Consider the following 144,179-nt stretch of genomic DNA (forward strand, 5'->3'; position numbering starts at 1 on the left):
CCACCGCAATGAGAAGCCCGTGCACCACAACAAAGAGTAGCCCCTGCTCACTGGAACTAGAAAAAGCCTGCGCACAGCAACAAAGACCCAATGCAGCCACACAAAAAAAAAAAAAGAAAAGAAAAAGAGGGAGCAGACCCAAATCAATAAAATTAGAAATGAAAAAGGAGAAGTTACAACGGACACTGCAGAAATACAAAGCATCCTAAGAGACTACTGCAAGCAACTCTATGACAATAAAATGGACAACCTGGAAGAAGTAGACCAATTGTTAGAAAGGTATAACCTTCCAAGACTGAACCAGGAAGAAATAGAAAATATGAACAGACCAATCACAAGTAATGAAATTGAAACTGTGATTAAAAATCTTCCAACAAACAAAAGTCCAGGAACAGTTGGCTTCACAGGTGAATTCTATCAAACATTTAGAGAAGAGATAACACCTATCCTTCACAAACTCTTCAGAAATTTGCAGAGTAAGGAACACTCACAAACTCATTCTACAAGGTCACCATCACCCTGATACCAAAACCAGACAAAGATACTACAAAAAAGAGAAAATTACAGATCAATATTACTGATGATTATAAATGCAAACATCCTCAACCAAATACTAGCAAACAGAATCCAACAACAGATTAAAAAGATCATACACCATAATCAAGTGGGATTTATCCCAGGGATGCAAGGACTCTTCAATATAAGCAAACCAATCAATGTGATACACCATATTAACAAATTGAAGAATAAAAACCATATGATCATCTCAATACAAGCAGAAAATGCTTTTGACAAAATTCAACACCAATTTATGATGAAAACTCTCCAGAAAGTGGGCATAGAGGGAACCTACCTCAACATCATAAAGGCTATAGATGACAAACCCACAGCAAACATCATTAGCAATGGTGAAAAACTGAAAGCATTTCCTCTAAAATCAGGAACAAGACAAGGATGTCCACTCTCACCACTATTATTCCACGTAGTTTTGGAAGTCCTAGCCACAGCAGTCAGAGAAGAAAAAGAAATAAAAGGAATACAAATTGGAAAAGAGGAAGTAAGTCTGTCACTGTTTGCAGATGACATGATACTATACATAGAGAATCCAAAAGATGTCACCAGAAAACTACTAGAGCTAATCAATGAATTTGGTAAAGTTGCAGGATACAAATCAATGCACAGAAAACTTTTGCATTCCTATACACTAACAACAAAAGATCAGAAAGGGAAATTAAGGGAAAAATCTCATTCACCATTGCAACAAAAATAATAAAATACTGAGGAATGAACCTACCTATGGAGGTAAAAGACTGTACTCAGAAAACTATAAGAACCTGATGAAAGAAATCAAAGAAGACACAAACAGTTGGAGAGATATAACATGTCCTTGGATTGGAAGAATAAATATTGTGAAAGTGACTATACTATCCAAAGCAATCTACAGATTCAATGCAAACCCTATCAAATTACCAATGACATTTTTTACAGAGCTAGAACAAAAACTCTTAAAATTTGTATGGAGACACAAAAGACCCCGAATAGCCAAAGTAGTCTTGAGGGAAAAAAACAGAGCTGGAGGAATCAGACTCGCTGACTTCACACTATACTACAAAGCTACAGTCATCAAGACAATATGGTAATGGCACAAAAACAGAAATACAGATCAATGCAACAGGATAGAAAGCCCAGAGATAAACCCACGCACCTGTGGTCAACTAATCTATGACAAAGGAGACAAGGATATACAATGGAGAAAAGACAATCCCTTCAATAAGTGGTGCTGGGAAAACTGGACAGCTACATGTAAAAGAGTGAAATTAGAGCACTCCCTAACACCATACAAATAATAAACTCAAAATGGATTAGAGACCTAAATGTAAGACTGAACACTATAAAACTCAGAGGAAAACATAGGAAGAATACTCTTTGACATGTCACAGAAAGATCTTTTTTGACCCACCTCCTAGAATAATGGAAATAAAAACAAAAATAAACAAATGGGACCTAATGAAACTTAAAAGCTTTTGCACAGCAAAGGAAACTACAAACAAGACAAAAAGACAACCTTCAGAGTGGGAGAAAATATTTGCAAATGAATCAACGGGCAAAGGATTTATCTCCAAAATATATAAACAGCCCATTCCTCTCAATATTAAAAAAAAAAAACAATCAAAAAATGGGCAGAAGACCTAAATAGACATTTCTCCAAAGAAGACATACAGATGGCCAAGAAGCACATGAAAAGCTGCTCAACATCAATAATTATTAGAGAAATACAAATCAAAACTACAATGAGGTATCACCTCATACCAATTAGAATGGGCATCATCAGAAAATCTATAAACAACAAATGCTGGAGAGGGTGTGGAGAAAAGGGAACCCTCTTGCACTGTTGGTGGGAATGTAAATTGATACAGCCACTATGGAGAACAGTATGGAGGTTCCTTAAAAAACTAAAAATAGAATGACCATATGACCCAGCAATCCCACTACTGGGCATATACCCAGAGAAAACCATAATTCAAAAAGACACATGCACCCCAATGTTCATTGCAGTACTATTTACAATAGCCAAGTCATGGAAGCAACCTAAATGCCCATTGACAGATGAATGGATAAAGAAGATGTGGTACATAAATGCAATGGAATATTACTCAGCCATAAAAAGGAACGAAACTGGGTCATTTGTAGAGATGTGGATGGATCTAGAGACTGTCATACAGAGTGAAGTAAGTCAGAAAGAGAAAAACAAATATCGTGTATTAACGCATAATGTGGGACCTAGAAAAATGGTACAGATGAACCAGTTTGCAGGGCAGATGTAGAGAACAAATGTATGGACATCAAGGGGGGAAAGTGGCGGGGGGGGCAGGTAGGGGGGTGGGAAGAATTGGAAGATTGTGGTTGACATATATACACTAATATGTTTAAAATAGATAATAAGAACCTGCTTTATAAAAAATAAAATAAAATTCAAAAAAAAATTTAGTTCTTGATGATAGGAATATAGGTATTTATTGTTTTATCCTTTGTGTTTTTCTGTATTTTAAACAGTTCTAGAAATGTAAATAAAAGTAAAATGCAAACATCCAAAAAATATTCATTTGTAGCACTCTTTTATTGTTTAAAAGCATGGTGTTCACGTATTTTATGTAGTTAGTCAAATTTATGGTTTAAATGACAACTGGATGAAAATTATTTCTCTCCCTTTCTCCAGTCTAGGCCTTTAAATATAGCAAGTGAGCCTAGGTTGCTCTCAGGATGAACTGGAACTGAGGAAATTGAACTTACCCATCAAATGTCCATATTTTAGAGAAAAGAACTATAGCATTAATCAGGTTGCCTTGGGCAGCAAGCAACAAATCATGCACAAACTGGCTTAAGCTGGAAACCAATGAATTAATTCACATGGCAGATGTCCAACAGTAGGGTGGGCTTCAGGATTGGATTATCAGAGATCTGATGATGCCGTTTTGGTCCTAGGTTCTTTCCATCTCTCCCCTCTGTCCTCCATAGCATTGGCCTCATCTTAAGTCTGGTATCCCTTGTGTTCATATGGTGGCTGCCAATGGCAAGCAGGACACATGTCTTTTTTCCCATCCAGTAAGGGAGAAAAAGAGGCTAAATACCCATGAAAGATTGTCTACTGGCATCTCCAAGAGCCTCTCCTCATGACTCAGGGGACTCCCCATATCTACCTAGGAAGGAAGATGGTGCTACCATGGTTTTCTTAGACCCATCAGCTGGGGTGGAATAGATATTGGAGACTCAGTCTGTGGCTTTTGTAGGTGTCATGTGAAGAGGCTTTCAGATGGTGCTGGGGCTTACCTACTTTTAGGGTCCTTGAGTGTCAACAAGTAGGGCTGTTCTGTTTATCTATTGCTACACAAAAAATGACCTCAAACTTAGTGCCTGAAGGTATAATCATTTTATTATGTCTCACAATTTACAGGTCATGAATTCAGGTAGGGCTCAGCTGGGAGACACTTCAGCTTCACATGGCTTCAGCTAGGGCCACTCAGTGGTATTTGGCTGGAAGCTAGGCTGGTCTGAGGGTCCTAGGATGTCATCACTTACATGACTGGCACCCTGGGGACAGCTAGTGGTTGGGTTCAGCTGGTACCTCTCCCTCTCTGTGTAGTCTTAGGGCCTTTGCCTGTGATCTCAGCAGAGTAGCTGGATCTCTCACATGGTGACTCACTTTGTTACCCAGCCGTAAGTGATGGAGAAATCGTGAAATAAAAAACGGTTCCAGAGGATCTGAAATGTTATCTTTGATACGCATAATAAAGGTAAAGAAATAGACATACGATTTTTAATAATGGATACTTTGTTTCTTTCCATGCCTACGAAATAGATGTGTCCATTTAAAAATTATTAGTTCGAAAAAGTGCTGCTTTGTCATACTGCCCCAGGCACCAGTGTCACTGGCTAGATCTGTGCTGTGTGAGCTGTGGAGCTCTCTTTACTTCTCATCAGCCCTGCTTGGTCTAGGGCACCAGCACATCTCCCCTGTGGTATCCCAGTAGCCTCCAGCCTGACCATCCTGCCTCCAGACTCATCCTTTCCATTCATTTCCCCCTATTGTTTTCCAGTGTGATTTTTCTGAAAATTAAATCTGCTAGCAGCACAACTCTTGTGTTTTGGGGGGCCATTATTAAGTAAAATAAGGGTCACTTGAACACAAGCACTGAGATACTGTGACAGTCAATCTGATAACAGAGATGAGTACTAAGTCTGATGGGTGGCATACACTGGACAAAGAAATCATTCACATCCCAGGAGGAACAGAACAGGAGAGCACAAGATTTCATCGTGTTATTCAGAACAGTGAGCAATTCAAAACTTATGAATTGTGTATTTCTGAAAGTTTTCATTTAATATTTTCAGACCACAGTTGACCATAGGTAACTGAAACCACAGAAAGTGAAACCACGGATAAGGGGGGACTAGTGTATTCAGTTCTTTTTTACCAACCAAATAAATTCCATTCTTCAGTATGGCTTAAATATTCTTTCACAGGTAGCTCCTGTCCTGGGTCAGATCCCCCAATTATCACTGGAATGTAAGTCTCAGGAGGGCAGGGATCTTTTCTCTCTTGCCCACTGCTTTACCCTCAGCACCAAGACCAGACCTGGCACATAGGTGCTTAATAAGCATTTGTGGAAGGAAGGGAAGAGAGGGACTGAGGGAAGGAAAAGAGGAAGTTAGTTCCGACAGCTTCCTGTACTCCACTGTCATAATGTTCATTTCCAGTTTAATGTCTGGTTTCCTCACCAGATTGTAAGGTCTCAGGAGGAAACGAACATACCATATTCAACACTCTTAGTACAGTGCCTAGAACAAAGTCAATGCTCAAAAAAATTTCTAAAATAGATGAATTAATAATGTGATAAATGCTTAAGGCACATACACAGAGGGGTGATAGCCTGAAGGAAAGGCCAGTTGATCTTCTCTCTGGAGTTTAGGGGTGGAAATGGGAAGGGGTAGATTGTGAATGAGCCCTTGGAGGACGATGACCTTGGCTTCTGCCTGGGGGCCCCAACTTATGGGATTCCAGCTGATTGGTTTTCTTTAGACCTCTGGCCCTGAATTGTTGGGTTCCTTTGCTCAGTCCTCATAGCCCTTTTGTGTATTCAGTTTTTTTATTTGGCAAATATATCCAACCCTGCTAGTTTTTTTCCAAGAGAGTGGGGCCTTTGAAGTGATGCATGTACTGCCTTGCCTCAGCCTCCTGGAATGTAACCTCATTCCTTCCTCAGGTCAGTACCCTCATTAAGCAGCCTGCTCAGTCCTGCTCCAGCAGGCAGCCTGCCAGGCATGCACTTGGCATTAGGAGTCCCAGTTCAGGGGCTGAGGCAGCCATTACTATTCAAAAGCATGTACTTCAAAGTCAAATGGACCCCAGAGGCAGACAGCAGAAGTAAGAAAAACTACAATCCTGCAGCCTGTGGAACAAAATCCATATTCACAGAAAGATAGATAAGATGAAAAGGCAGAGGGCTATGTATCAGATGAAGGAACAAGATAAAACCCCAGAAAACAACTAAATGAAGTGGAGATAGGCAACTTTCCAGAAAAAGAATTCAGAATAATGATAGTGAAGATGATCCAGGACCTTGGAAAAAGAATGGAGGCAAAGATTGAGAAGATGCAAGAAATGTTTAACAAAGACCTAGTAGAAAAAAAGAACAAACAAACAGAGATGAACAATACAATAACTGAAATGAAAACTACACTAGAAGAAATCAACAGCAGAATAACTGAGGCAGAAGAATGGATAAGTGACCTGGAAGATAGAATGGTGGAATTCACTGCTGAGGAATAGAATAAAGAAAAAAGAATGAAAAGAAATGAAGATAGCCTAAGAGACCTCTGGGACAATATTAAACACAATAACATTTGCATTATAGGGGTCCCAGAAAGAGAAGAGAGAGAGAAAGGACCCGAGAAAATATTTGAAGAGATTATAGTTGAAAAGTTCCCTAACATGGGAAAGGACATAGCCACCCAAGTCCAGGAAGTGCAGTGAGTCGCATACAGGAGAAACCCAAGGAGAAACATGCCGAGACACATAGTAATCAAACTGGCAAAAATTAAAGACAAAGAAAAAGTATTGAAAGCAGCAAGGGAAAAATGACAAATAACATAGAAGGGAACTCCCATAAGGTTAACAGCTGATTTCTCAGCAGAAACTCTACAAGTCAGAAGGGAGTGGCATGATATACTTAGAGTGATGAAAGGGAAGAACCTACAACCAAGATTACTCTACCCAGCAAGGATCTCATTCAGATTCGATGGAGAAATCAAAAGGTTTACAGACAAGGAAAAGCTAAGAGAATTCAGCACCACCAAACCAGCTCTACAACAAATGCTAAAGGAACTTCTCTAAGTAGGAAACTCAAGAGAAGAAAACGACCTACAAAAACAAACCCAAAACAATTAAGAAAATGGTCATAGGAACATACATATCGATAATTACCTTAAATGTGAATGGATTAAATGCTCCAACCAAAAGACACAGGCTCACTGAATGGATACAAAAACAAGACCCATATATATGCTGTCTACGGGAGACCCACTTCAGATCTAGGGACACATACAGACTGAAACTGAGGGGAGGGAAAAAGATATTCCATGCAAATGGAAATCAAAAGAAAGCTGGAGTAGCAATACTCATATAAGATAAAATAGACTCTAAAATAAAGAATGTTACAAGAGACAAGGAAGGACACTACATAATGACCAAGGGATCAATCCAAGAAGAAGATATAACAATTATAAATATATATGCACCCTACACAGGAGCACCTCAATACATAAGGCAACTGCTAACAGCTGTAAAAGAGGAAATCGAGAGTAACACAATAATAGTGGGGGACTTTAACACCTCACACCAATGGACAAATCATCCAAAATGAAAATAAATAAGGAAACACAAGCTTTAAATGACACAATAGACCAGATAGATTTAATTAATATTTATAGGACATTCCATCCAAAAACAATAGATTACACTTTCTTCTCACGTGCACATGGAACATTCTCCAGGATAGATCAGGTCTTGGGTCACAAGTCAAGCCTCAGTAAATTTAAGAAAATTGAAATCATATCAAGCAACTATTCTGACCACAACGCTATGAGATTAGGAATGAATTACAGGAAAAAAAGTAAAAAACACAAACACATGGAGGCTAAACAATACGTTACTAAATAACCAAGACATCATTGAAGAAATCAAAGAGGAAATGAAAAAATACCTAGACAAATGACAATGAAAACATGACGATCCAAAACCTAGGGGATGCAGCAAAAGCAGTTCTGAGAAGGAAGTTTAGAGCTATACAAGCCTACCTCAAGAAACAAGAAAAATCTCAAATAAACAATCTAACCTTACACCTAAAGGAACTAGAGAAAGAAGAACAAACAAAACCCAAAGTTAGCAGAAGGAAAGAAATCATAAAGATCAGAGCAGAAATAAATGAAATAGAAACAAGGAAAACAATAGCAAAGATAAAAAAAACTAAAAGCTGGTTCTTTGAGAAGATAAATAAAGTTGATAAACCATTAGTCAGACTCATCAAGAAAAAGAGGGAGAGGACTCAAATCAATAAAATTAGAAATGAAAAAGGAGAAGTTACAACAGACACCGCAGAAATACAAAGCATACTACTACTACAAGCAACTCTATGCCAATAAAATGGACAACCTGGAGGAAATCAACAAATTCTTAGAAAAGTATAACCTTCCAAGACTGCACCAGGAAGAAATAGAAAATACGAACAGACCAATCACAAGTAATGAAATTGAAACTGTGATTGAAAATCTTCCAACAAACAAAAGTGCAGGACCAGATGGCTTCACAGGTGTATTCTATCAAACATTTAGAGAAGAGCTAACACCAATCCTTCTCAAACTTTTCTAAAAAATTGCAGAGTAAGGAACACTCCCAAACACATTCTATGAGACCACCATCACCCTGATACCAAAACAATACAAAGGTACTACAAAAAAAGAAAATTACAGACCAATATCACTGATGAATATAAATGCAAAAATCCTCAACAAAATACTAGCAGGCAGAATCCAACAACACGTTAAAAGGATCATACACCATAATCAAGTGAGATTTATCCCAGGGATGCAAGGATTCTTCAATACACGTAAATCAATCAATGTGATACACCATATTAACAAATTGAAGAATAAAAAGAATATGATCATCTCAATAGATGCAGAAAAAGCTTTTGACAAAATTCAACACCCATTTATGATAAAAACTCTCCAGAAAGTGAGCATAGAGGGAACCTACCTCAACATAATAAAGGCCATATATGAAAAACCCACTGCAAACATCATTCTCAATGGTGAAAAACTGAAAGCATTTTCTCTGAGATCAGGAACACAACAAGGATGTCCACTCTCACCACTATTATTTAACATAGTTTTGGAAGTCCTAACCATGGCAATCAGAGAAGAAAAAGAAATAACAGTAATACAAATTGGAAAAGAAGAAGTAAAACTGTCATGTTTTCAGATGACATGATACTATACATAGAGAATCCAAAAGATGCCACCAGAAAACTACTAGAGCTAATCAATGAACCTGGTAAAGTTGCAGGATACAAAATTAATGAACAGGGCTTCCCTGGTGGCGCAGTTGTTGAGGGTCTGCCTGCCGATGCAGGGGACATGGGTTCGTGCCCCGGTCTGGGAGGATCCCACATGCCGCGGAGCTGCTGGGCCCCTCCTGAGCCTGCACATCTGGAGCCTGTGTTCCTCAATGGGAGAGGCCACAACAGTGAGAGGCCCGCATACCGCAAAATAAATAAATAAATAAAATAATAATAATGCACAGAAATCTCTTGCATTCCTATACACTAATGATGAAAAATCTGAAAGAGAAATTAAGGAAACACTCACATGTACCATTGCAACAAAAAAAATAAAATGCCTAGGAATAAACCTACCTAGGGAGACAAAAGATCTTTATGCAGAAAACTATAAGACACTGATGAAAGAAATTAAAGACGATACCAACAGATGGAGAGATATACCATGTTCTTGGATTGGAAGAATCAATATTGTGAAAATGACTATACTATCCAAAGCATTCTACAGATTCAATGCAATCCCTATCAAATTATCAAAGACATTTTTTACAGAACTAGAACAAAAAATCTTAAAATTTGTATGGAGACACAAAAGACCCAGAATAGCCAAATCAGTCTTGAGGGGAAAGAAAAGGAGCTGTAGAATCAGACTCCCTGACTTCAGATTATACTACAAAGCTACAGGAATCAAGACAATATGGTACTGGCACAAAAACAGAAACATAGATCAATGGAAAAAGATAGAAAGCCTAGAGATAATCCCACACACCTATGGTCAACTAATCTATGACAAAGGAGGCAAGGATACACAATGGAGAAAAGACAGTCTCTTCAATAAGTGGTGCTTGGAAAACTAGACAGCTACATGTAAAAGAATGAAATTAGAACACTCCCTAACACCATACACAAAAATAAACTCAAAATGGATTAGAGACCTAAATGTAAGACTGGACACTGTAAAAGTCTTACAGGAAAAACACAGGAAGAACACTAGTTTACATAAATCACAGCAATATCTTTTTTGATCCATCTCCTGGAGTAATGGAAATAAAAACAAAAATAAACAAATGGGACCTAATGAAACTTCAAATCTTTTGCATAGCAAAAGCAACCATAAACAAGATGAAAAGACAACCCTCAGAATGGGAGAAAATATTTGCAAATGAATCAATGGACAAAGGATTAATCTCCAAAATATATAAACAGCTCATGCAGCTCAATATTAAAAAAACAAACAACCCAATCCAAAAATGGGCAGAAGACCTAAATAGACATTTCTCCAAAGAAGACATACAGATGGCCAAGAAGCACATGAAAAGCTGCTCAGCATCACTAATTATTAGAGAAATGCAAATCAAAACTACAATGAGGTATCACCTCACACCAGTTAGAATGGGCATCATCAGAAAATGTACAAACAACAAATGCTGGAGAGGGTGTGGAGAAAAGGGAACCCTCTTGCACTGTTGGTGGGAATGTAAATTGATACAGCCACTATGGAGAACAGTATAGACGTTCCTTAAAAAACTAAAACTAGAATTACCATATGATCCAGCTTTCCCACTACTGACCATATACCCAGAGAAAACCATAATTCAAAAAGACACATGCACCCCAATGTTCATTGCAGCACTATTTACAATAGCCAGGTCATGGAAGCAATCTAAATGCCCATTGACAGACGAAAGGATAAAGAAGATGTGGTACATATATACAATGGAATATTACTCAGCCATAAAAAGGAACGAAACTGGGTCTTTGTTGAGACGTGGATGGATCTAGAGACTGTCATACAGAGTGAAGCAAGTCAGAAAGAGAAAAACAAATATCATATATTAACGCATGTATGTGGAACCTAGAAAAGTGGCACAGATGAACTGGTTTGCAGGGCAGAAGTTGAGACACAGATGTAGAGAACAAACGCATGGACACCAAGGGAGGAAAGCGGTAGGAGGTGGGGATGGTGGTGTGATCAATTGGGCGATTGGGTTTGTCATGTATACAAAAAAAGAAAAAAGTCAAATAGACCAGGATTTGGATCCTGAATCATCACTTACTATCTGCATGGTCGTGAGCAATTTATTTATCTATCTGAGCCTTGACCTTATCATCTATAAACTGGTACTAAAAATAAAGCCTAATTCATAGCATATTGGGGAGGATTAAATTAGATAATCCATGAGCGTATACCACAGAGCCTCAATAAATACTATTTTCCTATTCAAGGACTACTCTTGCCCTTTGGTAGGTCATACGTTTCTCTGGGATGGAGCAGGGGTGGAGGGGGAGAGAGGGAAGGGGAATTAGTATGTATCAAGCACCTATAATGTACCAGGCCCTGTGCTGGCATGCCCACCAAACTACATGACAACCCATGTCATTGTGTGTAATATTAGCCCCATTTTCCTGTGAAAGGAATGTAGATTGTAGAGTAGACAAAGCTGGGTTGGAATCCAGGCTCTGAAACTCACTTGTGATATGAGTCTGGGCAAGGCCCTTCCCCTCTGTAAGCCGTGGGTCCCCACCAGTACTGGCTGTTACTATATGACAGGCTTGCTGTGCAGACTGTATGAGCTAACACTGTGTAAAAGATGCTGATGGTACTCAGTAAATGTGCATTCTTTCATTCCCACGGGGTCCCTGGTTGAAAGCAGAGCTTGAATGGAGAGAGGAGAACATGGGGCATGCTAGGAAAAGACACTCCAAGGCATCAGGATTCTGGGGGGACACACTTCTCTTACTCCCCAGAGAACAAGCCTGCTATAAACACCATGAGTGGACCTCCCTGCTGGACTAGCAAAAAGACTCAGGTGGCTGGCCATCTCTTTCCCTGACCTTTCTGGCCCCAGGGCTTGGTAGGAGTGGTAATGATACAGCAGGAAAGAGTTCAAACAGCAGTTCTAAAAGTCAACACACCTGGGTTTAGCTCTGGCTCTGCCACTTATCAGCCATGTGACTTTGGTTAAGTCGCCCTAATCTCTCTGAGCCTCAATTCCCCATACAAATAGGGATAATATCACATGTTCTGGCTATCTATTGTTGCGTGACAAACCATCCCAAGACACAATGGCTTACAATGGCAATTATTATGTCTCAGGGTTTGGGGCTGACTTGGTCCAGCTAGGTGGCTCCTGCTGGGGGTCTCATGCAGTTGTAGTCAGATGGCAGCTAGGGTTGGAGTCATGTGAAGACTGGACAGGGCTGGATGTCCAAGGTGGCTTTTTCATTCACATGTCTGGCACCTGGGCTGGGAGGGCTGGAACAGCTGGGGGCTGGGTGGGCACCTCTCTTGCCATTTGGCGTCTCCACATGGCTAGCTGGGACTTTTTCACAGCATGCTGGTCTTAGGGTAGTCAGACTTCTCTCATGGCAGCTGGCTTCCCCCAGAGCAAGCATGCCAAGAGATCAAGGCAGAAAGGGAAACGTTGCATCTCACCTAGCCTTGAAAGTCCCTCTGTGTCCCTTCTGCTGCATTCCATTGGTTATTAGTGGGACACGTGGCCAGCCCAGATACAAAGGGAGGAGATGGGAGGGGTGTCAAAGATGGGCTGCCATCTTTAACTCATCACCCCACATATCCCATCCTCACAGGACTGTTGTGAAGATGTGGAAAGAAGGCATGCATGAAAGCCTTTAGTGTAAGTGATTAAAGAGACATGAGGTTACTGTTTCAAATCCATCCCTTCCTCTCTGCCCTAAATCAGGCCCTCATCCTTTCTATTCTGCACTACGAGCTTTCAGAGCCATTTCTCTGACTCCTGTGTCTCCCCATCAAATGTATCCTTCATAAATGCCAGCCTCAGTGATCTTTCCAAATCAAAAATACATCTATGTCTGTCCCCAGGGGAAAACTGTCATTACACCCAAGGCCCTCTGTGATGTGGCTCTCACTCCCCTGTGCAGCCTTGGCTATAATCTGGACACCACAGCCATACTATTCTGTTCCCCTCTGCAGAATCTCAGTGCCTTGGCCTACACCATTCTTTCTCCCCACGACTCCCTTCTCTTTGCACCTCCGTCCAAAACTCCCACCTTTCTGGTAAAAATTACTCCTATTTTTAGGATTCCCTGCAAAGTCGTCTCCTCCAAAAAGACCGCCCCAACTCTTTCCTTCTACTACTGTCCCATGTACCTGTTGGATTTAAGCATCCCTTCTGTGAGCTCCCATAAAACCAGCGCTCACTGCAAACTGGCCTTCTTGCCATTGCCCAAGCAGGCCAAGCATGTTCCTGACTCAGGGCCTTTGCACATGCTGTTCCCTCTGCCTGGGATTCTCATTTCCTAAAAATTCACTAGATAACTGGCTTCCTCATTTCAATCTGGTCTCCACTCAAATCTCACCTCCTCAGAAAAGCCTGCCCCTAACAGCCTGTCTAAAAGAGCAGGCCCTCCATCCCTCTCCATCTCCTCAATCTGCTTCTTTCCTTTCAAGGTACTTATCATCTGTTGCAGTGTCTATGCAGTGCTGTGCTGCAGCTGGCTCGCACCAGTTTGCAGGAGGCAACTGTGTGCATCACTCCCAAATTGGCATTCAGTGATGCCGAATTGGTAGCTTGAAATTAGCCACAGGGAGAGTATTTTCACCAAGAATATCACCAAATACTGCAAATGATGGTACTCTCTCTTTTTCTTCTTTTTCTGGAGAACTTGTTGTTAAACATCTACCAGCACACTACTGTGTATATATTTTTGTTTATTGTTTATCTCCTCCACTAGATTAGAATTTCTGTAAAGGTAGAGCCTTTATTAATTCCGTATGCCCAGCATCTACTGCAGTGCCTGATACAACATGCATATTCAGTAATGTTTGTTGGATGAATGAACAAATGCACAAACCAACAAATGAGTAACAATAATCACAATGAATTGTGAGCTGAGGTCCTTGAAAGCAGAAATTGGCTTTTTTTTTCATCTTTTGCACCCAGCACAGAGCCTCCCATAGAAGGAGATCAGGAAATGTCGACAAACAAGTGAATGCACTCTGCAAAGGGCTAGATCCAGGTTGAACCCAGCTGCATCCTGAGGAGCACCAAAAAAACCGGACTCGACAACTGCTCTGGTAGTTTCCATTATGTGCCAAAGACAGAAATCTGCACTAATGCAGGCAGGGAAAAACCACTGACCTGGAAAGCAGGGGCCAAGGTTTCTAATCCCAGTCCAGCTATCTGATCTCGGGCAAGTCAATTCCCCAATCTGGGCCATAGTTTTCCTAACGGTAAAATGAAGCATCTGGGAATAGCTGACGGGGTCCCTTCTAACTCACAAATTATGATTGAGTCTGTGTCTGGAGCTACCCCAGGAAAGGTTGCACTAAAGTAGGGTAGGTGTGGGAAGAAGGTGGCTGACCTGGCAGAGTTGCTTAGAAACAAAGGTCTGTGGTCCCCATTCCAGATCCTCCCACCTGTCTCTGCCTCAGGATGGTGGCACCTGACTTGAGGCTTCCCTGAGAATAATTATAGAGCTTTGATCACTTTGCCTACTTAAGTTGGACATGGATGGGAAGGCTCCTGCCCCAGGGAGGAGCAGGGAGCCTCTCCACACCCTGGTAACTTGGGTTTATTTGTGACAAACAGCTTGGCTGAGTTGGTCAGCCAGCACCTTGTTTCCTGTTGTTAGTTATGCTATATGGAGGTGACCCTGGCAGCTGAAAGAGCCCTGGGAGAGCAAAAGCTAGCACTTATTGAGCACTTATTGTGTACTAGGTGCTGCTCTAAGCTAAGGGCTGGGCCGAACTGCAACTGCTTGTTCTTGTATGGTCCATGAGCTAAGAACTTTTTATTTTACATTTTTAAATAATTCTATAAATATCTCCAAAATAGCCTTGAACTTTGCTCCTTAGCCCACAAAGCCTGAAATATATACCATCTAACCTTTTACAAAGACAGTTTGCTAACCCCCGCTCAAAGTTTTAACCTGGATGAGCTTTCAATCCTCACAATAACCTTGTGAAGTAGGTTACAGTAAGTCCCCTGCATACAAACCTTCAAGTTGCAAACTTTCAAAGGTGCGAACATGAGTTCCATCAGCGTCAGGTGTGAATAAAGTTGCAGCTTGCCCTCTGTCTCCTACTGCTGATGATCCTTCAGCTCTACCATCTCCCACCTCTTCTCCCTCCTCCAGTCAGTGACTCTTCTTGCCTGTTCACTCAGTGCCAGCCCCTGTATGCCGGCTGTTGTACTGTACTACTGTACTTTTCAAGGTACTGTACCGTAAGATTAAAACTGTTTGTTCTTTGTGGGGTTTTTTGTTGTTTTTTATGTATTATTTGTGTGAAAAGTATTATAAACCTATTACAGTACAGTACTATGTAGCCAATTGTGTTAGTTGGGTACCTAGGCTAACTTTGTTGGACTTACGAATAAATTGGACTTACGAATATGCTCTTGGAACAGAATTCGTTTGTATGTATGGGACTTACTGTACTATTATCCCCATTTTACAGATGAGAAAACAGAGGCATAGAGAAGTTAAGTGGTTTATTGAAAGTCAAATAGCTGATAAATGCTCAACCTAAAAGTTGAGAGTTATGTTTTATTTAGGAACCTTACTGAGGACTATAGCCTGGGAGACAGCCTCTCAGATAGCTCTGAGGAACTGCTTCAAAGAGGAAAGGGAGGAGCCAGGATATATAGCAGTTTTTGCTGAAAACAAAACAAAACAAAACACAGAACCATGTAGCTGAACATCAAAAGATTACTCTAATCACAAAAAGCAGGCACCTGGGAATTCCCTGGCGGTCCAGTGGTTAGGACTCTGAGCTTCCACTGCAGGAGGCACGGGTTTGATCCCCGGTCGGGGAACTAAGATCCTGCATACCGCGCAGTGACCAAAATAATAATAATAATAATAATTTTAAAAAGCAGACACCTCGAGTTAATGATTTTAGTGCTTTTCTGTGTATGGGAAGATATAAGAGTCTGGGCTCATTGAAAGTATTCCTTAGATATGCATCTTAACTATCTAGGGCCAGTATTCAGGGCACAGAATGCTTCCTATTTTTTTCCTTCCTGAATTCCCCTCAGGGTGCACTGTGGGTGTGTGGGGGATGGCCATAGTAGCTGGTGGCTTGATGCGAGAGAGGGGCCTGCAGGGGCAAACATTCATTGTTTCGTGGAATGGCAGGCAACATTCCCTTTCCAAGTGGTGAAATCAGGATTTGAACTCAGACAGCTGGTTTTTAAGTTCCTTCTTCAAACCAAACTGCCTCATGTTTTCACTAACTGGCTGTGTGACCTTGAAAAAAATCATTCCACTGTGTCTGTTAAATGAGGTGAAAGCAATGAACTCTATCAGAGATTCTAAATTGGGAGTGGGAGGATCCTTGAGATGGATAAACTTCAGGGACTCCACGACCTCCACTGGAAGCTACAAAGTTTAGTGTTTGTGCACAGTTGCATTTATTTGAGGAGAGAATCCATCACTTTCCTCAGAAATGGATGCCATAACTCAAAATAGATTGGAACTACTGGACTAGTTTTCTTGGAAAGTCATCTCTAACTTTAACATTCTTTGATGTTACTAGGTTGGGTTGTCATCTTTGTGCCTCACATGTTATCTCTTCAGTTGTCTTTTCTGCCCAAATATTTCAGTTGCCTTTTTAATGCAAATGTTATCTATTGGGTTATATTTTCCTCTGCATCCCTAAAGCATTACATACTCATCATCGACAAAAATGAGAAAAACATACACACTTAAGAGCAAGTTAGGTTTTTCTACTGCTGTATTCTGCAACTCTAGGTACATAATCCGTATTAGTAGGGGAGGACAGGAACAGCACTTTATAACCCTTTTTTGTAATTATTCATATGTTTCTATGGTATTTATCCAAAATATTTGTATTGAGACCCCACTAGGCAGCCACTGCTGTGTGGACTGTGCGCCCCTGAGAGACAGGGCTTAGGTGTTATTTGTCTTTCATCCTCTCAGCCTGGTACAGAGATGGTACATGGTGGGCACTCAGAAAGGGTTTGGAGTGACTTAATGATGTCTGGCTGACTGGCTGAACGGATGTACGGGAGACTAGTCACGTGGGTAGGGAAAGGAGGTGCCGGGTGCTGAGCAGGTTGGTTCTGTTGGCTCCTGGTTGCCTTCTAATCAGCAGACTCCGTGTTCTTGGAGAAGCCGCTGAAGGCAGCTAATGGGAGAATGGGAGGGCAGTCCTCATTTTCCCATCAGTCCAGTCCTGGTTTGAAAGGTTATGGCTGAAGGTTAGCTGATGGAGTCAGGACTTCCCACATGAATCCAAAGAAATGAGTCCAATTTCTTGCATCCTATTCAGGCCATAGGAACAATGAAGGCTTTCTGGCCCTTTGTTCCCACATTAGAGAACAACGAGTTCTCCTCTCTCCCGCCTGGCCTGCACATTCTCCCTAGACTTCTGAACTTTTCCTCTGTCCCACTCCTCCTCGCCACGACATCTGTCCCCAGTGTGAGTCTAATGACTCAAAACTGCTGAGACGGGCTTCCCTGGTGGCACAGTGGTTGAGAGTCCGCCTGCCGATGCAGGGGACACGGGTTCTTGCCCCGGTCCGAGAGGATCCCACATGCCGTGGAGCAGCTGGGCCCGTGAGCCATGGCTGCTCGGCCTGCACGTCCGGAGCCTGTGCTCCGTGACGGGAGAGGCCACAACAGTGAGAGGCCTGCGTACCACAAAAAATTAAAAAAATAAATAATAAAAAGAAACAAACAAAAAAAAAACTGCTGAGAGCAGTAGTGGAGCACAAACCCCTCAGCACACCTGGCACTTGGGAGAAGATATTTGCAAATGATGTAACCCCTGATAAGAGGTTAATACCCAAAATATACAAAGCAACTCAACATCAAAAAGACAAAAAAACAAAAGAAAAAGCAATTAAAAACTGGGTAGAGAACCCGAATAGACATTTTTCTAAAGAAGACGTACAGATGGCAAACAGACACATGAAAAGATATTCCACATCAGGGAAATTCAAATCAAAACCACTATGAGATATCACTTCACACCTGTCAGAATGGACGTCATCAAAAAGATGACAAGTGTTGGTAAGGATATGAAGGAAAGAGAACCCTTGTGCACTGTTGGTAGGATTATAAATTGGTATAGCCACTATGGAAAGCCGTATGGAGTTACCTCAAAAAATTAAAAATAGAACTGCCAGATAATCCAGCAGTTTCACTTCTGGGCATTTACCCATAAAAACAAAAACACTAATTTAAAAAGACATATGTATTCCAATGTTCATCGCATTATTTACAATAGCCGATGAAACAGTGCCCTTCAGATCAGGACTTGAACCCACGGTCTTTTTTTTTTTTTTTTTTTTTTTTTTTGCGGTACGTGGGCTTCTCACCGTTGTGGCCTCTCCCGTTGTGGAGCACAGGCTCCGGACGCGCAGGCTCAGCGGCCATGGCTCACGGGCCCAGCCCCTCCGCGGCACGTGGGATCTTCCAGGACCGGGGCACGAACCCGTGTCCCCTGCATCGGCAGGCGGACTCTCAACCACTGCGCCACCAGGGAAGCCCTCCATGGTCTTTTAATTAGAATCACTCACTTGGTGTCTGGACTTACTGAAGCTCAGGTTCTTTGTGTCTCAGCACAGAAGGAATTCAGTGAGAGGCAAAGTGATAGGCAAGAAGTAGATTTATCAATGTAGGGCGCTTGTAAGAGATGTAAGCGGGCAGGCGGGGGAGCTCTGCCCTGAAGATTAAGTGGGCTACAATTTTATAGTCAAAGGAGAGGGGGAGGGGGAAAAAAGTCTTCTTCAAATAGACATGAGGTTTACATCACTAGTTCCTCCTTCTTATCAGGCAGGAGAGTGTCTGACCCTATGAGGTCAAACTAGGATTATCATAGCTCTTATTCAAATCAGTAGAAGGGTGGTGACATTTTTCTTCCACCTAATGGCCTGGGACATATCTCGTGCTTTTATTTATGGCTTTATAGTTAAGCAAGCCTGCTTCATTCCACGACGTTCCGATAGCTTTCTTGAGTGATCATTTACTTACAGTGGTCTCCTAAAGTTTCCTAGGATTCCCTCTCCATCTATAGTCCCCTACTGGGACTTCCACAACTACCTATATAACTAGCCTATTCTATCCCTATCACCAAGATATAGAAGCAACCTAAGTGTCCATCAATAGACAAATGGATAAAAAAGATAGGTTTTACATATATATATATATGGGTATATATATAATAGAATATTACTCAGCCATAAAAAAGAATGAAATCTTGCCACGTGCAACAACATAGATGGACCTGAAGAGTATTATACTAAGTGAAATAAGTCACACAAAGACAAATACTGCATAATCTCACATATATTTGGAATCTAAAAAAAATAGAACAAAGCACAAAACAAAATGAAAACAGACTCATAGAATCAGAGAATAAACAAATGGTTGCCAGAAAGGGGGTGGGGGGCAGGTGGATGAAATAGGTAAATGGGATTAAGAGGTACAAACCACTAGTTATGTAATAAGTTATGGGGATGTATAAGAAATAATACTGTAATAACTTTGTGTGGGGGCAGATGATTACTAGACTTATCATGGTGATCATTTCACAATGTATGCAAATGTAAAATCATTACGTAATATAGGTGAAACTAACATAATATTGTATGTCAACTATATGTCAATTAAAAAAATTTAAAAAGACACACAGTCACAGAGGCAGGGAAGAGCAGAAGTGCAAACAACAGAGGAGAGATGACTTTGATGCCCCAATTTGGCAACTATAGAAGAACAAGAGGTTGGATGTAGTCTGAACTTGTACACTAAGTGTGGTGGAGTTGAAAACCTGTGGGTTTGGGAAATTCACATGGTCTGTAACAGCGTGGTGTAACAGAAAGAGCAGAATCTCAGAACCAGACAAGATGAATGTGAATTCCAGCTCTGCCGTTTACTGTCTATGTGTTCTTGGGCAAGTGCCCTTTTTCCTGAGTTTTCGTAAGTGAGAATAACAGAACCTAGATGGTGCAAGGATAAAGATAACACATGTTCAGAAGCTGACCCATAATAGGCTCTCAATAAATTGCAGATATTATAAGCGTTGCCCAGAAACCATGTGTTTCTAGAAAAGAGGAAATTGGTAGCTGGGTAAGGGATACTTTGGATTACACCTACCGTCCTGGGCAAAGGAGTAGAGAGGTGAGACAACAGGAACAAGCCCTCCTCCACAGATTCCTGGGGATCCTCTGCTGGCAGCCTCCCGGTTACACACATCATTTGCTGAACAGGGGCACTGGTGGAAACGCCGCAACCCAGGGTGTGAGGTCGGCACAGGAGGAAGGATGAGGGAATAGTGATGTCTCACCGAGACAAAGGCAAGGGAAGAGGCAGAAGGAAACAGGAAGAGAACTGTGGGACAGGAGAGCTGGCTTCAAATATATACCTGAGGAACCATTGAGTGGAGGGTGAAAATCTTACTATTTAGTGCTCTAAGAATGGAAATTCGGATCAGTTTGTAAAAATTACAGAGGCACAGAATTTTCCTAAATATTATGATGAACTTTCTCATAAAGCTGTTCAGGTCTGGAGTGAGTTGTCTTGTGGTGAAGAATGGATGATTCATCAGTCCAAGTAATGCTCAAGCACCTGTTTAGGATTTGGAGAAAAGATTCCTCTCTTTGGGTGGGAGACTGGGATAAATGACCTCCGAGATCCTTTTCAATAATTCTAAGGAGCATCACTTGGACCAGGACTGCCCAGAGGAGCAGGTTAGTGTGGGGTGCTCTCATCACCTGCCCTCACCTTTGAAACAGCGAGAAGTGCTAAGAAACAGCACACACCTTCACTCCCCTCTATGGGGTATCACACATCACCTGGCCGGCTCAGGGAAAGGGAAGACCATGACTCATAAACATGGGGTTCAAGAAACGTGGCTGCCTGGGGAACGTTGTGTTAAGATTTCCCAATCTCTCCTCATTTGTTGCCAAATCTCTCTGGAAACTGATGGGCCCAAGAGCCAGTGAGATGATGATGATGATGATGATTTTAACCTTTTTTTTTTTTTTTTTGGCTGCATTGGGTCTTCGTTGCTGCGCGCAGGCTTTCTCTAGTCGCCACGAGCGGGGGCTACTCTTCATTGGGGTGCGTGGGCTTCTCATTGCGGTGGCTTCTCTTGTTGCAGAGCACGGGCTCTAGGTGCGCGGACTTTAGTAGTTGCAGCACGCGGGCCCTAGAGCATGTGGGCTTCAGTACTTGTGGTGCACAGGCTCAGTAGCTGTGGCTCATGTTCTTAGTTGCTCTGCGGCATGTGGGGTCTTCCTGGACCAGGATAGAACCCGTGTCCCCTGCATTGGCAGGCGGATTCTTAACCACTGCGCCACCAGGGAAGTCTGAGCCAGTGAGATTAATTACAAAGTTACTGGGTATTTTATTAGCTTTTCCCCAGTCATAAAGCCCTGGGGAAAGAAGCAAATTACCCCGACAGGAAGAGACCAGAATGAGAGGGGAGCCACTTATGGTTTGCAATTCATGGCAAGGAGATCATGACAAGATCATGACGAGAAGATCATGGGCAGAAGATACTGAAACGACCATGACACAGACTTTCAGGTAGTCTGATGAACTACAAAAACCAAGCACAACCATAGACGTCACAGCCAACCTCCCCTAAAAACAGAAGTCCCACCAAAATGAGCAGGTGCAAAGAGACACATGCTGTCTTGCCAGAAAAGTGAAAAGATCAGACTTTCCATTCCCTAGGCAGCCAGGTCCCAAAACACACCCAGTCTGCCATCCCGGCGTCTTTAATCTATTCTCACTCATTCAACACTTTTCAGCAAGAGACCAAACTGTGCCATGGAAAAGTGCAGATGATTGTGTCACCAGACCTGGGTTCAAATCCCTCTTCTACTGATTCCTCGCTGAGTGATCTTAAACCTCAGCTTCCTGATCAGATGAATGGGGACAAGAATATTTATTTTGTAGAATTGTTGGGGGGATTATATGGAATGTATTTATAAATGTTGGTGATCAATAAATGCTAGTTCGTATTAAGAGAAACTATGGTCATGGGAAAAAAAAAAAAGTAGAAGCAAAACCAGAAACTTCACCCCACATATTTCCTCTAAAACTTAATTTGAGGGATTAACTTGATTTAAAATTTTTTATTATAAACATTTTCGTAATAGCAAACAAGGAAATACAGAGAGTGTTCCCGTCGCCTGGCTCTTCTGAATTCTAATAGTTTGTAATACTTGAGTCACATTTTTAAAGAAACGAAACATTGAAGACAGAGTCCTGTACCTCTTGTCTATTTGATTCTCTGCACCCTTGTCTCCAGCCCCTGGGCTGACTTCCCATTCTTTCTGTGGTTTGTTTCTTGGGGCCTCTGTCCTCTATCCCGAGCCAAGGCTCACCACAGCCACCTTCTCTCTCTGCATTTTCTACATTCTGGCTGAAGGATCACCTGATTCCTCCAGGGCTCCAAACTCCCTCTGAGGAAGAAGGGAAACCCTCACCAGCCTTCAAGCACTGTCCACTGTCTCAATGGCTGCTCCTTACAGAGCCTGAAGCTGGCCCTGGACAGGCCAGAAAGAAGAGTGAGTGCTCTTCCCAACATGGCCCAAGGCAGCTTCACAGACATTACACGGCTGAATCCCCCACAACATCCCTAAGAGGTAACCATTACCCCTCTTCTACAGAAAAGGAAACCAAGGTGAAGAACCTGCCCATAGCCAGGCAGAATTCTAATGTAGGCTGTTTTTTCAGCAAAGCAGAGACATCAGGGACTACTTCCACTCCAATGTGAGAGGACCTAGCGGTTAGTGGCGTTAAGTCCCAGCGTTTTCAGATGTGAGCTCACTGGTGCACCTTACACAATTAGTTATTTTGTGTTCTTCACAGAACCAGAACTTTCTAAAAAGCATTTGTACAATTAAGGGAAAGAAAATTAGTAAAAGACAGCCCAAGGAACATGAGATGAGAGTCTCACCTCTCCATTCCTTCAATCCTCTTCCATCTTAATTAATTTATATGTATATCTTCAGTCAGGAGACCTGGATTCTAGCCCTGGCCTCTCCACTTATAAACCTGTGACCATGAACGAGTCCTTCTCTTCCCCTCCACAGGTCTCTGTTTCCACATCAGTAAAATAGTGATAATAATATCTCCTCTGCCTACACCCAAGGGTGTTGTAGGTATTCCAACAGAAAATGGGAGTAGAAATGCTAAACCACTATCTGCCTCTAGATATTCTCCATATTCCTGTATCCAGTGGGGGCGGGGGAATGATAAGTGTTCTTGGGCAGCGACCTTCCCTAACACCCAGCCCCTTGGACCATATGGTCAGCAATCCGCACAATAACCGGCTTTGTGCTTTTATGATCTCAAAACAACCTCACATTCCTGAGACGGCTGATGATGACAGCTAAGATTAATTCCATTTAGTATATGCTAAACACTCTGTTGGGTATTTTATATTCTTTATCTTGAATCATTCAAATAATTATGGATGGTAAGTATTTTATTTTTATTAATCAAATGCACTTTTATTTTTGCATTTTGTTTCTGTGAATCACCTCCTTAAATATAAAACTGATGTGATGGTATTGGTCTGATACCAAGGAAAATCAGATAATCAACACCAGTTTAGAAAACAGAGCACAAGAATAGATGAAGTCCAATGGGAGAAAAGCATGTTCTTAAGAACAAGGTGAGAAATCATCCTTTTCACAGATGTTGGGGAAATGTAGGCCTTATTATCCCCATTTTATAACTAAGGAAATTGAGACTCAGAACGATGAAGTAACACACAGGCAGTGAGGTGATATAAAACCAGAAATTGAGGCAAAGTATTACTAGACCCAAAGCTCATTTTCTTTCAGCCACACTACACTGCTTGCCTCCAGAATCCCTGTCTGCTCTAACCTTCATCAGACTACATCCTTCCTCCCTACAGCTAATAAAATCTAGGAACATGCATAAGAGCAAAAATAACACTCATGTATCATTACCCAGTCTTCCTTGAAACTGGGTGTTTGAAAGGTGGGTTATGGTGGGGATAGAGGTTCGTGGCTGGGGTAGGTGATGAGAATTGCACTAGAAGGGAACTATTGAAAGGGTCAACTTGAACATTCCTAGGAGCGTATATTGATACTACAACACTCTGGGCACAACTCAATGTTAAACCAACAAATATTACTGAATGCATAATATATGCTGGTGCTGGGGCTACAGTACTCAGATGTGGTTCCTGCCCTTGATATACAGTTGAGAAGCCTGAGTTCATGGCATGCTTTTGTTAAATATTTAAAAATTAAAAAAAAAAAAAAACACCACAAAAACACGTGATATTTTGCAGACCTAGGCAGGAAACTGACAAAGGGAGAAGGGAGAATCAGAGCTGGGGCTGCTCTTAATAAACTCATCTTGGTATTTGTGTACCTGTTGGAGAAAGTCTGCCAGAACCACAAAATTTAAGCAAGTGTGTGTGTGGGGGAGGGGAGGTCATCTTTGCTTCTCTCCATCTTCCACATAAGATAGTGAGGACGAGTTCCTTTTATCCCCTTCTTCCCAACGCATAACGTGGCTAGAAAATCCAGAGGTTTGGAGACCGCGGAGCACAAGCCCAAGTAAGGCCCAGGCACTGGGGCTGTCCTAGCTAAGTAGACACCACTGTATACGTTCCTCATCCCTGAGACCCCTTCCCCATCAGCTTTCCTTTTGCCAGCCTAGGACCCATTGGAATATCAATCAGGTGGCTCTCAGTTATAGAGGATTGTGGCTACCTAGTCAGTAGCTGGAAGAGTGAGAAGATAGGATAGATATTTAAAAAGTAAAAAGGCAACGTATTATTTTTACAGTGTCTTACAGTTTACAAAGATTTGCCATCTACCATCTCATCTATTTACATTTGATTCTCAGAATGACTTATGAAATAGAGGATTACTATTATCTCCATGTTAGAGGGGAGGCCAGAAGCCCAGAAATGTTGGTGTTGTCATTCTGGTGTTATAGGAATTAGGAAAGCACAGAGAAGGGGCATTGCCCTGAGTGCAATAGGAGGACCAATCAGGGAAGGCTTCCTGGAGGTGACCCAAGAGCTGAGTGAAAAGCACAAAATTATGCACTATATAGGTGAAGAAGGGGAGAGTCCAGGTAGACGACTTTACAAAGGTTTGAAAACATGACGAAGACTGGAGAGGCAAGATGAAGCCAGATAAAGATGGTGACGATGGTGGTGACCAAAACAGTTAACACCTATCTGCGCTTACCAAGTGCAGATACTATTCTAAGCGTTTTATTTAGGTTCATTTACATGGATTCTAACACCTACCTTGTTAGGTAGGTACTTTTATTATCCCATTTTATTTACAGATGAGGGTAGGAAACTAAGGCACAGAGAAGTTAAGTAATATAACTTAAGAAGTATGCCCAAGATCACATACGATCTTGTGTGCTAACTTAACAAATATGAATTTTATCCTAAGAGCCAAGGGCCCCTCTGACTCTGTGCCTGAAATGTTCTCAGCAGAGAGGAGATGGGCACAGATTTGTGACTTAGAAGTCCTCCTCTCATTCAGGGTGGACTGTGTGTTGGAGAGGGGAAAACTGACTAGGCTCCTGGTTCAAGAACCTGAATAGAGACAGTGTGGGTAGACAGCAGAGGAGGGTTCCCACAAGGCCTGGTGCTTGTGGGTAAGAAATTGCCCCCCACGTGTCTCTGCTTTCTCTGCCTGTAAAGGCGGAATGATATATATCCACCTACCTGCCTCAGGAATTGCTAGAAAATTAATGGGGTAGAGGCCTGGCTGGCTTTCAGCTGTGAAACAACACCCTTGAACCACTGCTGGTGTTCTTTAAATGCTGAACATATAAAATGTGCTTTCACCAGGAATAATTATAACTTGCTATTTATTGTTAATTTCACCACAGCTTTGAAACCCTGGACTTTCTCGATGAGTCAAAAAAAGAGATGGCAACTCCTCCATCCCATGGAAGCAGCCACACAGAGGCAATTTCCCACAGGCTCTAGCCTTTCATTGTTTGCAGTGATTCAGCTACTTATATGGGTTACAGTGAAAGAAAGCAATGACTTGCTCTTTTAGAATCAAATTGTACAAAGAACTCCTTATAGCCTTGCTGATTCTTTGAAAGAATTTGTTCCTTTTCATCTCCCTATACTGAGTACATGCGTAAATATTCCGGGTTTGCGTGTGTGAAGGAGAGGGGAAGAAGGTGTTTAACAGAACTTCTAATACATTGGGCACCAGGCCACCTGGGTTTTACCCATGCTATGGTAACAGCAAGACTCCCTAACCTTTCTTCAGATTTTGCACCACTCCGTTTCCATAAGCATTTGTTTAAGGTCTCAGAACAGCCAGGCGGAGTCCCAACCGCGCCTCCGAGGAATCTGAGGAAATTGATGGCTGGGAGACTTTAAAGTTTAACCACACCACTTTTAAAATGGGTCTGATAGAGAGTGCATACCTGTCGGGACCTGATGTGAGGGTGAGATAATATTTGCAAACGGTAAACTATATAAATGTGTGCTATTACAGGAAGCAGGGAAAGAGGCGAGGAAGTGAAAGAACTTAAAGTAGGGACAAGGGCTGGGAAGCGGGGAGAGAAAAGCGGGGGAGGGGGACAAAAGAGTGACAGTCCCACGCCATATCTCTCAGTACAACTTCTGAGAATTCCAGCCCCGGAGAGAGGCCGAGACGCCCAAGGTCCTCGGCTGGAGGCCGCGCCTAGGGCGGGTCGCTCCGCAGGTGGGGCCGGGTGGGCCGGGGGCGGGTCCTCGCAGCCCTCAGTTGAGTATCGGTTTTCCGTTCCCGGGCTTTCGGTCCACAGGAGACGGGACAGCCTCCGCTCTCCTGATCCTGCTGCAGGCTGCGCAGGGCGGGTTGGGCCTTCCGTGGGACGGAGACGAGGATGTGGGGCGGCGGGATGTATCACCCAAATACCAGCGGGTGAGTCGGCGGCCGAACCAGCCAGGCAGGTCCGGTGGAGTATAAGAGCGGGAGGGAGTGGCGGGCGGCAGACGCCTGGAGACCGTCTCAGACGGCGGAGCCGGAACCCAGCGCAGTCCCCAGCCCTCGCCAGCCCGCGCCCCGTCCGCGCTCCTCCGCCCCACCATGGCCCGGGGTCCGGGCCTCGCGCTGCCGTGGCCGTCGCTGCTGCCGCCGCTCCTGCTGCTGGCGGCGGTGATCGGCCACGCGGCCGCGCAGGACAACTGCACGTGCCCCACCAACAAGATGACCGTGTGCAACCGGAGCGGCCCGGACGGCCGCTGCCAGTGCCGCGTGCTCGGCTCGGGCCTGGAGGTCGACTGCTCCACGCTCACGTCCAAGTGCCTGCTGTTCAAAGCGCGCATGAGCGCCCAGAAGAGCGGCCGCGCGCTGGTGCAGCCGAGCGAGCACGCGCTCGTGGACAACGACGGCCTGTACGACCCGGACTGCGACCAGCAGGGCCGCTTCAAGGCGCGCCAGTGCAACCAGACGTCTGTGTGCTGGTGCGTGAACTCGGTGGGCGTGCGCCGCACGGACAAGGGCGACCTGAGCCTGCGCTGCGACGAGCTGGTGCGCACCCACCACATCCTCATCGACCTGCGCCGCCGCCCGGCCGTCCGCGCCTTCAACCACTCAGACCTGGATGCCGAGCTGCGGCGGCTTTTCTGGGAGCGTTACCTGCTGCACCCCAAGTTCGTGGCGGCCGTGCACTACGAGCACCCCACCATCCAAATCGAGCTTCAGCAGAACGCGTCGCAGAAGGTCGCCGGCGATGTGGACATCGCCGACGCCGCCTACTACTTCGAGAGAGACATCAAGGGCGAGTCGCTGTTCCCAGGCCACAGCGGCCTCGACGTGCGCGTGCGCGGAGAGCCCCTGCTGCTGGAGCGGACGCTCATCTACTACCTGGATGAGAAGTCCCCGCATTTCTCCATGAAGCGCCTCACCAGCGGCCTCATCGCCGTCATCGTGGTGGTCCTGGTGTCCCTGGTCGCCGGCGTGGCCGTCCTGGTAATCACCAACCGGAGGAAGTTGGGGAAGTACAAGAAGGTGGAGATCAAGGAACTGGGGGAGATGAGAAAGGAACCGAGCTTGTAGGTACCGATGGGGCTGGGGTGGGGTGGGGTAGGGTATCGGATTTCAGCAAGGTCCCAGACCCAAGTGAGTCACGCTTCTTGATTCTTGGCCCCAAGGAGGGCTTTCTCCCCCCAAATTCCTGCCTCCCCCCACTGCCACCAAATTTAATAGATCCTGTTCTCTGGGTCACCTCTTTCTGACTTCTGTCCTGAAGGAAGCATTTCTAAAATTCCTCCCCTTTCTGTCCAACCAGAAACCTGACTCGAAGGGTTAAGGGAAGTTTGGCATCGGGTTATGTATAAGGGTCAAGTGTTTGTATGACAACTCAGCATCGTTTACAAGTGATGCAAAATCAATGCTGAAGGCTAAATGCGTCGAGATGAGAAACAGCGCTTTTACTGTCTTGGGTTTAAGTTATTTGATTAGCGCCACTTGTATTGTGGCTTTCCTGATGAGGAGTTCGCAACTTGGCCCCGTGTAGTATCCTCATTTACCATCGTTTGTACTGATATTACCGACCACACATGCTTGTCATCGGGAAAGAAGCCTGTTTCAGCTGCCTGAACACATTTTAGATGTCTTTGTTTGCCGGCAGACTTTGGCCCAGAAACTCAGCATCTGTTCTTCAACTTGCCCTTATTACAGCTGATACTAGTAATGTTTCTTCTGTAAAATGTTTGTATATAGGTTGTCTTTGATAATGCTGTTGTGATTTTTAAAATAATAAAAAAGAATGTAATAAAATATAAAAAAGGCACAAACCAAAAGATGGAGTTTGTGAAAACTTGCTCCAGGTTTATATCACTTTGGTCTCCTCTAATTTCCCACTACTCAGATTTCTTATTTCAAATTCTAACACTTTTTAGCAGGATGGGTCATTTCCTATAGCCACTCTGGTGTTTCTGAGGTCCCTGAACTGGCAAGTGTAAACACAGGTCTTTCTAAATAAGATTGTTTGGAAACCCCCTGCAGGAGGGTGGGTCTGAGGGAGGAAGCTAGAACTAGCTGCTGTTGTTGGGAAAGGGGACCAACTTTAGGTTATCTCTAAATGAGAATTCTCCCTTGGAGAAGGAAAACTCTACCTTTGTTTCAGGAGCTGTATCTCCTTTGAATCCCTGCCATACTTGGAAGTAGCTGTGCTATTCCCATTTAGTCCTTGGCAATTGACTTAATCCCAAAGTATTGCGGCTCTGAGTTAAATGACTTTCTCACATAGTCATAGCCAGTCTGTAGAGGGCTTATGCTCTGGCTGTGTGTGCATATGTACACAGTCTGTTTTCCTAAGATTCTACTAGTCATGTGCTTTAAAAACTTTTACTTCATTTTAGCTTGTCTCCTTCACATTTATCTCCTTGTTTTCACTCATTTATGTGAAGCGGGGTGTGTTAGAAGGTCACTGCGGGGTAGCCTACAGGTAAACAGATTACTGCAATTCCTGGGAAATTGCTGCAACAATGGGTGTGCGCAAAGGACAGGGTGGTCGGTATATCCAACTCCAAATAGCTAGATCCAGGATATCAGTTTCTTCCCTGGAATCCATCCCACGTTCCTCCTCCCACTTCCACTGGGTGGTCTATGCCGACCACTCAAGAATGAAGCACCAGTAGGAACTGGGGCGAGGGAGCTCTCAGCTGCCGCCTTGGCAGCTTGGGGCTGTGGCTGGTGTGTGCTGGTGGAGTGATACCTTACGATCGCCAGAGTCTCTAACTCTATAAGCATTCCTGCTAGGGAGAAATGGCCATCAGGCTCCAAACATCCTCTCAGGCTACAATGGGGCTTAACAAGGGGAGAAGGCTGATGTGGATTGGCTTCCCCAAAGTGGAAAGGACAGCTTAAGTGCCTGAGGATAGAACGGGAAACTTAACAGAGTGAAACCACTCTCAGGCAACCCCCCCCCACCCCGCCCCGCTCCCACCCAGGTCACTGAATTCCTTAGCTAAAGGGACCTTGGCAATCACCTCTAACCTAGCCTCTCATCTTACAAATGAAAGGGTTAGTGACTTCTCAAGATTAATGTTTCTGTGGCACAGCTGAAACTAGACAGTCCCTTGATCCCTCGTCCAGTATTCTTTTCTTTACATCACACTGCCATTGTTTCAAGAGTCACTGCAAAAAACTATCACTTGGGACTTCTCAGGCAGTCCAGTGGTTAAGACTCCATGCTTCCAGGGCAGGGGTCATGGCTTCGATCCCTGGCCAGGGAACTAAGACGTGGCCAAAACAAAAAAAACAAAAAACAATCACTTGACTGCCCAGAAAATAAACAGATTAAGGATTGAGTGGGCAGCTGAACAAAGGAAAAAAGTCCTGAGAAAGCCCATTCCTTCATCAGAATGTCACTTCTGGATAATTTCTAAATTTCTGCATTAATTCTGGACTATGAGTCCTTGCACTTTATTGCACTTCATGGTTCTAAAAGCACTTTCACATGTGTCACCTCTGAGTCATTGGTTTACTGGTAATAACCCAAGTGTTGACAAACCTGAGTTCAAATCCTGCTCTACTGGGCAATAAGTCACTTAACTCTCCCGAGTTTCCTCATCTGTTGAAAACTACAAATCTCTATTACAAAAAATTAAATGAAGGTAATTGATAGGAGTGCCTAGAATGATCTGGGCGCTTAGAGTTCAGTATATCTTAAATTTTTTCCTCTCCTATAGATTACATCCATTTCACATGGCAGAAAACTGAGGTCCAAATAGGCTGAGTAACTCATGATCACACATCCTCCATGTGCCAAAGCCAGAGGTTAGAACCTTTGTTTTGGCTTTCTGGCCCAGGTTGCTACCCCAGATACCAAACAGGTTGAGACACCTTTCTTATTCATTTCTTCCAAGGAAGAGCCCCTCATGCTCTGTTCTGAAACTCAGCTTGCCTCTGCCAATCACAGGATTATATTATCCAGAACGGGCTATCTGTAGGGGTTTAGTCTCCACCTCCAGATTTCCAGCCCCGCCCCCCAAATTAACATTTACTGTTTTGGGCACAGGGCTGGGGCTGCCCTTGGAAGGAATGTAAAGAGCAGGTGTGACCCACCTAGCATGTCACAACTTGTCTTCTGAGCCCTGTGGGAGGCTCATCTGATTTCCTTGTTTGGGTCACACGGGGCTTTCTCCACTCTTGCTATTTCCTTAATTGGAGCAATTCTTTTTTTTTTTTTTTTGGCCACACCTTGCAGCTTATGGGATCTTAGTTTCCTGACCAGGGATTGAACCCAGGCCCTCGGCAGTGAGATCACCAAGTCCTAACCACTGGACTGCCAGGGAATTCCTGGAGCAATTCTTTAAATCATGTAATTTCTCCCTGCTTACATAGTTTTGGCTTCACTGTTTCTCAAATAGAATCACAGAATGTCAGAGCTGGAAAAAGGATCATTTAGTCCAAGACTCCATTCTACGGATGAAGAAACTGAGGCCCAGAGAGGAGAATAGATTTACCCAACCTGAATTTTCAACCTGAAGGTTCCTTTTCAACCTGAATTAAATATGTCCTGCCACTCCCTTCTGGGAGTTTCTGCTGAAAGATCAGCTGTTAACCTTATGGGGATTCCTTTGTGTGTTATTTATTGTTTTTCCTTTGCTGCTTTTAATAATTTTTCTTTGTATTTAATTTTTGATAGTTTGATTAATATGTGCCTTGGCGTGTTTGTCCTTGGATTTATCCTGTGTGGGACTCTCCGCACTTCCTGAACTTGATTGACTGTTTCCTTTCCCATATTAGGGAAGTTTTCAACTATATCTCTTCAAATAATTTCTCAGTCCCTTTCTTTTTCTCTTCTTTTTCTGTGACCCCTATAATTAGAATGTTGGTGCATTTAATGTTGTCCCAGAGGTCTCTGAGACTGTCCTCAATTCTTTTCATCCTTTTTTTTTTTTATTCTGCTCTGTGGTAGTTATTTCCACTAATTTATCTTCCAGGTCACTTATCCATTCTTCTGCCTCAGTTATTGTGCTATTGATTCCTTCTAGAGATTTTTAAATTTCATTTATTGTGTTGCTCATCATTGTTTGTTTGCTCTTTAGTTGTTCTAGGTCCTTGTTAAATGTTTCTTGTATGTTCTCCATTCTATTTCCAAGATTTTGGGTCATCTTTACTATCATTACCCTGAATGGTTTTTCAGGTAGACTGCCTATTTCCTCTTCATTTGTTTCGTCTGGTGGGTTTTTATCTTGCTCCTTCATCTGCTGTGTGTTTCTCTGTCTTCTCATTTTCCTTAACTTACTGTTTGGGGTCTCCTTTTCACAGGCTGCAGGTTCGTAGTTCCCGTTGTTTTTGGTGTCTGCCCCCAGTGGCTAAGGTTGGTTCAGTGGGTTTTGTAGGCTTCCTGGTGGAGGGGACTGGTGCCTGTGTTCTGGTGGATGAGGCTGGATCTTGTCTTTCTGGTGGGCATGACTGCATCTGGTGGTGTGTTTTGGGGTGTCTGTGACGTTATTATGATTTTAGGCAGCCTCTCTGCTAATTGGTGGGGTTGTGTTCCTGTCTTGCTAGTTGTTTGGCATAGGGTGTCCAGTACTCTAGCTTGCGGGTCATTGAGTGGAGCTGGGTCTTAGCATTGAGATGGAGATCTCTGGGAGAGCTTTTGCCATTTGATATTACGTGGTGCCAGGAGGTCTCTGGTGGTCCAATGTCCTGAGTTCAGCTCTCCCATCTCAGAGGCACAGGCCTGATACCCGGCCAGAGCACAAAGACCCTGTCAGACACACGGCTGAGTTAGAATTCAGGCTTCTTTTATACTACAAGGGGAGAGCATATGGCTGGTTGTTGCAAACTTCTTGGTGCTGGGATCCCTTGCAGCGGTCCTCCTAGGTCTGGTCACAATCGTGCATGTATTATTTAGCACTCTCAATAGGGTCTGGAGCAACGTCATCAACACATCCAGATTTCTGCCATGAAACTTATTAGTAGCCACACTAATTGGTATAAATAGACCATAGATAGCTGTAGGCCACTTCAGGTCAGTTTTGTCATCAAATGGGTTGGCACCAAACTTTCAAAACAGCTTTCAGTTTTCAGAGCATTCTGAATTTGTGGATAAGGGATTGTGGATCTGTATAAATTATGGTTTAATTTTTGAGGACTTTTTAATATGGGAAAGTGCTCACAATATATTGTTAAGTGAAGGGCAGGGGGAATAGTACCAAAGTGACACAATGACCCCGCTCCATTTTTAAAAAGAAAAATGGGAACACATTTGTAATTTAAATGCAAAATTGGCTGTTTTAAATCCAACCTGACCGTAACTGCTTTTGTTTTCCTCTTTTTCTCTTCTTTCTGTTTTTAATCTTCAAGTGCAATGGTATAATTTTTATCAGTGTAGAAATCAATCATTATTCCACTTGGTTTTCTTTGAACAGTCTATTGGGATGGGAGAAAGGGAATCCCTCCTTGGCCACCGCCCATTTGGTGAAGCAAAGGATAAGCCTTTGGATTTACAAAGGGAGGCCCCTTGCTTGGGGAGCAGGAGAAAGAACCCAGACTGATTGGTATTAAGAAGTGGGAGGATATTTTTTTGGAGTTGGGTAGAAGCTGGGGGATGAGGGTGAGGCGAGGATGGAGAGGCAAGGAGGAGAGATCATTCAGCATGGGGTTGACCCCTGTATTAGTTTCGTGGCGCTGCCATAACTATGCACAACAAATGTAGTGGCTGAAAAATAGTAGAAAGTAATTCCTCACAGTTCTAGGGGCTAGAAGTCTAAAATCAAGGTGTGAGCAGGGCCACATGCTATCTGAGGCTCTAAGGAAGCATCATTCCTTGTATCCTCTAGCTTCTTGGCGCTCCTTGGCCTGTGGCAGAAAGTTTCAGTCTCTCCTTCCTACGGCTGTCTTTCCTCTGTGTGTGTCTATGTCCAAATTTCCCTCTTCTTATAAGACATCAGTCATTGGATTGGGCTGCACTGTAGTTTAGTATGACCTCATCTTAACTTGATTGCATCGAAGAAGAACTTATTTCCAAATAAGATCACATTTATAGGTTCCAGGTGGGCATATATTTTGGGGGGATACTATTCAACTCCATCCAGACCACTAGTGTGTGATTTGACTAAGCAAAGGAAATTCTAATATTTCATTTCTTTTAAAGGCAATGCCTGCCGAATGAATGAATGAACGATGAATACGGAACTGCGATGTAAATTTCCTCCTTGTCTTTACCCCCAGATTTTCAGGATAAGTCAGCTATGCAAGTGTGGAAATCAAGGAAAAGGCATCTCTTTGTTTCTGTGGGATAAAAAGGGGACACCCGTGGTAAGTGAAATCAGGAATCCCGGAGGAGGGACCCTGAGAAGGTAAAGCCAGGAGTGTCCCTGGGGGCAAGAGCCAGGATCTGAACTGACACCTGATTACAGATACACACAAAATAAAACACAAAGATTCATCAGTGGGGATACTGGGGCTTTCCATTTTCTCCAAATATACTTTTACATATTTTCCAAATTTTCTATGATGCTTATAATTTGCTTCAATAATCAGGGGGAAAAACGTTATTTAAAAGGAGGACAATTCAAGGTGATGTATTATTTAGATTTAAATCCAGATCTTCAGAAAATCTTCCTAAGATCTTCCTAAGGAGCTGGCAAACTGAGTTCTTCCTTTCTTTAGTCTCATCAGACCAGTTAATACTATTAAAGCAATAATCTTCATCCTCCATGAGTATAATTATCCTCTTCAAATTATTCCCTTTGATCAGCCTGTGTGTTTTCAAAAAATTATTATTATAGTTTTATTAAGAAATCCCTAGGTAAAAGTAATTACCAGTGTCTCTACTAAAAATTAATCAGGACATATTACAATTGTCCAGTAGCCACACACACACACACACACACACACACACACACACACACATACAGCAGCCATAACTTATATTTGGTCATAGCCTACTTTACCACACTTTGAAAAACAAATGAAGATTCAAAGTTGTGAATGAACAGACATTTGACATCTACTACTTTTCATCACTATGCTAGAAACCAGAATAGAGCAATAAACAGAATTTTTTTCTGTTCTCAAAGATCTTACATTTCAGCACAGAGGTAGTGTTGGGATAGGGGAATAAACTAAACAGGCAAGTACAATCATGTGAGATAACTGTTGTGATAAGGGAATGCTGGGCTATGAGAACATCCATCAGGTAAAACTGATGTAATCTGGGGTGGAGGTGGGGATCAGTTTAGGGAAGGTCTACTTGAGAAAGTTTAAACTGAGACCTGAGGATAAGTAGGAATTTGTCAGGTATAAGAAGAGAAGGGGAAATGGATCAATCAAGGAGGAAAGCAGGTATGTAATACTTGATTGTATTATTAAGAACTATTTCAGGTGCAAGTGTTTGTTAGCAGCTAAACTCAAACCAGTTAAGCAAAAGGAATTTGTTGACTCATGTAACTGGAAAGTGAAGGACAGGTATTAGCTTTAGGCATGGCTGGGTCCAAGGGCTCAGATAATGTCAGGTTTCTGTTTCTCTCTTTATATCTTTATTCTGCTTATGGCTTGGCTTTCATTTTCTAGGCCAACTTCCTCCTCATCTAGGGCAATAGGGCCACCAGCAGCTCCAGTCAAGTATTTTATTAATTTAAGAACCACACAGAAGAACTTTTTCTCCTTCAAATTCCCATTGGAAATAGTTTTTGTAGATCTTAACTAAGCTAAGGATCTTGAGAGGAGATCATCCTGACTTAGGATGGGGCCTAAATCCAATAACTGGTGTCCTTATAAGAAGAGAGGACACAGAAACACAGAGAAGATGGTGATATGAAGACAGAGGCAGATAATAAGAACCTGCTGTATAAAAAAATAAATAAAATTCTAAATTTCCAAAAAAAAAAAGAAAGACAGAGGCAGAGACTGGAGTTATGCATCTCCAAGTCAAGGGGCTCACCTGTACGGGAGCGTGTTAGTGGTTTCATTCTGGGATTTGGAGTCAGGAGCCAGCTTGGGTCTCAGAGCCACCACTTACCATCTCTTAGTAGGAAAAACATAAGCATGGAGTGCTGCTGGTACACAGAAAAGTGGGGCAACTCACCAGGCCTGCTGCAGATGCGTGCAGGACTCGCCAGAGGGTGTGATTTCTGCCCTGTGTTTTGAAGAATGCATTAGCCAGGTGACAGTAGAAAAGGCATTTGTAGTAGATGCCAGTGGTGCCCACACATATCTCCCTGGATGTTGGTGTCTGGCCCATAACTCTGCACACGCTGGTTCTACTTGCAACAGCCAGCATCTGCATCCCTCTTCTTGAGGCTTTTGGATCCCTCAGAAGCATATGCAAGATGCCGCAAGTGCAGAGAATTAATCACCCCCAGGACAGCACTCAACCAATGACTGGCTGGAGTTGGTAGATAAATAGCCAGGCGACTTTCTCCTCCAGTTAGGAAAACTCTGTGTGTTACATAGTCTCCCCACACTCTTCAGAGAGACTCCACTCCCTTTGACCCCGTCTGTAACTAGTCGGTTAACACATCATGTATTGGCTTGTTTCCTTTTCCTGTCTCACTTCTCTGCTCCTCAGCTGGTGCTTCCTGGGATCATCTCCCAGATCAATTACTTACATTTGATTCCTTGTCTCAGGGTATCCTTCTGAGGGAAACCCAAATTAGACAACATTCCACATAGAAAAGACAGCATGTGCAAGAGCATAGGAATATAAGCATGGACATCTCACAACACATTTAAGGGATTATCCAAATTATTTGAGAATCTGCTGCCTGGTCTCCTGGTCTAATGGGTAAATAATTATCCAGGGCTTAGAAATAAATGGGTACCATGTTGTAATGATCCCTCTTTTATTTTGGGAATTGTTGGAGTCCGGAAGAATGGCTGGGGATTGTTAATTTTCCCTGGAGCCCTCACACCTACACAGTGCCTGGTGAATAGTGTGCACTCAGCAAGTATTTTTTTGAAGTAATGAATTGTATTGTGTTGAAATTGGGGTATTACAAAACTCCAGGGCTCACTCTACAACACCCATTCATTAAATGTTTATTGAACAGAACTGAAGGACACTGGAAAGCCAAAGGAAAGCCTTTCTTTGAACAGGCATTGTGCCACCTGGAGGAGGGGGCCTTTGCAGGCACTGGTTGTGTGCTATAGAATTTTGAGAACTTTTAGTTAGGGTGCAAGGTTGTAAGCTGAGTTCTTTGTAAGAACAAAACAACAGAAATAGTTTAAATGTCCACAACAGGGGAATAATAAGTTAAGTGATGCAATATCATTTCCACAGAACACTATGCAGTGACTAAAATGAATTAAGTTATCTCTATACATTGATATGTAAATTTCTCCAAGACTTGCTGTTCAAGCGATAAACTGAAGTCACAGAAAATACATATAATATGATGTCATCATGTCAAAAAAACTCACGAAAATACACCCCATATCTTTGCTTGTTTGAGAGGCAAACTCAGCTACAGATTGAGTGGGGTGCTGAGATGATTTTTAAGTCCCTTCCAGTTCTGATATTCTGTAATTTTAAGATGACAAGTCAAAGTTTATAGTTCCTTTAGAAAGTATACTGCTTTGACTCATATAAGAAAACTGTAAAACTTTATGGAGGGACGTAAAAGAAAACCTGGATAAATGGAGACACGTGCCAGCTTCCTGGACTGATAGAGTCAACATTGCAAAGATATAAATTTCTTCAAAATTAATCTAAGTTTAAAAACAACAGCAATAACAAAATCAAAGTCTCAATGCATTTTTGGTGGGGGAGGACTTGAAAAAATTTCTGAAGTTCATCTTAAAGGTGAAATGTATAAGAAGAGCCAGAAAATATTTGAAAATAAAATCTATATTGTGAAGTTAGAATAATTAGAATCTTATACTAGTGCCAGAACAGACAGACAAAGAAAAAGATGTGGGTATTTATGAGAATTTAGTATGTAACAAAAGCAACACTTCAACTGAGTCAGGAAAGGATGGGCTGTTCAATAAATTGTTGGGACAGTAGTTACCTTGGTGTCCTCACCATGGGAAGGGCATATGCGTGTGTCTTTTGGAAAAGTTCCACTGGCCTAATCATTCAGAAAATATTTTAGGCTATATTTTTCTATTCTACTTTGCACCAAAATAAATTCCTAGTAGACTAAAGATTTAAGAACAAAGTCATTAAATATTGATACTAGAGGAAAATATTGGTAAATACATAATTTTGGGATTAAGGCAGACTATAAATATGACCTCAAAGGCAAAAACCAAAATGAAAAGATGGATAGATTTGTCTATACCACAATTTTAAAAATTATTTATATATGCAGACATGAATTAAAATTGAAAGGCAACTGTCAAGCAGGGGAAATGTTTGCTACGTGAAGGACAGACAATTCTTAAATATATAAAATATTTTTACCAGTCGATAAGATAAAAATGAATGTTTTTATAGAAAAACAGGTTAAGGCATGAACAGACAATTTGCTAAAGAAGAACTCAAAAGAGCAGATAAGCATAAAAAATTGCTTACATTGTTAGGAATCAAAGGAATGCACATTAAAACAACAGTAAGAAATGTTTTATCCTATCAAAGTTTTAAGTATTTAAAGTAATTTTATTTTATTTTTTTAAATTCTGTTTTTTCTTAAACATTGCTTCTTTTTTTAAATTATTTTATTTATTTATCAATTTTTGGCTGCACACGGGCTTTCTCTAGTTGTGGTGAGAGGGGGCTACTCTTCGTTGCAGTGCGCGGGCTTCTCATCATGGTGGCTTCTCTTGTTGCGGAGCATGGGCTCTAGGCACGTGGGCTTCAGTAGTGGCTCGTGGGCTCCAGGGCACAGGCTCAGTACTTGTGGCTCACGGTCTCAGTTGCTCTGTGGCATGTGGGATCTTCCCGGACCGGGGTTTGAACCCACGTCCCCTGCATTGGCAGGTGGATTCCTAACCACTGTGCCACCAGGGAAGTCCTAAAGTAATTTTAATTTTGCTTTTCAAGAAGATTACGTATCAAAATGTTAACCGTGATTATCTCTGGGTAGTGGGGTTAAGGGTACTTTTTTTTTTTTTTTTTTTGCTTTTCTGTGGTGTTACTTTACTTGTGCAGTAAAGAAATAGTAGTTTGCACTGACTCTTAGAAAAGTGCTCAGCTGGGATCTCTGGAGAACTAACCTCTGGAGAGTGAGCAAGGACGTGTCCAAGCTGTGGCTTCCTCCTGGGCCCAGCCTGGAGCTTGCTGAGCCATACTGAACCCTCTTGGCCCCCAACTTCAGGAAGTGGGTCTGGTTGGCTGCTGTTTATACAAGGGGAATGAGACAGAGGTAGGGAGAGCAGTCAGCAAGCTAGTGCAATGACAATCCATGTGGCCATTTATAAAAATAACACACTGGAATGTGGTGTGACAATTCTATTTGGGCAAAAGAAAAAGAAAGAAAGAAAAAGAAAAGGGACTTCGCTGGTGGTCCAGTGGTAAGACTCCCTGCTTCCACTGCAGGGGGCACAGGTTCAATCCCTGCTTGGGGAACTAGGATCCTGTATGCCACGCGTCACGGCCAAAAAAAAAAAAGAAAGAAAAAATTATAAGTTATAAATTTAAAAAATGAAATGGCTTGCCTGTTCATGCTATATGAGAAGAAGAAGGTAAAAAAGGAGAGGAAAGTTAAAAAGTCAAATGTGGATGGAGAAAATACTAAGCTAATTTTTGTTGGAGTGGAATATGCAAATGAAGATGCGGCAACTGTCTATGTGGGGGGGCATTTCAGATGCAGAGCCAGCCATCTCCAACATCTGGAACAGTCAGGCCTAGCACGTATTCAAGAAAAAGGAAAGGCCACTTTAAGTCAAGACTGCCTGTGCCTTGCAGACAATCAAATATGTGACCCTCATCAAATCCTGTGCTCATCTCACCTGGCTGTCAGCCCGAATCTAGATCAGCAGAGTCCTCTTGTCTGTTGAGCTTCTGTCTACGCCTGGTGCTAAAACAATTCATCCCTCATAATTCTTCAGAGTTAGTCTCTCCTTTAATTCAGTATTCAGTTTCCAGTATTTCCTTTAGGAGGTGAGATTGAAAGTCTTTCTGTATCAAAGCAGCTTCTACTTCCGGAGAAAACTGAGTTGCCTTCGGTTGGGTTCCCCAGAAACAGATTCTGAAAGAATTCTTTGTGTGCAGAGTTGCTGGAGAGGAAGGGAAAGAGGATTGGGCAGAAGAAGTGGGGCTTCTCCGCCAGTCCCATGGAGACCTGGGATGGCCCTGCAGGGTTGTCCTCAATTAAAATCCAAGGGTCAGGCCTTTGTCCCCCCAGATTAACCAGTCATTGGATGTGCACTGTCCCTGGAGAGAAGGCATATTCTTGGATGAGGCAGGTGTCTTCATCCAAGGGAAATCTCCTTAGAGGAAGCCATCTGAATTGCTCTGGCAGACTCTAGAAGAAGGAAAGAAAAGCCCAAGGGAAGTGGGCTTGCTGGAATGATTTATTTTGTGGAGCCAGAAGATCAGACAGAGGATTATGTTCCACTGGAGGCCCAAAAGACAGATAGTATACAAAGACGGCAAGGAAGGCACTGATGAGAGGAGTACCAGCTAGGGATGATGGTAAGAGAAGCAATCACAGGGCTGGGCTTGATAATATCCAGGAGGATGATAGCATCCAGAAGTAATAGAAGCCAGGTGGTGGCTTTAACCACCAGAAGTCTGGGGGCTGTGATTACTATAACAGCTGGCAAGGTCAAGGGAGCAGCCTTAGGGGGCTTGATCCACAGAGGTTGTGAAGGTATTTAATAATACAAGGTGTCCCTAGGGGAAAACATAGATGGGCCGCCAACTGGTTCTGCTTAACATCTATGACCAGAAAGACACAGGAATGGAGGAACAGGGCTTCTCTGGTGGTGCAGTGGTTAAGAATCCACCTGCCAATGCAGGGGACATGGGTTCGAGCCCTGGCCCGGGAAGATCCCACATGCCGCGGAGCAACTAAGCCTGTGCACCACAATTACTGAGCCTGCGCTCTAGAGCTCGCGTGCCACAACTACTGAGCCCGCGTGCCACAACTACTGAAGTCCACGCGGCTAGAACCCGTGCTCTGCAACAAGAGAAGCCACTGCAGTGAGAAGCCCGCACATCACAAGGAAGAGTAGCCCCCGCTCGCCGCAACCAGAGAAAGCCCGCGCACAGCAACAAAGACCCAACACAGCCAATAAAATAAAATAAAATTAAATTAAAAAAAGAAAAGAATGGAGGAACAGGAGGCTCAGAGTTGTTACCCCAATAAAAAGTCATGTTCTTTGCTTAATTCTCACATCTGAGTCAATTTTCAGACCCAGACCACAGAACCCATTGACCAAAGAGGTGGCTGGGTCCCTAGGAAGAAGAACCCTAAAACACTGAAACAAGTATTTACAGTAATGATTGCTCCATGGCCTATGACCATTTTCTCAGCTGACTATATATTGGGAAAAGAGGAATACCCAGACATTTCCCAGGGTCTGAAAGGATCTTGTTACTCAGAAATCCAAGTGTTATCAAGTCCTCTCTCTAAGACTGGGGACTTCTAGGGGTCAGGTAATAAGCGGAGTCCTGGATAACATCCAGCTTACAGTGGGTCCCTGGGCCTATAGACCCACCCAGTGGTCATTTCCCCAGACTCTGAGTGCATAACTGGGAGTATATATATTGGGAAGCTGAAGGAAGCCCCACATTAGGTCCTTGGCCTTGAGTTCTCATGTGGGGAAGACCAAGTGAAAGCCTCTGAAACTGTCCCCTCCCTATCAAGTCGAGATAGTAAATCAAAACCTGTATTTCATCCAAGGAGAAGTGGGGGATGATGGTGGAGTTAATGCCCATGAACAACCCAAAGGATGGTCGTCCCTGTCATATTTCCATTTAGTTTGCCTGTCTGGCCCCTTCAGAAACCAGGAGGATGGCTTACAAACTACTGCAGACCTAATCATGTAATAGCCCTGATCACAGCTGTTGTGTCAGCTCTGTGATCCATCATAGTACAGGATCTGGACCACCTGGTCAACCCACAGAATGTCACACCTGTTTCATTGATGACATCATGCTAATCAGGCAGGATGAGCAAGAGGTGGCTAGTATATTGGAAACCTTGGTAAGAAACATGCACTTCAGAGGGTGGGAGATAAGCCCATGAAGATTCAGGGAACTGCCCCTTCAGTTTTTAGGGAACCAGTGGTCAGAGATATGCCAACATAGTTCCTTTAAAGCAAAAGGCAAATTACACAATATAGACAAGCAAGATAAAAGAAAAAATTACTTTAAAACGCTCTAAAAGTGATACCTAAAAATAGTGTTTACATCCTTTAGGATGTTCTTCATTGTGCATAGAATATAAATATAACAAACTGACTTTGAAATTATGGGATCATGTCAATATCTGATATTTATTTACTTGTTTACTTGCTTGTTGTCTCGTTCTTCACTATGATATAAGCTCCATGAAAGTAGGGTCTGTCTTGCTCTCTGTTTCCCTGGCACTTGGAAGGCACTTGGTGCCCAGTAAATACTTTTTGGTGGAATGAATGAAGTGTACTATACACATCACTTTGTAGCCAGCTATTTTCAACTATCTTCCAGATGCTTCAGGTTATTCTTCATCTTCCTTAGAATGTGCCATGTGAAAACAGTTTTCACAGCCCAAAGACTATTATCAGTGCAACTTCTGAACCAAAAAACCTTAGCCTTTTGGCAGCCCTCGAATCCCCTTCCTTTTGGTCAGCACTGCCTTAGAATCTACAGCGGGCACAGCCTTGCCTGGATCACTCATTAGATGGACCCAAGTCAGGTTCCAAGACCTGAGCAAGTGAAGATGTTTCCAGGCGAGCAACTCTGCCTGCAGCCACGTCCCTCCTCCGGCCACGCGGGGGCGCTAGAGCGCCACAGTTCATAAGGGATCGGGTCTCTCTGGGAGGAAGACTCTGGGCGGGTGTATTGACTACCCGGTGTGGGCGGAGCCAAAGGCGTCCACGTCCGAGGCAAGGGAAGGAAGTGAGGAGGCCGGGCTTCTTTGGCGGGGCGTACGCTTGCGCGCAGGTCGGGTCAGAGCAACCTTCGCTTTCGCCACTGTTAGGGTCTGTCCTGGTTGGGGACGCCTTTGCACGGCTATTAAGAGTGGGCCGGGCCCAGGGGAGGGGGCAGAGTACGGGAGTTGGGGTGGAGGGAGCTTGGAGGGGCGCTCGGGTTAGGAGCGGGGACACTTGGGGGCTCGTTTGGGTTGGGGTGGCGAGGCCTGGGGTGGAGGAGGGACGACGGGGAGCCGGGCTGGAGCGAAGCACGAGGGCGGCGTGTGGAGTCGGGGGAGAGGGCGAGTGGGAAAGGAGGACGTGGCAGTAAAGTCTCGTTTTCCCGCCTGATCCCGTCCTGGTGTTGAACTGCGGGGACCCCAGGGTGTTACCCTGGCATCGCGGGAGTTGCAAATAGGCAGGTGGCTGCATTTTTCCGGGAAGATAAGCTCCCTCTCCTCCCAGCCTTCTCATTAGCGGCACTTTTATAAAAGTTGTGGTTCTTTTTACCGCAGTATCGTATGCGTCACAGTGACACCTTCACCCGTAGAAGACCTCTTCCAGCCGCTTTTGGCATCTTGAGACTCAAACCATCTCTTTTACGTGTCCCTCTTAAAGCAGAGAAAGTAAAAGTTTTCCTACCCAAACCCCGCAGTGAAAAATAGGAAATTACCTGTCTCAACAGTTGTAGGGTATTTGAATAATTTCTTCATGAACTTGTCTACAAATTCACTTTTTGTGCTCCTTAAATAATGTCACTTGCCTGTGTAAAGTGGAACAACAGTTGTGTTGCTCAATGAGAAATTTTAGTCCAGGGAGATGAAAATACTTCATTGGGAATTCAGGGATTGAACAACTATGGTGACTCTGTGACCAATGCCATGTAACCCTCACGAAAAGGATTTGGGTTCATATCCATCATTCTCAGCTGTGGTGAAGGGGTGCAGTCTGGCATTTGGAAGCTTAAGAACCAACTCTGTTGCCTTCTAATTTATTATTATTTTTTTAAGCCTTCCATCATGTGTGTACTTTGCTTGAATGATTATTTTAAAGTACATGTGCTATTTTTGCCAATCTGACAGCTGTTTCCATAGAAACTAGGGAAGAAATAGTCACTTTCAGAAGAGTTGTTAAAACTGTCTTCCAGGCTTCAGCTGTGAGTGCCAGTGAACGCTGTACTTGCTCATTGTGAGATGGTACTTAAAGAATTAAGGATCTGAAATGTTCGTAGAGGCTAACAGTCCAAATTGTTTAGTTTTCTCACATCATTAATTTAGTAATCCTGGAAGTCTGCCAGCTATGTTGACCTGCTACAGTTCTTTGAAGAGGATGTGTCAGCCCTGATTCTTTCTTCTGCTCTGTGTAGTCTAGTGATTGGATCTTTGAAAATGTATAGTTTTCTTCTCCCATTCTTTACCCTTTCTTAAGGATACAGCAGGGATTACAAAATATCAGGCACTATTTCTGTTTCAAGTGACACTTGTAGGTGATATAAATGATAGCGTTTTTGCTTATATATGTACTACATACAGTGTTTGGGGCTTTTGCTAACTTCTGTGTCAGTAGAATACTTTAAATTTCACGTTAGTTGTGAGCTGTGAGCAGGAGTTTGCTTGACATGTGAACAGAGCTAAGCAGTGTAAATAGACCTGCACAGACAGATGAGAGCTTTTCTTTTATGAGAGGTGTAAGTAAATCAGTGGGTCTGGAGCTTCGGAATGGGTGAAGGAGGGGTAGGGAAGGTGCCTGGAGAAACAGTGGGAGGTGGTATTATGAGGGGCTTAGTCTGCAATATGCAGTTTATTGAAGCCCATGGAAATCAATGGTAATTACAAATATAGTTGCCTTTATTGATTTGGGGCTTACAAAAGTAATAACATATCCTGTAAAAGTTTAAACAGCGCGGAAATATATGAGATGGAAATACTGAATCCCTTACAACCATCATCCTGCCACCCCAAATAACCACTGTGAATGGTTTGGTGTGTATTCCTTTAGATTTACTTATATTTGTATATACTAGTGTGTTTTAAGCATTACTGAGTATGTAAAAAATTTGAGTAATTTTCGAATAATTTGATGTATAGATAATACTATTTATGAAAATTGATGTTCTGAAGCATCTTTCCAGATAATATTGTATTAGCCTAGACTGAGTTAGATTTATGTATTTTTCCCTGCAACTTTTATTATGAAGATTTGAAACACTAAAAAAAAACTGAAAAAAAATTTAATGAGCACATACATAACCACCACTTAGATACAAAGGTTGTTAGTATTTTTCTGTATTGCCTTTATGTCCTGTGTGTATGTCTGAATGTATTTTTATTATAAAATTTGAAAGTTTTATTCATCATGAAAAGAGAGTTGAGCAAGCATTTCAGGTATAAGATATCCACCTACATAACCACATCTTTATCACCTAAGAAAATAAGCAGTACTTATCTAAAATAACCTAAAAGCAAATTCATATTCAAATTACCCCAATAGTTCCAGTTGTCTTCTAAAACAAATCTTTTTCTTTCAAATTAGGATCTAATCAGAGTTCACACATTGCATTTGGTTGTCTCTTTTTAGTACCTTTTAAAAAAATAGCTTAATGTATAGTTGATATACAATAAGTTGGACATATTTAAACCGTGCATGTTTTGACTTACGTGTATATCTATGAAACCAACAACACAACCACAATAGTGAACATTTTAGTTGCCCCCCAAACTTTGTAATCCCTCCTCTTGCCCCTCTTTACGTTTCCATCCTCTGATTTCTCTATAAGTATAAATTAGTCTGCTAACTATATATTGTTATATATAGTGAGTTTATATATATATAAACTTCAGTTTATATTATAAAGCTGAAATCGTAGAGCATGATTTTTGGAGAGAGTAGTGTCCTTTCCTGTGTATTTTTTTTCCTGTGTATGAGTCTGGCTTCTCTCACTTGCTAGTGTTTTTGTGTATTGCTCTTGTATTCTGCCACCTTAAACTCATTCTAATAGGTTTTTTTTGTAGATTTCTTTGGATTTCCTGGATAGACACTCATGTTATCTAGGAATAAAGATCATTTTACTTCTTTATTATCTGGATGCCATTTATTTAGTTAGTTATGTATCTATTTATTTAATTCTGTTGCACTGCCTAGCATCTCCAGTATAATGTTGAGTAGAAGTGGTGGGAGCAGACATCTTTGCCTTGCTCCTGATCTGAGGAGGAAAGTATAATCTTTCACCAGTAAACGTACTGTTGCCTATAGGTTCCTGTAGCTGTCCTAGTTACTGAGTTTTTATCAGGGTTGGTTGTTGGATTTTATCCATTGCTTTTTCTGTGTCTTTTGAGATGATCATGTAGTGTTTCTTTCTTCAGTTAGGGTGAATTACATTGATTGATTTTTGAATTTTTATTCAACCTTGCATTCCTGAGACAAACCTCACTTGGTCATGAGGTATTATCTTTTTAATATATTTTTGAATTAGATTTCCTGAATATTATTAAGAATTTTTGTATCTATGTTCATGAGGGATATTATTCTATAGTCTTCTTGTAATTTTTTTTTCTGTCTTTGGTATCAGGGTAGTGCTGGTCTTATGGAAGGAGTTGCAAACTATTCCTTTTTAATTTCTTGGAAGAGTTTATATAGAATTATTATTATTTCTTCTTTAAATGTTTGGTAGAATTCCCCAGTGAAGCCTTTTGGTTCTGGAGCTTTCTTCGTGGGAAGGTTTTTAACTATAAATTCAATTTAAAAATTGGGTATAGGGCTCTTCAGGTTGTTTATTTCTTCTTGAGTGAGCTCTGGTAGTTTGTATTTTTCAATGAATGTATCCATTTAATCCAAGGTGTCAAATTTAAGATTTTCTCTTTCATTGGTTTTAAGAAATTTGATATACCTTGAAGTAGTTTCTTTTGTGTTTCCTGTGTGTGTGGTTTGTTAAACTTCTTGGATTTGTGGGTTTACAGTTTTCATCAAATTTGGAAAATTTTGGTCATTATTTTTTCAAGTTTTATTATTTTTTTTTTCTGTCTACTATCCCTCTCCACTTTTCAGGGTCTCCATTTACACATATATCAGGTCACTTGAGTTATCCCACACCTCAGTGATGCTATATGCATTTCTTAAAGTCTGTTTTCTCTCTGCATTTCATTTTGGATAGTTTTTTATTGTTACGTCAGTTCATAAGTCTTTATTTATACAATGTCTAATTTGGTGTTAGTCTCATCCAGTGTAATTTTTATCTAAGACATTATAGTTTTCAAATATAGAAATTCAGTGTCCATCTTTTGAAAAAATATATTCCATGTCTCTACATAACATGTCCAAACTTTCCTTTAACTTCTTAAACATATGCAATATGTATAACTAGTTTAATATCCTTGAATTCCCAGCTTCATCTCTTTAATTTAGGAGGACCATTGGGCTGCGCTAGGTTTCCCCTCTTTGCATGGTGGCCTAGAAACTCTCTCCAGGCAGAAGGCTGGGGCAGTTGTAGGGCTTGCCTAATTTGTTTCCCATTTCTCAGGGATGACTGTTCTTCATTGCCTGATGTTCAGTATGTTGAAACCATTGTTTTACTTATTGTCTCTGTTTTTTTTTAAATTGAAGTATAGTTGATTTACAATATTGTGTTAGTTTTAGGTGTACAGCAAAGTGATTCAGTTTGTGTGTGTGTATATATTTCAGATTATTTTCCGTTATAGGTTATTTCAAGATGTTGAATATAATTCCTTGCGCTATACAGAAAGTCCTTGTTGCTTATCTGTTTCATGTATGGCTGTTTGTAACTGTTAATCCCATACTCCTAATTTATCCTTCCCCCCTCCCTTTCCCCAACAACCATAAGTTTGTTTCCTACGTCTGTGAATTTGTTTCTGTTTCGTATATAGACTCATTTGTATTATTTTTTTGGATTCTAAATATACATGATATTATATAATATTTGACTTATTTCACTAAGTATAATATTCTCTGGGTCCATCCATCTTGCTGCAAATGGCAGTATTTCATTCTGTTTTATGGCTGAGTAATATTCCATTGTGTTGATGGGCACTTGGGTTGTTTCCATGGCTTGGCTGTTGCAAATAGTGCTGCTATGAACATTGGGGTGCATGTAGCTTTTTGAATTAGGGCTTTCGTCTTTTATGAATATGTACCAAGGAGTGGGATTGCTGGATCATATGGTAGCTCTGTTAGTTTAAGGAAGCTCCATACTGTTTCCCATAGTGGCTGTATCAATTTACATTCCCACCAACAGTGTAGGAGGGTTCCCTTTTCTCCACGCCCTCTCCAGCATTTATTGTTTGTAGACTTTTTGGTGATGGCCCTTCTGACCAGTGTGAGGTGATGCTGGATGTGGTTTTGATTTGCATTTCTGTAATAATTAGCAATGTCAAGCATCTTTTCATGTGCCTGTTGGCCATCTGTGTGCCTTCTTTGGAAAAATGTCTATTTAGGTCTACATATTCTTTCTGTTCTTTTAGTTATTTTCAGTGACAGGATAAGTCCCTTTTACTCTGTATTGACCTGAATCAGAAGTGCCAGTATTATATTTGAAAGGAACAAATTTGTATTTTATTTTTATTTATTTATTTTTGCATATATTTTTTTTTAGGTTTTTTAAAAAATATTTATTTATTTAATTAATTTTTTTGGTTGCGTCAGGTCTTAGTTGCGGCATACAGGGTCTTTGTTGAGGTGTGCAGGATCTTTTGTTGCAGTGTGTGGGCTTCTCTAGTTGTGGCGTGTGGGTTTTCTCTCTCTAGTTGTGGTGCTTGGGCTCCAGGGCACGTGGGCTCTGTAATTGTGGCACAGTGGGCTCTAGTTGAGATACACTAGCTCAGTAGTTGTGGCGTGCGGGCTTAGTTACCCCACGGCATGTGGGATCTTAGTTCCTGGAGCAGGGATCGAACCTGCTTCCCCTGCATAGTAAGGCGGATTCTTTACCACTGGACCACCAGGGAAGTCCCACAAATCTGTATTTTTAAAAATGCATTTTATGTTAGACTTTACTATTCCATTAAATACTCTTTCCCCCCATTACTGCCAATTGCTGAAACTTCATGCTGTTTTTGTTTAATCCATTTCTTATTCCCCAACTAATTTAGCTGTTAAAATAAAAATAGACTCCCCCAAATAAAATTAAAAAATGAAACGAAGAAAAAAATCCAGATTTTGAAAGTACATGTTGTTGAGTTAAAAGTTAGTAAAACCTCTTTGGTTTTTATTGTTAAGAGGAGTTGCTGCAGGGGGCAGTGAGTTGAAACCCAAGGTAATTTAGTCAGAGATATGTTAAAGGAAGAACACCTTTTTCATAAGTGTTATATTCCCAGTTTCGTAATAAGTATTTTGCTTAGATATTTATAGTTTATATTTTGTGTTCCAGATAATCAAGCAAAACAAAGATGAGCTTCATCTGTGGACTGCAGTTTGCTGCTAGAAACTGTGTTTTCTTCCGATTTAATTTACTGACCAGCTGGAGAAAATGTAACACACAAGCTGTAACCTCACTGGACTGTCATCAAGTGAAAATTAACAATATAGTAAATAAGTCTCTGGGCCTGGGAGTAAATCAGGGTGATAGATGGACATTTTTGCCTGAAAACGTTCATTTCTGTAGGACTTTTAATAACAAAAGAACAGGCTTCCTCTTGAGCACCAGAAGTAAGGAAACTTGGATGATTCCCCAAAAATGTACTGCGTGGAATAACTCTTTCTCAAGACAGCTACTGATGAAAGACGTTCTAGTAGTTCCTGCGCTTTCAGTGGTGCATCCTCTAAACTGTTTACCCACAAGAGACATCAGGAGTTTCCATACTTCTCCACGGTTTCAAGCTGCTCCGGTTCCTCTCTTGTTGACGATTCTTAAACCAGTGCAGAAGCTACTGGCTATCATTGTGGGCAGGTAAAATGCCCTTTAAAATATAAACTCTTATATTAAAAAGTATCTGTAAAACTCACTTTTAAAGAAAACTTGATAGATTTCCTTCCCATAATTAGCTCAGAATTCAGTTTCTAAACAGTTGGTTCTACTCAGTTTTTTTATGTATGCCTTAATAATCTTAAAATCATCTATTGCATATTATAGTACAGAAATGTGATCTTTAAAAATTATTCTTGTATATTTTATATAGACACTATTTAAAAGGTCTTATATTTATGATTACAAGAATCAGAAATGTTTGTTACAACTCACGTATAAGAACTGTACTGACAAGCATTCCTTTTTAGTTCATGGAATTTGAGACAATGGAGCATGAAACTGAAGAACTTTGCTTACTTAAGAAAGGGCTCATTCCTAGCCACGTTAACTCTTAATTAGTATTTTTTATTTATTTATTTTTCTATTCTGTTTCCGACAAATCTTTATTTTCTTTGTGATCCTTTATAATACTTAATGTTTTTTTTCAGCTAAGTAATACTTCATATTTAATTTAAAACTCCCCCTCATAATTCTGTTTTCTCTTATTTGCTCCATGAAGATTGAAGAAAGGTAAAGTTAAGTATTGTCTCATTATAAACTTTTCTTATGTTTGATAACTATGAAGTGCCTTCTAGCCTTCTTACTTCCATACTAACCAACCCAGTTTTCTTTTTATCAAAAATCAAGGACCTGTACTCTGTAATTTATTGTGTTCTTTATGACTAGGCTTTGGCACTCAGAAAATATTCAGCTAATTTAGCTCTCGATTTAAGTAACGACTATCAAAGAAAGCCAGAGCTAGACAGTAGTTAAAGAAGTAAAAACAGATTTTATTCAGAACTTCTGCAGTAGGAGAAAACTTCTTCTGCATAGAACCAGAGTCAGCTCTGAATACACCATGGGCTATGTGGGCAGGGCGGGGGTTGGTAGATGGAAAACTACAGAGAGGAAACATCAGGAGCAAGGGGGGATTCCACCCGAACTGACCTACTAGAGTTATTGCTGAAGGCAGGTGAGGGTGATCAGATATCACCTGGGGGATGATGAATGGTAAGGACAGATTGGGTATTGTGATGCGATATGGAGGATGAGGGATTCTGACTTAATTGACCTAGCAGGATTCTTGCTAAAATTGGACAATGCAGAGATGAACACAGTAGTCCAAAAGACAAGGCCTATTTGAAAAAGAGTTCAGGGGAGTCTGAGTAGAGTTCGGGGTAGGAGAGAATCTTTGTCACAACTCAGCCCAAGTTCTTGGGCCAATAACTCTTTTTCATCCTTTTAAATTATTTATTTATTTTTAACCTTTTGTTGATATTACTGTTGTAAATCACCTAAAATTTTATTTTAGGATATGTTTTCATACATTTTAAATGATAATGTCATAAACTTTTAAATTGGAAATAAGTATACTTCATAGTTTGATCTGAATCTTTTTAGGTTGAAACACTTTAAAGGCATTTTAGGTGTGTCACTTAACAAGATTAAGATAACTCAAAGAAGTTATTTTATAAAATAAATTTTGTCAAGAGAATGATGTATATATTTTAAATTCTTGTTGTAATTTCACAGATGAACTCATAGGGAAAAAGTTCTGTTCCAGCGCTGAAAACATTACTGGTTGTCAAAATGTCCATGAACCCTAATAAGCAGCAGAGAGTCTATTGTTGCCTGGTAGAATTGGACCTCCCCAGATGTTATCTATAAAATCTCTCATTTCCGTATTTACAGTGCTTATGCTCTTTTTATTACCTCTCCTTTGTCATGTTCTTGAGGGGTTAGTAGAGTTTCTGCTACTGAGCAATATTAGTTTCTAAAATCAGTGCTGAGATAGTTTCCCTTGTACCTTACTGAAGTACTGGCACATTGTGTCAGATGTCTGATGAGCATTGGGGGCAGTGGTGGTTAAAGGTATAGATTTGTTGTACCATAACGCCTTCAGATGTTTATCTGGGCAATTCATCCCTATTATATTGCCTTCCTTGCCTCATTTTCCTCTTATTAACTCTACAACCTTGTATAAATTGTTTAACTTCTCTTAAGTCTCAATTTTCTCTTCTGTAACAGGATTATTATGAAGATTAAATGAGGTGATATACGTATAGCATTAGAAGAGTACCTTGAATGTGCTGAACAGTCAATAAATGTTAATGGTAGTTATAGTAAAACAGCTTCTCATTTAGCGTTTACCTTTAAAATAACTGAAGAAAATTCAAATGAGCATTAGAATTTTTAACTATAGCTCCATATAATTGATTACATTTTCATCATTTAGCTAAGAATTTTTAAAAATTGAAAAAAACCATCTATACAGAAAAATATAAAAATTCGAGTATTTGATGACAGAATTTTAGCATAAGCATTAAGTTTTGGTGATATGTACTGATTCTATTATCAGAACTTTGAATTTTTCTTTTTGCTCCAGGGGCATAAGGAAATGGTGGCAGGCACTTCCTCCTAACAAGAAGGAACTATTTAAAGAAAGTGTAAGGAAGAATAAATGGAAGTTATTCCTTGGTTTGAGTAGTTTTGGATTGCTTTTTGTAGTATTTTATTTTACACACCTGGAAGTGAGTCCAGTCACAGGAAGGAGCAAGCTTCTATTACTGGGGAAAGAACATTTCAGACTTTTATCAGAACTGGAATATGAAGCAGTAAGTAGAAAGAATTGTTTTTAACTACATTGCTTGATGTAATACTCAAAGGAGGAAAGTTTCTTAAATATGAAAGATGCACTAGTTTTTAATTTAATCTCCGATAGCAAATTAGCATTTTTTCCAAAAGGCCTCAGACCTTTCATGCTTAGTATTCCTACTGCCTACATTGCCTTTCCTTGTATCACCCAGCTAACTCCTGTTCATCACATGTCACCTTAAATGTCACTTTCTTAGGAAAGCCTTCCTTGATTATCCTAACTGGGTTAGGCAGGGTGGCTACGTTAGGCTCTAGGGGGTATCCTTCATACAGACTGGGTTATGAATTAGTCATTTGTAGCTATGCTCTGTGCTTGGCTATATTGGGGCTAGGTCTCCTACTTTTCTCTTTGCATACTGTCTTTTTCTTTTAAAACACTTATCGTGAGGGTAACACCATAATTATTTGCATAATTATTTATCTATTGATCTGTCTCCCTTTCTAGACTAGCTCCAGGGGGTCAGAGACCCTGTCTATTCTGTTTATCATTTCATCTTAAGTACTGGCACAGTGTACAAGGTAGTGCTTAGTATATATTTTTTGAATAAATAGATCTGTAATTTGAATTTTTGTACCTTGAAAATAAAGTAGAATAAGATATTCTCTCCCCCCCCGCACATCAATTTTGGCTATTTATTATATTTTTTGAATGCAAAATAAAGTTGGAATTCAGAAGTCTTAACCTCCTTGGAAAGTATAGTCACTCAAGTAGTTAAACGTTTTATACCACTAGTGAGTTCCTTGAGGACGGATCATCTTTCTATCTCTCGTGCTTGGCACATAAACAGTATAGACAAACCTCATCTTATTGTTCTTTGCTTTATTACACTTTGCAGATGTTGCATTTTTAAAAATTGGAGGTTTGTGGCAACGCTGTGTCAAGCAAGTCTATCGGCGCCATTTTTCCAACAGCATTTGCTTACTTCGTATCTCTAGGTCACTTTTCGGTAATTCTTGCAATATTTCAAGCCTTTTCATTATTATTATATTTGTTAGGCAAAAAAGATTATGACTTGCTCAAGGCTTAGATGATGGTTAGCATTTTTTAGCTATAAGGTGTTCTTTAAGGTATGTACATTGTTTCTTTTAGACATAATGCTGTTGCACACAGTATGCACTGGGAAACCAAAAATTCATGTGACTCACTTTACTAAGATATTCACTTTGTGGTGAATATCTCATTAAAGATATCGAGAACTGGAATTGAACCCACAGTGTCTCTGAGGTGCGCCTGTATATGCTCAATTAATATTTGTGGAATTTATAACCTCACTTGACAGCTTTGTCATGGTTAGATTTTTATTTCAGTTGAGCTTCTGAGTTTGTTAATGGAAAGTTACCATAAAAAAGGAAATAACAATGGTTTTTCACTAAAAAGATTGTTCTTAATAAAGATAAGACCAATCTCTTCTATACAGTTTATACAGAGATTTGAGATGTTTCTTAGAATAGTCTAGTTAGAAGCAAGTTTGAGGAAAGTGTTCTGTTAAGATTGAGAAAGGCCTAGTGTTAAATTAGTGTTATCTTCTACCATTTATATCACTAAGAAGCTTTAAAAAATTATATACATGTACATATATTTTTTTTCTTATTTTTTAGCCTACAAATGTAATACCTGTTGGTTATGAAAATTCAAACACATGCTCTTATGGGATTATTATAAAGTACTGTAATTACATATAATTTTGTTTGTTGTATCTACTTCAGTGTTTTTCTTTGTTTCAGACAGTTTACACTGGTGACTTGTGCTTTTAAAAAATGCTATATAAAGACTTTCAAATTCACATTCTATAAAATCATGTTTTTAATGCATCTCAAGGAGGAAGGTTACGAACTTCTTGATTCATATATGAAAGAAATTATACATTTTATGGAAATTTAATATTTTAAGAACATCCTCACTTTTCGAAGTACACTTGAAAGAGTCTCATGAATATAGCTTCAGAAAAAGTGTCTTCATATGGTGGTTAGTCTTAATTAGCATAATATAGAGAAAATGATATGCCCATTAGTTCTAAAAGTTTAGTAATTTCAATCTATCTGGCTAAAGCGCTTTAAAATTAATGAAGTGTCCTTTTTTGGCAGAAGTTTAACTTTCTTAATAAGTATAGGGTGTTTTTCTATTCAGTATGTTATGAAAGTAATTTTCTTTTGTATTTTACTTTCTTATATGAAATCTTTCTGTTCTCTAGGCAATGTTTTGTTTTCTAAAATATTTAGGAAGTTAGAAATAATATTTAAGCATTTTATTTGTTTATAGGCTAATAGAAAAGATGAGTGAATTTTTATTTCAACCAATTTATATGAAAAATCTTAGTTATTAGAATTTATTCTCTTTGTGAGAAACCAGATTGCCTTTGCATAAATAATTCAAATTTGAAATTTTTTGAGTATTTAATATGTGCATATTTTTACATATTTAGAAATTAAAGTGTTCAACAGTAAGTGCCATATAGCACTCCTTAAAGCAACATAAAAATTTTGTAGAGCTAACACTCTCTTAGAGACTACTTTTCTTTTTAATCTTTCAGTGGATGGAAGAATTTAAAAATGATATGCTAACTGAGAAAGACACCCGATACATGGCTGTTAAAGAAGTGGTTCATCATTTAATTGAATGCAATAAAGATATTCCAGGGATCTCTGAGATCAATTGGATAATTCACGTGGTTGATTCCCCAGATATAAATGCCTTTGTGCTTCCAGTACGTAAATGTTACCCAGCCTAATTTTTAATTGTTAAATTTAACGTCCTTGTTTTTTATGTTGTTCTAATTCCTTACATTATTTTCATTATGGTGCAGAACGGACAAGTGTTTATCTTCACTGGGCTTTTAAATAGTGTGACTGATATTCATCAGCTGTCCTTCCTTCTGGGCCATGAAATAGCACATGCAGTACTTGAACATGCCGTAAGTACCTAAAATGAATGTTCAGTTGTTGAAACACTCCTTTGAAATTAGCAAGTTAAATCTTTTAGAGAACTGAATCTTTTCAGTTATTTTTTATGATGGAATTTTAGTTTTTAATAATTGACTTATTCTGTTACCTGAGAAAGTATGATTGGCTAATTTTGAGAATTTTTATCATCTTTAGTGTTTTATACTGAATAATTAGTGTTTCTGTTAAATACTATTTTTATCATCTGTCTTTTTTGCTAAGAAGTGATTATTCTCAACCTGTAATTATTTCAAATTAGATTTTAAACTTTCCATAATTATTAACATACTTAGAATCTAGTCAGCAAATCAACTGTAGGAAAGTGATATTACTATTCAAGTGGTAAATGTTTTCTTACTTCTTTATTCATTCTCAGAGGATAGCTTAGAGCATCTTTGAAAATGTCTAGAATGATATGCCATGTATAATTAATGCAGAGTAATAATAATGATACCTTGCCATTTTACAGTTTACTGAGTTTTTTAATACCTTCTCATTCATAATTTTAATACTATCCTCATGAGGTAGGTATTTAATATCCCTATATTACAGGGGTCCTCAAACCCCGGGCCGTCTACTGGTCCTGGGCTGCACAGCAGGAGGTGAGCGGCAGGCGGGTGAGCGAAGCTTCATCTGCCGCTCCCCATCGCTCGCATTACCCCCTGAACCATCCCCCCACCCTGTCTGTGGAAAAATTGTTTTTCATGAAACCGGTCCCTGGTGCCAAAAAGGTTGGGGACTGCTGCTATATTATACACGAGGTCTCTAATGTTTAAAAACATGACTAACGTGACAAACTGGCGGAATTGGAACTTTAATCAAGGTTTTCTGTTTGCAAGTCTGGCACTGCTTCCTCTTCCCACAGTTACCCGGCTGTTGGCAGCACTTTCCTCATACATCATAGAATTCAGGTAGATTTATATCCCCTTGTGAATATACATCTGTTTGACTTGGTGTGAATCTAGAAAAATAATATATTTGTTTACTCATATTTTTATTTTTATTCATTAAAAATTGTGCATGACTCATTTGTTTACATGATTAGAGAGAGGTGTATTTTTTAATTGAAAACACAAAGGTAAATAGTGGAAGGATTGTGAATATATCAGAAATGCAAGTGGAAATGATAATGTTATTAATTCCTCTAAATGTCATCTCAAATTCTGTCTTTTCCTTAGAGTATCAATAAGATGAGGTGGACCAAAGTTGTGCTATGCTAGAGCGCAAATAGTAATTATCTCCTTTATTTCTTCTGAGTTACAGGAAAATAGAAAAAAATTTCTTCCTCAAACGCATACATACAAGAATAAATCTAAGCAGTTGAAATACGTTATATCTTTCTAGAAATGGCTTTATAACTGCAAAATCAATCAATTTGGGCCATTTTTAGTTTTTAAAAGGTGTTCATTTCAGCACATTAATTTTTCTGGCATCTGGGTCAGTGCCTTGTTCAGCATAATGTTGTCATCTCTATCGGTGCAAGAGCAATAATTAGACGAGACATAAAAAGCAAATGGTCTTAAAAATAGGAAATAGTTATTAATATTTCTTTGTTAGAGGTCTTAGACACTGTCAATACTATGTTTTCTCTTTTAGGAGTCTCCATTTTGTGTTTTCATTATTTCACAAATACAAATTTAAAAAAATTTTTAGTTTTCTAAGATTATGTAATAACAATTATATTCTTTAATAATTAATTACAAGGATTTTCTCTTCTATAATGACTTCATCATTTAGTGCTACAATAATTCCATAATTGTTTTTCATGAGTCTTACAATGAAGCAAAGAATGCTTTGTGAAGGCAGATTATATTCAGAAGTATTCTAGGTGATTATTTTTAGTTGTTAGCCATGTTTCATACATTCAAGTAATGATTCCTATATTATCAGTATCAGCACTACAATAACATTTATTCAGCAACTTTAGTGAGGAACAATGAACAGTCCAGTGCAGTAAACTTATATTTAGATATTACTACTCCAAACAACTATTTTAAGTAAAACATTTTTTGGTTACTGCTATAAGTAAATACAAAAAATCATATAACTAAATTTCCTGGTGGGAAATACCAGGCTGATAAAGTTGCAGACTTGCATGACTCTTCACATATTAGGTCATGCAGTCAAAAGACTTTTATTTAAAAAATAAATTTCTAATATTTTCCTGAATTGTTCCTTGTTTTAACTGCTTCATATGTTAGGTAGTGTTTGGTCTCTGTCTAAAAGTATAAGCATAATAAACATATTTATTTGATTTTTTAAAAAGATTTAGTGACTGTATTAGAAACTATAACTTCCTGGGTTTGATTCCTTGTTCTTTTACTAATTGCTTTTTGAATTTGGGCAACTCTTTTAATCTCTCTTCATCTTAGTTTATCTATAAAATAGGGAACAATTGTACCTATTTTACAAGATTATTATGCTTGTTAATATAAGACACTGTAGGTTAATGAACCTGTCATTGTATCTGAATGGTGGTAGTGGCTCAAGTAGTTATTAGTTGAATGAATAAATGAATGCATAAGTATGTACACAAGAGATGGGAAAAACAGACTGGGAAAGGATAAAGTGCACAGAAGAAAACGAATTTGCAGTCTTACGTGGCAAAGTTCAGTTAAACACATGTAATTATTTAATGTGATTACACACGATGAACTAGAAAATGTTAGCATGTACTATCTGAATTTATTAAGTGTAATTTTCATTATTTTGATTTTTCTCAGGCAGAAAAGGCTAGCTTGGTTCATTTCCTGGATTTCCTAGGTCTGATTTTTCTCACAATGATTTGGGCCATTTGTCCTCGAGATAGTTTGGCACTTTTGGGCCAGTGGATTCAGTCTAAATTGCAGGAGGTAAGTCTGAAACAATAAGTTGAATTTGCAATGGCCTGTGGTGAGGACATTTTACTGTAAAGGAAAAAGTACCAGAAATGTTTTCATACCTTATCATGAGTCTTGCCACGAAAAACGGGTGCTAATTTTTGGCGTCTTACGTCTTCTTATTTTTAGGGGATATTCTTTTTTTATTTTTTATTTATTGTTTCTGGCTGCATTGGGTCTTCGTGGCTGTGCACAGGCTTTTCTCTGGTTGCGGCGAGTGGAGGCTACCCTTCATTGCGGTGCGTGGGCTTCTCTTTGTGGTGGCTTCTCTTGTTGTGGACTACGGGCTCTAGGCGCGCGGGCTTCAGTAGTTGTGGCTCGCGGGCTCTAGAGTGCAGTCTCAGTAGTTGTGGCGCACGGGCTTAGCTGCTCCGCGGCACGTGGGATCTTCCCGGACCAGGGCTTGAACCCGTGTCCCCTGCATTGGCAGGCAGATTGTCAACCACTGCGCCACCAGGGAAGCCCTTAGGGGATATTCTTAATAGTGAGCATTCAAATTAGAAAATATTACATCTCTTTTATGATGGAGATAGATGGATTAGAAGGGCTTGGCAACTTTTGGCTAGCTTTTTTTTTTTTTTTTTTGCATAGTTATTGTTCTTACAGAGAGAAACCCAGTCACAACCCTTTCTTTCCTTCTGTTGCTTTACCTTCAGACGTTCCCCTTTTGTCTCCTAGTAACAGTGGTGTACTCACTGGATGACTCTCCCTTCCCCCAAATATTTGCATTTTAATGGGGAACTCTTAAAACCTGTAAACTTTTATGGACGCAGGGTTGGCAGAAGCTGCTTGACTACCCTCATCTCCTCATTCCCAGTTAAATTAATGTTGCCTGGAAAATACTGAAAGGACAGTCTTAATAGGTGTTTGTTAACTTTTGTTTTTAGTACTTATGCATAATGATAGTCATCTGATAAAATTTTTTGAGTCCTCCTTCTTGTTCAAAACAGTACACTACTGAAAGGAGGTCTTGCAATCTTAATATCTGCTTTGTTTAACTATGATTAGCTATTTTATCTTATGTCTTTCATCAGATATTTCTTCTTGTCCTGGGAGGTTTGGTTATTTAGGAACAATCTGTTATTTGTTTATTCAGTGATTTGTGGAGCACCCATCAGAGTGCCATCTGGGTGCTGTTTAAATCCAATGTGTAAAATTCTTTGAGACAAATTGCTTTAGAAATTGAATAACTAAGTCTTTTATTCAGTGTTAGCATATCATTTGGTTTCATTTATATTGAAATAAAGGTTCTTAAACGGAAAAAGAAAGAATGGTTATTGCTTAGATTATAGAATCTCATATTTTGAATTTTATTTTTATCATTGATGTGCTGGGAAGTCAGAGAAGGTAATGTAGTTTTCCCCCCATTTATCAATAAATAGCTTTTTCTGTAATGGAATCAGGAGATTAAGTCATAAGAAAGATAACTGGAAGCTGTTTGTCCCTTGAAATACTTGATGATCCTGCTATTTGAGTATAATTCTCTAATAATTAAACTGAAAACGAAGTAAGGATTACTTCTGTTTGAACTCTTTTTCCCTAAATCAGGACCCCCTCCCAGTAGTTTTGGTGACAAGGAAATATTTCTTTCTCTGGAAGCTTGCTCATTGTCATTGGAGAGCAGAGGGGAATGCTGATAGTGAAGTTCTTGAGGGGGAATTGCTGACATTTTTTGGTCAGAGAAAGGAAGAGAGGAAGGAAGAAGTAGGGGGCCCTCACTTAACTGTCTGGGTACAATGTAGCAGCCCTCATAGAGCGCTACCAGGTAGGGTTTTGAGAGCTATTAATAATGATTATAGTAGCTAACATTTATTGAGTACTTACTGTATTGTAGGCACTAGGATAAACACTGTAGATTAATTTTGTACAGGGGTTAAGAATACAGGCTCTGATCAGATGGATCTGTGTTTGAATTTAATCTCTATTAGACCTAAATTTTATAGAACTTCAGCAGGTTACTTCACTTATTATAGGTTTCAGTTTCTTTATCTGTAAGTTTGGATAATAGTAGTGGCTAACTCAAACATTATTGTGGGTTTAATTATACATTTAAAACAGCATTTCTCAATATAGGCACTGTTGACATTTTGAATTGACAAAGAATTGACAAGATAATTCTTTGTTGTGGGGAATTGTCCTCTGCATTGCAGAATGTTCAGTGGCTTCTACACGTCTAGATGCCTCTACACATCTGGCCTCTACCCACTAGATGCCAGTAGCACTCCCCCCTTTCTTCCCAGCCCCAGCTGTGACAATCAAAAATATCTCCAGACATTTCCAAATGTCCCTGAGGGACAATATCACGTCCAGTTGAGAACCACTGATTGAAAGCATTTAGCACAGTACCTGGTACCAAGTAAGGACTCAACAAATGGGAGTTATTATTATTAATTATTATTTGTTCATTTTATTCTCTCTGCAACTCTAGGAGTTTGGTACTGTTACTGCTCCATTTTACATATGATGCTATTGGGCTTAGAGGCGTTAAAAAATTAGCCCAGAACTAATAGTTAATACACATCAGCATTTGGGCTTGAACACGTTTCTTTCCTTTTAAAGCCAATGTTTTTAATTGGTTATACTACCGGCAGATTCGTTGGGACACCTGCAGACTGCTTATGGAAAGTGCAGACACTATATAATATAGTTCAGCAACCTAAAACAGACATGATCGAGAAGGAAGCAAGTCATATCTAATGGTCATATACAATGGATTAGATTGATTTTACTATTTCTAGCCATTACTGACATGCAGCTACCTCTGAAAAATTGCTTCCCCAATTAATAGCTCTTCTCTCAAAAATCCTGCCTATTGATCCATCTTCTACAAAGTTTTAGTACTTACTGAAAATTAGTATTTAACTGGAAAGCATTCACATAAATACAAGTAATTAGGAAAATTACAGTTATAATATCTATTTGTATTCTTTTATTGAAGTTGGAAGAAAAGTTCATTTTCCTAACTAATCGATACTTAGAAAACAAAGAGGAAATTAAGATAATATGTCAAAGAAAGAACATTCTGCTATATGGTTAATTTTCTAACTGAAATAAATCCTCTAGTAGTGTCACTGGCTATTATATAGCTATAGTTTTTCAATTTTCTTTTAAAACTGCAAGATCACAATGTTCCTTGGTCATATTAAAAATCCTGCATCAATAAGCTTTCTTAGGGAATCCTCTACATAGTAAGTAGAGATTATAATTGGAAAAATACAAGTCCACTGTATGACACTGTGGACTCTCCAAAAGTTTGCAGGCATGGTTTTTTCCTATTCTTTCCATGTTTTAAAAATATTAATCTCTGGGCATCCCTGGTGGCGCGGTGGTTGAGAGTCCGCCTGCCGATGCAGGGGACACGGGTTCGTGCCCCGGTCCGGGAAGATCCCACATGCCGCGGAGCGGCTGGGCCCGTGAGCCATGGCCGCTGACCCTGCGCGTCCAGAGGCTGTGCTCTGCAACGGGAGAGGCCACAATGGTGAGAGGCCCGCGTACCGCAAAAAAAAAAAAAAAAAAAAAAAAAAAATCTCTGATGGAGGAAATAAAGGCTGCACTTTGTTTTATACCATGGTGTTCTTTAAATGTTTATCATGGAGAGCATAAAAGCTATATCCTAGGTACTTCATGAAATTAATTTTTAAAATCTCATTTTTTGCTCCTTTTGTTATGAAATAGCCTTAATGGAACTTTTCTTTCTTATTTCTTCTTAGTTTATGTTTGATAGACCATATAGTAGAACACTGGAGGCTGAAGCTGACAAAATTGGACTACAACTTGCTGCAAAGGTAAAATATTTAGTAGCTGAGAATACACAGTGTCCTTCACATAGTAAAAGATAAATGTGTGTCATCTTAATGAGGTTTGGCATGGGCATAGAATGAAGGTTGGGCTATGTATAATTTTTCATTAATACCTTTTTAAGTCTGTGCCCTCTTTGCTATCTTTATTTTATTCCTTTCCCTTAGTTTGCTGATCTAAGGAGGCTTTTTGAGTAAGTAAGATGATGTGTAGCTGTTTTTCCCCACTTGGAGAAAGGTTTACCTTACTGTAGCTGTATTCCTGGCTAAGCAACCTGAATTTTCACCATTTAAATAAACGATAGAAGAGCAGGCTTATTACTCTGTATCTTTCAGACTATTTTTGTTGCAGCAGATGGCTTATTTTTGCTAGCCACAGAGAGCAGCTCTGGGCCTTTACTCTGGTTTACGTTGGCTTTGTTCATATCTACCTAACAGGTCACTTCATGCCTGGCTGCTGTTTTTAATCACCTGTGATAACTGCATATTATTAGTAGGATTTAGCATTAAAAGTAAAACTGTATTTTTAAAAATGAATGAAAACAGTGCCACTTCACATATTAAATTCAAATTGTATTTGATTCTTTGTTGAGTTTTCAGTAGTTATTAAAAGTCCTAACTATTGAAAATTACTATTATCTGAATTTCTCATTATGAGTTTTGTGGATTTAATTTCATAAATCAAGATATTAGTCATTCACAAAACCAGTGTTCTTTGAATGTTACATAAGTAGAATTAAGTGAATTATCAGACTGCATAGATGAAGAGGTTCCCAAATGATGGGCCACAGATTGGCTCTATCAAGAATTTCCTAATTTTAATGTACTACAGTCTGAAATTTTCCCTCTAGGTAAGTGCATTCTGTGTTCTGATTAAGAAATCTTTGCTTTTTTCAGTAAATTGTTCCTGTTTTATTTCCAAGAAGTTTTATTGTTTTGTTAAATATAAGGAGGAGGTCAAGATAATTTTTTTCTCATGTGGATATCTAATAGACTCAGCACTATTTATTGAAGAGTTTATCTTTTCTCCACTATACTTCAGTGTCTCTTTGTCATTTATGTGGGAGGCTATATGTAAGTCTGTTTCTGGACTCCCTGTTGTATTCCATTGGCCTGTTATTTGTCTTTGAGCCAATACCACATTGTCATTGTAGCTGTGTAATAAGTCTCGATATCTGATATCTTGATGTCTTGATTTCTGTCCTCCAATGTTGTTCTGCAATATTGACTTGGCTATTCTTGGTCCTTTGCTTTTTCATATAAATTTCAGAATCAGCTTGTTAAATCACATACCTGTACAAAACCATGCCTGGGATTTTGATGGGAATTGTGTGCCTCAAATATAGATCAATATGGGGACAGCTGACTAGTGTCAACAGTATTGAGTCTTCCAATCCATGGATGGTGTATTTGTCCATTTGTTTAGATGTCCTTTAATTTCTTTCAGGGATGCTTTGAAATTTTTTTGTGTGTGTAGGACTTATACATCTTTTGTTAGATTTATTGCTTAGTGTTTGACATTTTTGATGTTATAAACAATGTCATTGAAAAAACAAATTTGCCTATATATAGAAATACAGTTTGTTTTTATCATTGACTTTGTATCCAGCAACCTTGTTAAATAAATTCACTTAATTCTAATAGTGTGTAGATTCTTTTAGATTTTTACATATACATAGTTATGTTGTCTGGGAATAATAACAGCTTTATTGCTTCCTTTCCATTCTGTATACTTCCTTTTTTTTTTTTTACCTAATTGCAATGGCCAGAAACTTCAGCACAGTGTTGATGGTGGACACCTTTGTTTCTTCATGATCTTAGTGGAAAAGTATTCAGTATTTCACCATTAATTCTGATGTTTGTTGTAAGCTTTTTTTAAACCTGACTTTTGTCAGATAGGAGTTTCCCGTCTATTTCTAATATGCTAAGAGATTTTTAAAAATTATGAATATTAAGTTTTTCAAATGGCTTTTCTGCACTTATTGATGATTTTATAGTTTTTCTCCTTTAATCTGTTAATGTGGCAAATTACAATAATTTTTTTTGTTTAAAAAATGACAATTTTTTATTTTTGAAATAGACCAATTTTGTCAATTATATTAACCTTTTAATGTATTGCTGGAGTTGGTCTGCTAATGTTTAGTTTAGAATGTTTCTGTGTTCATAGGAGGTAGTAGCTTGGAATTTTCTTGTAATGTCTTGTCAGGTTTTGGTATCAACATTATGCTGGTCTCATAAAATGCGTTGGGTGGTGTTCCTTCTTCTTTGTAAGAGTTTGTGTAAGAAGAGTGATATTTATTTTTTCAGTGTTTGGATAAAGCCATATGGGCCTACACATTTCTTTGTGGAAGGGTATTTAATTATGGATTCAATAGATGTGTAACTACTCTTTAATAGATGTAAAACTATTCAGATTTTTATATCAGTTTTCATAAGTTTTGTTTTTCTAGGAACTTAGGTTTTGTTTAAACTTTCAGTATTATTGGTATAAAGTTGTTTTGATATACTCTTCTTATATCTTTAATGTCTCAAGGATTCCTGCATTCTACAGATATAGTTTTAAAATGTCCCCTTTGTTCCTAGTATTGGTGATACATGCTTTGTCTCTTTGCTAGATTTTATTACATTCATTAATCTTTTCAAAAAGATGTTTTGGCTTTGCTTATTTTCTCTATTCTATGTTTGTTTTCTATTGTTTCAGTTACTGTTGTTATCTTTATTATTTCCTTCTGCTTTGAGCTTTATCTGCTGTTCTTCCTGACTTCTTTAGATAGATACTTAAGTCATTGATTTGTCATTTTCTTTTCTAATGTATCCATTTATGCCTAGCCGTTTTCTTTTCAGAATATCTCGTCATATTGCAAGTGTTGATATGTTTTTGTTTTTTTCAGTTTAAAATATATTCTTGTTTTCATTGTAATTTCTTCTCTGACCCATGGGTCGTTTAGAAGTATATTCCTTAGTTTCTAAACATTTGTTGGTTTCCTTAGTTTCTAAACATTCCTTGATTTCTAAACATTTACCTTTTGTTTTTGATGTCTAGCTTAATTACAGTCTGATGGGAGAATATACTGAATGGTGAATTCTTTAAAATTTGTTCAGTTTTGCTTTATGGCTCAGCATGTTACCAAGTTTGTTAAAAAGGTATGCACTTGAAAGTGGATTCTGCCATTGTGGATGCAGTGTTCTACGTATGTCCATTTTGTCAAGTTTGTTAAATCTGTTGTTTCAGATCATCTATATCCTTGCTGAATTTTTTTCTCTGCTTTTTTTTTTTCTAGTTACCAAGAGAGGTTAGTCTCTCGTGATTCTGAATTTTTCTGTTTTTCCTTTTAGTCCTATTAATTTTTACTTTTTATATTTTAATACTATTTTTAGCATACTCATATAGGATTGTTAGAGTTTACTGGTAGCTTGATCCTTTTATCAATATGTAATCCCTCTTGGGCTCTAGTAATGCTTCTCGCCTGCAGTTCTCTTTTTCCTTTATTAGTATTGTCGTGACAGCTTTCTTTTGGTTAGTGCTTGCCTGTCATATCTTACTCCATTCTTTTATTTTCAAGTTTTCTGTGTTCTTATGTGTGTGCCTCTTATAAGTAACACATAGTTGTTTTCTCGTCCTTGCTGTATTTTGGATGTTTTTAGTCTGTTTATATTTTTAATTTGTATTTCTTAATGACTAATGCTGTGGAGGATATGTTTATGTGTGTACTGGCCATTCATGTACCTTCTTTTGTTAACTGTCTTTTTAGATATTTTACTCAGTTTTAAATTGAGTTGTCTTCTTATTCTTACATTGTAAGAGTTCTTTATACATATGCTGGATATAAGTCCTTTGTCAAATATTTGTGCAAATATTTTCTCTTATTCTGTGACTTGCTTTATTTTTTTATAGTGTGTTTTGAACAATAAAAGTTTAAAATTTTTATGAAATCTAATTTTTCTACTTTGTGTTTAATTTACTCTTTCTCTAGTTTTATAATGTAGGTGCTTAGGTCATTGGTTTAGACTTTCTTCTTATTTAGAATAGCATTTAAAGCTCTAAATTTCCCACTCTGCATTGTTTTAGCTAGACACAGATTTTGATATGTTGTATTTTTATTTTCAGTTACACAGATTTTGATATTTTGTATTTTTATTTTCAGTTAAGTCAGAATATTTTCTAAAATTTCCATTGTGATTTCTTCTTTCATCCATGTGTTGTTCAGCAGTGAGTCATTTAATATCCAGGTATTTGGAGTTTGTCTAAACGTTTATTTCTAATTAATTATTTCATGGTCAGAGAATATACTCTGTGAGAATTTAATTTTTTCAACTCTGTTGGGACTTGTTTTATGGTGTATCATTTGGTCTATTTTGGTGACTGTTCCATCACTTGAAAAAATGTGTATTCAGTATTTGCTGAGTGTGTACTCTATAAATATCAATTAAGTTAAGGTAGTTTATAGAGTCATTAAATCTTCTAGATCTTCTGATTTTTTGTCTACTTGCTGTTGAGTAAGGAGTTTTGAAATCTTTAACCGTGACTGTGGATTTGTCTATTTTTTCTTTCAGTTCTGTTAGTTTCTGCTTCCTGAATTTTGAAGCTCTCTATTAGGTGCATACACATGTGGGATTATTTTATCCTCTTATTGAACTGGTTGATTATTGTGAAGTATTTTTTTATTTGTCTCTAGCAATACTCTGAAGTATTTTTTGTTTGGCATTAATTTTTTTAAATTTATTTTTTATTGAAGTATGGTTGAATTACAATGTTGTGTTAATTACTGCCGTACAGCAGTGACTCAGTTATAGATATATATGCATTCTTTTCCATATTCTTTTTTTTTTTTTAATTTATTTGGTTGTGCTGTCTCTTAGTTGTGACCTGCAGGCTCCTTATTTGCGGCACATGGGCTACTTAGTTGTGGCATGCATGTGGGATCTACTTCCCTGACCAGAGATCGAACCCAGGCCCCCTGCATTGGCAACGTGCAGTCTTAACCACTGCACCACCAGGGAAGTCCCTTATTTTTCATGTCTTTTCCATTATGGTTTATCACAGGATATTGAATATAGTTCCCTGTGCTACACAGTAGGACCCTGTTGTTTATCCATTCTGTACATACCAATTTGCATCTGCTAATCCCAAACTCACGATCCCTCTCCCACCTCCCTCCCCCTTGGCAACCACTAGTCTAATCTCTATGTCCCTTTTTCTGTTTCTGTTTCATAGATAGGTTTGTGTTGCATTTTAGATTCTACATATAAGTGAAATCATATGGTATTTGTCTTTCTCTTTCTGACTTACTTCACTTAGTATGATAACCTGTAGTTGCATTCATGTTGCTGCAAATGGCATTATTTCATTCTTTTTTATGGCTGAGTACTATTCCATTGTATATATGTACCACATCTTCTTTATCCAGTCATCTGTCAATGGACATTTAGGTTGTTTCCATGTCTTGGCTATTGTGAATAGTGCTGCTATGAACATAGGGGTGCATGTATGTTTTTGAATTATAGTTTTGTCTAGATATATGCCCCAATCGAAAAATGCTCAGAAGACCTAAAGAGACATTTCTCCAAAGAAGACATACAGATGGCCAATAGGCACATGAAAAGATGCTCAACATTGCTAATTATTAGAGAAATACAAATCAAAACTAGAGTGAGGTACCACCTCACGCTGGTCAGAATGGCCATTGTTAAAAAGTCTACAAATAATAAATGCTGGAGAGGGTGTAGAGAAAAAGGAACCCTCCTACACTGTTGGTGGGAATGTAAGTTGATGCAGCCAGTGTGGAAAACAGTATTGAGGTTCCTCAGAAAACTAAAAATAGAATTACCATATGATTCAGCAATCCTACTCCTGGGCATGTATCCTGGAATTAATTTTGTTTGACATTATTTTGCTTGACATTAATATAGACCCTCCAGCTTTCTTAGGTGTTATTGTTCACTTGGAATATCTTTTTCTGCCCATTTGTTTTCAAACTCTTTCAGTTTTTGTATTTAAAATGCATCTCTTACAGATGGCATAAACTAGGTTCTTGCGTTTTTGTTGTTTGACAATCTATGCCTTTAGTTTGAAGTGTATAGTCAATTTAGATTTAATGTAATTATTGATATGCTTGTATTTAGGTCTGCCATACTGCTATTTCTTTTATCTATTTTTTTGGTTGCTCTGTTCCTCCTTTTATTCCTTCTTTGAGTTAATCATACTTTTTAGTATTCCATTCATTGGCTTTTTAGATATAACACTTTGCATTATTTTTAATGGTTCCTTGTGGGATTACAATATGCATCTTTAACCTTTTGAAATCTACTTCAGGTTTTGTTTTTTTTTTATACAGCAGGTTCTTATTAGTCATCAATTTTATACACATCAGTGAATACATGTCAATCCCAATTGCCCAATTCATCACACCACCCGACCCCCTGCGGCTTTCCCCCCTTGGTGTACATACATTTGTTCTCTACATCTGTGTCTCAATTTCTGCCCTGCAAACCGGTTCATCTGTACCATTTTTCTGGTTCCACATATATGTGTTAATATACGATATTTGTTTTTCTCTTTCTGACTTACTTCACTCTGTATAACAGTTTCTAGATCCATCAACGTCTCAACAAATGACCCAATTTTGTTCCTTTTTATGGCTGAGTAATATTCCATTGTATATATGTACCACATCTTCTTTATGCATTCTTCTGTCGATGGGCATTTAGGTTGCTTCCATGACCTGGCTATTGTAAATAGTGCTGTAGTGAACATTGGGGTGCATGTGTCTTTTTGAATGTGGTTTCTCTGGGTATATGCCCAGTAGTGGGATTGCTGGATCATATGGTAATTCTATTTTTAGTTTTTTAAGGAACCTGCATACCGTTCTCCATAGTGGCTGTATCAGTTTACATTCCCACCAACAGTGCAAGAGGTTTCCCTTTTCTCCACATCCTTTCCAGCATTTGTTTGTAGATTTTCTGATGAAGCCCATTCTAACTGCAGTGAGGTTATACCTCATTGTAGTTTTGATTTGCATTTCTCTAATAATTAGTGATATTGAGCAGCTTTTCATGTGATTATTGGCCATCTGTATGTCTTCTTTGGAGAAATGTCTATTTAGGTCTTCTGCCCATTTTTGTATTGGGTTGTTCGTTCTTTTAATATTGAGCTGCATGAGCTGTTTATATATTTTGGAGATTAATCCTTTGTCCGTTGATTCGTTGGCAAATATTTTCTCCTATTCTGAGGGTTGTCTTTTCATCTTGTTTATGGTTTCCTTTGCTGTGCAAAAGCTATGAAGTTTCATTAGGTCCCATTCATTTATTTTTATTTCTATTACTCTAAGAGGTGGATCAAAAAAGATCTTGCTGTAATTTATGTCAGAGTGTTCTTCCTTTGTTTTCCTCTAAGAGTTTTATAGTGTCCAGTCTTACATTTAGGTCCCTAATCCATTTTGAGTTTATTTCTGTGTATGGTGTTAGGGAGTGTTCTAATTTCATTCTTTTACATGTAGCTGTCCAGTTTTCCCAGCACCACTTATTGAAGAGACTTTCTTTTCTCCATTGTATATCCTTGCCTCCTTTGTCATAGATTAGTTGACCATAGGTGCGTGGGTTTACCTCTGGGCTTTCTATCTTGTTCCATTGATCTGTGTTTCTATTTTTGTGCCAGTACCATATTGTCTTGATTCCTGTAGCTTTGTATTATAGTCTGAAGTCAGGGAGTCTGATTCCTTCAGCTCCATTTTTTTCCCTCAAGAATGGTTGGGCTATTTGGGGTCTTTTGTGTCTCCATACAAATTTTAAGGTTTTCTTTTTCTAGTTCCGTAAAAAAATGCCATTGGTAATTTGATAGGGATTGCACTGAATCTGTAGAATGCTTTGGGTAGTATAGTCATTTTCACAATATTGATTCTTCCAGTCCAAGAACATGGTATATCTCTCCATCTGTTGGTATCATCTTTAATTTCTTTCATCAGTGTCTTATAGTTTTCTGCATACAGGTCTTTTGTCTCTCTAGGTAGGTTTATTCCTAGGTATTTTATTCTTTTTGTTGCAATGGTAAATGGGAGTGTTTCCTTAATTTCTGTTTCACATTTTTCATCATTAGTGTATAGGAATGCAAGAGATTTCTGTGCATTAATTTTGTATCCTGCAACTTTACCAAATTCATTGATTAGCTCTAGTAGTTTTCTGGTGGCATTATCTGCAAACAGTGACCGTTTCACTTCTTCTTTTCCAATTTGTATTCCTTTTATTTCTTTTTCTTCTCTGATTGCTGAGACTAAGACTTCCAAAACTGTGTTGAATAATAGCGGTGAGAGTGGACATCCATGTCTTGTTCCTGATCTTAGATGAAATGCTTTCAGTTTTTCACTGTTGAGAATGATGTTTGCTGTGGGTTTGTCATATATGACCTTTATTATGTTGAGGTAGGTTCCCTCTATGCCCACTTTCTGGAGAGTTTTTATCATAAATGGGTGTTGAATTTTGTCAAAAGCTTTTTCTGAATCTATTGAGATGATCGTATGGTTTTTATTCTTCAGTTGTTAATATGGTGTATCACATTGATTGATTTGTGTATATTGAAGAATCCTTGCATCCCTGGGATAAATCCCACTTGATCATGGTATATGATCCTTTAAATGTGTTGTTGGATTCTGCTTGCTAGTATTTTGTTGAGGAGTTTTGCATCTATATTCATCAGTGATATTGGCCTGTAATTTTCCTTTTTTGTAGTATCTTTGTCTTGTTTTGGTATCAGGGTGATGGTGGCCTCATAGAATGGGTTTGGGAGTGTTCCTTCCTCTGCAATTTTTGGGAAGAGTTTTAGAAGGATGGGTGTTAGTTCTTCTGTAAATGTTTGATAGAATTCACCTGTGAAGCCATCTGGTCCTGCACTTTTGTTTGTTGGAAGATTTTTAATCACAGTTTCAATTTCATTACTTGTGATTGGTCTGTTCATATTTTCTATTTCTTCCTGGTTCAGTCTTGGAAGGTTATACCTTTCTAAGAATTTGTCCATTTCTTCCAGTTTGTCCATTTTATTGGCATAGAGTTGCTTGTAGTAGTCTCTTAGGATGCTTTGTATTTCTGCGGTGTCTGTTGTAAGTTCTCCTTTTTCATTTCTAATTTTATTGATTTGAGTCCTCTCCCTCTTTTTCTTGATGAGTCTGGCTAATGGTTTATCAATTTTATTTATCTTCTCAAGGAACCAGCTTTTAGTTTTATTGATCTTTGCCACTGTTTTGTTTCTATTTCATTTATTTCTGCTCTGATCTTTATGATTTCTTTCCTTCTGCTAACTTTAGGTTTTGTTTGTTCTTCTTTCCCTAGTTCCTTTAGGTGTAAGGTTAGATTGTTTATTTGAGATTTTTCTTGTTTCTTGAGGTAGCCTTGTATAGCTGTAAACTTCCCTCTTAGAGCTGCTTTTCCTGCATCACATAGGTTTTGGATCATCGTGTTTTCATTGTCATCTGTCTCTAGGTATTTTTTGATTTCCTCCTTGATTTCCTCAGTGATCTCTTGGTTATTTAGTAACATATTGTGTAGCCTCCATGTGTTTGTGTTTTTTACATTTTTTCCCCTGTAATTGATTTCTAATCTCATAGCGTTGTGGTTAGAAAAGATGCTTGATATGATTTCAATTTTGTTAAATTTACTGAGGCTTGATTTGTGACCCAAGATGTGATCTATCCTGGAGAATGTCTGTGCGCACTTGAGAAGAAAGTGTAATCTGCTGTTTTTGGATGGAATGTCCTATAAGTATCGCTTAAATCTATGTGGTCTATTGTGTCATTTAAAGCTACTGTTTCCGTATTTATTTTCACTTTGGATGATCTGTCCATTGGTGTAAGTGAGGTGTTAACGTCCCCCACTCTTATTGTGTTACTGTCGATTTCCTCTTTTACAGCTGTTAGCAGTTGCTTTATGTATTGAGGTGCTCCTATGTTGGGTGCATATATATTTATAATTGTTATATCTTCTTCTTGGATTGAACCCTTGATCATTATGTAGTGTCCTTCCTTGTCTCTTGTAACATTCTTTATTTTAAAGTCTATTTTATCTGATATGAATATTGCTACTCCTGCTTTCTTTTGATTTCCATTTGCATGGAATATCTTTTTCCATCCCCTCATTTTCAGTCTGTATGTGTCCCTGGTTCTGAAGTGGGTCTCTTGTACACAGCATATATAGGGGTCTTGTTTTTGTATCCATTCAGCGAGCCTGTGTCTTTTGGTTGGTTCATTTAATCCGTTCACATTTAAGGTAATTGTTGGTATGTATGTTCCTGTGACTATTTTCTTAATTGTTTTGGGTTTGTTTTTGTAGGTCCTTTTCTTGTCTTGTGTTTCGCACTTAGAGAAGTTCCTTTTGCATTTTTTGTAGAGCTGGTTCGGTGGTGCTGAATTCTCTTAGCTTTTGCTTGTCTGTAAAGCTTTTGATTTCTCCATCGAATCTGAGTGAGATCCTTGTTGGGTAGAGTAATCTTGGTTATAGGTTCTTCCCTTTCATCACTTTAAGCATATCATGCCACTCCCTTCTGGCTTGTAGAGTTTCTGCTGAGAAATCAGCTGTTAACCTTATGGGAGTTCCCTTGTATGTTATTTGTCATTTTTCCCTTGCTGCTTTCAATAATTTTTCTTTGTCTTTAATTTTTGCCAATTTGATTGCTATGTGTCCCAGCGTGTTTCACCTAGGGTTTCTCCTGTATGCGACTCACTGCGCTTCCTGGACTTGGGTGGCTATTTCCTTTCCCATGTTAGGGAAATTTTCGATTATAATCTCTTCAAATATTTTCTCGGGTCCTTTCTCTCTCTCTTCTCCTTCTGGGACCCCTATAATGCAAATGTTGTTGCATTTAATGCTGTCCCAGAGGTCTCTTAGGCTGTCTTCATTTCTTTTCTTTCTTTTTTCTTTATTCTGTTTCGCAGCAGTGAATTCTACCATTCTGTCTTCCATGTCACTTGTCCCTTCTTCTGCCTCAGTTATTCTGCTATTGATTCCTTCTAGTGTATTTTTCATTTCAGTTATTGTATTGTTCATCTCTGTTTGTTTATTCTTTGATTCTTCTAGGTCTTTGTTAAACATTTCTTGCATCTTCTCGATCTTTGTCTCCGTTCTTTTTCCGAGGTCCTGGGTCATCTTCCCTATCATTATTCTGAATTCTTTTTCTGGAAGATTGCCTATCTCCACTTCATTTAGTTGATTTTCTGGGGTTTTATCTTGTTCCTTCATCTTGTACATAGCCATCTACCTTTTCATCTTGTCTGTCTTTCTGTGAATGTGGTTTTTGTTCCACAGCCTGCAGGATTGTAGTTCTTTTTGCTTCTGCTGTCTGCCCTCTCTCTACTTCAGGTTGATAGTGAGTAATTTCTGGCAAAATGTACAAACTTTGCAATAGTGTATTTGTCAGTCATCATGTATTTAAGCCAAGATGTAGTTCACCCTTCATGTTGTTTTCTTGATTCTGAGGATTTCCTCTTAATTTCCATTTGTGCTACTCACTTCCAGTGTTTTTTTTTTTTTTTTTTTTTTTTTTTTTTGTGGTATGCGGACCTCTCACTGCTGTGGCCTCTCCCGTTGTGGAGCACAAGTTCCGGACGCGCAGCCTCAGCGGCCATGGCTCACGGGCCCAGCCGCTCCATGAACCCGTGTCCCCTGCATCGTCAGGTGGACACTCAACCACTGCGCCACCAGGGAAGCCCTCGCTTCCAGTTTTGTTAATGACTTGAAGCCCATAAGGCTTCAGCTTTTTGTCATCCTAATTGCTCATGGTTGAGGAGTACACTGAGTTTAAAAAAAAGAAAGAAAGAAAGAAAGATAAAAGGCAGCAGACTTACAGATTTTGCCCCCACAGTTTTATTTTTCAAGAGTATCTTTGTGTCTGGTCTTTGCTTGCTTTTCTACAACTCCCACCCACCCTCCTTGTATCTCCCTGCCTTAAATGTAGTTTAGGTGCCAGTCAGGGATTTGGGTGGAGTTGACACAGAGTTTCTCATTCCTTTTGTAGTTCCCTCATTGTCAGAATTCCCCCTTTAGGTTTTGTCTCTGCTTTAACATCCCTGAACTATGATCTCTGGCACTTTGGCTGATGAGCCTGTTGCCATTTTCTGTAGCTTTGTCAGTGGAAGCTGGGCAACACCTTCAGGCCAGAAAGCAAGAATTCTTGTCTTATCTCCTGTTGAAGTTTTTCAAGATTTAATTCTCTTCTGGCTTCTGTTTTTGTACAGTTTCCATTATCTTTAAATAAATCACGTTTTTATAATTGTTATCTGCTGGAAGGTTCACATGTTTGCTTCCCTTTTCTTGCATTAGTCAAAATTTCACCTTTCCTAAAATAATATTTTTGCAGGGCATAAAATTTTTAATTGGCAGTTATTTTCTTAGAGTATGTTAATGATGACATTTCAATTTTCTCTAGCTTATTGTTCCTGTTCAGGTTTCAGCTGTCAGTCTTTTTCTGTTCCTTTGAAGGCAGTGGGTCTTTTTCTTCCATGACTGCTAAAATTCTCTGTTTGTCTTTGCTTTTTTATCGTTTGTGTGTCTAGGTGTGCTTTTCTTTGTATTTATTGGGCTTGCTGTGGCTTATAATGTTTCACTAGTTTGGGAAATTCTCAGGCATTATTTTTTAACATATTGTTTTAGCAATATTTTTCTCTTTTCCCCTGTAGCTTTGGGATTTTTATACTTTCATTTGTCTCTTGAATTTTTTTTTTTAATTTTCTGTCCTTATCTCTCTACATTTCAGAATGTTTTCCACTTCTGTCTTGTGGTTCACTGATCTTATTTTCAGCTGTGTTCATTCTGCCATTAAACTCATTTTTGAGTTTTAAATTTCAGTTATATTTTTCCATCTAGAGTTTTAATTTGATTCTCTTTTATAAATTTCAATTATCTGGTAAAAGTCTCCATTTTGTCATAATTTTCTTTATATTTTCTTGAATATGTTAATCACAATTTTCTTAAAACATTCATGTTTGTTAACTTATTTTTATTATCTCTGAATCTGTTTCTGTTGCGTGTTTTTGCCTTTGGTCTTGTTCTTGGTATGCTTGCTTATTTGTTTTTAATTATGACTTTATATTAAGTCTTTTTTTAATGAAGTATATTTATGGAATATATGTATTGTCTTTCAGATTCTTTTCCATTATAAGTTATTACAAGATACTGAGTATAGTTCCCTGTGCTATACAGTAGATCCTTGTTGCTTATCTATTATATGTATAGTAATGTGTGTCTGTTAATCCCAAATCCCTAATTTATCCCTCCCCCTCCCCTTTGGTAACCATAAGTTTGTGTCTGTGAGTCTGTTTCTGTTTTGTAAGTAAGTTCATTTGTATCATTTTTTTAGATTCCATATATAAGTGATATCCTATGATATTTGTCTTTCTTGGTCTGACTTCACTGAGTATGATAATCTCTAGGTCCATCCATGTTGCTGCAAATGGCATTATTTCATTCTTTTTTATGGCTGAGTAATATTCGTGTGTGTGTGTGTGTGTGTGTGTGTGTGTGTGTATGTGTATACACCACATCTTCTTTATCCATTCATCTGCTGGTGGGCATTTAGGTTGCTTCCATGTCTTGGCTATTGTAAATAGTGCTGCTGTGAACATTGGGGTGCATGTATCTTTTCGAATTATAGTTATTTCTGGATATATGCCCAGGAGTGGGATTGTTGAATCATATAGTAACTCATAGTTTTAAAGGAACCTCCATACTGTTCTCCATAGTGACTGCACCACTTTACATTCCCACCAACAGTGTAGGAGGGTTCCCTTTTCTCCATACCCTCTCCAGCATTTATTATTTATGGAATTTTTGATGATGGACATTCTGACCAGTGTGAGGTGGTACCTTATTGTGCTTTTGATTTGCATTTCTCTAATAATTAGCAATGTTGAGCATCTTTTCATGTGCATTTTGGCCATCTGTATGTCTTGTTTGGAGAAATGTCTATTTAGATCTGCCCATTTTTTGGTTGGGTTGTGTGTTTTTTTGATATTGAGCTGTATAAGCTGTTTGTGTATTTTGGAAATTAATGCTTGCTTACTTTTTATTAAATACTGGGCATTTTATATAAACGGTGCTGTTGACTCTGAGTGGTGATTTCTTCTGTCCTCGGGGATTCTCCTTGTAGTCTGGTGGACAACTAGAATAGAGCAGATCACTTCAGTCAGTCAGAGCCTGAGCTGAGTCTTTATAAGTTTCAATTTACCTCTAGTTCACCATCATTCATAAGGGTATTACTGTCTAGCAAAGCCTATTGAAGGCTTGGAGTATATACTGAGTTCCTTCTCTGTAGTGGTTTCTGAACTTCAGTTTTTGTTCTCATGGCGCCATAAGACAGTTGAAATCTTTACTCAGTTTTTCATCTACTTTTTGTTTTAAAAAGTGCCCTGTGCAGCTACTTTGGTGAACTGGCATCAAGTGTTGCCTCTGTCTTCATACTTTCAAATATTGACTTCTCAAATTTGGCTGCCTTGTCAATCTGGACTTCTAAATTTTGGCTCTCTAACCCTGATAGACAGTCAAAAGCTCTTAGTCACCTCCTTCTGCTTCCGCTTGGATTTCATTTGATTTCTGCTTGTATTCTCAGTTTCTTGCTCTTCACTGCTTAAAATTGAATAGATTTGCTGGATGGCATTGTGAAACAGAAGATCAGACTCACCTCAGTGAGTTTTCCTTCTTTCTGGGATTTTGTCTTTTCTCATCTTGGTTGACTTGGTAACTCTTAAATACCTTTGAACAAATATTATTTATATTTTATCCAGATTTTCTAATTTTTTCTGACAGGAAGGTCAGTGTGCTATAATAAGCTACTTGACTCCATCACTGTTAGGAGAGGAAGTCCCTAACTTAGTCTTTTGAATAGCTACCTAATATTTCTGTAATTTGGATAACTCATTTAATTAGGTATCTATTAATGAACTTTTGGGTTATTTATTGGTCTTTTTTTTTTGGTTGTTGTTTTTATTGCAAATAATCCTGAAATCATCAACCTTATACTCATATCCTTCTGCTCCTTGGGCTTTAATAGCTATAGGGTGGGATTACTGGCATTTCAATTTTTATTTTAAAAGATACTCCCAATTATTTCAAAATGTTAATAGCAAATCTTACCAGTGACAACTCAGGATGCCTTTTTTTAATACCCACTTCAGTACTGTTTTCAATCTCTTTTTGTTAATTTGGATAAAAAATGAAATCTCATTGCTTTTAAGACTTAAATTTTCTTGCTTAGCAGTCAGGTTGAACATAATGCTTCATTTTCATTGGCTCCTTTATTTCTTCTTTTGCAGATGGCCTTTTATTATGTTTTGATTAGTAGATTTTAAAAATACATATTCTAGGCTCCCCGTTGGCAGTTCTGATTCAGTACCTAGATGATGAAGGTCTGAATCTGAAAATGTTTAGGAGCTGCCAAGTGATTCTGATATCCAGGCAGATTTGGAAATTACAACTTTGAGTAATCAAATGCCTGTTTTGTGTTTTGAGGTGACTTGGTAAATTTCCTGTTTTATTAAAAAAAAGAGGAATGAAATTAGAGAAGTTATTAAAGAGATATTGATATTCCTTTGATTATTTATAAATGCAAGCCATATATATTTTTAAAAGTATATCTTGATAGATGAAACTATGATCTTATGTTCTAAAGCACACCAAATATTGTGTTATGGACTAGTGACCTTTTGGTATTACGGTTTATTTAGTTCAAAGGAGAATATGATATTGCTACAGATGTAAAGTCATGAATATATATATTCAATTCAACATCTTCAATATAAGATGTTATCTTATATTGATAAGATAACATCTTTGTTATGGAGCACTTAGGATATAAAAATGCAATCTCTGAATACAAGTATTTCTTTCCTGCCAAAGGGAGAAATAGTATGAAAACCTGAAATATTATATTTATACTACCGCTTACTCTGTCACCTTTTTAGATAATAACACTGTCATCTGCCGTTTAATACTTACTATGTTCCAGTACTTTGCTTAGTATTTTATATGCATTGCCTAATTTAAGCCTTACAGTAACTCCATGAAGTAGTTGTTATCATTACCTCTATTGTGTAGATAAAGGAACTGAAGCCCAGATATGTTACTTTCTTGTTCTCAGGTACAAAATGGTAAAGCCATGACTCAAACTTGAGTGTGTTTGATTTCAAAGTCCATGCTCCAGTTTGCTATCCCTCTACCACAGTTACACTTCTCAAGGTCTGCTTGTCTACCTGTATATTGTTGTATCCCATGCTTACTTTGCCACGTTTATCATGTTCTTCTCCTTAGTAGCATTTGATACTATTAACCGTACTCCCCTTTAAAAAATATATGTATCTATTTGTGTAGCCCACATTTCATTATAGCATGGAAAGTAATTTAGTGTTATAAACTCATAATGGGAAATAACAGCCTTCACTGCCCCCTGCCTTATACCCCAGAGGTGAAAATCACCTTAACTTCTTTTTGCTATTTACCTCTATATTTCTACATAATGAGTTTATTTTGTAATTTCTTGACTCATTAAGTTTAGACATGATTAGTTTCTTGTTATAAAAGATTTAGTCTGATTGTTTTCTTACTATTGACTTTAGAGTGTTCTTTACATGTTCTGGATACAGTCGTTTGTTGGATATGTGATTTGAAAATTGTTTTTCTTCATCTGTGGGTCATCTTTTCTTAACGGATTTTTTTTTTTTTTTTTTTTTGTAGAGCAAGCATTTTTAATTTTGATGAAATCCAGTTTAAGGAATCTCCAAGTAAACTCCACACCAGTTTCTGGGGAAAACTCTTTCTGACAGCTTGCCCCACAGATTCTTGCAACTTCTGCAGCTTTAAACTCCTGTCTTCTAATACCTTAGCTCAGTCAAGCTCACCATTCTCTGCTTGGGTTCTACCTCCCTGTGGTGTGGTCAGGAAACTGCCCCTAGGCAGAGAACAGGGGTAAATCTTGGAATCACTCATGTTTTTCTCTTCTCTCAAGGATCATAGTCTTGTCCTGTCTGTTGTCTATTACTTGAAAACGTGTGCCTTTTAGATTCATTCCATTTTATGGTTATTCATTTGGGGAGGACAGGTCCAGTACTAGTTACTTTGGTGGATGGAAGTGTAAATCCCCAAATTTGTGATTCGTGATTTTCTGTCCGTATTTTGTAAGAAGGCATTAAACTTTTCAGAAGCTCTGTATGCAAAAGTTGGGATAGTGGACTTCACTGTAAGGTTATATAGCTCTTTCTTTGGGAATTTCCATATGGAATTTATATATATATATATATGTCTTTTCTCTGTGGCTATTCAGGTGTCTTTGCAGAAGAATCTTATAAATTGTTTAGGAGTTGAGCCGGGAGGGGAGGTGGGCGTTTTCTCGTTCACTGTGGAGACTTTTACTTAATTCTCTACTTGAGTCTTTTTATGTCAACCCTTCTCTCCTGGATGCCAAGTGCTGAACCGTTCTGGAGTTCCTGCGGCGTGGGGCTGTTGGTCAGCTGCCGTGGAAGCAATAATAGCCTAGTGATAATGAGTGAGCTCTGGGGCCAGAATTCCTAAGCTTGAAAGTCTGCTTTGCCAGAGACAGTACTAGCTCTGTGATCTTGGGCAAGTTATCTTCCCCTTCTGTACTTCAGTTTTCCTTATCAGTATGAAAGGAACAATAATAGGACCTAGATCACAGAGTTAATACAGTTAAGGTCCTAAGAGCGTGAATCTTCTAATTATTTATATTCAAATGTCTGCTGTTATTTTCTCTTTCTATTTCACAAGTATCTCAAACCTGATATATTCAATGTTAAATCCTTGATTTCTCCTCACACCTATTTCTCTTCTAGTCTTCCTTTCCCCCAGATTATACCACCGTCTATTCAGTTGCTTTTGGAAAAAATCTGGAGTCCTCCTTAGTACTTCCCTCTTCTTTATCATTTGCATGTAATCTTTCACCAAGTCCTGGTTGTTCTATCTATAAAATATATCTTACTATGTTTCCATTTCCGCTGTCAGCGTCTGCACAGCCTCCTTATAGCTTTCATTGACTCCAATCATACTCACCTGCATTCTGTTCTCCCGCATGCCACAAATAAGAGGCAGGTTCAGTGAGCTAGGATGCTCACTTTCTCAAGGTAAGACTTAGATGGTCATTGGCCAGCATTTCCACCAGATTCTTCAGTTTCTGGGCTGAATAACCTCCTACTTCTGACTGGCACATTCTCTTTCCTATTTGTTAATACAAGCAAGTAGAAGACAGATCTTTGAGGCCCAGATGTCACTCTCTTTAAGTGATGTACATAGCTTTTCTCTGACCTATTGGGTTAATTTTCATTTATTAGATCAACATATTTAGTGTGTACCTATCATTTACTACAATGTAGGGATACACAATAGTTACATAAGTGGTAATTAGCCTGGTGAAGATGTTGACGGGTGTGTTTTTGGCATGGCAGGCAGCATGTTCAAAGGCAACAGAAATGATGGTCTAGTCCAAGGGTTGAAAATTCTGTATGGCTAAAATGTAGGTAGTATTCAAGAGCACCAGTGTCAAGAGATAAAACTGAAAAGTAGGTAGAGACTTCTCGTTAGCAATTTTAGGATTTTATACCTTATCCAGCATGACGGTCGGGACCTTGGACTCCAGAGTCAGACCTGTGGTTTGAGCTCTTGTCTCCTCGACATGAGTAGGTAAATCCTTTAACCTCTTCAAGTCTATTTTCTACTCTGAAAAATAGCAATAATGATCACATTTACCTCAAAGGTTAATTTGAACATCCTGAATTTGATTCTTATTTGTGGCTTGTGTCCTCTTTTTGGACACTGGTGCATCAGACTCTTTTGACTTCTTGCCATTTAATATTCAGATCACATAATTCTCTTATTCCTAATTCTATCCTTATTAGGCAACCGTCTGATTATAGTCTGGCTTCCTTTGTACCATGCCTACGAGGGAGAGAACATGCTGACTTGAGGACACAAATGCCCTGTGCCCTTGTAGTTTGGGCAGTTATAGTTACTGCTGTAAACTAGTAAGTTGGCATTCTTATTTTATGTCAATCTTGTGAGCTTGATTAAGGGGAACTGTTCCTGAGAGATGGATCTATTGGTCATGTGCTGTCCCACTGGTTTATGAGATTTTAAGGCCAAGAGCTAAACAATATGGAAAATTCATTAAAATCAAGTTACTCTGAGGCCTCTTTCAAAATATACAGCTTGCCTCCTCTAGAGATACTCTATATCTGCTCTGCTGTTGGCTGTGAGTTTATTTTGTATCTTTACATTTTTATAGTTGTAGTTTTAAATTTTCATTTATGAGATATTTTATCATTACATAAATAATCAGAATGAAAAATATAGTTATAAAAACTGGTAGGACTGAGGTGTCCCAAGTGCAGAATAACAGCTAGCTGTCCAGTTATCAGCTGACAAAAAGGTGTCCCGTGAAGTATTTGATTTTGTTGTGTGTGTATTCATTTGTCACTGTAAAGAGAATTTGACACTTTACAGTCATTTACAGAAATGACTTTTGTTGATTTGATTTCACAGAAAACTATAATTTTGAATATCTGTTTCTTAAAGATGAGAAAGAAAACTAATTTTCTTTTAGTGGTCCTACGCTTAGTGCCTCTTAGGGCACTGTATATGATTGTTATTGATTGTCACAGTGACTGGGAGGTAGGATTACTGGTGTTTAATGGGCATGGAGGGGGCAGGGATATTAAATATACTATGGTGGCCTGGAGAGCTCTGCAGAGAGAGGAGTCTAGCCCCAAAAGCTTGTAAGTGCCCCTCTTGAGATACATAGCTGGGTTATTTCTTCAAGTAACCTGAATAACTATGCAGGTAGCACCATCTAGTGAGAGAAATAGGTAATAAGCAAAATCTACTTTCATCATAGAATAAGAGAAAATTCAAAATTCTAAATTTTCTGTAAAATAATAGGTTATAGAATCACAGACTTTTAGAGCAGGAAGGAAAATTGGAGATCATCTGATCCACCTTCTCCTTTTACAGATTAGGAAATTAGGTTCCAAAGAGTTGCAGTGATTTGTCTGATAACATACAGCTAGTTAGTAGCAAAAGCCAGGGCTAGAATTCAGGTCTCCGAGTTTTCCAGGTTAGTAATCTGAGCCTTCTTCATAGCAAACTATCTTTGTGTTCTATTTGGGTTAATATCTTAGGTTCTTTTTCAGTGATTCATTTAAGAAAGAAAAAATAATAAATGAGAACATTTCACTTACTAGGTGTGTTATGAAGTAAACTTTCATAATGCAAATATTATGCATTACATCTCATTTTGAACCTAATTGTTCCACCTAGAGAAATGAGACAAGCTTTTGTGTTTAATTTTTTTAGTTGCTGTGATTTCAGCACTAGTATTGAATCTTATGATAAAACTTCAGGATAGAGAAAAAAAATAAATACATGAAATTTATTAAAATTATGTTGATGATGAACTGACATGTTGGAAATCAAAAGATGCAGAAAATTTTAAAATGAAATGAATTATAAAATAATGGCAGTCTCATTTTTCCTCTTTGTTAGGGTACATAAAATAGTTTTGATAAGTCAAAGTTTTTTCTTTCTTTTTAAATAAGAGAGATTGGCATATATTGAGGATGGTTTAGCTGTAACCATCCCAAGACTATATCACATTTAGTTGGAAAAGAGCTTTTTTAAATTATTGACTAGAAAAATACTGTTTAGACAAGAAGTGGGTTATTAGGTAAAGTGAGCTTTACCAGGCAATGTCATCTATCAGCAGTATTGGGAAAATGAACCTGTTAAAGTGAGAGACTGAAATAAACTAGTTCCCTGGTAGATGATGATGACAGTGATGACAGTAGTGCTGATAACAGTGATGATGATTTTGACAACAATGATAATAGTTATCATTTCTTCATGTGCTGCACATGCTCTGAGTGTTTTAAATGTGCTAACTCTCTTAATCTTCATAGCAGCCCTGTGAAGTTTAGGTTCGTTTTTACGTATGAAACTGCGGGATAGAGAAAGCAAGTAACTTGTCAAAGGGCTCACATATAGTAAAGTTTTCCCCTTCTATTTCTGAAATGGAACTTTTTATCATACTTTAACCTGTTAGGAACAATTTTGGCCATCTGCAGTATTGCCCCTAAGATGACCATTTCTCTATCTGTTTTAGTTCCTTTAAGTCTAATTTTAAAATAGCCTCAGAGTATTCTTCTACATCTAGGAGTCCAGTTACCCTTCTCCCACAGTCCTTTGTAGTATTATTTCAGATGGCTATTTTATTTACCACATGTCTACATGGAATAGAGGAGAGAATGCCAGAATGACTGGGACGAGTGTAGGGTGTTAATGCCATTCCAAAAAAAATTCAGGACTGCTAGTGTCAGAATTTACCTCTTGGAGAGGGTCGTGGCTGGCGTGAGTTTGGTTGGAGAGTCTAGGTGAATAGAGAGAGCACAATTCAGAGACACTTTTCTTCTTTGTACTTCTAATGAAAATTTTGGCTACAGGTAGGGTGTACTAGGTCTAGGTCTAATCATATATTTCTCTCTAATATTGTTTTGACCTTGGGAAGTGTTCAGATTATAAGAATAGCTCTTATACTATTGTACTCTTATGAATATGAGTTTTTAGTTGAATAGTAGCAACTTGTCAATTAATATATCCCCTAATGCACATTCTTGCATATTGATATTATAGGCTAAATTAACTAAATCCTTCTTTAGTTGTAAATTCATGACATAATCACTTATGATCGTATTGAGGATCCTGCAATAACCATAGGCCTGTGGTTGCTCACCAGGGGAAAAGAAGAGTAAAAATAGTGTCTACTATGTTCTAGATTCTGGGCTTGGTGCTTTACAAGAGTTACCACATTTAATCCCAATGATCCACTGCTTTAATTTCATTTTTACAGATAAATTTGAGACTCCTGCAGACTAAATTATTGGCCCAAGTTCACACACTCTGGAATCGGTCTCCTTGGGTTCAAATTGTAGCTCTGTCACTTACTGGCTGTGTTACCTTAGCAAATTATTTGACCTCTGTGGGCCTTGGTTTCTTTGATCTATAAAATGAGCATAATTATAGGATTTACTGCATGAGGTTGTTACGATTAAATGAGTTAATATAATGAATTAATATCTGTAACATAGTATCATGTAAGTGATTATTATTTAAATAAAATAAATAACTGGTATTTTGAACCCAGTCTTTCTGGTTCTAACACCCAGTCTCTTCCCATTACCCCAGCATAATGTCTCAAAAAGTATTCCAGGACCAATGTATTTTACTAAAACATATTTTATGTTTCTTTTGAACAGCTGTGGCCATTACTAGTTCTCTTTTAAAAAGGAAATGTCTAGAAAGTCTCATTCTTTCTGTCTTTATGTACTTACAGACACTTGATAAACACAAATTCCTTACTTTACCATAATTTTTACTGAGGCAAGTGAGTTATGCTTGTGATAGGCTAAATATTTATTTTTAAAATATTTGTATTTTGATCTATAATTATCACTTTTTTCTTTTTTTATTGTGGTAAGAACATTTAACATGAGCTCTACCCTCCTAACAAATTTTTAGGTATATAATACATTACTGTTAACTATAGCCATGATGTTGTACAGCAGATCTGTAGAATTTATTTATCTTGCATAACTGAAAATTTATGCCTGTTGAATAGGAACTTCCCATTTCTCCTTACGCCTAGCTCCTGGCAACCACCATCTACCCTCTGCTTCTGTGAGTTTGACTGTTTTAAATACCTCATTCATATAAGTGGAATTGTGTAGTATTTGTCCTTCTGTGACTGGTTTATTTCACTTACTGTTTTTTTTTAATTTTATTTTTAATACAGTAGGTTCTTATTAGTTATCTATTTTATACATATTTATGTATATATGTCAATCCCAATCTCGCAATTCATCCCCCCACCCCCCTCTATCCCCCATGCTTTCCCGCCTTGGTGTCCATACGTTTGTTCTCTACATCTGTGTCTCTATTTCTGCCCTGCAAACTGGTTCATCTGTACCATTTTTCTAGGTTCCACATATATTATGCGTTAATACACGATATTTGTTTTTCTCTTTCTGACTAACTTCACTCTCTATGACAGTGTCTAGATCCATCCATGTCTCTACAAATGACCCAACTTCGTTCCTTTTTATGGCTGAGTAATATTCCATTATATATGTGTGCCACATCTTCTTTATCCATTCATCTGTTGATGGACACTTCGGTTGCTTCCATGTCCTGGCTGTTGTAAATAGAGCTGCAATGAACATTTTGGTACATGACTCTTTTTGAATTATGGTTTTCTCAGGGTATATGCCCAGTAGTGGGATTGCTGGGTCGTATGGTAGTTCTATTTTTAGTTTTTTAAGGAACCTCCATACTGTTCTCCATAGTGGCTGTATTAATTTACATTCCCACCAACAGTGCAAGAGGGTTCCCTTTTCTCCACACCGTCTCCAGCATTTATTATTTGTAGATTTTTTGATGATGGCCATTCTGAACAGTGTGAGATGGTATCTCATTGTAGTTTTGATTTGCATTTCTCTAATGATTAATGATGTTGAGCATTCTTTCATGTGTCTGTTGGGATCATATGGTTTTTATTCTCCACAATTTGTTGATGTAGTGTATCACATTGACTGATGTGTGGATATTGAAAAATCCTTGCATCCCTGGGATAAATCCCACTTGATCATGGTGTATGATACTTCTAATGTATTGTAGGGTTCAGTTTGCTAGTATTCTGTTGAGGATTTTTGTGTCTATGTTCATCAGTGATATTCATCTGTAATTTTCTTTCTTTTTGATATCTTTGGTTTTGGTATCAGGGTGTGGTGGCCTTGTAGAATGAGCTTAGGAGTGCTCCTCCCTCTGCAATTTTTTGGAAGAATTTGAGAAGGATAGGTGTTAGCTCTTCTGTAAATGTTTGATAGAATTCACCTGTGAAGCCATCTGGTCCTGCACTTTTTGTTTGTTGGAAGATCTTTAATTACAGTTTCAATTTCATTACTTGTGATTGGTCTGTTTATATTTTCTAATTCTTCCTGGTTCAGTCTTGGAAAGTTGTACCTTTCCAAGAATTTATCCATTTCTTCCAGGTTGTCCATTTTATTGGCATATAGTTGCTTGTACTAGTCTCTTATGATCCCTTGTATTTCTGTGGTGTCAGTTGTAAATTTCTCCTTTTTCATTTGTAATTTTATTGATTTGAGTCCTCTCCCTTTTTTTCTTGATGAGTCTGGCTAAAGGTTTATCAATTTTGTTTATCTTTTCAAAGAACCAGTTCTTAGTTTCATTGATCTTTTCTATGTTTTATTTTTAGTCTCTATTTTATTTATTTCTGCTCTGATGTTTATGATTTCTTCCCTTCTACTAACTTTGTTTTTTTTTTTTTTTAAGAATTCAAATTTATTTATTTATTTAACGTTTGGCAGTCTGTTTTTTTCCCCAAACAGAAAGTCACAAAAATTATAATCATCCTCATCAGTTCACTCAATCCCATGTAATTAATTTTTTTTCATCTTGATCTTTTGTTAGCACTTTTATGAATTCATCAGTTTTCCATTAACTTTGGGTTTTGTTTATTCTTCTTCCTCTAGTTTCTTTAGGTGTAAGGTTAGGTTGTTTATTTGAGACTTTTCTTGTTTCCTGAGGTAAGAGTGTATCACTATAAACTTCCCTTTTAGAGCTGCTTTTGCTGTGTCCCATAGGTTTTGGATCATCGTGTTTTCATTTTCATTTGTCTCCAGGTATTTTTTTATTTCCTCTTTGATTTCTTCAGTGATCCATTGGTTGTTTAGTAGCATATTATTTAGCCTCCACTAAACAATATACTTTTAAACAACCAATGAATTCAAAGAAGAAATCCCAAGGGAAGTTAATAAATACTAGAGATGAATGAAAATGAAAACATAATATACCAAAAGTTATAGGACACAGTAAAAGCAGTAGTAAGGGTGACTAGTAATTAGATTGAGAATCAGTAATCAAAATCTTCCAGCAGAGCAAAGTCCTGGATCTGACAGCATCACCAGTGAATTCTACCAAGCATTTAAAGAAGAATTAATACCAGTCCTTCTCAAACTTTCCCATAAGACTGAAGAGGAGGGAACACTTCCTAACTCATTCTGTGAAACCAGTATAATTCTAATACCAAATCCAGACAAAGACACTACAAGAAAAGAAAGCTACTGACCAATATCCCTTAAGGACATTGATGTAAAAACTCTCAACAGAATACTAGCAAATATAATTCAGCAGCCTATTGAAAGGATTATACACCATGGCCAAATGAGATTTATCCCTGGAATGCAAGAATGGTTCAACATATAAAAATTAATCAAAGTGATATGCTGTATCAACAAAATGAAGGAAGAAAGCCACATGATTATCTTAATTGATACAGAAAAAGCATTTGGCAAAATTCAACACCGTTTCATGGTAAGGAACATGCAACAAAATAGAGGTAAGGAGAAAACTCCATCACTGCAATAAAAACCATATATGAAAAGCCCACAGCAGCAAAGACTGAAAGCTTTTCCTTTAAGATAGTGAACAAGGCAAGAATGCGCACTTTCACTTCTATTCAACAAAGTACTGGAAGTTTCTAGTCAGCAAGAAAAAGAAATAAAAAGCATCCAAATTTTAAAAGAAGAAGTAAAATTATCTCTCTTTGGAGATGATATGATCATGTATGTAGAAAATCCTAAAGACTCTACCAAAAAAGTTGTTTAAACCAGTAAACAAATTTAGCAAAGTAGCGGAATATAAAGTCAGCACACAAAAATCAGTTGTATTTCTATACATGAACAGTGAACAATCTGAAAAGGAAACTACAAAAATAATTCCATTTACAGTAGCGTCCACAAGAATAAAAGACTTGGGAATTAACCAAGGAGGTGACAGGCTCGTATGGTGAAAACTACAAAACATTTCTGAAACAACTTACAGAAGACATAAATGAATGGACAAACATCCTGTGTTTATGGTTTGTAAACTTAATATTGTTAAAATGTCAGTACCCAAAACAATCTACAAATTCAATGTAACCCCTATCAAAGTTCCAATGACTTCTTTTTTGCAGAAATAGCAAAACCCATCCTAAAGTACATATGCAATCTTAAGGGACCTGAATAGCCAAAACAATCTTTTTCAAAGAACAAAACTTAGAAGGCTCACACGTCCTGATTTCAAAACTAACTACAAATTTGTAGTAATCAAAGCAATGTGATATTAGCATGAAAGGCATATAGACTAATAGAATAGAATAGGTAGCCCAGAAATAAACCCTCACACATATGGTCAAATCATTTTTTTGTTGAGGGTGGAAAATGGGTAAAGGACAATCTTTTCAGGAAATAGTGCTTGGGAAAGCAGGATATCCACATACAAAAGAGAGAATATGGACCCTTACATAGCACCATATACAGAAAATAACTCAAAATTTTTTAAGGACCTGAGTGTAAGACCCAAAACAATAAGGCTGTTAGAAAAAAGCATAGGGCAGAAGCTTCACAACATTGGTTTTGTAATGATTTCTTAGCTGTGACTCCCTAAGGTGCAGTTGACCGAAGAAAAAATGGACAAATTGGCCTTCATGAAAAAAGAAAAAAATTTGCATCAAAAGACACCATCCACAGAGTAAAAAGAGACAACTCACAGAATGGGAGGAAATATTTGCAAATCATATATCTGATAAGGGATTAATATCTGAATATATAGAGAACTTCTAAAACTCAACAACAACAAAATCCTGATTCAAAAATGGGCAAAACTGTCTTTCTTTATATTTATTTGAGGTCTTTTCCTAATTATTCTAGTGGTATAGATGAAGAGTAAAATTTCTTTAGTACAATTTAATAGCAGATTAGACTTCAAAATCTTTATATGAAGTTTTTTTTTGAGTTTTTTTTAAAGCAATGAGCATATTCTACTTTTATTAAAATGATAATGGAAAATATTTTTAAAACATGTAATGACATAAAGGTAAATTTAAAATAATGTCCTCATAACTAAACTTACTTTGTGCTTTTATTAATTTTGATTTTAGGCTTGTGTGGACGTCAGAGCCAGTTCAGTGTTTTGGCAACAGATGGAATTTGCAGAAAGCCTCCATGGTCTTCCCAAGTTGCCAGAATGGTTATCTACACACCCTTCTCATGGAAATCGAGCTGAGCACTTGGATAGACTCATACCTCAGGTAAGCTAACACTGCGTAAGGCAAGACATTATTTTTATTGTATCATTTATTTTTAATACTTTACTTCTTGTGCTTAGAAAAAGAGCACTAGAAAAGAAATCGTTTGTATTAGTTTGCTTTCTGCTAATTCTGCTAAAAACATAGAATAAATAATCACCTATTTTGATTACCATCAGTTTTCAAAGGATTTGACTGAAAAGTAAAATCCTGCTAGTCCGCAAGTCTTAGTGAATGAATTGGTGTGTATAGTTGACTTTTCTTTTCTTTTTTTTTTACATCTTTATTGGAGTATATTCCTTTACAATGGTGTGTTAGTTTCTGCTTTTTTTTTTTTTTTTGCGGTACACGGGCCTCTCACTGTTGCGGCCTCTCCCGTTGCGGAGCACAGGCTCCAGACGTGCAGGCTCAGCGGCCATGGCTCACGGGCCCAGCCGCTCCGTGGCATGTGTGATCTTCCCAGACCGGGACACAACTTCCAGCAGGCGGACTCTCAACCGCTGCGCCACCAGGGAAGCCCTAGTTTCTGCTTTATAACAAAGTGAATCAGTTATACATATACATATGTTCCCATATCTCTTCCCTCTTGCGTCTCCCTCCCTCCCACCCTCCCTATCCCACCCCTCCAGGCGGTCACAAAGCACCGAGCTGATCTCCCTGTGCTATGCGGCTGCTTCCCACTAGCTATCTACCTTATGTTTGGTAGTGTATATATGTCCATGCCACTCTCTCACTTTGTCACAGCTTACCCTTCCCCCTCCCTATATCCTCAAGTCCATTCTCTAGTAGGTGTGTGTCTTTATTCCCATCTTACCCCTAGGTTCTTCATGACCATTTTTTTTTCCTTAGATTCCATATATACGTGTTAGCATACGGTATTTGTTTTTCTCTTTCTGACTTACTTCACTCTGTATGACAGACTCTAGGTCCATCCACCTCACTACAAACAACTCAATTTTGTTTCTTTTCATGGCTGAGTAATATTCCATTATATATATGTGCCACATCTTCTTTATCCATTCATCCGGTGATGGACACTTAGGTTGTTTCCATCTCCTGGCTATTGTAAATAGAGCTGCAATGAACATTTTCGTTTATGACTCTTTTTGAATTATGGTTTTCTCAGGATATATGCCCAATAGTGGGATTGCTGGGTCACATGGTAGTTCTATTTGTAGTTTTTTAAGGAACCTCCATACTGATTTCCATAGTGGCTGTATCAATTTACATTCCCAACAGCAGTGCAAGAGTGTTCCCTTTTCTCCACACCCTCTCCAGCATTTATTGTTTCTAGATTTTTTCATGATGGCCCTTCTGACTGGTAAGAGATGATACCTCATTGTAGTTTTGATTTGCATTTCTCTAATGATTAATGATGTTGTGCATTCTTTCATGTGTTTGTTGGCAATCTGTATATCTTCTTTGGAGAAATGTCTGTTTAGGTCTTCGGCCCATTTTTGGATTGGGTTGTTTGTTTTTTTGTTATTCAGCTGCATGAGCTGCTTGTAAATTTTGGAGATTAATCCTTTGTCAGTTGCTTCATTTGAAAATATTTTCTCCCATTCTGAGGGTTGTCTTTTGGTCTTGTTTATGGTTTCCTTTGCTGTGCAAAAGCTTTGAAGCTTCATTAGGTCCCATTTGTTTATTTTTATTTTTATTTCCATTTCTCTAGGAGGTGGGTCAAAAAGGATCTTGCTGTGATTTATGTCATAGAGTGTTCTGCCTATGTTTTCCTCCAAGAGTTTGATTGTTTCTGGCCTTACATTTAGAACTTTAATCCATTTTGAGCTTATTTTTGTGTATGGTGTTAGGGAGTGGTCTAATCTCATACTTTTACATGTACCTGTTCAGTTTTCCCAGCACCACTTATTGAAGAGGCTGTCTTCTCCACTGTATATTCTTGCCTCCTTTATCAAAGATAAGGTGACCATATGTGCGTGGGTTTATCTCTGGGCTTTCTATCCTGTTCCATTGATCTATATTTCTGTTTTTGTGCTAGTATCATACTGTCTTGATCACTGTAGCTTTGTAGTAGAGTCTGAAGTCAGGGAGCCTGATTCCTCCAGCTCCGTGTTTCTTTCTCAAGATTGCTTTGGCTATTCGGGGTCTTTTGTGTTTCCATACAAATTGTGAAATTTTATGTGCTAGTTCTGTGAAAAATGCCATTGGTAGTTTGATAGGGATTGCATTGAATCTGTAGATTGCTTTGGGTAGTAGAGTCATTTTCACAATGTTGATTCTTCCAATCCAAGAACATCGTATATCTCTCCATTATTTGTATCATCTTTAATTTCTTCCATCAGTGTCTTATAATTTTCTGCATACAGGTCTTTTGTCTCCTTAGGTAGGTTTATTCCTAGATAATTTATTCTTTTTGTTGCCATGGTAAATGGAGTGTTTTCTTAATTTCATTTTCAGATTTTTCGTCATTAGTATATAGGAATGCCAGAGATTTCAGTGCATTAATTTTGTATCCTGCTACTTTACCAGATTCATTGATTAGCTCTAGTAGTTTTCTGGTAGCATCTTTGGGATTCTCTATGTATAGTATCATGTCATCTGCAAACAGTGACAGCTTTACTTCTTCTTTTCCGATTTGTATTCCTTTTATTTTTTTTTCTTCTCTGATTTCTGTGGCTGAAACTTCCAAAACTATGTTGAATAAGAGTGGTGAGAGTGGGCAACCTTGTCTTGTTCCTGATCTGAGTGGAAATCGTTTCAGTTTTTCACCATTGAGGACGATGTTGGCTGTGGGTTTGTCATATATGGCCTGCCTACTTTCTGCAGGGTTTTTATCATAAATAGGTGTTGAATTTTGTCGAAAGGTTTCTCTGCATCTATTGAGATGATCATAGGGTTTTTCTCCTTCAATTTGTTAATATGGTGTATCACGTTGATTGATTTGCATATATTGAAGAATCCTTGTATTCCTGGAATAAACCCCACATGATCATAGTGTATGATCCTTTTAATGTGCTGTTGGATTCTGTTTGCAAGTATTTTGTTGAGGATTTTCGCATCTATGTTCATCAGTGATATTGGCCTGTAGTTTTCTTTCTTTGTGACATCTTTGTCTTGTTTTGGTATCAGGGTGATGATGGCCTTGTAGAATGAGCTTGGGAGCGAGTGTTCCTCCCTCTGCTATATTTTGGAAGAGTTTGAGAAGTATAGGTGCTAACTCTTCTCTAAATGTTTGATAGAATTCGCCTGTGAAGCCATCTGGTCCTGGGCTTTTGTTTGTTGGAAGATTTTTAATCACAGTCTCAATTTCAGTGCTTGTGATTGGTCTGTTCATATTTTCTATTTCTTCCTGATTCAGTCTTGGCAGGTCATGCATTTCTAAGAATTTGTCCATTTCTTCCAGGTTGTCCATTTTTATTGGTATAGAGTTGCTTGTAGTAATCTCTCATGATCTTTTGTATTTCTGCAGTGAAAGTTGTCACTTCTCCTTCTTCATTTCTATTTCTATTGATTTGAGTCTTCTCCCTTTTTTTCTTGATGAGTCTGGCTAATGGATTGTTAATTTTGTTTGTCTTCTCAAAGAACCAGCTTTTAGTTTGATTGATCTTTGCTATCATTTCCTTCATTTCTTTTTCATTTATTTCTGATCTGATCTTTATGATTTCTTTCCTTCTGCTAACTTTGGTGGTTTTTTTGGTCTTCTTTCTCTAATAGCTTTAGGTGCAATGTTAGGTTGTTTATTTGAGATATTTCCTGTTTCTTAAGGTAGGATTGTATTGCTATAAACTTCCTTCTTATAACTGCTTTTGCTGCATCCCATAGGTTTTGGGTCATCGTGTCTCCATTTTCATTTGTTTCTAGGTATTTTTTGATTTCCTCTTTGATTTCTATAGTGATCACTTCGTTACTAAGTAGTGTATTGTTTAGCCTCCATGTCTTTGTATTTTTTACAGATCTTTTCCTGTAATTGATATCTAGTCTCATAGCGTTGTGGTCGGAAAAGATACTTGATACAATTTCGATTTTCTTAAATTTACCAAGGCTTGATTTGTGACCCAAGATATGATCTATCCTGGAGAATGTCCCATGAGCACTTGAGAAAAATGTGTATTCTGTTGTTTTTGGATGGAATGTCCTATAAATATCAATTAAGTCCATCTTGTTTAGTGTATCATTTAAAGCTTGTGTTTCCTTATTTATTTTCATTTTGGATGATCTGTCCATTGGTGAAAGTGGGGTGTTAAAGTCCCCTACTATGAATGTGTTACTGTCGATTTCCCCTTTTATGGCTGTTAGTATTTGCCTTATGTATTGAGATGCTCCTGTGTTGGGTGCATAAATATTTACAATTGTTATATCTTCTTCTTGGATTGATCCCTTAGTCATTATGTAGTGTCCTTCTTTGTCTCTTGTAATAGTCTTTATTTTAAAGTCTATTTTGTCTGATATGAGAATTGCTACTCCAGCTTTCTTCTGATTTCCATTTGCATGGAATATCATTTTCCATCCCCTCACTTTCAGTCTGTATGTGTCTCTAGGTCTGAAGTGGGTCTCTTGTAGACAGTATATATATGGGTCTTGTTTTTGTATCCATTCAGTCAATCTGTGTCTTTTGGTGGGAGCATTTAATCCATTTACATTTAAGGTAATTATCGATAATGTATGTTCCTATTCCCATTTTCTTAATTGTTTTGGGTTTGTTATTGTAGGTCTTTTCCTTCTCTTGTGTTTCTTGCCTAGAGAAGTTCCTTTAGCATTTGTTTTAAAGCTGGTTTGGTGGTGCTGAACTCTCTCAGCTTTTGTTTGTCTGTAAGGGTTTTAATTTCTCCATCAAATCTGAATGAGATCCTTGCTGGGTAGAGTAGTCTTGGGTGTAGGCTTTTCTCCTTCATCACTTTAAATATGTCCTGCCAGTCCCTTCTGGCTTGCAGAGTTTCTGCTGAAAGATCAGCTGTTAACCTTATGGGGATTCCCTTGTGTGTTATTTGTTGTTTTTCCCTTGCTGCTTTTAGTATGTTTTCTTTGTATTTTATTTTTGATAGTTTGATTAATATGTGTCCTGGTGTGTTTCTCCTTGGATTTATCCTGTATGGGACTCTCTGTGCTTCCTGGACTTGAGTAACTATTTCCTTTCCCATATTAGGGAAGTTTTCAACTGTAATCTCTTCAAATATTTTCTCAGTCCCTTTCTTTTTCTCTTCTTCTTCTGGGACCCCTATAACTTGAATGTTGGTGCGTTTTATGTTGTCCCAGAGGTCTCTGAGACTGTCCTCAGTTCTTTTCATTCTTTTTTCTTTATTCTGCTCTGCAGTAGTTATTTCCACTATTTTATCTTCCAGGTCACTTATCCGTCCTTCTGCCTCAGTTGTTCTGCTATTGATCCCTTCTAGAGTATTTTTAATTTCATTTATTGTGTTTTTCATCATTGCTTGTTTCCTCTTTAGTTCTTCTAGGTCCTTGTTAAATGTTTCTTGCATTTTGTCTATTCTATTTCCAAGATTTTGGATCATCTTTACTCTCAGTATTCTGAATTCTTTTTCATGTAGACTGCCTATTTCCTCTTCATTTGTTAGGTCTGTTGGGTTTTTATCTTGCTCCTTCATCTGCTGTGTGTTTTTCTGTCTTCTCATTTTGCTTATCTTACTGTGTTTGGGGTCTCCTTTTTGCAGGCTGCAGGTTCGTAGTTCCCATTGTTTTTGGTGTCTGTCCCCAGTGGCTAAAGTTGGGTCAGTGGGTTGTGTAGGCTTCCTGGTGGAGGGGACTAGTGCCTGTGTTCTGGTGGATGAGGCTGGATTTTGTCTTTCTGGTGGGCAGGCCCACGTCTGGTGGTGTGTTTTGTGGTGTCTGTGGCCTTATTATGATTTTAGGCAGCCTCTCTGCTAATGGGTGGGGTTGTGTTCCTGTCTTACCAGTTGTTTGGAATAGGGTGTCCAGCACTGTAGCTTGCTGGTCGTTGAGTGAAGCTGGGTGTTGGTGTTGAGATGGAGATCTCTGGGAGATTTTCACCATTTGATGTTATGTGCAGCTGGGAGGTCTCTTGTGGACCAGTGTCCTGAGGTTGGCTCTCTTACCTCAGAAGCACAGCACTGACTCCTGGCTGCAGCACCAAGAGCAATTCATCCACATGGCTCAGAAGAAAAGGGAGAAAAAGAAGAAAGGAAGGAAGGAAGGAAGGAAGAAAGAAAGAAAGAAAGAAAGGAAGGAAGGAAGGAAGGGAGGGAGGAAGGGAGGAAGGAAGAGATAGAGGGAGGGAGGGAGGGAGGAAGGAAGAGAGAAAGAAAGAAATAAAGAGGAAGGAAGGAAGGAAGGAGGAAAGAAAGAAAGAAAGAAAAAGGAAGGAGGGAAGAAAGAAAAAGGAAGGAAGGAAGAGAAAGAAAGAAAGAAAAAGAAAGAAAGAGGATAAAATAAAATAAAAGAAGGTTATTAAAATAAAAAATAATTATTAAGAAAAAAAATTTTTTTAAGAAAAAAAGAAAAAAAAAATGGACGGACAGAACTCTAGGACAAATGGTGAAAGCAAAGCTCTACAGACAAAATCTCACACAGAAGCATACACATACACACTCACAAAAAGAGGAAAAGGGGAAAAAATAATATATCTTGCTCTCAAAGTCCACCTCACCGCCTCAGTTTGGGATGATTCGTTGTCTATTCAAGTATTCCACCGATGCAGGTACATCAAGTTGATTGTGGAGCTTTAATCCGCTGCTCCTGAGGCTGCTGGGCGAGATTTCCCTTTCTCTTCTTTGTTCTCACAGCTCCCGGGGTTCCCCTTTGGATTTGGCTCCGCCTCTGGGTGTAGGTTGCCAGAGGGCGTCTGTTCTTCGCTCAGACAGGAGGGTGTTAAAGGAGTAGCTGATTCGGGGTCTCTGGCTCACTCAGGCCGGGGGGAGGGAGGGGCATGGATGCAGGGCGAGCCTGTGGCTGCAGAGGCCAGCATGACGTTGCGCCAGCCTGAGGCGCGCCGTGCGTTCTCCCGGGGAACTTGTCCCTGGATCACGGGACCCTGGCAGTGGCGGGCTGCACGGGCTCCCGGGAGGGGAGGGGTGGATAGTGACCTGTGCTCGCACACAGGCTTCTTGGTGGTGGCAGCAGCAGCCTTAGCGTCTCATGCCCGTCTCTGGGGTCCGTGCTGATAGCCGTGGCTCGCGCCCGTCTCTGGAGCTCCTTTAAGCAACGCTCTTAATCCCCTCTCCTCTCACACCAGGAAACAAAGAGGGAAGAAAAAGTCTCTTGCCTTTTCGGCAGGTCCAGACTTTTCCCCAGACTCCCTCCCGGCTAGCCGTGGTGCACTAACCCCCTGCAGGCTATGTTCTCTCCGCCAACCCCAGTCCTCTCCCTGCGCTCCGACCGAAGCCCAAGCCTCAGCTCCCAGCCCCGCCCGCCCCAACAGGTGAGCAGACAAGCCTCTCGGGCTGGTGAGTGCCAGTCGGCACCGATCCTCTGTGCGGGAATCTCTCCGCTTTGCCCCCAGCACCCCTGTTGCTGTGCTCTCCGCCACGGCTCTGAAGCTTCCCCCTCCGCCACCAGCAGTCTTCGCTCGCGAAGGGGCTTCCTAGTGTGTGGAAACCTTTCCTCCTTCACAGTTCCCTCCCACTGGTGCAGGTCCCGTCCCTATCCTTTTGTCTCTGCTTATTCTTTTTCCTTTTGCCCTACCCAGGTACGTGGGGGGTTTCTTGCCTTTTGGGAGGTCTGAGGTCTTCTGCCGGCATGCAGTAGGTGTTCTGTAGGAGCTGTTCCACGTGTAGATGTATTTCTGGTGTATCTGTGGGGAGGCAGGTGATCTCCGTGTCTTACTCTTCCGCCATCTTCCCCCTCACCCCTAGTTGACTTTTCTTGATGGTGAAGCTTTACTCTTTTTAGGTTCATACTTTTTAATTTTAAAAAATTTGGTGAAAGTCTAAAACTCAAGTTGTATTTTTCATCATACTGATCATAATCTTTTCTTAGTGATTTAAGCTTATCATTAAACACACCAGTTAATGAGTTGTACAAAAATTTTGGGTCAACTGGATCTTAATTCCAGTAGTGACACTGGAATTTGTTTTCTTAGGGAAAAAAAAAAATCCTTCATTATTAGTTTGCTTTCTGGTTATTTCTTTTAAGATAGAATCAAGCATGTGCTGTGTGCTCTTCTTTTTCTCTTTTATTTTTGTAGAATTCATTAATGTATCAAGCTGAAGCAGCTTTCTCCCAACTAGTATTCACTATCTTCTAAAAACCTTTTGATTTAACATCAGTCGGAATGTTTTCTGTGCTTTCCACATAGGTACAAAATGAATGTCAGACATCTTTAAGCCAGGCTACATGCTCCCTTCTGTCTCACTGGCATTAAATTTGCTGGTTGGTTATAAAAGCAGAATATTCTTTACCAATTTAAGAATTGGTTTTGGGCTTATTTGCTAAAGGATAACACAACAGATACAGCTGTATTATAAAACTATCTTTAAATATGTCTTCAAATTCAGATGAACAAACATTGACTACCTATTATAGGAAAGATACAAAAGAAATAATACGTGGTCTTGATATTTGCAGATGCTAAGGTAAGTACAAAATGATGCTTAATATATTAAAGAATATGAATTATCTTAAGAAAAGTAGAAATACAGTGGTATACATTTTGAAGGAAGAATAGCCTGCATCTCATTTGGGATAAGAAATTACCATAAGGTGCATTAATTCATTCGTGAATATTTATTCATGTTCATTGCTAATCTACCATTCTGTGTTCTGTTGCTGGGGAATGAGCAAGGAGCAAAACAGTCTCTGTTTTCTTGGAGCTAACTTTCTAGTTAGGTAATGCAAACAATAAACAAGCAAACAGACATACATACAGTATGTCAAGCAGCGATAAGCACATTGCAGAAAAACAAAGCAGGTTAAAGGTAGGAGAGAAGGCTGGGAAGCAGAGAATGTGTACTAGTCATTGTTCGTTTGTCAAGGAAGACCTCACTAAACAGAATCTGGAAAGAAGCAGGGGAGCAAGTCCTGTGGGTATGTGGAAGGAGAATCTTTTAGGCTGAGGAAGCAGCAAATCACAGGACCTGAAGTGAAAGTATGCTTGGTGTGTTCAGGGAATAGCAAGGAAGACATTGGGGCTGAATGTAGTAAGGGAGGGGAGAATGATTGAGGTGTACGGGGGCCAGGCGGTAAAGGGTCGTCTAAACCATTGTAAGAACTTGACTCTTATTTCAAGTGATATGGGAAGCTAAGAGAGGGTTTTGAGCAGAGGAGGGACTTGATCTGACTCAAGTGTTTTATAGTGATAGCTGGAGCTCCTGTGTGGGCTGTAGTGGGGCAAGGATGGAATCAGGAAGACTATTTAATAGGCTCTTGAGATAATCCTGGTAAGAGATTATGGAGGCAGAAGAGAGGGAGAGAAGTGGTCAGATTTTGGATTTATTTTGAAAGGAATAATGACAAGATTTGTTGATACTTTGAGCATACTTTGTGCCTTTTATGAACACTGGGGACAGCCAGACATATCTTCTTGAGACCTATCCTAAATATATTTCATTTATACTCTTAATTTGAAGAAAAAATATGTGAGAAAGAAACAGCAGTGAAATTTACTTGATATAATGTGTAGTAATTATGCGTCTTAAAAGACAACATAGGACTGGGACAATACATGTTTCATTAGTAACTGGTTTGTATTGAAGAGCACTGACTCTGAGAGTCTTCTTAGTGCCATCCAACACCCAGGGACCTCATACTACCCTGGGAGGCTTAACCTATCTCTAAAGCCGTAATAACCACATGGTTTTCTCTTAGAATTTCCTTTCTTTTTTATGTTTGCTTAGTGAAATTCTAAAAATATATGGTTCGCTTAAAATGGATAATAAGTTCTACCCAACTTTTATCTGATGCCTGTCCTAAATTCCAGGTTTTCATTTCATTATCAGATAACTAAGGATCTTTAAAGAAGTAATAAATGTGCTTTGAAAAGTCTTTAAAATAATAATGAATTGATTAGTGAGTATGAAGAAAAATGGTTGGAGAAACTGATATGTTATTTGGAAGCCAATGGCAAAGAAAAAAACTGAGAGATATTTTTCTTCTAAAAATAAACTATGCTAGTTCAGAAACTTAATTTGAAAAACTCATATAATTTCTTGTATTTTCCCCCCAAGTGATAAAATTCAATTTGAAAGTAATAAAGCTCTACTACAATATTGGGAATAATTCAGTGGTTGAAGTGAAACTGATAGTTAAGGCGTGAGTATATTGTTAATTAGAACACATAGTCATAATTCAGAGATTGGAATTCCCTACTATCATAGGTCTAATTTCTGTAATGGAAGAAAGTGATTCCTCAGGCAATATATAGAATTATGTGAGTCTGTGTACTACTAAAGACTTCCTATTTTGAGTTAGATTTTATTTAAGGTTTTTTCCTACTTAAGTGAGGACAATGTTATATTCTACCTAAAGCTCATGTCCTTTGACATTCCTGACAGTATGCCTGAAGTAATGTATACCTCTAAGGCAGTTGGGAATCTAGCACCATAGTACAGAGGTGTCTAGGCCAGAGATGAGGATTTCAGAGTCACCAAAAAAAGGTGATAGTTGAAGCAGTGAGAGCGAGTTCACTTAGGAAATAAGCAAAGAAAATAATCCTAGACAGTTAGCAGTATTAGGTGGATTTCGCATTTAATTGGTAAGAGGAAGACAGAGCCTGTAGTAGATGAGGTCCATAGGAGGAGAAAAGATCAAGAAAATTAGGAAAGATTCTTTGGTCCTCTGAGAATACAAATCTTGGTAACTTTGATTTTTTTTTTAATTTAACTTATTAAAGATTGCATATTTTTATTTTTTTAATGTTCTCCTTGAATATCATCACAGAAGTGTATTATTTCTTACCGTACCATATCAACATTTAAGATGTTTTAAATCTGTATTTTATGCATTCAACAAATATTTATTGATTACTTGTTATGTGCCAGATTGTAGGAATTGTAGGTTCAGTGACAAAATAGACAAAAAACCCTGCCTTAAGGAAGCTTATTCTGTAGTAAAGGGTGACAGACAATGAATAGAATAAACTAGTACTGTACAGAATAAATCACCAATATATTGTATGTTAGTCAGTAATAAGTGTTAGGGAGGAAAATAAAGGAGGAGGAATAGTGTATTATCTTGGGCTGCCATCACAAAATACCATAGACTGGGTAGCTTAAGCAACAGAAATTCATTTCTTCACAGGCTTGAAGGCTAGAAGTACAAGGTCAGGGCTCTGGCTTAAGCAACAGAAATTCACTTTTTCTCAATTCTGAGGGCTGGAAGTCCAATAATAAGGTTATGGCCGGTTCAGTTTCTGGTGAGGTCTCTCTTCCTGGCTTTCAGACAGCTAGCTGCCTTCTCCCTATGTCCCGCTTGGTGGAGACAGTGATTGCAGTAGTGTCTTTTCTTTTTATAAGGGCACTATTCCATCATGAGGGCCACACCCTCATGACCTCATCTAAACATTACCTCCCAAAGGCCCCATCTCTATAAATACTATCACATTGGGAATTAGAGCTTCAACATATGAATTTGGGGAGGACACAGTACATTCCATAGAAGATAGGTAATGTGTGAGCAGAGGTGATCATGGTGCTGGAATAGCTGTTTGAAATGGGGTTGGGAAAAACAGAGCTGGAGGAATCAGGCTCCCTGACTTCAGACCATACTACAGAGCTACAGTGATCAAGACAGTGTGATACTAGCACAAAAACAGAAATATAGATCAATGGAACAGGATAGAAAGCCCAGAGATAAACCCATGAACATATGGTCACCTTATCTTTGATAAAGGAAGCAAGAATACACAATGGAGAAAAGACAGCCTCTTCAATGAGTGCTCCTGGGAAAACTGGACAGTGACATGTAAAAGAATGAAATTAGGACACTCCCTAACACCTTACACAAGAATAAACTCAAAATGGATTAAAGACCTAAATGTAAGGCTAGACACTATAGAACTCTTAGAGGAAAACATAGGCAGAACACTCTGTGACATGAATCACAGCAAGATCCTTTTTGACCCACCTCCTAGAGAAATGGAAATAAAAACAAAAATAAACAAATGGGACCTAATGAAACTTCAAAGCTTTTGCACAGCAAAGGAAACCATAAACAAGACAAAAAGGAACCCTTAGAATGGGAGAAAATATTTTCAAATGAAGCAACTGACAAAGGATTAATCTCCAAAATATACGAGCAGTTCATGCAGCTCAATATCCAAAAAACAAACAACCCAATCCAAAAATGGGCAGAAGACCTAAACAGACATTTCTCCAAGGAAGATACACAGATTGCCAACAAACACATGAAAGGATGCTCAACATCACTAATCATTAGAGAAATGCAAATCAAAACCACAATGAGGTATCACCTCACACCGGTCAGAATGGCCATCATCAAAAAATCTACAAACAAATGCTGGAGAGGGTGTGGAGAAAAGCGAATACTCTTGCACTGTTGGTAGGAATGTAAATTAATACAGCCACTATGGAGAACAGTATGGAGGTTCCTTAAAAAACTAAAAATAGAACTGCCATATGACCCAGCAATCCCACTACTGGGCATATACCCTGAGAAAACCATAATTCAAAAAGAGTCATGTACCACAATGTTCATTGCAGCTCTATTTACAATAACTAGGACATGGAAGCAACCTAGGTGTCCATCGACAGATGAATGGATAAAGAAGATGTGGTACATATATGCAGTGGAATATTACTCAGCCATAAAAAGAAACGAAATTGAGTTATTTGTAGTGAGGTGGATGGACCTAGAGTCTGTCATACAGAGTGAAGTAAGTCAGAAAGAGAAAAACAAATACCGTATGCTAACACATATATATGGAATCTAAAAGAAAAAAAAGGTTCTGAAGAACATAGGGGCAGGACAGGAATAAAAACACAGACGTGTCTTTATTCCCGTCTTACCCCTAGGTTCTTCATGACCTTTTTTTTTTTTTCAGCTCGGTGCTTTGTGATCACCTAGAGGGGTGGGATAGGGAGGGTGGGAGGGAGGGAGACGCAAGAGGGAAGAGATATGGGAACATATGTATATATATATATAACTGATTCACTTTGTTATAAAGCAGAAACTAACAAACCATTGTAAAGCAATTATACTGCAATAAAGATGTTAAAAAAAAAACAGGAAAAAAAAACAAAGAACGCAGGTGTAGAGAATGGACTTGAGGACATGGGGAGGGGGAAGGGTAAGCTGGGACGAAGTGAGAGAGTGGCAGGGACATATATACACTACCAAATGTAAAGTAGATAGCTAGTGGGAAGCGGCTGCATAGCACAGGGAGATCAGCTCGGTGATTTGTGACCACCTGGAGGGGTTGGATAGGGAGGGTGGGAGGGAGATGCAGAGGGAGGAGATATGGGGATATATGTATAGCTGATTCACTTTGTTATACAGCAGAAACTAACACACCATTGTAAAGCAATTATACTCCAATAAAGATGTTAAAAAAAGAAAAAAAGAAATGGGGTTGGGTCAGAGGAGGTTTCACTGGGAAGATGGTATTTGAATGAAGACTTGAAATAAGTGAGAGAGTGAGCCATGTAGCTTCCCAGGAGGAAGAACCTTGCAGGCAGAGGGAATAGTAAGTACAAGTCCCTGAGGCAGTAGTGAGCCTGGTATTTGACGACCAGCAAGGAAATCAGTGTAATTGGATGGGGTAAGCAAGGGAAGGTGGAGGGTGCAAGGCTCTACAGCCCCGCAAAGAAAAAAAAAGACTGGCTTTTGTCAGAGATGGAACACCACTGGAGGGTTTTGAGCTAGGACTAGAGGAGTGACAGGATCTGAATCATGTTTGAAAAGAATGTGATCTACGGCTCCTACAACGCAGTACAATCATATAATTTTGGAATACTTTAGTATAGTATATTGTTCAGAAAATAGACTAGTTCCTTTATTGTTTTGTTTCTAAATCAAGAAAACACCCCCAAATTAGAAAAAAAATGCCCTTTTTTTTTTAAATGTGAATTCTGAGATAAAGCATGTGTAAATGCCTAGTTAAATATAATCCTGTGATCCACTAGCATTTAAAAAGGATAAAAATAGGGTTATAGTAATAATATTATTTGTAGTTAATAATATGATGTGTTATAATTTTATTTACTTGAAATAATCAGTTAAATTTAGGAAACACATGTTCCACATATTCGGTTACCATAACAACTTGGGAGAAAAACTGAAGAACAGATGTTATATCAACCTGTTGATGTTTAATAGTATGACAGTTTTGAAATTATAGTTACAATGTTCAGATTTTAAATTTATATGTATATACCATACGTTGTCCTCGAAAGACCTTATTTAATTTTCCTTCTGTAAGTATCATTATACAATATGAATAGGTGTGAATAAGAGAAACTGTATGATAACCCAGGGTAGAAATTTACTTGAAAGATTTATTTTACAACTGAAAGCATTTATACTGAATTTTGTATTATTTCTTCTCTCACCAACTCTATGCCATCCTTTCCTTGGTGAGGGGGAAGAGGATGGAGAATAATAGAATATGTAGGAAAAATGATTAATTTGGACTTACTAGTTGTCTGGGGTTATGTTATTGTAGTCATAATTTTGAACAGGATTTATTTTTTAACGTTATTAGAACTTGCAATGTCAGCTTTATTTGTAAACTATTTTTTAAATCTTGAGTTTCAACGTTACTACATTTAATATTTAGACATGAGAATCAGTGGCAGACTACAAATGCATTCATTTTAATCTCATTTTATTTCAAATTCTTTAAACTTTAAGGAAGCTGGGGATTTTAACTCGTGTGTAAATCATTCTTACACATTTATAATTGGACAAAGTAAATGCATAAATCATTAATATTATACATCTCATAAGTAGAAAATGTGAGTGTGTTTAACATTGAAGTGAAATGTCGTTGTTGGCCAATGTACACAAACATACACTGTTCACCTTGCAGAATTTCATTTTGTCTGACAAGAAGAGTGTTGAGGAAAAGGCAAATATCATAGCAGCTACTGTAATTGAATTGGCCTCTGAATCATATAAAGCCAGGAAGCCTGACAGTAACATTGTCTAAAACCTTAAAAAAATATTATGGTGCATGTGATGTGTATCTACTTGAGGCTGAAATGAATGGGCTATTAGAAAAAACTTGCTTTTATAGGGAAAGGGGAGAAAAGTAATGATATTTTTAGAAAAATATGTTTAAAATTTGAGGTGATTTTTTCCCTTGAAATGTCTTGGTTTCTTTTTCAAAGGAAGCTTTTAATCTAATTATGAGGCTTCTTTGGCTTTAATTTTTTTTCCTGTCTTTTTTCCTTTTTTGAACTTAATTATTATAGTTTATATTTTTATGCATAAATAATTGCTGTTTTACTTGATATGTAGTACCTAGAAGAATCCTGATATATGCCAGCAGTTGTTTTATAAATATTTCTATTATTACTGGGAATAAATACAGCCATTTCTTAATATCCGATTCTCATATGTTAAGAGTGGTTGATCATAAAATTTTATTTGAAAACTTTTCCATATTACTTTATCATTCCAGAGGATAATTGACCCGTGTCAAAGTGGCCTTAATTTTTAATATCTATTCAAAGTTTTAGTTATTTATACTTAATTAGACCACTTAAAAAATTAGTCAGACTCCAATTTCCATTGCAGTTTATGAAAGGAAATGAGTTAGAGGAGAAAAAAAAAATTTTAAGGTAAAATCATGACTTACACAAATATAAAATGAACCACATCTGAGATTTTATTTAACTTATTATTAATGAGGGAGCCAGTAATATCTTACAACTAGTTCAGATGACTGTACAAGTAGGTGCAAAACTGATGCATTCATAAGGAAATAATCAGTTGCATTTCACCAGACATAGTTCATTTCCTTTTCTGTGGACAAGTATCATTTACATTGTTTTAAGTTTTCTACAACTTACAGAGTGGTAAAATCTCTCTAAAGCCATGAAAGGCTGGGATAATACCAAAGGATGCATTTGACAGGATACCAAATGATCTTCTAATGCCCATTTCAAATTCTTTCACAGTTTTCTCTGTTTTTATTTCCTGTTGTCTTCCAGTAGCCTTTCAAGTTGATACCAAATCGAATCATCCTGTCAGACTAATAATAAACAGAAGTTTTGTCTTGTTATTTTTAAGTAGTCACATAGACATTATCCTTGTATTTTCTGTCTCTTAAAGTGGTAACCTACTATTCTCATTATTTTCTGTTAAATTTGTTTCTAGTGAGCTTTTGCATTGAGATTATTGATGCTAAAATTTCATATCTTTTGAAAAGTATATGCTTAACCTTCAGAAATCAAGGGGAAGAGTTGGAGATTGAGAGGGTGTAAAGAGACTGCTTTCATTTTTCAGAAGAAACATTTAAACCTCTCATGAGCCATTTAGAACTGAAGATGTAGATGTAAAATCAAGAATGAAGTTATAGAAATGCAAAAATGACAGAGGAAAAGGGAAGCTACAGAGGAAAAAGTTTTGTTCTAAAGAAAAATTTTTTCGTTTACCTTTTGATAATAAAAATTTAAAAGCATATGTAAAGATAGAGAATAATTTGAATAATTTAATAAACCCCCGTTTTTCACTTATATTCAGTAGTAGCAACCTTTTTATACACTTGCTTCATCTGCCTTTTCTCTTATTTCTTTCCCCAGAAGTATTTTAATGCAAATCCTAGACATGAGGGCTTTCCCTTCTAATTACTTCAGTATGTATTTTAGAAAGTAGTATCATTCTCTTTCATAATCATACCATTATGATAGCTAAGAAAATCAAGTAATTCTCCTCAACACAGTTAAGTATCCTGTGCATATTCAAATTTCTCTGTCTCAAAATATAGTTTTCTGATTGTTTTGTTCAAATCATAATCCATCAGTATCCATATACAGCATCTGGTTGCTGTGTCCCTTAAGTCTGGCTTTAGAACAGTGCCCCTCCCCCCTGTTTTGTTTGTTTTTAAACATGTTGACGTGTTGAATAGATCTAGTCCCACATTCTAGATTTATCTGATTGCTTCTTGGTGATTTTGACCAACTTGTTTCTCTGTATACCTGTAAGTGAAAGTTACGTTTTTGGCAAGAATATTTTATAGGTTGTGCAACTGTGCTTCATATTGCTTCACATCAGGATTCTCTTAATCTGGCTGCTCCATGTTTAGTGATGTCACGTTTGATCAGGGGCGTTGGATGGTGATGGCCTTAACGCCTCCTTTGGAAATGTGGTTTTCCCCCTTATGACCAGCAAGTGATTGTGGAGTGGTGATTTGGCACTCTGCAAAAGATCCAGTTCTTTAGCAACCTGAGAAGTGTTTTGATTAAGGAAATATCATCCTCCTCTGTCTCTAAAGGCTTAGCTAAATGTGTGTCTTCAGGAGGAATTAGAACAGTGAAGAAGGAACTCAGACCAGCCAAGTCAACTCTAACGGAATAAAAGATGTTGCAGCCACATTTTTCTCCTACTCAAGAGTAGATTTAAGATGTAAGTAAGGGCTTCCCTGGTGGTGCAGTGGTTGAGAGTCCACCTGCCGATGCAGGGGACACGGGTTCGTGCCCCATTCTGGAAAGATCCCACATGCCGCGGAGCGGCTGGGCCCGTGAGCCATGGCCGCTGAGCCTGCGCATCTGGAGCCTGTGCTCCGCAACGGGAGAGGCCACAACAGTGAGAGGTCCGCATACCGCAAAAAAAAAAAAAAAAAAAAAAAGATGTAGGTAAGACAGATTTTTAAAAAAAATCAGAATGATGATGAGTGCATAAGAGTTGGCAAGAAAGGAAAGTTGATCATAGGTAATTGTATTTAAAAGACTAGGTAGTGTCTGAGTGTCCTTAACTAATACCACCACAAAGACCCTCGTCTAAACTAAATCCAACAATAACGACCAAAAAACAAAGCCCCTGAAATGCCCATTTTCCCCCAGTAAGATAAGCTTCAAAGAGTAGAAAAATCTTAAAAACAAAACCAAATCTCAAATCTCAGTCTAATTTAAAAATGTTACTTCATTGGAGAGGACAGCCTAGGTGATGAAAACTACAGAAGCAGCCCCACGTGAAGCTGGCATGATAAGGCTGACTTAACTACATTGAAAGTGACAGAAGAAGAATGACTTTACAAATGTAAGATACATCCATTTCAAAAAATTGCTAAACTTGTGAATACAGCAGAGAAGCTTGTAAAACTTTCATTGGAGGTTGTAAAGAGAAGATCTGATGCTCCAGAGCAAAGACTCATTGATGCTTGGAGATAGAGGAACATAGCACAACCAAATTAAAACATCCAAAGCTAAAAAGTGTCTAAACAATGGAAGCATAGTGAAGACACAAGGAAATCCAAACTGCATTAACAGCGGTAAGGATTCATTCATGTCTTTATTTCTTTGACTTTGGTTTCTATATCCATTTTTTGATTTAGATAACATTTCTAAAGATAGGTTTTTAGAAGAATCCCAGAGCATCATGCATGAGAAGCCTGATATGAACATCCCTATATAGTTAACTTTATCAAGTGTTTAATCGTCATTGCAAAGATAGGCTCTTAAAGATGCCAAGGTATAAAGAGAAAATTTAAAAACAATAGTAAGAATGACTTTGGATCTTACTTTTCAGACTTTGGAGAACTGTAAGGGTTTAAGGGGGAAAGAAACAAAACCAACCAACCAAACAGAAACCAGTGGAGCTAATACACTTTGCTATGGTATCTAGCCAAACCAACTTTTCTTTCTTTTAAGGTGGAAGATCCCTTAATAAATGAAACACATAAAACAATATGTCAGTGAAGTGCTCAGTAGCAGTAGTGCTCTTTACAGAATCCACTGACTCTCGAGAATTAGATAAAATATATAGTTTAGTTTGTTTATATATGATTGTGATTATAGCTTGCACCCTGCTGTTCTTAGAAAACCACAGATCATGTAAAGGAATTAACAAAGAAATGAGTTGATTAGGACAAAAATAAGATTTAACCGACATTAGAGACTAAATGCTTGGAAATAGATGTATATTTTCTTCTTAAATGTGCGTAAATCTTTTATAGCAATATTGGTCATACAACTTTTTTGGACAAAAAATATGTGTATGTAATATAAAAAATGTTATGGTTCAAATTGTCAGAACACAGTACATTAAAATTAGCATAACAAAAATAAAAGATGGGTGAAAGTTAAAATAAAATTGTGTATAAGGCAAGAGAGAAATCCATAAACAATAAGAGCAGTGATATAGCTATGTTTTCATGGGTTGCTGTGAAACTGATTTGTAAAGGAAATTTTATCGATTTAAATGTCTATATTAATAAGACAGAAGAAGAGAAAAGAAATAGAGTAATGTGTCCCAGATAGGGAAAATACCATTAATAAAATTAAGCAGAAATAAGCAAAATTACAATAGTTGTTTCTTTGGAAAATTTAGTCAAAGTGAGAATCATTGGTTAGTTAGACAAAGAATGAAATGTAAATATGATCAGGAGAGGAGCTACAATAATTAACACACAGGAGAACCAAAAATACTTCGAAGAATGTTATTTTTAGTTGGATATTAGTTAATGGGCCAGGTCAAAATCAGAAATGAAGTGTGTACATGCATGAGTGTGTGTGTGTTTGTGAGTATTGCCAAAATGGATGCAGCTAGAAGTAGACATTATAACTAGAATGAACCTCCTCAAATTAAATTTTGAGGAAAGTGGTAAGGTGTAATTAAATTAAATAAATGAAAACAACTGTATTAGAAACCCAAAGAGTCATAACAAATAAGTAGAGAAAAGGACACCTAGCCCTGATGGGGATTAACTTTGGAGAATTTTTTTAAAAGTTCAAAGAACAAATATTCGGTGAATAATTAATTCTAGCTTCAAAATATAGAACGGGGCATTGTTAATTATTTGAAGAGCAAAATGTTAATCATTTTGTGAGTAAAAAGATTTTGTTTTGACAATTTGATAAGAACAACACCTTTAAAAGAAGTTATGGACTGGTGTCATTAACCAGCCAACCATACAGTACTGCTTAACAATAATGATTTACAGTGAGCAAGTAAACTATCCTCAGATGCATGGGCAGCATAATAAAGGAAGCTATTAACACAGAGGAGGAAATTTAGGACTCATCTTTAATTTCTCTCTTCCCTTCCTCTCTGTATCTTGCCAACTAGAAAATTTTGTCGACAGCTTCCACAAGGCATTAGGGATGTATTCCCTTCTCCATCAGCATTGCTACTGCCCTAGTAAAAGTCACCATCATCTCTTCCCTAGGTTAACTGCAGCCATCTCCTATTTTAATCTTCTTGTTCCACTTTTCACCTCAATCCCTAACAACGTATTTTCAATACAGTAGCCAGAATGCTCTTTTTAATGTCATTCCCGTGCTTTCAGTGGTTTCTCATTTAACTTTGAATAAAAATCCAAACTCCTTACTTGGTCTTTAAATCATGTAATTTGGCCACTGCCTGCCTCTCCAGCTTTTTCACCTGCCACTCTCCCCAGGTTTTCCTTGATTCCAGCTATTTCACGTGGAGCCTCTTTCCTCCTTACAACCCCTCTACTTGCCGATTTCTCAGCCTGGAGCATTCTTCCCTCAGCTCTTTACACAAATGTTATGTGCCCAGGGAGGCTTTTTCTGATCCCCCCATCTCCAATAGCCTCTCTTCCATGCAGTCATTCTGTAACGCAGTTTACTGTTTAATTTCTTTGTGTACTTAACTAAAGTTCCCTTGTTTACTTATTATCTGTCTCCTCCCCCAGAATGTAAGGCCCCTTTTCACTGCTATATCCGTATGCCTGAGACCATTTCTGAGATACTTAGCGAATATTTGTTAAATTATTGCATGATGGTAATAATAGGAAAGGTAAGTAATAAAATATTGTGTTAAAAATAGAAAAATTGGGCAATGCAGTTGAATAACAGTTACATTCTCTCAGAAGTTTAGCATGCAGCAGATTAATAGTCCATGATGGGAAAAGAATGCTTATAGGAAGTAGTGAAAAAATAGCAGTGGTCTAAGGAGTTTGGGGTTTTAATCTGACCCACTCACCTAACTTTGAGGTAGCTACCTAATCTAACATTCAGCTTTCTTCATCTGTAATATTAGGATAGCAATAAGTCCTGGATGTTTTATGTATGTACTTGTATGTTTGTGGGGTAAGGTCCTGCCTCCTTCCCTCCCTCCCTCCCTTATAAGACACTTTAATGGTAAGTATTCAACACTGAGCCCAAGATTTCAAAAGTGGTTCATATCATAATACCAATTTAGATAACAGGTAAAATGCCTGGCACAGTGCAAGGTACACAGAAAATGAACAGTAAATGTTAGTTCCTTTTACTCCTAGTTGGAATCTTTAGGCTGGCTAATCCCATAATCCCATATTTAACTCTAGATCTTACATGGGATTCTTTTTTTTTTTTAATTAATTAATTTATTTGTATGTTTATTTTTGGCTGTGTTGGGTCTTCGTTTCTGTGCGAGGGCTTTCTCTAGTTGCGGCAAGCGGGGGCCACTCTTCATCGTGGTGCGCGGGCCTCTCACTATTGTGGCCTCTCTTGTTGCGGAGCACAGGCTCCAGTTGCGCAGGCTCAGTAGTTGTGGCTCACGGGCCCACTTGCTCTGCAGCATGTGGGATCTTCCCAGACCAGGGCTCGAACCTATGTCCCCTGCATTGGCAGGCAGATTCTCAACCACTGCGCTGCCAGGGAAGCCCTACATGGGATTCTTAGAATTGTATATTCTTATTATGAGAGTGTGTTCCTGTTTTCTCTTAGAATGTAAACTCGTTAAGAGTGTTTTTCTTATGACATTTATCATAACCATTTATTCATAGCTTGTGTTCTATAAATGTTTGTTTGAAATTCAGCCTGCATTTATTAAGTACCTATTATGTGCAGTGCATGAAGTTAAACACAGAAAACAAAGGAAATAGAAAGGCATATTCTAGCTGTAGAGTGGGAAAACATTGCTTACTTTAAAAGAGATGAAGGCATATTTACTAAGATTTGAATTTATAAAAAATAAAAGATGTTGACACGGCAAAATGTAATAAAATTAATGTGGAAATGAAAGTGAGAAAAGAATATTTTACCAACATATGCAATAAAATCTTACTATGCAAAGCAGGTGAAGATTTGGTGGAAATATGTGTGGTCTGTAACAGGATTCTGCTTGATGGGTAGAGGAGAAAAACAGTTCACAGATGAACAAACAGTAACAGAAAACCTTTATAAAGTATGTATAGTTTTTCTAGCAATTAAGGAAATGTAGCTCAGACATCTCCAAAGTGCATTTTATTCAGTAAAAGATTTACTCAAGAAACATGTAATGTGGTGCAAAAAAAAAAAAAACCCAAAAAACAAAAAACCCCATTAGTACATGTAATGCAAAAGTATTAAAAACAACAAAAGTGTCTTCTAATCCCTTTTTTCTAAGCCTTTTTATCAGCACTTCCATGCCAGCTTTATAAAAAACAGACTTTATTTTTAAGAGCAATTTTAGATTCATAGCAAAATTGAGTGGAAGGTAGAGATTTCCCATCTACCTCTTGCTTCCATATGGAAACAGGCTCCCCCCACTATCAAAATCCTGCACCAGAGTGCTACATTTGTTACACTAGTTGAACCTACATTGCCCCATTATTATGACCCAAAGTCCATAGTTTACATTAGGGTTCACTCTTAGTGTTGTACATTCGATGGGTTTTGACAAATGTATAATGACATGTGTTTATCATTATAGTACCACATAGAGTAGTTTCATTGCCCTAAAAATGCTCTCTGCTCTGCCTCTTCCTCCCTGTCTTCCCCCCAGCCCCTGACAACCATGGATCTTTTTAGTGTCTCCATAGTTTTGCCTTTTCCAGAATGTCATGTATGTAACTAGGGTCATACACTAGGTAGCCTTTGCAGATTAGCTTTTGTTTTTTCACTTAAAAACATACATTTAAGGTTCTTCTGTGTCTTTTTATGACTTGATAAAAGCCATAAAAGTAGCCAGCACTATTTCTTATTAGTGCTGAATAATATTTCATTGTCTGCTCGCATCACAGGTATGCAGTAACCTACTAAAGGACATCCTGGTTGCTTCCAATTTTGGCAATTACAAGTGAATAAACAAACGCTAAGCAGTTTTTTGTTTCCTACCAGTCACTTAACCTCTCTAGGGCTCAATTTCTTCTCTGTAAAATTTAACTGATGATTTCTAAGGATTCTGAGGTTTGAAATTATGTGGTTATCTAGATAGAAATCATAAAATCTTATGTTCTGTTGATTATGAATAACTCAGGTATGTATGTACACGGATGACATTATAAGGTGGTAAAGCCTTTCTGGTGAAAGCAGTCTGGTCCTATATAACAAAAATTATACTCTATTCTTACTCTTTGATTAGATCATTCTATTTTAGGGGGTCTCCCTCAAGTAAACCCAAATGGAGGTTAGAAAAATAACATCTTTTTTTTAAACAAAGGTTTTCATAGCAGGGTAATTTATAAAACCCACATAAAACAAAACTATGGAAACAATTCAAATGCCCAGTCGTGGGGAAACGCAAAGTAAATTGCATGAGGGCAGGGATCATGACTTCGTTCTGAGCAATGTGTACCTAGCACCTTACTCAGTGTAACGTTCTAAATATTTGTTGAATGTGAAAGTCCTGAATAAAATAATTTAAGGGAAAGAGAAGAGCTTTTACTGAACATAAAAGGTTGTAGGATATGGCACTCTTCTCTTTGTTTGCTGCTTTGCATCTCTCATTGCTAAAGTCAGCTGTGCCAGCTACTACCTGCTGAACTCCACACCTGGCCCTTTACTGATACCAGGGAAGGCCTTAGGCATGTGATGTAGCAGCCGTGACAGGTTGGCTTCTCACTTGGAAAAGAACATCAACATGGTTGTAAAGGAGTTAAAGCAAGAGTAAACTGTACGTCCCAGTTTTGACAGGACAGTCTCAGTTTATGCCTGATGTCTCAGTGTAAATCTTATTTTAATAGCATTTCCTTTCACTCCCAAAGGTATCCTTGTTTGGGCAGTAGGTCACCATTTAGCTGAGGGTCTGAATTTCTTTTTACTTTAGTGCTATAGCTGGGAAACATTTTCTTCCTCTTTTCAGTTCAATTTACTTTAACATTTATTTAACACTCAATACATATTAAATCTACTGTATTGTGAGATACAAAGAAATTTCAGACAAGGCCCCTATCACCAAAGAATTTCACTTTAATGCTTTTTCCTCTTCAGTTTATTTTGGTAACTTATAGCCTCATTCAGGGTCAAAGGTCTCCTAGACCCAAGCACTTGCCCTGGCCTCGACCATTTAAAAAGACCCTTTTCTGGCTTGCCTCTGGTTGCATGCCCCCTCTCCCATGGGAGCTAAGGGAGTAGTCCGTTTTAAGAACCTGTGCCCTCACCACATGGCACTCTGGTATTTGGGATAGTGGAATTCCTCGCCCAAACACTTTGGAGCCCGCTTTCAGGGCCTGCATGGACCTCTTCCTTTGGACGCACACACACAAGGTCCCTCACTGTGCTAGGTAGGCCAGGGGTGGGAGGAGAAGGGAGTGGACAGCAGGCCAGTGACAGCAGCTGGGGTAGGCTCCCTGCAACCTTACATGTGAAATTAAAGAATTCTAATTTTGTACTTGGCTGTCCGAGTCATTTTTTTAAAAAAGGTACAGCTACTTTTTTTTTAATATTAATTAATTAATTTATTTCTGGCTGCATTGCATCTTAGTTGCAGCACACGGGATCTTTTGTTGTGGTGCGTGGGCTTCTCTCTAGGTGGGGCATGGGCTCTGTAGTTGCGGTGCGCGGGCTTAGTTGACCCCGCGGCATGTGGGATCTTAGTTCCCCAACCAGGGATTGAACCCACGTCCCCTGCATTGGAACGTGGATTCTCAACCACCGGACCACCAGGAATGTCCCCGTCAGAGTCATTTTGATTGTCTGTTCCTCAAAGTAGAATAGAACATTTTTTTATGTAGTCATTTTAGATGTTTAAATATATGGTATCTGAGCCTCCATTTGCATTCTGACCATGGACCCCACAAATATCAGGAGCAGGCCCACTCAGAGGAAAACCCAAAATCCGCAGCGTGACCTGTGAGATCCCGCAGTCTGCTCCTGCCTCCTTCCCGCCTCTGCTGCAGCTGCCCTGGCTTCCTCCACAGCATTCCAGCCATGCTCCCTTCTCAGGTTCTGGCACTCACTGCTGCTTCTTGGAATTCTCTTCTTCTAGGTACCCATGCGACCTCTTCCCTCAGGTCCTTGTCCTTTAGGTCTTCTCCCCACTGCTCCAAGTCATTATTTTATCAGTGAGAACTTACATTTTTAAAACTTTCCTACTCCCCAAGCACTGACTCTCCCCTCCCCTGCTTTTCCTCCCTTAACATGCATCACTATCAAACATTTAGAAGGAGTAAAAACCTAAACTAGCTTTTCCCCTTAAACATCTTCCTTTTAAAACCCCTTAGGTATTAAGACTTTTTTCCCTTAAAAAAATTGCTATTTTAGTTTTCATGTCTTAAAGTCATTCGTGTACCCGCTTTGAAGAAGCACATAGTTCTCTAAGGCTAGTACTTAAAGCGGCAGTCTCCCCATCCCGCCTTCAGTTTCAAGGGTAACCATTTGCAACTCTATTAAATGATTCTTTTGGTACTTCCCACCTTATCTGTATAACGTGCTTATATTGCTACTTCCTAACTTTTCGGTTTTAGGTATTATCTATTTCTTTTCCCCCATAGAGGATGAGAATTAAGTTCTCCCTTACCACTGTCACACCCTGTGCATACACACACATGTATCCAGCTCTCCCCCTTCCCAATATGGTTAAGTTGTGATTTTGGTTAGATAAAGATGTAGTTTTTAAAAACTGTAAACACTAATCACAGCTGAGCCATGTCGTATACTGTGCTTACTTTTCCCTGCATCGTTTTATTTTTCCTGGAGTTAAAAGTTGTCATGATTTTGATTTGCTTTCTTTTCTAGGTTATTAGCATCATTTCCACCCCAGACTGTCCCAGTCATATATATCTTCTTTCAGTATGTTCACATCTATTTTCTGTTGTTTTCTCTCTCTTGAAAAAAATCTCCCTGCGTCTTCAGATATTCTCTAATCTGAATAATGTTCTCAGGATTGGCTCGAGTTTGACAAATCATAGAGATACTTCCAAGAAGCCTTATTTATCCCCAATAGGACAGTGGGCAGCCATTGCTAATACAGTTGTTTTTTGCAGATATCTTATTATATAAACAAATCATGTAGATATAACTGTTTACTATGAATTTATATATGGTTCTCTTTCATATGTTGTAATTAAGATACCTTTTATTGCAAAAATACAGAATGTATTCTTATATTTCATTGTTTCACATAGAGCATATTAGGAATTACTGGAATAACCTTAATTAATTTATATATGTGTATATATTCTGTGTTGTATTCTTTCTTTGTAGGCACTCAAAATTAGAGAGAGCTGTAATTGCCCACCACTTTCTGGAACAGACCCTCGATTACTGTTCAAACTCAGCATGAAGAATTTTCTTGAAGAAGCAGAGAAAGAAGACCTAAATATCACTGTTAAACCGAAAATGGATACTCTCCCCATTCAAAACGAGAAGCAAATAGCATTAACGTGTATAGTTGAGAAAAGAACTGGCAGTTGAATTAAAATTTATGAGACACCAGATACATGAAGAATGCAGTAATCCTTATCGTTTTCATGTTACTTTTTTAAAAATATTGTTTGAAATGAAAAAAAAAAGAGGATACTCAGGGTCAAATCATGTATATTACAGGTATTATCTAAATTCTTATACTAGGTATTTATTTTTCATAAAATATTGATATATTTTACTCTATTTTAAAATATCTTCAATGAGGAAGATGTCACAGAATAAATTTATATTACACATTTTACTCTGTTGTATACTTTTTTTTTTTTTTTTTTGCGGTACGCGGGCCTCTCACTGTTGTGGCCTCTCCCGTTGCGGAGCACAGCCTCCGGATGCGCAGGCTCAGCGGCCATGGCTTACGGGCCCAGCCGCTCCTCGGCATGTGGGATCTTCCCGGACCACGGCATGAACCCGTGTCCCCTGTATCGGCAGGCGGACTCTCAACCACTGCGCCACCAGGGAAGCCCTCTGTTGTATACTTTTGATTTGGAGGGCAGAACTCTAGTGGATGAAGAATCAGAATATCAGAATGTGCAGTAATTGTTACTGTCGAGAGGGTTCCAGCTGAGCCTAAACTGCATTTCAGAGTCTGGATGGTTATGATGAACTGGGAACCTGACAGTCTGAAATATGCAGAAATTGGTTTGCATTAGGGTGGGATTATATGGAATAGGGGACCTTGAGATAGAGAGATTCCTGGTCCTTGCTTATGGCCGATGAGGGATTAAGAAGAAGCTGAAGAAGCTTTTTTCATAGGGAGGCACAAGTAGTGCTGTTTGTGGTCCAAGTGGCCAAGGGAGAAAATGGGGAGAGGATCATCTCTGCATACATAGTGTGCTTGTGTTGCACTGAAGTCTTAACAGGAAGTCATGTCACCTTGGCCTCTTGACGGTATTAGTTTGGGTATCTCTAGGGTTCTCAGAGAAAACACAACCAGCGTATTCTCATTGAGGATCACCAGGAGACGCAGGGGCAAGGCGCGGCCCCCAAGTTGATCTTCCTGGGCAGCAGACATCAGCAAAGGGCTGAATGAAGATGAGAGACGCACAAGACACGTCCCTAGTGATACCCAGGAATTACTGTATTGGTTAAATGTGGAAATAGGTTTTAAAAATGTATTAGTATTTATGTATTATTAGTACTCCCATGCTGGTGAAGTCCAGTGATGTTGAGGTTATATTTCTAAGACAGACATTTTTCTTATAAGACATTAAATCAAATAAATCATTTCTTAGAATCAAAGGGAAATAAACTACCTTTTATTGAGTTTCTACTATGAGCTGTGCCCGTGTATTACACAACCCTGTGAAGCAGGTTTTATTACAGGCATACCCCAGAGATACTGTGGGTTCGGTTCCAGACCACTGAAAGAGCGAATATAGCAATCAAATGAGTCGCAAATATTTTGGCATCCCAGTGCATATAAAAGTTATGTTTATACTATACTGTAGTCTGTTAAGTGTGCAATAGCATTATATCTAAAAAACAATGTACATACCTTACTTAAAAAGTAATGCTGTTGGGAAACTGTGACTCAGGATTGCCACAAATCCTCAATTTGTAAAAAACATGATATCTGTGAAGTGCAATAAAGTGAAGCACAATAAAACAAGGTATGCCTATATTTTCATGTTACGATGAGAATTAGGCTTGGAGAGGTTAAATGATATACTCAAAGTCTCTCATCTAGAAAGAGCAAAGCTAGATCTGTCTGACTACAAATCTGTCCACTTCCACACTCTCGGTATCTAAAAACTAAGCTATCAAAAGAAAAAGAACAAACTCTTTTCAGTTGTTTGTTAGCTTCCTCATGTATGACTTCGATACAGATAAAAATCTCCTCAGTACAAAATCAAGGATCGCTTATATTATCTCTAGGACGATTTTCCAGGTCCTCCTCTCAGACCCTTCCATCTAACTTCACATTGAAAGTCTGGAGTGAGGCAGGATGAAAGCCTCTGACTTCTCATTGGGGGTGTGTCCTGACACAATTACATTTTCTTAGACAAAATATTGACCTAGTTGTTAAGAAGACAAGTCCAGAGCCTATTTATGTTTCTCGGGGCTTACTATAGATTGCTTGTAAGGAATTTCCTGATCTGCCCGCAAGACGACACTTGTAAGGCAGAGGTTCAGGTTAACTGTTCTCCATACAGTTGTTCTTTCCTCTCCCTAGTGATTGATGTTCTGTCACGGGCACTCCATGACATGTAAAGACATCTGGAGAATGTCACCTACAGGTAAACAGTAAAACACACCATTAGATTTCCCTGTAGGTTTCCTAAGAAAATAGTGGAGATCCTAAGTCTATTTTTTTTCTTCCATTATCACGTCTAATTGTTCATACTTCCTAGAACCACATACAAGTTCACATCATGTCAGAAAGAGCAGAGAAAATATAGAGATAATACCTTTATAGTACATATGAAAAAGATTTTTTTTAACCCATGAAATCAAATGTAAGAGAAATGTTACATTTCAGCTCAGGGTTTTAGGAGAAATTAAATAACAATTGGAATGTAATATGTGTATGTATGCTTTAAGTTGTACATGGAAACGACCTCTGTATGTCCTGCATTTAGTTGCATAACTTACTTTTAGTGCTTTATACGTGCCTGTAAGATTTAGATGTTATTGGCTGGTTAGCTTAGTTGTAAGAAACATGATGCTAGTAAATCCAAGGCAATCTAATCTCTTATAATCCAGATAGTTGTAAGACTGTATCCTCTAAAACTAAACTCAAAGAAAATATGTGTATTTACTGCTATGTCCCTAATACCTAACCATTTTTGGCATATTAGCGTTTTACTGATAATGTACACTCAACATCATCTGGTCAAAAGATTTTTAAAAAAAGAAATAATCGTACCTGGTGAAATCTCTGCCTCTTGGTAGCATGGGCAAGTCACTTAAACCCTCTAACCCTCATTTCTTCATTTGTAAAATGGGGATAATAAATCCTACCTTATAGGTTGACGTGATGATTAAGGGAAATGATGTACTGAAAGCATTTAGCACAGTGTCTAGAGCTCCAAACATAATAAAAATAGCTCCAATTTATTGAATTCTTACTTTGTACTAAGCACTGTGCTGTGCATTTTTCAAGCACTATTGCACCTCACTGCGGTTGCAGTAATAGATGATAGATGATGGGTATTATATGATCCCCCGTTATAGATCAGGAAACTGAAGTTTAGGGGGTTAATGAAACTTGCTCAAGGTTACATAGTGTATTTCTTAAGATTATTTTACTTGCAAGAACAGAAAAAACAACTCAATCAAGAAAAGTTATTGCCTCACCTAACAGAAAAGCCCCCAAGTGCACTAGCTTTGGACACAATTTGGTCCAGAGGATCACGGTATCATCAGAGCAATGGCTCTCTCCCTGTGATTTTTCTCAGCTCTGGCTTCTCTCCCCTGATGATACCAACATGGCTGTAGGCAGCTGCCAGGTTTACTTCACATCTAGATGGAAAGAGTGACCCATCTTGCAACTCTTGAAACAAAGCCTTCAACACTAACTGCAGCCTCTATAGAGCATCCCAGAAGCAATCACCATGGCAGGGGATGGGATTGTCCTAGCTGGCTGGAGCCAAGGATGGGCACAGTCAACAGTACCTAAACAGAGCTCTACCACATGGTGAGGGACATGCAACCACGAGGTCTGTAAGTAATGAATAAAAACCTGTTACCTTTGTCCTCTTTGAGCAAAAAAAGTAACAAGATGATCCTTTGAATATTGGTCTGAAAGTATATTTAATCTGAACAAAAACAGTGTAGCAAAATTTTACATTGATATGATAGTGGATTTGCATTGACACATTTGCTTTACTATTGACAAGGTATTTTTTTCTGACCTGAATTATATCCTCAACCCCAACCTATGAGATTGGAAGGACAAGTGGCATTTACTCAACAGGGGAGAAAACTAAAGCTTGGAGTAATTAGGCAAATTACCCAAGTATGCACTCCAAGTAAATGGCTGAACTGGAATTGGAAGGAAAGGATTCACTGGTTTGTAATCTTGTGCTCATTCAGCAATACCACATTCTTTGGAGAGAGGCATTACCTCCATTTTTTATCTGGAAACCGAAGCTCAAAGATATTAAGCAACTGTGTGCCCAGCACTACTCAGCAAGTAACAGCAGAATTGAGATTCAAACCCTCATCTTCTGACTCCAGAGTCTGTGCTCATCCATTTACTACTTCAGTTGGCAAATCTCATAAAAGAAGTGGGAATTCAAAGGGTTTCTTTCCCTTTACCCCTCGCCTGTGAACAGTGGGGCAATACCCTCTCTTCCCTCACTTAGAAGCACTCATTGTAATACTCTATGGCAGGTGCTAAAAATTATCTATTTTAAGTATATTCCAATACATGGAGATAAAATTCCTGGTAATTGTCCTATAACGTTTTTTTTTTAATTGAAGTATAGTTGATTTACAATGTTGTGTTAATTTCTGCTGTACAGCAAAGAGACTCAGTTATACATATATACATTCTTTTTTATATTCTTTGCCATTATGGTTTTTTTTGTTTTTGTTTTTGTTTTTTGCGGTACACGGGCCTCTCACTTTTGTGGCCTCTCCTGCTGCAGAGCACAGGCTCTGGACGCGCAGGCTCAGCGGCCATGGCTCATGCGCCCAGCCGCTCCGCGGCATGTGGGATCTTCCTGGACTGGGGCACGAACCCATGTCCCCTGCATCGGCAGGCGGACTGTCAACCACTGTGCCACCAGGGAAGCCCTACGTGTAATCTGTTAACATGTACATCTGTTAACCCCAAACTCCTAGTCCATCCCTCCCTCTTCCCCCTCCCTCTTGGCAACCACAAGTCTGTTCTCTTTGTCTGTGAGTCTGTTTCTGTTTCGTAGATAGGTTCATTTGTGTCATATTTTAGTTTCCACATATAATTGACATCATATGGTATTTGTCTTTCTCTTTCAGACTTACTTCACTTAGTATGATAATCTCTAGTTGCATCCATGTTGCTGCAAATGGCATTATTTCATTCTTTTTTATGGCTGAGTAATATTCCAGTGTGTGTGTGTGTGTGTGTGTGTGTGTGTGTGTATACACACCACATCTTCTCTATCCATTCATCTGCTGACGGACATTTAGGTTGTTTCCATGTCTTGGCTATTGTGAATAGTGCTGCTGTGAACATTGGGGTGCAGGTATCTTTTCAAATTAGAGTTTTGTCTGGATGTATGCCCAGGAGTCGGATTGCTGGATCATATGGTAATCCTATTTTTAGTTTTCTGAGGAACCTCCATACTGCTTTCCATAGTAGCTGCACCAACTTACATTCCCACCAACAGTGTAGGAGAGTTCCCTTTTCTCTGCACCCTCTCCAGCATTTGTATAACGTGTTTTTATTTGAGACCTAGAGAATTCCTTAATTTGGTAAGAAATATCTCTCATTTCATTGTGGAAAGAAAACACCATCAGTGCGCTTCCCCTTTGCACCTTACTCCCTAACTTCCATCGTAAAACCAATAGCCTTCAAAGGTAGGCCAGTGACTCTAGCTTTTTAATGACAAAGAACTCCTTTTATATGACCTGGCTGTACGTGCATGGACTTGTGCAAACAAGTTCTCTCTATCTTGAAGGGTTGGAGGGTCTAGACACATGACCAGGGCCTCTTGCTGCACTGGCTGTTTAGGAGCTGAGATCCTTGGGCATGGGGCACATAAGTCACAGTGTGGTCCTGCTTCCAGGTCTCAGAGTTGCTATGATGTCATCAAAGACCAATCAGGACCGCTGATCATCATGTGATCTCTGGTGCTACCAAATTCCAACCAAAAGCAAGATTGGTGATTTTAATTAGTCTGAGTGGCCTAATTATATGAGAGAAAATATAACATTTTTAGTTAGGTTCTTTGAAATATTAAGCATAACTGGCAGATTCCAATAACAACTTCACAGGCCCCAAGGGGCCTGGGACTTCTTCCTGGGCAGCGTGGGTTTCCAATCAGATTTGCTTTTTTCTCTCCAGAATATAAAAGAAAGTAAAATTAACAGGTATTAATTTTGACCAATATATCAAATTATAACCATATCTTTGTGGGTTAGTGATGATGGATGGTCTACTCAAGGATTCTGTTGTTCCGTATTTAAGGATTTTTTTAAAGTATTATTTTTGCAGAGAAACAAGTGGAATTTAATTTTTTCCACAACTCTTCCCCTCTCATGTTAGAATACCTTGAGAAAAAGCAAGGGCAACATGACTAGTCTTATTTTTAATTTGGGAAGATGGGATGATAACATTTTCCCTGCCTGCTTCCTAGGGTTATTAGGGGTTTTAAGTAAAATAATGTGTATCTGCTTTGTACAACATCCAAAATGCTGTGCCCGGGTTGATTCTAGCATTGTCTTAGCCTGGGTGATAAGATTATTATTTAGGATAGGCCATTTCCAAAAGGATGGCCGTTTGCCTGATGCGATACAACCCAGAATTGACGATGATCTGTTCTTATCCAAGGGTGAGAAAAAGGGAAACTTATTTGTAGCATGTTTTGGCTTAGTCTCATTTAGGAGTGTGCATGTGTGTGTGTGTTTAACTTAGTTATTCTATTAATCCTATTATGATTAAAGATTAATCAGTGTCCCTGATTTCTGTCAATTTCAACATTCTGATGCCTAAATCTAGAGAACTGAGATCGATGTATTCTGGAAGGGCCAGCCCATTCTCCAGATGATGGATTGGGGAGAACTGAGATCGATGTATTCTGGAAGGGCCAGCCCATTCTCCAGATGATGGATTGGGGAGAACTGAGATCGATGTATTCTGGAAGGGCCAGCCCATTCTCCAGATGATGGATTGGGGAGAACTGAGATCGATGTATTCTGGAAGGGCCAGCCCATTCTCCAGATGATGGATTGGGGAGAACTGAGATCGATGTATTCTGGAAGGGCCAGCCCATTCTCCAGATGATGGATTGAGAGGATGGGGACCAATACTTGCTGAGTACTACTGAGGACAAGATGCCACAACTTTTCCTCCTTTTAATCCTGGCAGCAGCTCTGAAGGCACAGGGTATTCTCCCTGCCTGCGTATAAGGAAACAGAGGCTCCCAGGGCTGGGTAACTGGGCCAAGGTCACACAGATAGTCCAGGAGTTTAACTGGGTTTGTGAGACTCACAAGACTTTACTGCCTTTCACATGCTGTCTCTCACACAGAAAATGAGAGCAGTTGCCAGGGCAACATGGGAAACATGTATTCGGAGCCCTTCATTCTTGCACCCAGGGCTTTTCTCGTGCTCCATAAGCTCTGAAACTTCCCATGATCTCACCTCTCAACACTCATCTCTTGCCAGGAGTCAACCAGCTAACTGAAGGGTGTTCACGACAAAAGCCCAGCAGCCCTCGGGAACACAAACTGGCCCATAGTAAGTGCTCAGTGAATTCAAGTCCAAGGATTGAAAGAATGAGTGACTAGAGGGATGTATAAATGAATCCAAACAAGCAAGCTATAAGAGTCATTTTAATGCTGAGACAGTTTGGGGGTGAGCTTTATTTATAATATAGTGAAGATTTGGAAAGTCTCACGCATGCGCACAGGGGTGTTTCTACTTCACCCCCTCCCAGCCCCCGGGTCGTGTAAGCCTCGGCTCTCCCACAAACACTCCATGGCAGGGGATGGACGAATCCTGCCAGTTCTGCGTGCTCTAGTATCTCACTCACCCTCTGCTCTGCTTCATGTGTCTTCATAGGACTTCTCTCCATCAGAAGTGATAGACCTCTTTGACTCTATGGCTACCCAAGGTCATTGGGGTCACCAGGTTTGATCTGAGCTGATCACAAGTAGCTAACTCCTCCTCCCAAGGGAACTGGTTCAGGAAACACTGATGATTCAAGGGCTGAAGATGTGGGTTCAGATCCTGCCTTCCTCACCACTGTGTGACGGCTCGGGTCACTCTGCACATTTGGGCCTCAGTTCATCCTCACTGTACGTTGTGAGGCTGGAGAGAGCTTTGCCACTGCCCCTGCCTCATGGCACTGCAAGCCTGTCCCATGCCCGGGTCCTCCTCGAGGGCAGGGGCTCCGTCACAGCCTTCTTTTTTATCCTCAAGCCAAAGGTCTGCTCAATACCTGTTTCCTAAATCAGTATAAAGAATAGTAACTAGCATTACCTTTTTTATTTATTGAAGTCTAGTTCATTTACAAAGTTGTGTTAGTTTCAAGTGTATAGCAAAGTGATCAGTTATACACACACACACACACTTTTTCAGATTCTTTTCCATTATCGTTTATTACAAGATATTGAGTATAGTTCCCTGTGCTACACAGTAGGTCCTTGTTTATTACCTGTTTTATATGTACTAGTATTAACTCTTTAATGTTGTCTGGCAAATTCCTCACAATGGGAGTCTCCATCTTTCTGTGGAACAGGCTAATTTTCCTTTTAGGTTTGCCCTCACGTTTGCGCACAGGGGTGTTTCTACTTCACCCCGTCCCAGCCCTAGGGTTGTGTAAGCCTTGGCTCCACCACAAACACTCCATGGCAGGGGATGGACAAATCCCGCCAAATCCCACCATAGTCCAGCCTCTGCAGCCAGACAGACCCGGATCTGAAGGTGGCTCATTCTAGGTGACTGACTTTACTCGGTAAGGCTCAATTTGCTTCTTCTGGAAGATGGAGTCGATGCTTCCTGGGGGTCGGTGTGAGGACCACATGTGTGTCCAGTGCTGGGCCGTTTCCTGACATGAAGAAGTCAGCGCCAGCAGTGAGTGTCAGCGTCACAGGTGAGGCCACACCCGTGTGCCCTCAGCCCCCTGGGCTGGCCTGCAGCAGCAGTGGAGAGTTTCTTTTCCACTGCTCTCCTCACCCTCCTGCTTCCTTCTCTCCTGAGGCATTTCTCGGGCACTGCAGGATTTCGCTCAGCCTCAAGCAGGGGCAACCCACAAGTGCAGGGTGAGGGGAGCTCCCCGGGGTATCCCCCAAACAGTGGGGCATCAGAGTCAGTGGATAAATGTCTCATCCTCTGGGGATGATTCTAGGTTGTGTTCCCCAGTCTATCATAGGGTCCCCTGTGGGACTGAGTCCCAGTCGCCCACAGCTTTCACCCGCTCATTAACGCATCCTGCATTGGCTTTCTCCCTCCCCACTCTGTTTGTCCACTTCCTTATGTGAGCTTCCTGAGAGCAAGGCCAGATAAACGACCTGGCGCCTACCTACTTTCCCCTGGTGCCTGTCTCAGGGCCTGCTTTTGGGGGGACCCAAACTGGGAAGTTAGCTATCAAACATTATTATTATTATTGAGTCCCCATAACAATCCCACTTAACAGATGACAAAACTGAGGTTCAGAGAGGTGGGAACTGGCCCATGGTTACGCAGCACATAGTTTTAATAATCCTTACCTCTCAGGGTTGTTATGAGGAAGTAATGAGTCAACTCTCAAATATAAATGGGCTTCATAAACTGTAGTATTGGGCACGAGTTGTTTATTGTCCCTTCATAATGCCACCTCTTCTAATGATGGTGACAGGGAAAGTGATCCTCTGATGCCCAAGTACAATAGCTAATCATTCCTCATTCAGGCCCCGTAATCAGTCCCCAGAGCAGCCTCAGAGTTTGAACGTGTTACCTGTGATTCATAGACTCTGGACGTGGAGTGACCCTAATAGCCGCCCCTGCAGTGGGAGTTTTGACCTGGAAATCATAGTCCAGGCATAAAGTGGTTTTTACACACCCGCGACAGCCCGCCTGGGGGCAGGAGAAGTTTATTTAACAGCCGGAAGAGACTGCGGAGTAACACTCAAAGGCCTTGTGCAGAACGCAGAAATCTGTCGGGGGTCGAAATGTGAAGGAAACGCAGGCTGGGAAGACAAACCAGTTTGGGGGAATCCTGCTCAGAAGCGCTCCAACTTACTCTGCAGGGGACGTTCAGGTTGGATTGTTCTGGAAATGCGGTCACTAGGGCTCAGCAAGGTCCTGAGTCACTGACAATAAGACCAGTAACCAGAGCAATAATGAGAGCCACCATTCGTGAGTGGACGCATAATGAATCACCCCTTACGGGCCAGGCCCCGAAAGCACTTGACGTGCAAGAGCTGCTTTGATTCCTGCAACCATTCTGTGACGTGGATGTGATCGTCTCACTTTATAGATGAATGTAGAAATCAGAGCCTAGAGAGCTTGGGTGACTTGACCCAGAGTCACAGTGTGGACTGTCCCCATCCTCCAAGCTCGTGGGCCCCAGATTTAAGGCCATCTGATGCCATTAGATGAGGGTGGGTTAGCCGTTTGGCTTGTTTATAATGCACAAAAATACAGTGTGATGTGGAGAAGCGTCTTCTGAATCAGACAGACCTTAGACAAATTCCCTCACTTTCCCAGGACTAATTTCACTCCTACCAAATATTCAGTGATATCTTCTTCACAGAGCAGCCATGAGAAGGTAGTGAGTTTCTGCATGTACGTGCCTGGCACGTGGTGACCAATCACCACTTGACGTTTCTCTTTCCCTTTCAAACTTAGGCTTATAGTCCAGTTACTTCCAAAGATGATTTGCAAAGGAAAGTTTGGGGCCAAAATCTAAGAGGAGATTCACTTCTTGCCAGGCCTCAGATGATTTAAGAGATTCTTTTGTGAGGCAGAGAATGTCAAGAGACAAATACAAGGAGGGTTTTTCAATGAGGTCTTTTGTTTTCTTCTCAAGGTAACATTACGTAATATTCAGGCAATACCTTCCCTGGTTTCTCTGCCCTCTGCCAGTGAGCTCTCTCTCTTTGAACTATTTCAAAGGTGGCAGCAGAGCTGGAGAGCCTTCCTTCCCCCAGCCTCGCTGACATATGAATGGCAGACAGAGGTCCCATGGTCAAGTTCAACGACCACAACTGGTCACTGACTCTCTTCCTTAAAGGTGACTGCCTCTCCCTGTTTTTACTCAAGATGTTGAACTAGGCTAAGTTTCTACATGAGACTTATGAAAAGTAATAATGATCAAAATAAAACAAAAATTACAACTAAAGTTTTCTTAGGGCCAAATATGGCACAAACAGGAGAGGGCCACTTCTTGGAGAAGATGGTATGTGAAGGTGGACGACACAGAAAGAGCTGGTTTACTACTCATAGGACTGAGGCTAATGGTCACACAAGTTATATACTGCACACCTCCAAAGGGGGCCATCCACCCAACCTACAATGTGAACACCACCTGGTAAAGTTATGCAACAAGGCAGCCCTACCTATGATGCTTTTATCCTTTCTGTCAAGGAGAATGATCATCAAGGTAGAACATAATTAAGGGTGAACTGAAGTTCTAGGTGGAAGAAGAGATGGTCAGAGAGAACCTGGATGCCTTTATTAATGTTTATAATCACAGTAGGCAATAGTAATAGTTAACACTTAAGGAGTAAAACTTGTCAGAAATTCTACTAAGCACTTTGCATATATTATCCCATTTTACCCTCAAGTATAATATTGTTGCCAACAGCCGTTCTTCCCCTTCCCTTCCAGCAAAGCTTTATTTTGTTTAAATGGCAGTGTGCCCTGCCCAAGGAGGTAAATCATGATCATCTAAGTCACTCATAGCAATGCTGTCTCCCTAAGCCAGTGATTGGTCTAGGAGTAGGTATGTGACCAGATCTGGCCAATGAGAAATAGAGAAAAGTCTAATATTTTCCAGGATGGCAAATATTTTCCCTGCCCGAGAAAGACGAGAGAGGCCACAGAAAACGCTGGTTGGTTGTTTATTTTATTTTACATTTTTAATTGAAGTATAGTTGATTTACAGTGTTCTGTTAATTTCTGCTGTACGGCAAAGTGATTCAGTTATACATATATACATATATATATTCTTTTCCATTATGGTTTATCTCAGGATATTGAATATAGTTCTCTGTGCTATACAGTAGGACCTTGTTGTTCATCTATTTTGGTTTTTTTATAAACCTGTGTCTTCTATCCCTGCTTTGCAAGTTTTGGGTTAAGATATGATGTCTGTTGCTGCTGTGGCCTTTTAATGAACTTGAGAACAGGCCAAGAGAACCATGAAGATACCAACCTAGAATGCCAACATCTCTGTATTGCTGAGCCAATGCTGGCACTGCCTCCCTTGAAACCTTTTATGAAATGAGATAATTAAATGTCTGTATTGTTTATGCCACTGCTAATTAAGTATTCTCTTACTTGCACCTGAAAGAAGTCCTACTGATAAAACATTTTTGGTTCCATTTTGCAAATTAGTTAACTCTCCCAGTGTCACCCAACGAGTAAATATGTTTCAAGCCAGGTTTGTCTGGGCCTGAACTTTTCACTGCTGCTATTCTGCCTGGGGCCAAGTCTAAGGTCCAGGGGAATTACATTCCAAGGGCACTATGCTGGCCCAACCAAATAAGAAGAACTCTCAACAGTAGACAGTTTCGACGGGGAGGGAGCTCTAGGTTACTGGAAATAGTCAAGCAAAGACAAGACTACCATCCGTAAGGTTTGTTGGAAAGGAGAGTCTGGCTCTGAGTAGGGACAAGTGAGGAAGTGGGACTGTGAGTGAGAGGCAAATGTTCTGTGAATGTGTTCTGGAATAGAACCAAGTGGATCCAAAGACTAGGTAAAAAGAAGTTGCAGCCCTGGCTAACCAGGGTTTCAGTCTGAGACAGCATCTCAGTCATCTGTGCTCAAGGAACAGGTATGATGGCTCTGCTTCTGGACCACCAAGGGCAATGATGTGGTGACCCATAAAGGTCAGGTCTGAGTCTACATCAGGGTCCTGGCTCTTCCATTTCTTACCTGTGAACCTCAGCTTCCCCCTTTGTCAAATGGGAAGAATGCACTTGGTATACTTTGCAGGGCCGCTGTGAGGATTAAATGAGATGATTGTACATGTCCACAAAGATTTATCGAGGACCTACTATGTGCCTAGCCTTCTGCTGAATCCTGATGTCTGTGTCAGCTGTAAAGAGTTCCCCAAATTTAAAATGTTAAGTAGTATTCTTTATTTTAAAAAACTGTCCAACTCTTCTCTCCTTCCCACCCCACCAAGGGAATAAAACAAGGACCCCATTTATCTATTTTGAAAGAAATTGAGCTCTTATCCAGGAAAATAGAAGAAATGGCTCCAACAGACAGAGTTTCCAGCAATACAAATCCCCCAGTGGCCTCTCTCTGCCACCGCTCAATAATGGTGTTTGCTATAAATCAGAGAGCTTCTTTATCAAGTGCCTTGGAAGTGCTTGGGACCAATTTAGCCCTAGAGTGAGATTAATCACAAATGCTTCTTTAGAAAGAGTGATGGGTGTGAATAAGAAGGGTCAGTAGAGATCATTTCGATTTACCCCGATTGCTATAGATAGCTGGAGTTTGCAGAACTAGGACTCTAAGTTTTTAACATTTCTGTTTGAGAAAAATTATTGCAACCAGAATTCTTCTATACCCCTAACAATGGCCTAGAAGGACAGGGGAAGGAACTAATGTTTTTTTAAAGTACCTACTATGTGTGCCAGACGCTATGTTTACATCATCTGTTTTAATCCCCATAACAACTCCATGAGATAGGTCTGGTTACCCTCATTTTTGAGACCTAGAGCAGGGAAATGCCTTGTACAAATGACCAAGTGGCAGAGATGAGAATAAAATGCAGGTCTGTATGACTGCAAAATCTTACCACGGGGCCTCTCAGGACCTTGACTGTAGATCCCTGGCAGCAGAGTTCCATGTAGTCACCAAGACAAAACTGGAAGTGGTTTCCTGAGACTGCTGGCCCCAGCAATGATGTCTGAAACAGTCCTCTAGGGACCAGCTTTCATGGTGCTGTTCTGTGATGACCTTCTCAAACATCTCACATGTTTTCATAAGATAGAGAATGAATGAATGAATGGATGAGTAGGACTCTGCCTCCTCTCTGCTCATGCACAGTATGGCAGTCACGGAGAGGGTGGACCCACTCAGCACCCCCTTCAAGAGAACCTGCTGTGGGGAGCTTAGCTTACTGGTGATCCTAAGTTTCACCTGGATGGCTCCCAGCCAGTGACTGGGCACAGCAGGGGTGCTAGCTCGGGGCTGGGCCATTCCTGCCTCACAGGAGGCACCTGTAATAGACAACCTTTGCTTGCGGACTCCCTGTTGGTCTAGCTGAGACTTTCTTACGATGGCACTAGTCAGAAGTCCTCCCGACTCAGTCCTCCTTCCTTCCCACTCTCCCTCCTACGCGTCAGACCTCATCACGGTCTGCAGGTTCTCCCTGCCTACTCCCCTCCACACATCATTCACCTACATTTCTCCAATACATCTCTTGCACATCTAATCCCATCTTGGTGTCTGCTTCTTGGGAGACTCTAGTAGACAAACATAGTGATTCTATTTCCCCAACCTAAATGTCTGTCACCAGGAAAACAGATCAATATGATGATATTGACATGCAGTGGAATGCTATCGAGCAGTGAGAATGAATGAATCAGAGATAAAGGCCTCAACATGGATACATCTCAAAAATACAATATTGAGCAAAAACAAAAAAAAGTTGCGAGTGATAGATGCAGGATGTAATATGTATATAAAGTTTTAAAACATGCAGAACAAAGCAGTACATCATTTGTAGATATGTACATATGTAATCAAAGTGTAAAAACACACTAGGTAGTAATAAGCTCCAACTTCAGGAGTGAGGCTGCCGCAGGGGAGAGAAAGAAAGGAGAATGCAGCCAGGTTTTCTATTTTAAGCTGGGTGGTTGGTACATGGTTGCTCATTGTACCTGTGCTTTTTATCTGCCTAAAGTATGTCATGAAAAAAAATTAGTATATATTAATTCATACCCAACAAATCGCCTCTTTTTTGTTTTTACATCGTTATTGGAGTATAGTTGCTTTACAATGGTGTGTTAGTTCCTGCTGTATAACAAACTGAATCAGTTATACATATACATATGTTCCCATATCTCTTCCCTCTTGCGTCTCCCTCCCTCCCACCCTCCCTATCCCCCCGCTCCAGGCGGTCACAAAGCACCGAGCTGATCTCCCTGTGCTTCGCCTCTTTTGAAAATATATTAAAATGATTTGAAATTGGCTCTGCTTAGGAAAATCCTGGATCTATGTTGTCACGTGCCAGCAACTGAGTCTTAGTCTACTATGGCTTTTCCTGCACTGAGTAGCAATTCCTTATTTTTATGCTTCTTCTCTCTTTCTCTCCCTGACCCTCACTGGACCATGAGTTCTAAGAAGACTCTCATTTCCTTATTTCTGAATCCCCAGTGGTTATGACAGTAGCAGGGGAGCAATATGTGTTTATTATGTTTTTAATAATCAGGAGGTGATAAAACAAGGGACTGGGAAGAGAGAAGGCAGCTAGAGCAGATGGCAGAGCATAGGTAGCTTTTTCAAAAGCCGAGAAGGCACCTTCGTCTGAGCAACGCTGAGTGTGGGTGATAGGTCTGCTGTGGGGCACCAGGGTAGCCAGGTCAGAGGGTCTGACGCCTGAGTTCCTAGCACTGTGCCAGCCACTTTGTTAAATGCTTCGTGTGTTTTATTTTCAGTCTTCACAACTTGGAGAGTTAGGCATTACAACCCCTTTTTACAGATGAGAACACTGAGGCTCAGCAAATTTGAGAACAGCTGGAGCCACCCAGCTGCTCATTAGCAGAGCCAGGTCACACAAAGGGCTTTCTGGTCCCAGTGGTCCACTGTGGGGCTCTGCCTCTGGGTCCTGTGTCTGTTTTACACAAGTCAAGTGATGTGTTTGCTATGAGGCCAGTCATCCAGGTAATAATGTGTTCGGTTATTCATTCACCACTCCTACGTCCCAGGCCCCAGAACACATAGCACAGACTCAGACCCACTGACCGTCTAGCAGGGGACACAGAGACACAGACAGGTGCCTGTGCAGTGGGATGAGTTCCATGATAGGTGAAGGTCAATGGGCAGTGGCAGCACAAAAAGCGGCACATCACCCAGTGTCGTTTTCCCGGCTGCCTGGAGGAAGTGACCTCCAGAGGAGACCCCGGTGGAGCCGGTGAAAGGAAGAGGGGCGGGCGTGTGGCAGGGGAGGGAGGTTGTTTCTTCAAGAAGGAACTGCTTCTCTGATGCCTGAAGAAGGGAGAGTAAAGTGACAGGGCTTCATGTGATACCACTTGGACGTCCTCCCTTTCCTCTGCCTTCCAGGTTCAGAATTCAGTGCTCCAGGGACTTCGGCTGGGCACCCACATTGCTTCTGCTCACACTTACCTGATTCGTATTAGTCCAGGTCTTTGGAGAAAGTAGAAACCAGAAACTGAGACAGGATTAAACATGCAGGAAATCTGAAACAGGAGAGAAAATGAAGGGGAAGCCAGGAGACGTTACAGTGTGTGGAGTTGATGTAACCCTGAGTAAAGGACAGAGGCAAGGCAGAAGGGTTGGGTAGAGGGGTCTTAGAGAACCCTGAGTTTGGCAAGGCTGTCTGGGAGTCCTTGAGCCCAAGTTGCCTGGGAGAGGAGACCCGAGTCTTCCAGGATTGGCTCTGCCTGAGTGTCCCTGCTGGGCTCTGCCACTGGCTGGGAGCAGCCAGGGACCAGCGTGGTACAAAGGTGGTGCTGGACTTCAGAGCGCAGTGGGTGGGACCCCTGGTCAGTTACACTCCCTGAGGTTGGACACCTGAGAGGCATGTTCTTATAGCCACCACACTGCCCTAGGTTTGTTCATCCCCAAAGTACAGCTTCTCCCTTGGCCTCAAGTCCTGGTTCTAATGGGGGAAACACGTCTGACCAGAGGTAGTATAAGGGTACAGCTTGGAGCCGTCCCCCCGCTCGGACACTTACCAGCTGCGTACTTTAGTCAAGCTACTTAACACCCCAGTTTTCTCATCTGAAAATATGGATACTAACACTGTGTCATAGGGCTGTTGTAGGATTAAATGAATTAAAACACATGACGAGTGCTCAGTAAATGTTATCCACTATGACCTTAATGGAGCCATTCTGGTTCGGAGGCTGTTTCAAAGCATCACTTTGATAGGGCTGCATCGAATGCAAAACGCCATGCCCTACCACTGATGTGACAGATACACCCAGCCCCACTCTGCTCATCTTTTGCAAAGCTTCTCCTGACCCGGAGGCTCAGTTTGGGGTCCTCCTCTGATCCTGCAGTCTCCCTCGCCCATGGAACTTTCCACAATGATTGGTTGCAATTTTGTCATTGTTGTCCACTAAACTGAGAGTTCCTGAGGGGTGGGGACAGTATCTGCCTCACTGCTGCACCTTCAGAGCCTGGCATGCTGGCTGGTTGCCACCCTAGCAAGGCTCAGACACAGGTCCACTTTATACTATCTTGCAGGGCATCTGCTCGAGAGGGGCAGGGGCTGCAGTCTCGCCCGTGCTCTGGACTCCAGGCTATGTGCTGAGAGGCGATGTGTCTGCCTGGAGGAGGTACGGTGTTCTAATCTGCATTCACTCCCTTAGGTGACAGCTCACCAAGCTGGGCCCCACGGGGCTGCACCTGCCCAGAGGAGGGTCCTTTTCTTATTTGAAAAAGGTGCTGCCAACTAACAGCAGCTCTGCCAATCAGTGGGGCTTAGAATGTGTGCAAAACCATGGCATGGTGCCTCATACTGTGTTAGCGCCTCCTTCTAGAAACTTCTGGAGAGTCTTGCATGCGTCCTTTTGAGTCTCTTTCTGCCTCTGTAATATGAGAGCTTGGGTTCGTGTTCCTCTAAGGTCCTCCACTGCCCTGACATTCAAGGGCTTGAGGGAGCCGGCTGTTTGGATCTTGCTAAGGTCTGAGGACAAGCGCTGACTCACGTGGAGGTCTGGATCCCGCACATCCTCTCAGCCCCTCGCCTGGTCAGCCTCTCCTCCTCCTCCCGGGAGTCTGCTGGACCAGGCCTCCATCCACCACATATGCTGCATAATTTATACTTTATTAGGTGACTTCATATATCTTACTTCCTTTAATGCTCACAATGACCTAGTCATATTGGTATTATTATCTCATCTTATAGATGAGGGAAGTGAAACTCAGAGAGGTTAAAAATTTGCCCAAGACCACAGAGCTAGTAGTAAAAGGCGGAGCTCAGACTTGAACACAAATCTAGAAAGTAGAATGCCTATGCACTTTCTTTAGGTTGCTTATAATCTTTATCTGCATTGTGTTTCATTCTTCCGTTTAGAGCCTCAGGCTCAGGGGATGTGATTCCACTTCATTCTAGTCCCACCCAAACACCTCATGTATACAATAAGTGCTGTCTAAATGCTGCCTGAGTAAAAGCCAACATGCTTGAGATGCAGTCGCATCATACGTCAACCCCCAGAGAAGCCCCGTGTAGATACAGACCCCGTGTGTACGTGACAGCCCTCAAACTGGTACTTCCTATGTGTGCACTCGGGGCAGCTGGTGTGGCACCTTTAAGAAGACATCTCTGGTTAAAAAATAAGATGCTCTTCTGCCTGTGCCTGTGGCGGTGGATTTGTCAGCCAGATGCTCTGCTTCCCCGTCTCTGCACCATGTCCTTCCCTGTCCTCTCCTCCCCACAGCCCAGGCTCCACATCTCCTCTCATTTAGATCCACTCTTCCTTGACCCCTCTTGCTGTGAGCTCAGCTTCTCCCAACCACACCTTCCTGCCTTTTCCTAGTTTGGGGGCATTCACCCAGAGTCTCCCAGACCCGGCTCCACAGACATCCTGTGGGCAGCAGCCCACAGCCTGCCCTGTCTCAGATCCCAGGCACTACTGAGATGCATGGCAAGAGCTGTACAAATTCGTATATGCCTGTGATGCCAGGAACTTACACATATGGGTCCACCTGGCCACACGGATCCATGTCCACTGGGCCAAAACCAGAGACACAGACATGCATTTATGTCCATGGGGGCAGACCCAGGGCCCGCATGCAAACCCACACGTGTTTCACATGCAAAGTGTGCCCAGATGCACAGGTACATGCACACACACACTCTCCTGTGTGCATGTGACCTTATGCATTTGAGACCGAGTCTGTGGTGTTCCTACCCCTCAGTACGCAGATAGCAGTGTATGCAAACTCACTGCTGTGTGCCCTTCCATGGAGACACGCACAGGCATGCAGAGGCAAGGGACAGAAGCTTAGCCACCTCCTAAGGCTGCAGGATTCCATCGCAGCTCGTGACCTTTTCGAAGACACAGGTTCACACCTTCTCTTTGGGGTCAGCTCTGCCTGTGTCAAGCTGTCTGGGCTTGGGAACAGAGCCAGGGCTTCTGGTCTGGTATTCCCCAGGTGCACACACCCGGCCTGTCACCTCCACACGTAGACTCCTCTCCCACCAGGAGCTTGCTGCTCTCAGCAGGGAAGGAACGGAGGCTGGAGGTAATTAAATCTCTCTTTTCACTTCAGCAACATTGATCTGTACAGGGACATACTCTGACTCCAAAGGATCAAAGCTTTTAATTTCCCGGCTGGAATGTGCTGTTCTTAGACTTGTTTCATGTGTGAGTCAGAAGAGTGAAAAGTACAGCATATTTTCTCATCTTCAAAGCATGCTGTAGCTTGTAAGGCACTTTTGTACCATTTCATTTGAGTCTCACAATAAGCCTGTGGGTAGTAGGTAGTATATGAATTCACCCATTTTACTGATGGGGAAACTGAGGCTAAAACAACAATAACTGTCACTGATTTCCAGCTACATGTCAGGCACTGGTCTAAGTACTTTGCATGTTTTGATTTTTAAAAATTCCTACCACAACACAGAGGTAGGTCTGTCTTCACCCATATTTTATAGTTGAGGAAACTGAACACAATAAAGTGTTATTCACAGCCTGAGGTTACTTAATGAGCAACCTTTCTGGCTTCACCAGATGCTATATGAAGTTGAAGGGACTTGACGCAAGGTATTTGTCTTTTGTTTGTTTGTTTGTTTGTTTTTGCGGTACGCGGGCCTCTCACTGTTGTGGCCTCTCCCGTTGCAGAGCACAGGCTCCGGACGCGCAGGTTCAGCCGCCATAGCTCACGGGCCCAGCCGCTCCGCAGCATGTGGGATCCTCCCGGGCTGGGGCACGAACCCGTGTCCCCTGCATCGGCAGGCGGACTCTCAACCACTGTGCCACCAGGGAAGCCCTGTTTGTTTGTTTTTAAATATTTACTTTATTTATTTTTTTTTGGATGCATCAGGTCTTAGTTGTGGCACATGGGATCTTTCGTTGGGGGGTGCACGGTCTTCTCTCTAGTTGTGGTGCACAGGCTCAGTAGTAGTGACGCATGGGCTTAGTTGCCCCATGGCATGTGGGATCTTAGTTCCCTGACCAGGGACTGAACCGGTGTTCCCTGTATTGCAAGATGGATTCTTAACCACTGGACCACCAGGGAAGTCCCCGTATATGTCTTTCGGGTAAAAATCTAAAGCAATGACTTCTCCTTCTTCTGACCATCAATAACCACATATATGATTTTCATACATCTACCACCCTTGAAAGAGTTTATCCAGTACAAGCCCTGTATTTATTAAGAAATAGCCTGTCTTATGCCATTTCAAGAGACTTTTTGAAGTTTTGAGAATAGCTTGGGGTACCCTGAACATCTGAAACATTTCTACTGACAGAGATGCCTTGGGATTGAGAAAATTCAGGCTGGAGACACTTAAAATGTGGAAGAGAATTTAATTAAGGTACCTCCTTTATTGATCTGGGTCCAAATCCTGGATTTGCCATTTACCCCTTATATGTCCTCGGTCCAGTAACACACCTCTCTGAGCCTCAGTTTGCTTCCCTGTGGTGTCAGATGGAAAAAATAGCACCCATACCTGGAGCATCAAGGCACAGCAAGGTGATCATGGATAACCCACAACACCACCGAATGAGGAAAGAAGTAGTTGTAATGGTCAGAAACCCAATACAGCCAGCAGAAGTACATGAAATAAGTTATGTAAATTGTGAACTATGTGTCAAAATTCTATTTGTCCTGAGACAGGGTGGAAAGCATCACATTTCTCATCAAGATAGTAAATAAAAACAGAGAAAAATCATGAGCCCTTTGGAATAACTCAGCCACAGAGAAAGCTCATGCTCTTCATGGGTGCTCCGTTGGGGCACCCACGGGACTACCATTGTTCATCTCGATGCTTGGCTGCCTCTGTATCCATTAATGTACACGTTTTGACCTTTTTTTTTTAAAGCTCTTTAGTAGTTTAGCTGGGGTCAGTTGTGATTTTGTCCTTGGTTACTGTGCTTATATGAAATCAACTTCAGAAGGAACAAATCTTGCTTTCTCCTTGGCAATCCCTGCGTAGCTCTGACTCCCTAAAGCTTCCATCTCTTGTGTGTCTCCATCTTTGCTCTCTCCTTTCTTGTCCATCCTGCCTTTTCCTTATTTAGAAATGTTTCAAGAGAATGAGTACGAATCTCAACCACATTAAGACAAATACCTGGGCTCTAGATCAATCCTTTTGACCATGAGCCTCTATTGGCATTGGAAACTTTGAGCATCCAGTATAAATGTATGCACATTTCTTTGTTTACAAACGGTACAGTTACATATGTACTAATATTTTGTGTGAAAGATATACACAAATGGAGATTTTTAAGATGGGGATTTTTTTTTAAGCATGAGATTAAAATGAACAATAATTTTAAAATAATGTATTAATGAGACAGAAATGCACTAAAATATTATGATTTTGAAAACCTTGTTTTAACACTTTCTGAAATAGTTATTTAAAAGTTTGGCCCAAAGTTTAATTTATATGAGAGGTTGAATTTAATCATTGTCTTAGCTGTAAGGGACTGCCAACAGCTGCTTTCATCACAGAAAATGTCAGTAAGTTGCAAACCTTTGTCTTTTTGAAAAACAATTTTATATCTCAGCTTTATTCTAGACAACCCCTTTAAGTACCCAGCTCTGGGATAACTAGTGAGCCTCTCTTTGGTATAGAAGATTTTCATCATCTTCACCCAACTCTAGTATTTCAGATAATATAATCTGTAAAGCCACTTAACTGTGCACATGTCCACTACAGTAAACCATGAAATGTTGGAAACCAAAAATTGAATGAGGACTCTGTGGGTAGCCCTTCTGCATTGTGGGACACTTACACTTTCCTCAGGAGCCCTCAGGGAGAGTAGGTGACAAATAGATTTATAAGGGCATCAGGGCCCATCTGTATATTACATCTTAGTAAACATTAATATTTTACTTATTTTAAGTTTAAGCATATAAATAGAGGGCTAGTATGTTTTCTTCCACAGCTCCCATACATCATTATGCATGCCGTCTGGGTAGGTCAACCTCATTTTGCAGACCACTCAGAGAACAGTGAGATTCAGGACTATAGACAGCTACATACACAAGTGGGAGGACACCATATTTTAATAATCTGTCTCTGACACCTATCTGATAGGATAGTTGTGCGAAATAAATAAAATGGCATAGTAAGTGTTCAATAAATATTAATTCCTTCTGTCCTCTTCTCTGCTGCTCAGCCTGAGGCCAAGTGAAGGAAAGGAGACGGATTCAGGGAAGATGCTCTGGCCAGAAATAAAACAATACAATTTTGAAAGTGTTTCTGGTGCCTCCCTCTGCAAACACAATGCCCCAATTAGGAGAAAGGATTTATGTATAATAAGTTTATATCCTATTATAACACAGATGATGTGTCCTTCTTTCCCCGCCCCACATATATGCATATATATTCCTGATATGTCCCACTGATGCCAACTTCATAGATAAGGCCTTTTGCTATCCTGTACTCTGCTGAAAGGGAGCCCTGGGCACTCAGCCCAGTTCATGCTTGTGGTAGTTGTAACACATGTCCACAAATTCTTTGATGCTCCTCCTTAGAAGATGTGGAGCTTAATTCTTCTCTCAGTCCAATGTGGGCTGGATTTAGTAACTTGCTTCTAATGAATAGAATATGGCAAAATGGTAGTGTGTTATTTTTGAGATTACATTGTAAAAAGCCTATGGATTCTCTCTCCACCTTGGGTCAGTTGCTCTGGGGAAAGCCAGCTTCCATGTCTTGAGAATGCTCACGGGGCCTTGTGTAGAGGCCCATATGGTGAAGATCCAAGGTGATCAAACAGAGCTGGAGTGAAACGCAGACCGCTTGCCAACAGCCTTGTGACAAAATCCTCTTGCAAGTTGATTCTTCTGCCCCAGTCCAGCCTCCAGATAATGCAGCCCCAGCCAGAAGCTTCACCGCAGCCTCGGAAGAGACCCTGTGCCAGAGCCACCCAGACAACCTGCTTACAGATGCGTGACCCTCAGAAACTATGAAATAATGAATGCTTGTTGTTTTAAGGCATTGACTGTTTGGGTAATTTGTTATACAGACAAATGATATAATGCTCAAAATCCTGGGCTTACCTTCCTCACTGATTTTAATTTTTCTTTTCTTGAGTTTTCCAAGACAGATCGTTTCTGAGTGTCTCTTTTATTTCTGGTTTTTAATCACTATTGTGACTTCTGTTATTTGGAGCTCAACTTCCTCATCAAAACCAACAATTGCTACCATACACTGAGCATTTATCCCATACCAGGGATGTGCGCACATACGTTTTCTTAGCACTCATCTCTACCAGAATATGAAGTGATCCTATGATTATCCCCACGTGATGAGTAAACTGAGGCTCAGAAAGGTTAAAAAATCCTGGCTCAAGTTGATACTTAAAATTTAGTCGGTCATACTGCAAGCCACGTGCTCTAAACCACTTTGCCATTCTACCTGTGGCTTTGATCCTATTTCCTTTCACTTACTTAAAAGTTTTGGTATAGGAGAAACCTGGGTTCAAACCCTGGCTCCACAACTGATCAGGTGATCACTGTTCCCTCCTCTCTAAAATAGGGGATACTGTACTTACTTCAAAGATTCTGTGAGGGGGCTTCCCTGGTGGTGCAGTGGTTGAGAGTCCACCTGCCGATGCAGGAGACGCGGGTTCGTGCCCCGGTCCGGGAAGATCCCACATGCCGCGGAGCGGCTGGGCCCGTGAGCCATGGCCGCTGAGCCTGCGCGTCCGGAGCCTGTGCTCCGCAACGGGAAAAGCCACAACAGTGAGAGGCCCGGGTACCGCAAAAAAAAAAAGATTCTGTGAGGGAGAGCTGAAAGAATACACAGGAAGTGCCTGCCTGTCCCACTAGACCAGTGCTGTCCAACTGAACTTTCTATGAAGATGGAAATGTATCCTGTCTATCCAATATGGTCGCCACTTAGCCACAGGTGGGTATTGAGTACCTTAAATATGGCTAGTACAAAGGAGGGACTGAATCTTTGTATTGCATTTAATTTAAACTTAAGTAGCCACCTGTGGCTAGAGGCCACCATACTAGATAGCACAGAACTAAACCAGAAGCTCCAGGAAGGCAGGGGCTGTGCCCCTTTGGCTCACCAGCATATAGTCAGCACTTAGCACAGTGTCTGAGACCAAAGAGCTACCTGTAATTAATTGTCGCATGGATGAATATATACATGAACGAGTGGCCCATTGTGGGCCTTCGATAAATAGCTTCTATCAGGCGGCAGAGCATTGATGTTTCTCGGACCCCTCCTGCCTGTGCGCTTCTCGCCTTTTCTCCCCTCATCCACAGCAGCCAATTATGCTCTCCTGCAGAAATGTCATTTGAGCCAAGAATTGGACAGAGACTGGATTTCAGGTGACTGGGGGAGGAGGAAAAGCAGCCCCCTGCATCTCTAATGGGCCACAGAGGACAGGAAGCCCCCTCCAAGGCTGACTAGAAAGTTTGTCTATAACAGAGATGGTTAAATTAATGATGAGGCTCGGTGACAGGGAGGCCAGAGCGGACCCCCTAAATGTCACCTTCGTTATTTCTCAAGCCCACACGAAGAACTGCCTTCCCAGTCAACGTCCATGTTGTTATTGTTCTGCCTCGGGGTGGAGGGATTTTTTTCCCCCTAATCCTTACCACACGCATGGTGTAAGTTCAGCAGGGGCAGGAGATGAGATGGCACAGGACGCTTAATAAGGGTTCTGGCTGTCACTGAGCAGGCACTACTGTGTAGATGTGGGGAGGGGACAGAGTGAGGGTGGCCTGCTAGGGCTCCCTTTCTCTCTTCCTCCCTGTAATACGGAGTCTGCCTTCCCAGACGTGAGAGTGAGGGAGCGCCCTCTGACACTCTGACCCAGCACTCGGGTGGTTTTCCTCGCTACTCCTTCTCTGCATCAATATTCTAGTCTGAAACAGAACATGGCATGGCTAGGAGCAGTGAGTTCTGGGCTGGGGGTCTGGGGATCCATGTAGGAGTCTGGACTCTGACACAACTGGTGTGGGGGACCTCTGGCAATTCACTTCCCCTCCCTGGACCTCCATTTTCTATTCTATGAAATGGGACTGGACACGGCAATCTTTAAGACCTCTTTAAGCCTCTAAACTTGCAGAGTGGCTGAAAGTATGGACTTTGCAGTTACATAAAGTTTGAACCCTGGCTCTGCTCTGTCTTGGCTGTGACTTAGCCTCTCTAAGACAATAATAATAGAACTTCATAGGGATGCTGTGAGGATTAAATGAGATAATGAATTCAGGTGGTCTTAGCCCTGGCTGCATATTAGAATCACCTGGGATACTTTTTAAAAATACGGATGCCTACAGCTTCAGCCTCAGAGATACTGACTTAATTGTCTGTGTTGAGGTCTAAGCACTAAGATTTTAAAAATGAACTTCTCAGGTGCTTCTAAATCATGTTTAAGGCTTGGTGGGGGGTTTCATATTTAGCAGAAGCTTAATGAGTATTTGGTGACTCAGTGGATTTTTTTAAGGTCATTTGTGTTATCCTCTTTTCTGAAACCTGGCTCTCTGGCCCTAAGTTACCGGAGCCAAAATATAGCCCCGAGCTTGCAAAATACATATACCCATTGGTTCCTCCTTTTTTCTCCTTTTCCTGGACCTCATACTCCTCCATTGCCATGACTCTCCTCTCCACGCCTCCTTTCCCCTGCTCTGCTCTGGACCATCAAGCATTATTGCACTTTGGGATGCTTTCAGTAGCCTATTATCTTTCTGCTTCCGGTATTCATTCTCAGATGAATCAGTAAAATATCGTGAGCATATGAGCATAGACTCTGGAGCCAGATTGTCTGGGCTCTAATCCCAGCTGAGCCATTTATTAGCTGTGTGACTTTGAATATTTTTCTTAACTTCTCTGTGCTCAGTAACCTCATCTGTTTACTGAGGATCCCAAAGATCGCAATCTTTGAAATCAGTTGCTCCCCCCCATTAGACCTTCTAACAGGGTTACCTTGTAGTAGGGGAATGAAAGAGAATTGAGAAATAAAGTATTGACACAATGTTGAATATTTTCCATACCTATGTCATTTCATCCCCACAAAAGTAAGCGAGAAAGATATGCTCGTTTATTAGACGACAAAAACAAGGCACAGAAAAGTTGTTTAACCAAAATCATGCAGTGAGTAGAGGCAGAGCCAGGGTCCTGCCCAAGCCTGTCTGACTCCAGAGTCTGTGTTGTGTGTTTCTGATGGGAGAAAGGCCACCTCTTTGGGGACGTTTATCTGCTTTGACCTCACAGCTCTGGGAGGGATGCTGGGGGGTATGGAGATGGGGAAGAAGGAGACACCCACCCATAGATGCTCAACCACAGTTTCTGAAACAACTGCCCATTGGGTGACATATATCAAATTAGAAGATATTTTTGTGGCTTTTTTTTTTTTTTTTTTTTTTTTTGTGGTACACGGGCCTCTCACGGCTGTGGCCTCTCCCGCTGAGGAGCACAGGCTCCGGACGCGCAGGCTCAGCAGCCATGGCCCACGGGCCCAGCCGCTCCACGGCACGTGGGATCCTCCCGGACCGGGGCACGAACCCGTGTCCCCCGCATCGGCAGGCGGACTCTCAACCACTGCGCCACCAGGGAAGCCCTATTTGTGGCTTTTTTAAAAAAACCTTTTTTTATTTAAAAATTTTTTTTCATTGAAGTATAATTGATGTACAATGTTGTGTTAGTTTCAGATGTACAGCAGAAGGACAGCTAAGAGGAAATAGAATACTTGAGTAACCATACTGTGATCCCTTGGCAAGAATTAAATATAATAACATTGATTCCTTCTTCTGTACATCACTCCGTAGTAATACAGAAGTTAATTCCCGAAGAGCTCTGAGTGAACTTAATTGAGCGTAGTGCGGTAGATGTTTAACACACACCTCACCCTATCCCCACCTCCTTACGACTTCATTTTCAGTTGTACAGAGTTCCACTGCCCAGTGCCTGCCTGTCTCTGATGAGGGCTTTTTTTTTTTTTTGGTAGGAGTTTATTAACTTATTTATTTATTTTTGCTGTGTTGGGTCTTCATTTCTGTGCGAGGGCTTTCTCTAGCTGTGGCAAGCGGGGGCCACTCTTCATCGTGGTGTGCGGACCTCTCACTAGTGCGGCCTCTCTTGTTGCGGAGCACAGGCTTCAGATGCGCAGGCTCAGTAGTTGTGGCTCACGGGCCTAGTTGCTCCGTGGCATGTGGGATCCTCCCAGACCAAGGCTCGAACCCGTGTCCCCTGCATTAGCAGGCAGATTCTCAACCACTGCGCCACCAGGGAAGCCCTGAGGGCTTTTTCTGACTGCCAAAGCCTGCTTTGCCTGTCCTGCTTTGGTGGGCTGTAATCCCAGGGAATTAAGGCCCCCTAGAAGCAGCCCTGGCCTGATGACTGATACGTGTTGGTTTATAACAGCCAGCTGCCTCACGCCTCTGGTGGGGTAGCTCTGAGATGCATATGCTTCCCTGCCAGAGTTCTCCCAGGAGGATTAAGCCTCACCTGTCCCCAGTAGTAGCTGAGTTTTAATGGACCCATCGATTGGCTGCCTTCCCTTCCTTCCCTCTATTACTCTCCCAGCCCCACAGATGTTTCCTGGGATCCCCTCCCAAATGAGATACTCGCCCTCAAATCCATATCTCAGAATCGCTTCTGCAGGAACCCAGATGCAGACGCTCTTCAGAATTGCGCTAGGCGGTGGAGAAACACACAAGAAAGATGCACTATCTTTGAGGAGCTCACGAACCATGGAGGGAGAAGAAGGAACACAAACACAGCTCAGGTCAGGATGCTACAAGTCACTGTTGAGGTGTGGCCCAGAGGCACCAAGAGCAGGCCGGGTCAGCTCTGCTTTTTTTTTTTTTTTTTTGCGGTACGCGGGCCTCTCACTGTTGTGGCCTCTCCCGTTGCAGAGCACAGGCTCCGGACGCGCAGGCTCAGCGGCCATGACTCACAGGCCCAGCCG

The 144,179-nt window shown here is 39.9% G+C and overlaps 2 protein-coding genes across 5 annotated transcripts; both read left to right on the forward strand.

Moving 5' to 3' along the window:
- The first annotated feature begins 26,883 nt into the window (after positions 1 to 26,883).
- TACSTD2 (tumor associated calcium signal transducer 2) lies at positions 26,884 to 28,877 on the forward strand. Its single transcript, XM_030870304.3, has one exon. The coding sequence runs from the start codon at positions 27,179 to 27,181 to the stop codon at positions 28,148 to 28,150; it is 972 nt and encodes a 323-aa protein (XP_030726164.1). The 5' UTR covers positions 26,884 to 27,178; the 3' UTR covers positions 28,151 to 28,877.
- Positions 28,878 to 43,046: 14,169 nt separating this feature from the next.
- On the forward strand, positions 43,047 to 116,313 carry OMA1 (OMA1 zinc metallopeptidase). 4 transcript variants are annotated; one of them, XM_060287942.2, is made up of 9 exons: positions 43,047 to 43,091; positions 49,437 to 49,955; positions 52,399 to 52,627; positions 55,199 to 55,372; positions 55,472 to 55,579; positions 58,331 to 58,459; positions 62,197 to 62,271; positions 89,309 to 89,458; positions 115,858 to 116,313. In XM_060287942.2, the coding sequence occupies exons 2-9, from the start codon at positions 49,456 to 49,458 to the stop codon at positions 116,065 to 116,067; spliced, it is 1,575 nt and encodes a 524-aa protein (XP_060143925.1). In that variant the 5' UTR covers positions 43,047 to 43,091; positions 49,437 to 49,455; the 3' UTR covers positions 116,068 to 116,313. The 4 variants fall into 4 exon arrangements, with proteins under 4 accessions (XP_060143925.1, XP_030726159.1, XP_030726161.1 ...); XM_030870299.3 differs by having other exon boundaries at positions 43,081 to 43,129; XM_030870301.3 differs by lacking the exon at positions 43,047 to 43,091 and adding an exon at positions 43,364 to 43,482.
- Positions 116,314 to 144,179: the final 27,866 nt, after the last annotated feature.

Source organism: Globicephala melas, chromosome 1 (genome assembly GCF_963455315.2).
Source record: "Globicephala melas chromosome 1, mGloMel1.2, whole genome shotgun sequence".
Lineage (NCBI taxonomy): Eukaryota > Metazoa > Chordata > Mammalia > Artiodactyla > Delphinidae > Globicephala > Globicephala melas.

What these genes read in the sequence shown, in the direction of transcription:
- TACSTD2 (XM_030870304.3), top strand. Translation starts at nt 27,179, where the DNA reads ATGGCCCGGGGTCCGGGCCTCGCGCTGCCGTGGCCGTCGCTGCTGCCG.
- OMA1 (XM_060287942.2), top strand. Translation starts at nt 49,456, where the DNA reads ATGAGCTTCATCTGTGGACTGCAGTTTGCTGCTAGAAACTGTGTTTTC. An exon ending in ATGCAGTACTTGAACATGCC is followed by an intron (nt 55,580 to 58,330) that starts GTAAGTACCTAA and finishes GATTTTTCTCAG; the next exon opens with GCAGAAAAGGCTAGCTTGGT. An exon ending in TGGATAGACTCATACCTCAG is followed by an intron (nt 89,459 to 115,857) that starts GTAAGCTAACAC and finishes CTTTCTTTGTAG; the next exon opens with GCACTCAAAATTAGAGAGAG.